This window comes from Glycine max, chromosome 16, assembly GCF_000004515.6.
Source record: "Glycine max cultivar Williams 82 chromosome 16, Glycine_max_v4.0, whole genome shotgun sequence".
Lineage (NCBI taxonomy): Eukaryota > Viridiplantae > Streptophyta > Magnoliopsida > Fabales > Fabaceae > Glycine > Glycine max.
In genome coordinates this window covers 34,007,768-34,122,498 of record NC_038252.2, presented here as the reverse complement: position 1 = coordinate 34,122,498, position 114,731 = coordinate 34,007,768, and the positions used below count along the sequence as shown (strand labels likewise).

The 114,731-nt window shown below is 31.1% G+C and overlaps 14 protein-coding genes and 1 long non-coding RNA gene across 20 annotated transcripts in view; 11 read left to right on the top strand and 4 right to left on the bottom strand.

The window, feature by feature from the left end:
- Positions 1–403, top strand: part of LOC100800008 (heavy metal-associated isoprenylated plant protein 39) — a 1,061-nt gene extending 658 nt beyond the window's left edge. Inside the window, exon 3 of the mRNA XM_003548974.5 lies at positions 1–403. This exon is cut by the window's left edge and continues 94 nt beyond it. Within this exon, the coding sequence (XP_003549022.1) occupies positions 1–196 (196 nt within the window). The 3' untranslated portion in view covers positions 197–403.
- A 2,452-nt stretch (positions 404–2,855) lies between these two features.
- Positions 2,856–3,929, top strand: LOC100306254 (uncharacterized). Its single transcript, NM_001249163.2, has 3 exons — positions 2,856–2,967; positions 3,179–3,254; positions 3,359–3,929. The coding sequence occupies exons 1-3, from the start codon at positions 2,962–2,964 to the stop codon at positions 3,643–3,645; spliced, it is 369 nt and encodes a 122-aa protein (NP_001236092.2). The 5' UTR covers positions 2,856–2,961; the 3' UTR covers positions 3,646–3,929.
- A 3,675-nt stretch (positions 3,930–7,604) lies between these two features.
- On the top strand, positions 7,605–8,666 carry LOC100527669 (uncharacterized). The gene is made up of 3 exons (NM_001248789.2): positions 7,605–7,695; positions 8,009–8,084; positions 8,215–8,666. Exons 1-3 carry the CDS (start codon positions 7,690–7,692, stop codon positions 8,523–8,525), a joined length of 393 nt encoding a protein of 130 aa, NP_001235718.1. The 5' UTR covers positions 7,605–7,689; the 3' UTR covers positions 8,526–8,666.
- Positions 8,667–21,699: 13,033 nt separating this feature from the next.
- Positions 21,700–22,796, bottom strand: LOC100782877 (uncharacterized). Its single transcript, NM_001252852.3, has one exon. It carries the CDS (start codon positions 22,748–22,750, stop codon positions 22,199–22,201), a length of 552 nt encoding a protein of 183 aa, NP_001239781.1. The 5' UTR covers positions 22,751–22,796; the 3' UTR covers positions 21,700–22,198.
- Positions 22,797–25,514: 2,718 nt separating this feature from the next.
- LOC100799474 (putative FBD-associated F-box protein At5g22720) lies at positions 25,515–27,700 on the top strand. 2 transcript variants are annotated; one of them, XR_003265013.2, is made up of 3 exons: positions 25,515–26,263; positions 26,676–27,004; positions 27,139–27,700. XR_003265013.2 is itself a non-coding variant. In XM_006599968.3 (2 exons), the coding sequence occupies exons 1-2, from the start codon at positions 25,682–25,684 to the stop codon at positions 27,313–27,315; spliced, it is 1,500 nt and encodes a 499-aa protein (XP_006600031.1). In that variant the 5' UTR covers positions 25,515–25,681; the 3' UTR covers positions 27,316–27,700. The 2 variants fall into 2 exon arrangements, 1 of the variants encoding a protein (XP_006600031.1); XM_006599968.3 differs by having other exon boundaries at positions 25,515–27,004.
- A 2,913-nt stretch (positions 27,701–30,613) lies between these two features.
- LOC100798954 (uncharacterized) lies at positions 30,614–31,882 on the top strand. The gene has a single exon (XM_003548972.5). It carries the CDS (start codon positions 30,848–30,850, stop codon positions 31,580–31,582), a length of 735 nt encoding a protein of 244 aa, XP_003549020.1. The 5' UTR covers positions 30,614–30,847; the 3' UTR covers positions 31,583–31,882.
- A 2,249-nt stretch (positions 31,883–34,131) lies between these two features.
- LOC100798424 (DUF21 domain-containing protein At2g14520) lies at positions 34,132–38,655 on the top strand. The gene is made up of 12 exons (XM_041010565.1): positions 34,132–34,377; positions 34,817–34,893; positions 35,185–35,268; positions 35,368–35,481; positions 36,024–36,110; positions 36,180–36,319; positions 36,394–36,481; positions 36,779–36,852; positions 37,083–37,213; positions 37,649–37,908; positions 38,186–38,232; positions 38,337–38,655. Exons 1-12 carry the CDS (start codon positions 34,188–34,190, stop codon positions 38,479–38,481), a joined length of 1,437 nt encoding a protein of 478 aa, XP_040866499.1. The 5' UTR covers positions 34,132–34,187; the 3' UTR covers positions 38,482–38,655.
- A 1,726-nt stretch (positions 38,656–40,381) lies between these two features.
- LOC100797899 (uncharacterized protein At3g49140) lies at positions 40,382–47,468 on the bottom strand. The gene is made up of 11 exons (XM_006599483.4): positions 47,240–47,468; positions 46,930–47,026; positions 45,822–46,044; positions 44,477–44,579; positions 44,314–44,381; positions 43,717–43,887; positions 43,490–43,615; positions 42,985–43,320; positions 42,136–42,288; positions 41,659–41,754; positions 40,382–41,249 (listed from the first exon to the last, which is right to left on the bottom strand). The coding sequence occupies exons 1-11, from the start codon at positions 47,316–47,318 to the stop codon at positions 41,145–41,147; spliced, it is 1,557 nt and encodes a 518-aa protein (XP_006599546.1). The 5' UTR covers positions 47,319–47,468; the 3' UTR covers positions 40,382–41,144.
- An 803-nt stretch (positions 47,469–48,271) lies between these two features.
- Positions 48,272–51,108, top strand: LOC100781797 (pentatricopeptide repeat-containing protein At4g21190). 2 transcript variants are annotated; one of them, XM_006599482.3, is made up of 6 exons: positions 48,272–48,424; positions 49,284–49,386; positions 49,524–49,622; positions 49,798–49,941; positions 50,203–50,415; positions 50,587–51,108. In XM_006599482.3, the coding sequence occupies exons 2-6, from the start codon at positions 49,303–49,305 to the stop codon at positions 51,076–51,078; spliced, it is 1,032 nt and encodes a 343-aa protein (XP_006599545.1). In that variant the 5' UTR covers positions 48,272–48,424; positions 49,284–49,302; the 3' UTR covers positions 51,079–51,108. The 2 variants fall into 2 exon arrangements, with proteins under 2 accessions (XP_006599545.1, XP_003548152.1); XM_003548104.5 differs by having other exon boundaries at positions 48,289–48,424; positions 49,294–49,386.
- A 2,170-nt stretch (positions 51,109–53,278) lies between these two features.
- Positions 53,279–59,654, top strand: LOC100797355 (uncharacterized). Of its 2 annotated transcripts, XM_006599481.4 has the most exons (9): positions 53,280–53,752; positions 54,722–54,816; positions 55,720–55,799; positions 56,019–56,060; positions 56,142–56,269; positions 56,529–56,604; positions 56,705–56,785; positions 57,992–58,170; positions 58,955–59,654. In XM_006599481.4, exons 1-9 carry the CDS (start codon positions 53,325–53,327, stop codon positions 59,451–59,453), a joined length of 1,608 nt encoding a protein of 535 aa, XP_006599544.1. In that variant the 5' UTR covers positions 53,280–53,324; the 3' UTR covers positions 59,454–59,654. The 2 variants fall into 2 exon arrangements, with proteins under 2 accessions (XP_003549017.1, XP_006599544.1); XM_003548969.5 differs by lacking the exon at positions 56,529–56,604 and having other exon boundaries at positions 53,279–53,752; positions 56,605–56,785.
- A 6,612-nt stretch (positions 59,655–66,266) lies between these two features.
- Positions 66,267–68,191, top strand: LOC100796829 (probable WRKY transcription factor 27). Its single transcript, XM_003548968.5, has 3 exons — positions 66,267–67,047; positions 67,181–67,294; positions 67,467–68,191. The coding sequence occupies exons 1-3, from the start codon at positions 66,509–66,511 to the stop codon at positions 68,038–68,040; spliced, it is 1,227 nt and encodes a 408-aa protein (XP_003549016.1). The 5' UTR covers positions 66,267–66,508; the 3' UTR covers positions 68,041–68,191.
- A 2,883-nt stretch (positions 68,192–71,074) lies between these two features.
- Positions 71,075–77,565, bottom strand: LOC100796295 (receptor-like protein EIX2). Of its 2 annotated transcripts, XM_006599476.4 has the most exons (3): positions 77,420–77,565; positions 72,100–75,350; positions 71,075–71,356 (listed from the first exon to the last, which is right to left on the bottom strand). In XM_006599476.4, exons 1-2 carry the CDS (start codon positions 77,471–77,473, stop codon positions 72,111–72,113), a joined length of 3,294 nt encoding a protein of 1,097 aa, XP_006599539.1. In that variant the 5' UTR covers positions 77,474–77,565; the 3' UTR covers positions 71,075–71,356; positions 72,100–72,110. The 2 variants fall into 2 exon arrangements, with proteins under 2 accessions (XP_006599539.1, XP_006599538.1); XM_006599475.3 differs by lacking the exon at positions 77,420–77,565 and having other exon boundaries at positions 71,076–71,356; positions 72,100–75,610.
- A 6,148-nt stretch (positions 77,566–83,713) lies between these two features.
- LOC121173740 (uncharacterized) lies at positions 83,714–84,728 on the top strand. The gene is made up of 2 exons (XR_005889070.1): positions 83,714–83,871; positions 84,147–84,728. It is a non-coding gene; the product is annotated as an uncharacterized lncRNA (long non-coding RNA).
- A 2,358-nt stretch (positions 84,729–87,086) lies between these two features.
- On the bottom strand, positions 87,087–92,829 carry LOC100795774 (probable leucine-rich repeat receptor-like protein kinase At1g35710). 2 transcript variants are annotated; one of them, XM_014769276.2, is made up of 2 exons: positions 91,432–92,829; positions 87,087–88,856 (listed from the first exon to the last, which is right to left on the bottom strand). In XM_014769276.2, the coding sequence occupies exons 1-2, from the start codon at positions 92,756–92,758 to the stop codon at positions 88,849–88,851; spliced, it is 1,335 nt and encodes a 444-aa protein (XP_014624762.1). In that variant the 5' UTR covers positions 92,759–92,829; the 3' UTR covers positions 87,087–88,848. The 2 variants fall into 2 exon arrangements, with proteins under 2 accessions (XP_014624762.1, XP_006599541.1); XM_006599478.3 differs by having other exon boundaries at positions 87,092–88,856; positions 89,325–92,829.
- A 9,141-nt stretch (positions 92,830–101,970) lies between these two features.
- LOC100794708 (probable WRKY transcription factor 27) lies at positions 101,971–105,570 on the top strand. The gene is made up of 3 exons (XM_003548964.4): positions 101,971–102,993; positions 103,147–103,260; positions 103,435–105,570. Exons 1-3 carry the CDS (start codon positions 102,452–102,454, stop codon positions 103,988–103,990), a joined length of 1,212 nt encoding a protein of 403 aa, XP_003549012.2. The 5' UTR covers positions 101,971–102,451; the 3' UTR covers positions 103,991–105,570.
- Positions 105,571–114,731: the final 9,161 nt, after the last annotated feature.

Sequence of the window (114,731 nt, the reverse complement as noted above, 5' to 3'; positions counted from 1 at the left end):
TTGTCGCACTGAAATAGTTTCAGTTGGACCAGCAAAAGAGGAGAAGGAGACAGAAAAGGAGGAGCCAGCAAAAGTACTTGTTCCTCTCAAGCACCATGAATCCTATCCCCTTTATTATCGGATGACACCACAGTATAGTCAAAGTTACTATGTCACAAGTTACGAAGAGAATCCTAGCGGCTGTGTCATCTGCTAAATTTGAGAATACAGAAAATATATGATATAAAAAAAGACACTCATTTTGTTGCTTTTATTAGTATTTTCATGATCTAATAGATACAAGGGAGTAAATATGTACTTTATTTAGTGTAGTGTATGATTAGACTTTGTCATTTTGTAAAATGTATTAGACAAAATTTGATGGGTTATTCATAAATAATAATAACCAAGATTTGAGTGGAAATGTTCTCTTCCTAATACTTTTTCTATCATTGGTATATTTATAATGTTATTACTAGTTATGTATATCAAATTTAAAATTTATTTCACATCAATAACAATATTATTAGAAATGACCACTTTAGTTGATATGAATAGTTTCTCGAAAAAGGTTGATATGCAGTGCATATTTAGTTTACAGTTGAAAATATTACGACTTGAAAATGAAAATATTACCATTGGTAAAATTATTTTTGCCCAAAATATAATTTTACAACGAATTTCCTAACATGCTTGTAGTTGGGGATTGTAATCCAACTCTTTGTAGAATATCTAGTTGTGAGGTTACGTCCCAACGAGAAAGTGGCCTTCAAATCCTTCGGGATAAATTTTTGTTATTGAAAAACTTGTGCAAATAAGTCGTAAAAAAACAACAAGGTGAGGTATAAGTGACAAGTAACTTGGATCCTTTGTCAGGAATTTGTTTCCTGGCTATGTGAATATATACCAACACATGTGCAAGAAGAAGAATTTTATGTTAACTACTTCCTCAAAGGATTAGTCTTATATAGTTTACTATTGTGATGGGTTACCTTGCTATGAACAGCTGAAATAAGCCGTAAAAAATATTATTAGAAATGGATTGATCTAATTCAAGGAAGAAGATTGTCTAATAGTTAAAAATGTATTAAACAACCCTCAACCTCAAGAGTTATAAAGTTGATTTGGTAGTTGAATGAAAAAAAGAGAAGAGATATTAGGATTTAAATTCCTCTTACTAAAACAAATAACAAATTAAGAACTAATATTGATTAATAATTTTTTTAAGAAAACCAAGCTCAAGATTTGGCATTTGGTGCATGAATTTTGTAGGAATAAATATTTTTGGGTGGATCTATCGGTCATGATACTTTATTAAAAACATAGATTTTAACCAAAAAATGGCATCGATTTTAACAAAAATATAAATTTTTGTTTTTATATGTTAGTATAAATTTAAAGATATTTAATTACTTTTGTAAATTAGTTATAAATCATAGAAAAGAGGAGTGGTGAGCAAGTTTTACTTTGGGGGCTGCGGGTAACTCCAACAGCAATAAGTTCATGAATATAGCTTCTTTTTCTTTTTTAGGGTAAGAATGCAATATCATTCCAAAGAAGAGCCCAAAGGCAGAACATCGGCAGAAACAATGTCCAACAAATGAGGTGGAAAACCTCAAACCAGATCCTATTTCTACCGGTAAATGCAAAACTAGCAAAACTGTCGATCTGCTCCTCTATTACCATCTCTATTAACACAGGTCAAAAAGTTTAAACTTAAAAAAAAATTTAAAATATATTTTTAAAATATTAATAAGAAAATAAAATTTATTTTTTAAAAATAAACAAGAAAAATATTTTTCAAACAGAAACAATTTAAAAAAAATGTTTTTTAATAAATAAATTTATGAACCCATGTCTACACCTAACGATAGGAAGAAAGAACAAAAATTATTAAAACTTGATAGTGATATAAAGTGAATATATATATATATATATATATATATATATATATATATATATATATATATATATATATATATATATATATATATGTATATGGTAAAATTGTAAATTTGTTCCTTCAGTTTATTTTCAGTTTCAAATTTGGTACTCCAGTAATTTAATTTATAAATTTGGTGTCCCTATTTTATAAAATCGTGCAATGTTGGTTCTCCATACCACAATTGGACGTTAACTGTTAATAATAAGTGATGTTGACTGTCAACTTCATGAAATATGAAATGAATTGTTGTTTTCATTGACCAATCAGAACATGACACGTATCAATCATCATCCAATAAGATAAGAACGTTACACGTGACAGTCAATATCACGATCAACTTCCAATTGTGACCTAAAAGATCAACATTGCACGATTTTATAAAATAAGAACCAAATTTGTGAATTAAATGACTTGAAGGATCAAATCTGAAACTAAAGATAAACTAGAGACTAAATTTATAATTTTAATATTTGTATTATTTGAACTTTTAAATACCATGACTCAAAAGAAATCTGGTGACTGATGGACGAACAACGTGTGGTATGCCATGTTGACGTCAGTGTTTAATCACCAACAAAACTTCCCAACTTCTTCGTTATTTGTCTTTTGGGATGTAACCACGAAGCAATATGTACTGATGCCCTGTCATTTTCACTAGCGGACGCATGATTAAAATAAAATAAGAAAAACCCTCAATTATTGGTCTTCTATAAAATTTCGTTGATTCACTTTCTGTGAAGGAACTGTAGGGTAGTTATAGGATGCAAAATTTAATGATGACACGGTTTCCACCGCGTAAATTGTGTAACAAAACAATGTTTTGAAGACCATATAGTAGTACTTTATGAGTGGACTTGGGTTGACTTGACTTGACTGGACTAAGTCTCTCACCTCATGCTACTATAAATAATGCTCAATCTCAGCTATACTTATCATCACAACTTCATTTCCAAAATAAAAAGACTTCCTTTTTTGCAATTGTCATTTGTCACCAAACAATTGTTGTTAGCTCTCACAAGCAAGCTTCAGCAACGACAATGAAGGTCAGAACTAGATGAAGAAACCAATCTCTTTTATAATTTCCTCCCTTTCATCCACTAATCAATGTTTCTAATTGAGTTTAATTTTCTCAGGGATAGCCTTACACTGTTTTGTTTCCACTAGATCTTGTATTTAACTATTTCCTTTCATGTTTTAAATGTAGAAGTAATTAACTATTGGGTCTTAACTGCTCTTTGATTTGTTGTGTTACAGAAAGTAGTCTTACAGTTGGACTTACATGGTGATAGAATCAAGCAAAAAGCTATGAAAACAGCATCTGGCCTTTCAGGTACATCTTTGCTTTTGTTTCAAGAAGCACAATTAATACATGTCATGCAGCATCAAGGAATCAATGATTTTTATTAACAAAATTGCTTGTAATTATTTTTGCAGGGGTTGAATCAGTTTCTGTTGATATGAAAGACATGAAAATGATCGTGTTGGGGGACATTGATCCAGTGAGTGCAGTGTCGAAGCTACGAAAGTGTTGTCACACTGAAATAGTTTCAGTTGGACCAGCAAAAGAGGAGAAGAAGGAGAATGTGGAGCCAGCAAAAGTACCAGTTCCTCTAAAGCTCCATGAAGCCTATCCCCTTTATTATCAGATGACACCACATTATGGTCAAAGTCACTATGTCACAAGTTACGAAGAGGATCCTAGTGGCTGTGTCATCTGCTAAATTTCAGAATATTGGAAAGTTTGATAAATAAATAAAAGACCAAGTAGTCATTTTGTTGCTTTTAATATTATTTGTACTAGTATTTTGCATCATCTAGTAGATTGAAGGCTGAGCAAAAAAAAAATCTAGTAGATTGAAGACCGGTGTGTCCAAGAGAGTAAATATATAATGATGTATACATAGTGTGGTGCGTGACAATTGACAAAACTTTGTCATTTTGTAAAATGCAGACAAAAATTTGATGCCTCATTGATCATAAACAAAACTACCAAGATTTTGAGTGAAAAGTGTTTTCTTCTTTTAACGTAGTAACATGTTTTATCTAAAGAAAGGATAGACTAGACCAACATAAGGTGATGGGTTATAAGTGTGAAATAAAATTTTACATAAAATAAAAGTGAAAAAATTGATCACCATATAAATAAGAAAAAGATTCATAAATTTAAATCTTAAAGTTTTGGGTTTAAGTTATATCACCAAGAATAAAATGCACATATTATTATAAAAATTATTTTTTCAAGATGCAAAGTCATTAATTATAACACCAATTTTAATTTTTTTTTTCAATATAAAAAGTTTTAACATATCCTTCTCAATCGAAAACTTTTTTACCCTCTCCTCATTAAAGTTGGTTGGACTCTTTGTTTAAGCTCTCAGGCATGGGCCTTGGGTTTTGCCTGTCGAATGAGTGAAACTTCATATACCTCTGGAGGAAGCAAAAGTCCTCTTGAAATCTACTCTCACGGGAATTACTATTCTCAACTTGTTTTTTGCTATCTCACTTTATTCTTCGTTTAATTTGAAATTTCCAAAAATACCCCTAACAAAAACATGATTCAGTTAATTAAAATAACAAGAAAAATGTGATTATTTTGTGTAAAAAGAGTGACAAGAAATAAACAATGAAAATATGATTATGTTGTATATTTTAATCAACAAAAATTTGTTTTCTTTGTGTACTGATTTTTGCACCAAAACAAAAACATTTTTATTGTGTACTTTTTTCCTTACTTTTATGAATACATAAAAAAACATATTTTTTTTAATATAAAAGTAAGAAAATAAAAGTATTTTCTAGAGACGCAGATAAATAGAAGGATGACAAGAGTCTCTTTCTGTCCATTTTTTAAAATGTAACAGGTGTGAAGGGCAAAATTTAGGGTGGGGATAGAAATAGGCTATCTTAAGTACTCCCATTGAGTCCTAAACTAAATATTAAAAATTGGACTAAAAATGATTTTGTTTCCTGTCCTTTTGGTCAAATTTAGTTTTAGTCTCTATAATTTTAAATTGATGAATTTGGTTCCTATATCTTAAAAATTAGGTAAATTTAGTTCATATTTGATCGTTAGTCATCCATGTGCAAAAACTAAATTCATCTATTTATTTTAAGTATAAGGACCAATTTTATTGATTGGAAACTAAAAAGGATTAAAACTAAATTTGATCAAAAGTATAGAATCAAATACATATTTTATTCTAAAAATTAGAAATAATTATTTCAAATTTTTGAGAAATAAAATCCAAAGTACTGCAGGTTTGTGGTGTGTAGAAAATAGAAACTATAAGGAAGCGCTTTGTAGCCTATTATTGTTTTGACTTCGTAAAGAATGTATGCGTTTAATACGCGTAAGGTGTAAATAAGTGAGGTCGTGTGAGAAGGACCTATAATTTAGTTATATTAGGTTCAGACTAAGTCAAATTTTTCTAGAAAATAGGTAAGCTGAAGAATTTTATAAAAGTTATTTAATTAAACAATGCCTAAGAAACTAGTCTATTTAAAAAATTATAAATAATATTCATTATTAATAATAATATTATATTAAATTTATTGAAACACATTAAAATGTTATATTTATTTCTCTTTTTAAATATAAATCATGTTGATCTATCTATATAAAGATTTTTTTTATTAATTATTATATTGGTACGAAATTGTCAGTACCAAAAAACAATGACAAATGAGTTAAGCTAAAGTTTTTAATTAAGTTCATTAAAAAATAAATTTATATCTTATTATAAAATATATTTTTAAATAAATTTTTATGAATATTATGTTAAATCTTAAAAATATGCTTAAATTGTATAAATAAGTTAGATTTAATTTTTTTTAAACTTTACATTCATAATTTTACTTTTATTTTAATGTTAACTTATTACAAATGAAGCCTATAAACAAACTTGTAGGTTACATCATACCAAACTTTTATGTAGTTGAGACTTAGATCCTTAAAAAATATTTGACTACTAGACCAAAATTGAGACCATGTTCTTGTTACTAGACCAAATATTATTATTATATTTAACTTATTACAAGTTAGATTCAAGCCTAGCAAAACTTAATTCGATTCAGCCTGTTTCCAGCCCTAGGTAAGGGTAAGCCATAGTATGGTCTGCAAATGTTGTGCTGCCTTTTGGGGTTTCTTTGTAATCTTTCATCAACAACACCTTGTGTTGTTGTTGTTATGAATAAAGCTTTATTTTCCTATTTGAAAAAAAAAAAGCAGAGAAATAAAAACCAAAAATAAATATTAAGACCAAAATTATTTTATTTTGTAAGGAAAAATTACTATTTCAAGTTTTAGAAAAATGAAACCAAAAAATATTTTAAAAATAAAAAAAATTCACACGTGTTACAAATACTATTTAATCCTTTCTTATCTCATCCAAGTTATCTTAGCATTCGTGGTCGCAAAGTTAGAGTGACTTTTTTAGCATTCGTGGTCGCAATTGGCAAAGACTACATCGATCGTGATCGGGTCAAGGGCCTGAAAATACAACACGGAGTAGCCACTAACGCGGTTTTGGGAAGTGGACTTGAGAAAGAACAAAAAATAATATAAATTTAATATGTTAATATCTTCTTTATTTCTGAATTTCTTCATTTACAAATAAAATAATTAATTGTCCCTCTTTTCTTTTTTTGCTTTCTTGAAAATTATATTTTCAAACATACTTTTGAGTCTGAATCCCTCTCGCGTGGAGACAAGTTTCCACCTGTGGAGGATTTGTCAGTATGCTACTGTTTCACTTAATTAATTAAATTAGTGTGGATGGGCTGAATTGAACTTGAACTAGAACTATTAATCTACAAACTCCAAACAAAGCAAACAACCTTTTCATGATTTCAAACAGGCTCGTAAGGACATCGTTTGGTGTAGAAGAGGGGTGAAGTGTCAAAATGCTAATTCTAACATAGGCTTCAATTGCCAACTAGTACTAGGTGTTTTACATGTATTTTTTTTTTAACTTAGGTAACTTTTTAAAATAAAATAGTGAAAATTGCACACACCCATATATATGAATGTGTCAAATTTGAACCTAAGATATGTTACCACGTTAAATATATTCAAAGGTTCAAATAAAATTGATTCTTATAAAGGATATATATATATATATATATATATGTATATATATATATATGTATATATATATGTGGTCTCTACTAATATTTATCTTCTATGTATCTATCTATTTAATTTTCTTCCAATTTAGAAGGATAAATAAAAATTCTATAACCAAAATTATAAAAGAAAAATTTAGAAAAATAATGTACATCATTTATAAAAAAAGAATCAAAGTAAAAACTAAATTACCCTCACAAGAATATATTTGAATTTAATATAGAGATAATTTACAAAAGTTGTGACCACATAAAATGATAAGATCGATTTGGCAGATAGTGAGCTTCAAAGAAATTCAGGAGCCATGATTTGCCAGGACACATCATTCCGGAAGCCATCCGTGATATTTCATTCGTAGCAAATAACAAATCCAAAAGTGAACACTTTTTTATACATTCATATATAATGGCTTTTGGGGTCTAACATAGCTGTATAATGCTGACTAACTGACCCAAACAGACTATAATGTTGGCCTTGACTTCAGTTGACTTTGTCTTTATTGTAGCATTTCTTTCGTTGGCATATAAGTACTTCAGTTGTGCTTCAAGTTCTAACAGTTCAACTAGAACAATCTCTTAACCCTCTCTCAAACTCCTTCAGAATCCCCCTTTCCCAGTTCCCAACTTCATTTCAAATCAATATGAAGGTAAGAATTTGTACCCTCTCTCAAGTTTTCTCTCCTTATGAAACTAAAATTTTGTGACTTTTGATCTGTTTCCATCCTTAATTTGCAAACATGATTTCCAAAATGTTATGAGTTTTGCTCTCCTTAAGTACTGTTTGATACTCAAATTTGAGAACAAGCTAAGTTTTAGTGTGAAAATTACGGCCATGGCTTGCTTCTAACCTTTTTATTCTTTTTCCTTTTACTGTTTAAGTGATCATTAGTTTTGGAATTTTCATGCTTAGAAATGATTATAACTATAGATCCTAAAAGTTCTATAATTTTTGTATGACAGAAAATTGTGCTAAAGTTGGAAATCCATGACGACAAAACCAAGAAAAAGGCCATGAGGGCAGTATCTGGTATTTCAGGTATAAAATCTCAACATCTAATAATCGTTCTCATGTTAGTTACTATATATATGCTTTTTTATGCTTAGTTAATCAAGGGTAAAAAATCATATGTTATACAAAATTGAATTTTTTGGGGTCATTTTTTCAGGGGTGGAGACAGTCTCAGTGGACATGAATGACCTGAAAATGACTATAATTGGGAATGTTGATGCTGTAATAGTAGTTGGCAAGCTTAGAAAATGTTGTGATCATGCTGATATACTATCAGTTGGACCAGCCAAAGAGGAGAAGAAAGAGGAACCAAAGAAAGATGAGAAGAAGCCAGAAGACAAGAAAGATCCAAAGGAGGAATATGCTGAACTTCTGAACGCCTTTTATAATCAGACCAGACAGCAGCAATACCCCCCTTATTATCACAGAACAGTGGAAGAGGATCCAACTAGCTGTGTTATTTGCTAAGTATTGGAATATCATATGGAGTTTGAAATGATGGATAATAAAATGAGATCAAGAAAAGATGGTGGCTGCATGGAGTTGAAGAAGAATTATGTTTCTTTTGGAGTTCCCTTTTTCCTTCTTTTCTTTCTTATGTTTTGGTCTTTCAGGCTTTCCTCTTGTTTTAGTTCATAAAAGAAAAGAAAAAAAAAGGAGTCTAAAACTGAGATATATAATATGTAAATTATTTTGTGGTGTAGTACAATCAATGTATTCAAATTTCTGGCAGTGAGAAATTGGTTTTATTAAATTCAGGTGTTCAATTCTTAGTCTGTGGTTTGTGTTGTTCCTTTTGAGAATTAGACATGGCAAGGAGGCACCAGGGGCAAAACAAAAAGTTCAGAAGACAAAGTAAAGATTTTTGAAAAAAAGGGCAAAAGAAATAAAATTAAAAATTACTAAAGGGGAGGGGGTTGCATGTTTGCATAAGCATTGCTGAAAATGGAATATGTGAATAGATAGAATGACTGTATTCTTTGTTGTTTGGTGCATTAATCTGAATACAATAAAACATTTTTTAATCTGAAAAATCAGTACAGAGGACCAACAAAGAGAATTCACAGTCTAATACAATCCAATAACAAAAACAGTGTACATGATTCTTCAGAAAAAACTGAAAACCAAGATGCTGTACAATACAACCTTTCACAATAGTTGTTGACAATGACAACTTAATTCCTCATTTAACACAACCTAAGGTTCAATTCTAAGCTGATTAGGATGACAATAAATCTTGACCAAGATGATTACGATAACACAGATTTTAGTGGTGGGAAAAAATTGGGACCTTGATGTACATTTTACTGCTATATATTTGATAAAAGTGACATATAGAATATCTGTGAGACTACGTCATTGATGTCGTTAATGCACTTATTCCTATTTAATGTATGTATACAACTTGGAAAAACTGACTATAGCTAATTAGTGTCTGATAGGTAAGAACAGCATATATTTTTCCTGTACACAAGAATTTAGCTAGAGATCATACTCGCATAATTAAATACGTAAGAAGCCTGATAGTATTATTTTTTTTCCCGGTAGAATCAGAAACGGCATCGATCAAGATGTTTATAATAATTTATGCATTATCTAAATTCCCTTAATGTTTAATAATATGTCTAGATAAGTTGTTGCATAAAATATGTCTAGACTTGTAAAATAATATAACTTGTTTCTCGTAAATTGAACCGGAGGTATTATTTTTTTAATACATCTTTTTGTAGTTTTAACATATTATTCCAAGCATTCATTATTATATATTAGTTAAAATTTATTAAAAATATATAATTTTATATCAAATGAATAAATAAAATATTTTTTTTATTTTCTTTCCAACCATTATTTTAATAAAGTTATTTCTTTTTATTTATTTAATTATAAAAACCTCATCATTTTTTAAAAATTATTTATTTTTAAAGAAAAAAATTATTTTTAATTTATTTTATGAAAAATGAGGTGTTTCAAAAATAATTATTAATTCAAAAGTCACAGAATATGTATTCATTTCACCTTTAATAAAATTTGTTTTTATTTATTTTCTTATATTTCTGTGAACTTTTATTTATTTTCTATCTTTATTTCTTTTCTCAATTCTATTTTTATACAATCTCCTTTACCTATTATTATCAAATTCATTGTTGGATTCTCATATATCATATAATTAGAATTGTTATCAAAATTCTTATATAATTAATATAAAAATATTATTATTATTATAAAAAACATGTGTTATTGGAATTTTTATTATATGAATTGTTGGAGAAATTCTTTATATAAAATATTTTAAATGGATCTCATATTTAAACATTTATTTTTTAAAAAGAATCACTAATAAAAATTATTATGTGACACATAAAATTTTCTTTAAAAACTATTTATAATTTTCACGATTAACACCAAGAAAATGAAGTAGCCTTTTGTATTGAGTTCTCCTCATGTATTTAAGTTCTAATAATTGATGTTTCCATTAAAAATTGTGCTATGATAAGAACAACTTATAAGTTGAATTAAGGTGCAAACCAAATAGATAAATGAGTGAAACAGTAATTATTAGAACTCTCCCACCCAAGTCAAAAGATGTGATACTTAAGTAAAAGACTCTCCCACTAGTTTTGACTCTCCCACTAGTTAAACTTTTGAATATACTTTCAAGTCTTAACAATAATGAAAGTATTAGAGAGCTACAACTAGTTAGGCTACTCTAAAATTAGAGAAAACTACCATTAAAAGAGCCATTGAGAAGATAAAAGATAAACTAGTGATATATTTGTATTGATGTCTTACACACTCAAAATCCTAAATTAAATGGATGACAACTATAAGTGTTATCATCTAGTGTTATGGGAATTAAAAATAAAAACTAGATAAATATATGTTAAATTCAATATAAATTTTTCACCATTTAAATTTAACGACATATTTTGGCCTCCTTATACCCATCCTAATTCCTAATTCACATCTTAGCAGTATAAATATTTCATTTATTTCTCTTTATGTATCTCACAAATACGGGGCATAAGAGGAATTAATAAAAAGTTAGATCCCATAACATGAAGGAAAGAACGTGCCATTTTTTCATATAAAAAGGAAGGGCCTTTCCATCTGACAATAGAACATGCTGGATATCCCACCATGGGTTTTCTGATAATGCCATATCCTTTATCGATTATCAAACAGCTGAAAAGGACGAAAGCTATGTGAATTTAACCAAGTGGTTATAAAACAAAATATATAGCTTATTATGTGAATTTAATTAAAATTTTAATGCATCAAACCCCTGCTGGTCCTGGGCCTCCGGAGGTGCGATGGAACATGGCTCAAGGATAAAAGGGGCCCAAAATTTTTAAAAAATTTATATGATTATATAATAAAAAAATTATATTATTTGATGTTATTTTTTATAAATGAACTAAAGTTATTATTTTATTTCACACCTCTCTTTTTACTCAAATTAAGATGTTACACGTAATTAAAAGGTGTTATTATGTTAGTTGTTTGCTTTTGTTTTATTGTATAACATTCTTAGTAAGTCCATTATATAAATTTTTAACTCAGTTTGATATAAACATGTATTGGATTTATGATAATAGATTCAAAATTTTCTTTAAATGATTTTTTTTAAAAAAATAAACATAAAACCAAAAAAAATCAAATTATAAAGGAAATTAAAAAAATCAATATTAATAAAGAACAAAAATATAAGTAAATTTAAATATTATATGATATTTTTTCTATGATGGGTGATAGTGACCAAATTATATTTTTTAGAGACAAATATAAAATTAAATTAAATTATAAATATAAAATTAATATTTTAAAAATATACAAAAAATTAAATTTATAAAAAATAATGTGATTGATTCCTCACAAGTTTAGTCAAATCTAATAAAACTCAATGAAGATGAGAATTGGATTAAAAAATATAAATCATTCTCTTTTGAACCTAAACATATGTTGTCTTCTCCGGGTGAAGATGAGATAATTAAACTTATCTTCAGTTTGTTTCATTATTATGTCTATCTTATACATAAATATTTATATTATGTAATTTTTTTAAAAATAAATTAAATAATAAATGATAACATAAGAGGTTAAATAAAAGATATGATATATCATTTCTGGATCATTAAAGCTATGCTATTTGTGTAATTTAACAAAATATATCTTTTTTTAATGAAATGAGATGTCTATTTTTTAATATATAATATATATTTATATTTATAAATCATGGCGATTCCGATTGTAACATATTCCGATTTATATAATATATATTTGAGTATAAAAGAGGCCAAATTTATTATTTCGCCCAAGACGTATAAAATCTCATGACCGGTCTTGCATCAAACTAAATCGGGAAATTCTGAATGGGTGTAAATATAAAGGTAGTGAACGTAAAAAAACAAAAAAAAAAAGAAAAAAAAAGTTATAAAGGTAGTGGTGTTCGTCTAAAACTCCTGAATATAAAAGTGATGGTGGTGGGAATATGTGACCATAAGGATCGTTGAAAGTTTCTTCCCCCTTTTTGGGTAGAATTGAAAAGAAGTTTAAAGGTGCAAAGTGGTGATAAATGATTGTAACAAAAAAAAAAAAGTGGTGACAAGTAACTAATAATTAAGAAAATATATAACAGTGAGTTCGCACATGCATGTAAATTATTTTTAAGACGATTACACTTGTAACTGGTAGAAGGATGAATTTGTTGAAGGATATGACAGAAATTTATCAAATTAAAAACCATAATACAAATAAAAAAATTTAAAATGGATGCTAGAAAATATCAGTGAAAAAAAACGTGCCATTGTAGAGACTCAATCTTGTGATCTATGTCTAGTATTCAAATAATCACTAAATTTTTTAATTTGTAATGTTTATTACTAGTAGTAAAACTCACGATGAATTCAACCAATTTTTAATAGAATTTGAAACTTAATTCAACAATTAATTTATTGAATTTAGTTCATCAATCAAATGAATTAAACATTAGACAACAGCTAAGCTGGTTAAACACATGAATTGAATTTAAGTTATATAAAATTTAATTTGATTGGTTTATGAGCCAACTTGATTTATATTTATCTATGTACATATCTACCTATTTATGTATGAATCAATCTATTTATGTATTAAATATTTTATATTAATTCATATAATTGGTTTTAAGTACTTTAATATTATTTTTTTATAATCACGTAAACACATATATATTAATTAAAATATTTTATATAATTAAATTGATGTAGTTAAATTTTTTTAATTAATTTCATATTTATTATAGTTAATTATGTTTTCAATTTCTAAATTAAATTATGATTGGTCTTAAACTTTTGTCCCATTAATGAATTTAGTCCCTGTTGTCAAATATCACTGTTAAAATTGGTCGAGTGAAATACTTTTCAAATTTAGTGAAAAACTTTAGTTTATGGAATAAAAGTAAAAAAAATTAAAAATTAAGAGACTAAAAATATAATTAATTTTTAATTTTATTTCTACACTAAATAAATAAATAATCATAATTTTAAATCAAAATGAATTAATTAACAATTTGAATCAAGTTGTTTGCATATTTAAATTAAGTCGAGTTTAAACTAAAAATAAAAATCCAAATTGAACTCTAATCAAACTTTGAACTAATGAGTGAATTTTTCTAGAGTTGAGTCAAATTTAATCAAATTTGGTCCAACTTTACTCATTTTTAACCCTGCCTTACTATGATGTTAATTTCATCTTCTTACTTAAATACTTTGTCCAAACAAAAATAACCTATATATGCCCTTTAATTTGTTTTATGAATGCTCAAGTAACTCTTTGGGCCTTAGTAAAGTAAATTCAGTAAGTTTATGTCTATCTTATACATAAATCATTTTCTTTTGAACCTAAACATATGTTGTCTTCTCCGAGGTGAAAATGAGATAATTAAACTTATCTTCACTTTGTTTCATTATTATGTCTATCTTATACATAAATATTTATTTTATGTAATTTTTTTAAAAATAAATTAAATAATAAATAATAACATAAGAGGTTAAATAAAAGATATGATATAATAAATTAAATAATAAATGATAACATAAGAGGTTAAATAAAAGATATGATATATCATTTCTGGATCATTAAAGCTATGCTATTTGTGTAATTTAATAAAATATATCTTTTTTAATGAAATGAGATATCTATTTTTTAATATATAATATATATTTATATTTATAAATCATGGCGATTCCGATTGTAACATATTCCGATTTATATAATATATATTTGAGTATAAAAGAGGCCAAATTTATTATTTCGCCCAAGACGTATAAAATCTCATGACCGACAATGCATCAACTAAATCGGGTTATTCTGAATGGGTGTAAATATAAAGTTAGTGAACGTAAAAAGAAAAAAAAAAGTATAAAGGTAGTGGTGTTCGTCTAAAACTCCTGAATATAAAAGTGATGGTGATGGGAATATGTGACCATAAGGATCGTTGAAAGTTTCTTCCCCCTTTTTGGGTAGAATTGAAAAGAAGTTTAAAGGTGCAAAGTGGTGATAAATGATTGTAATAAAAAAAAAAAGTGGTGACAAGTAACTAATAATTAAGAAAATATATAACAGTGAGTTCGCACATGTAAATTATTTTTAAGACGATTACACTTGTAACTGGTAGAAGGATGAATTTGTTGAAGGATATGACAGAAATTTATCAAATTAAAAACCATAATACAAATAATTTTTTTTAAAATGGATGCTAGAAAATATCAGTGACAAAAAATGTGCCATTGTAGAGACTCAATCTTGTGATCTATGTCTAATATTCAAATAATCACTAAATTTTTTAATTTGTAATGTTTATTACTAGTAGTAAAACTCACGATGAATTCAACCAATTTTAATAGAATTTGAAACTTAATTCAACAATTAATTTATTGAATTTAGTTCATCAATCAAATGAATTAAACATTAAACAACAGTTAAGCTGGTTAAACACATGAATTGAATTTGAGTTATATAAAATTTAATTAGATTGATTTATGAGCCAACTTGATTTATATTTATCTATGTACATATCTACCTATTTATGTATGAATCAACCTATTTATGTATTAAATATTTTATATTAATTCGTATAATTGGTTGTAAGTACTTTAATATTATTTTTTTATAATCACATAAACACATATATATTAAGTAAAATATTTTATATAATTAAATTGATGTATTTAAATTTTTTAATTAATTTCATATTCATTATGGTTAATTATGTTTTTAATTTCTAATTTAAATTATGATTGGTCTTAAACTTTTGTCCCATTAATGAATTTAGTCCCTGTTGTCAAATATCACTGTTAAAATTGGTTGAGTGAATTACTTTTCAAATTTAGTGAAAAACTTTAGTTTATGGAATAAAAGTAATTTTTTTTAAAAATTAAGAGATTAAAAATATAATTAGTCTTTAATTTTATTTCTACACTAAATAAATAAATAATTTATCATAATTTTAAATTGAAATGAGTTAATTAACAATTTGAATCAAGTTGTTTGCATATTTAAATTAAGTCAAGTTTAAACTAAAAATAAAAATCCAAATTGAACTCTAATCAAATTTTGAACAAATGAGTGAATTTTTCTAGAGTTGAGTCAAGTTTAATCAAATTTGATCCAACTTTACTCATTTCTAACCCTGCCTTACTATGATGTTAATTTCATCTTCTTACTTAAATACTTTGTCCAAACAAAAATAACCTATATATGCTCTTTAATTTGTTTTATGAATGCTCAAGGAACTCTTTGGGCCTTAGTAAAGTAAATTCAGTAAGTTTATGATTTTTTTTTATATTCATGTAAGTGTTTTTTATTTCAAAGACAGTCTTAAGAAAGTTTGTACCAATTTACTTCTTCCTTGATGATTTTTATTTTCAAAAGATTGGAATATGTCACTTTTGCTTAAAATATATGCATGTACATATTCTCATCTTGTGGACCAACATGGTGACCAAAACCAACCCCTCTTGAGCTTAAGCAAGTCTATGATAAGGAGAAGCAATATATAGTTGTGACAGTTGAAAGCTCCATGAAACCATGGATAGGATTGCACCGGCCACTGGTTTACTATCCAAGTCTTCTTCCTATCCAAAAATTAATTTCACGTCTAATCATTTTAGAATTTGTTTTCTTTCAAACACAAAAAAAAAAAAACTATGCATGGCAACGGTTGTGAAGTAAGAAATGTCTTTGATGTCGTTTAATTTAAATATAATTTTATTTTTTTGGCACTCTATTAGTATCTTCTATATGCTCATTAATTTTTTTCTTTTATTTTCATTACATCATTTATCATATTTATTTTTCTTTCGTTTTTTTACATCTCTTTTCTACCCAAAAGGTATATATATGATTACATACACTCTCTCCGGAGAGTGTCCAACACTAATTTTCCTTAAATGCATATAATTAATCTTATCAGTTTCAGTCTTTTTCATATAAATCAAAGCAACTAAAGTAATGTTCAAACGGAGAAGTCTTGTGTAGATATTGTATAATATCACACACTCTGGTTGATATTAATTTGTAAAGTTGAATATATGGGATATATTATATAGGTTATATATTAACAAAGTAGAATCTTCACTTTAACATTATTCAAAAATCTCTTCTTTCCTACATTGTTTTAGTCATTATTTAACATTTTATATTCAAAAAATCAAAATTATTAATTATTTTACTTCTTCTGTGTATGTGTTATGTCGTTTTTCATGATGATATTTTAATGTCTTTTACCCTCAAATAATCGAAATATAAAATGAGGGGGACCCCAATGATTAGCTGGCACCTACTATGGTTGGAGTTGTTAGGGGCATCGAGATTAGCAAGGTGAGTTTTTCTTCTGATATAATATTATGAAGAAGAAACAACACTAAAGTATATCGTTAACCTTTTTTCCTGCAAAATATACTTTTGAAGTTATTATTATATTAATGTTAAACTTTAGCTATTATTTCAACAGAAATTGATTTTGATGTTTTGGCATTTTCAATTTTCAGCTCAATTCTCATTTCAATATATATAGGACCAGTCCTTCTAGGTAAAACCATGCACTTACATAAATAATTTGTATCTAATTGCAAGAAATATGGTACTATATATAATTACTTACTTAGTAATGAAAAGCACACGAATCTCCCAACCCTATAGATATTAGGATAATTATGTCTTTAATATTTTTAAATATTTTGAAAATCAGATTTATTTATTTATATTAAAAATAAGATATTTATAATGTTTACATTTTAACGGAAACATTTATTGTTAGTTCTTGAAAAAAATACTAAAACTATATCATTTTTAATTAATTAAATAAATTAAAAACATATTAATTTTTTATAGAAATTAAAATCAAATTTCGACACATAAAAAAATCAGATTTAAAAATATTATAAATGACTAAAACTAATGGTACTCTTTTTAATACATTATTACTTATTAACTAAAATCCATATGAATTTTATTAATTTAATAATAAGATGCACCAAATAAAGTTGTTTTCAATTCCTTTGAAATTTCTCGGAGAGACACCTATTAACAGGGTCTGATCTTATTCATATTATTTGCTTCATGGAAAAAGAATATATAAAGTTTATTTTTTTATAAATAAATATATAAATTTTTTATTTTGTCTCAATTAATTTTTAATAAGTCTTTCTGTTAAACTGAACCTAATTAAATCATCAATACACAATTTGTCCTTAATTAGTTTAAATTTTATTTTTATTGTTAATCATTTTACATTAGTAGTTTTTTCTATTAATTGTACTTGTACCTACTTAACTAGTTCCTGAACTTGAAAAGATCTCTCTAAAATGAATTGTTCACTTTCAAAGAGAATCAAACTTGCATATAGAAAGATAATAAAAATTAATTTTGAATCTTTAACCACTTATATTAACACACATTAAGTCGCTTTTACTAAGAATTTAACAAATACCCCACGTACATTCTCTAATTGCTGACGATGGGCCTATATATACTAGCTACGTGACAAAGTCATTGATGTTGCAATACACCTTTTTTTTTTCTATTTCTCATTGTTGTAAACACGTAACATTGATAAGTTTTATTATTTTAAGAGATTCCATGACTCAACAAAAAAGAAGGAGTAAGGAGCTTCATATCAGACAATAGATCATTTAGAATATCCACTTTTACATGGAGGAATTTATGATGGCATGACATGAAAATGAAGTTGACAATTCTGATATTTATATGTTATTGAATTGTTTGAAGGTTGTTAAGAATAAGTTTTATTAATTAGCAATTTGTATATCATTTCTCTAAATTGAGTAAGTATAAAAGCTCAATTTTAGTATATAATCAAGGATCCAATTTCTTAAATACAATTGTTACTAATTCAACCATTTCTCTATCTTTATTTTATTTTTATTTTTTTTACTTCAACCACATAGTTAAAGTCTCTTTTTCATTCTCAGACGACCTGTTTAAGGTTTAAGGCATCATCTACGATGAGTTTTTCAGATCATACCATATAGCTCCATACTTTATATATAATATATAGAATGTTCATTATTAATTGACCTAGCACATCAAACAGCAGAAAGCCTGAGAGGACTAATTAAGGAGTAAAAGCCTTCTTAAGCTTCAAGTAAATCTTGATCGTTAACCAAAAAGTACTGTTTGCAAAACTGGAGTTGTTCAATAACGATTAAACGAATTTGATTAAAATTTCAATTAATTCTACTAAATCCGAATATTCATGAGTATAAGTATATAGTCGGTTGGAGTGTTCTAAAACTCTTAAGTATGAAGGTGGTGTAAATATATAAAATAGATGCTAGTAGTGGCACAATGGGTCTTTCAAAGTGCCTTTTTTTATTATTAATAATTGGTACAATAGAAATGCAGCCTTAATTAAAAAGTGTGAAATGGAGACACGCAACACTGTAATAATCAAGATGATTAAACTTTATTTGATTGAAGGATGAATTGTTTATAGGATATGACAGATATTGATCAAATTAAAAACCAAAATAGGGATTATAATTAACGTTAGTTTGATGGTAAAGAAAGAGGGAAAAAAAAGATTATGGGTTCAAATTTTTTAGTTAACCAAAAAATTAATAATTAATATTTGTTAATAAAAAAAATAAATTAAAAACCTAAATATAAATAAATAAAATTGTACCAACATCTTTGAATAGAATTGGACTTGGATTCCTTAATTAAGATATCAAACTCAATACTTTGTTCATGAAAAAGTTAATTAGAGGAAATTTTTTATCGATAAAATCAATTAATACTCTTCACATCAATTTAATGATAAAAAAACCTAAAACTGAATGATGCAATCAAAAGGAAAAATAGCTTGCACATCTAGTTGAATATTATAATTTAGCGTCAATGACCTATGCCTAATCTTCAAACAATCACTAATTGGTGATTGCCTGTTTTTTTAATTTCGATTTGTAATATTTTTACTAAAGAGAATGCCAATTCAACCTTCTCTTATCACTTAAGAAGAGGATTAAGTGACATTGCTTTGTCACATAACAGCACAATACTTTTTTAATATTACCACAACCTGAAAGAAAATAATCTAAATCAATGTACAAATAGAATTTTCCGTTTTGGTCTTTTGAAAGGGTGGGGGGTGACTTTTGTTATGCTGCACGAATATGGCTGTAATTTACTTGGACGGTAAGACGATTAATTAACACATCTTGTGTTTTTAGTCATATTATGAATAAATTTATTTTGGCTCTTACAAAAAACCACAGAAAAAAACTAATCACCAGATTGTAAGGGTGGATACCCCTTATACTCTGTATCCTCTTTTTCAATAATATTATATTAAATGAAAAAAATCTTTCATTTCTTCGGAACAGCAATAATTTTTTTCTTTCATCAAGCTTTTGTGTAGTAAATAAATAGGTTCTTACAAACAAACGTGTATTCTCACAAATAGAACGGATGATTGCATACCTCAGGCTGTTGCTTAATCGATTATCTCCTTTTTGTAAAGTTGTCCTTCATCGATCATATTAAATAAATTTGGTTTGATAAATATTTTTTTCTTCATTTTTAATTAAAAAATTATTCTGTTGTTATTTTGTTTCTTATTTTAAAATTTTTTGAAAAAAATAGTGCAAATAAATTTTTATGAATTTTTTTTTCACTGTCTTAATAATTTTTAAAAAGAAAAAATAAAGTAAAAACAAGGTGATATTTTTTAAAGGTTAAACTAGTTTTTTTTCAACTAACTTAATTTTTAGATTCAATTTAATTTACTAATTTAATTAGAGTTTAATTTGATTCTTTAATTTTTAAAATTAATTCAATATGATCTTATAGTCTAAATTAGGTCAATGATCATACTTTGTGACGATTTAAAATAGTCACTAAGTGATTTTAAATTGTCACAAATCACATAATTTCAAAACATCATTAATTTAATTTAGATGATAGATTTAAATTAAATCGATTTTAAAAATTAAAAAATGAAATTGAATTAAAAAAATTGAGAACTAAAAAAAATTAATTTTACTTTTTTAAATAAAAGAAGTGAAGCAACTCCTGTAATATTTACATTCTTTTGCAAGAGGCAGATTTTGCCTAGTGCTAGTTGTGTCCATAATTTTTTTTTCCCAGGCTTCTTGTCTTTTGGGTTGAACTTAAATTGCATTTATTCCAGGCCAGACCATGTAGCACTAACCAGTGTTGCTTGGTTTCCTTTTCCCCAATATAATCTAATCTCACCAAGTGGAATCTGAAATTTCTAATCATTTTCAAACTCTTTTCTTTCTTTTGAAAGACGTCACTGCTTTCCAAGTGGAGTCTGAAATTTCTTTGATGTCGTCATTTTAAATACATATAGTAATCCTATCAGCTTTGAGTCTTTTTCATATAGATATCTTAAAATATTAAATATCACATAAACTTTATCTTATGCTCGGAAGCACCAACATTAACCCCATAAAGTGACATAAGTAACATTAACCCCATAAAGTGACATAAGTGATAATAATTTGGATCTTTCAAGTATATGATAGGGATTCGCCTAAGTGTGGAGATATAATCTCATGAACTTGGCAAAAAAAGTTACACCTTGACTAGTACTCTATTTTCTTGAGATATAATCTCTTGAATGTGGAGATTATCTCACTTTAAAAAAACACCAACATTAGACCACCTCTAATTTGCAAAGGAGCACCTTAAATGGATCAATTTCAATTTGCGTAAAACCATACTCTGCTATTATATTAAACTTCCATTCACATCAGCAGAGATACACAGGACACATCTACAAAAATTCATCGTGTATTTCATAATGAAAATAACATGTCAATCCTTCTTTTCTGAATTCAGATTTCATATCCTTCTAATAACACCCCTTACATAACTCTCATCGGAGATTTCATATACTGGACAAGACCCCTCAGCTGGGTAAAAATAAAATAACTCCCAAGCCAGCAGAGACAGAACAAGCATGAGTAGTAGGTTCTGTTATCAAAACAGAAATTGAACTTTTTGGCATTGGCATGCGGATCAACATAATACTATATCCACATTTATCTTATGAAAAGTGTAACTCTTACAAATTCTGCATCTGGTAAGCATAAATATGTATCTCTGATTTCAACATCCTATGAAAATCATACAAATATTGAATAAAATTGTCGTATGGCAAGGTAGACCAATACTACAATCTATTTTCACTTAGAAGAGCAATTTTCTTTTATGCAATGATAGCAACAAAGTTTAAACCTAAGACCTAGTACAAACTACTCAAATCTTTCACCACTTATAATAACAACTACAACAATAATTATGGTTCTGACTTCTTATATGGTGCAAAATTACCACTTGGGTATGTTGATGTACAGAACTAATTTATCTCATGCAACATCATGAACCCATTTGGCATTTGCAAAATTATCACTATTAAGCAGGAATTACTACATCCTCGGGGACCATCATAATCTCAACTAATCATCACATAACACATAATTCAATGCTATTAATTCTTTCATATAAATTGAAAAACTCGTGTCATGTGTGCCATGTAGAGATTGGTGGGGGCCATAAACACGTGATGGTGGTCGGAGACTACCTAGCTAATAATTTCTCCTTGATTAGGCTGCCTAGTTTTCATCCTCTTGTTTCTCCTGCCACATCTCTACCCAATTTTTCTGAAGCTGTTCCACCCCAAGAAAAGAACCTTCCTTTTCAGCATCCAAACTTGTGGAAAGTGCTCCATACGCAATCCCAAGAGAGGAAGCTCCAAAAGTCAAGAGTGTTGTCAAAAAGGGTAACCACAGTGGTGCATCCCACACATGCTTTTCCTTGAGCTCTCCAAAAAGGCCCAACAAGGCCAAACCCAACCCCATTGGCACCCCAACAGAGAACAAGATCCTACCTATTAGCCTGTACATAACTTCCTGGGGAAGCTCATCATCATCATCATCATTGTTTTTTCTTCTCATGGGCTTCTTAGTAGTATTGGCATTATCACTTGCAACAGTTGGAGGCCCCGTGGAAGAAAAGCCTTTGGCACTAGCACGTGGCTTTAATGTGGTGAAGGGGTAGTTGAGTTTGTGTGTAGGGTGATGATGATAAGCTTGGAAGTTTGGTTTCCATGGAGAAAGTTTTGAGAGATTGAAGGCTGCGTTTGGTGCACAAATCAGAGTTTTCATGGCTTCTCTGTTGATGTGTTGTTTGGTTGTTCACTATTGTTGGAGTGGGGATATTTTATTGACGTATATCTATCTATATCTTATCCATAAAAGTAAACGGATGGTCGTGAACCTCATTGTTTTATGTCAATATTGCCTGAGATATTTGTTTTAAAAACAGTGACTGATCCAAATATCTTCTGTTAGTTAGTTGAGGTAACATATTTTAAAAAATTAATAATATTAAGATTAAAATATGTATATTGTTATAACAAATATTCAATTTTTATTTATTTTTATACATTAATTATATGTATAACTTGTAATATCTTTTAGATCAGTTATATATGTATAATATACATGCAACTTTGTCTACTTCAATTCTATGTTAACCTTTTCATTTTCTCTCAATTTGTTTGAGTTCTTGATTTCTATCAAAGGATTAATATGTAGTGCAGCACATATATTTTATGAAATTAAAATATTATTGAGATAATGTAAAAAAATGCAAATTATAAACTTAAAAACTATGTAAAGAAAATATTTTTTTAGGCTAATGTAAAGCAAAAGTTATATACTAAATACATAAGTTATGACACTAATATATGATACGAGTTTGACACTAATTAAAATTTCAAATGAAATCTGAATAATAAAATGTAATACAAAAATATAATAATAACTTATAAAATTAGGATGAAACAAAGGACGGATTAATTGATATGGGTTATATTTAACCCTAATTCGTTCCTAAATTTTGACCATACTAATTAGTATGACTTTAATTAGACCATAATCCGTCCTTAGACTAATGAATTCAATAATTTACAGACTATTTTAGGATGGACTGGTTTAGGCCACTAGTTGAGAGTTAAGTCTTACATTGCACTAGATACCATAAAACAAAATAGCTACAACTATTCATTATTTTACCTTACCCTTAAAATTTAAAGTGATGGATTGAATTAGTCAATCTAAAAAGTCTAAACGTGTTGGGACTCTTCTTTGCGTCTTTAATTTCTGCGAACACAATGTTGCATGCATGCATGCATGCATTATACCAGACACACCGTAACACCCAAATGCAGGAACCGATGCTACCCAAATCCATGGTTTTCGAACCGGGCTCCGTAGTGAAAGTCAACATCAACAGCACAAAGTATTACTATTCTATGTGTGGTGGCATAACCTCCCTGTCCCTTTTACCAATATCATTTAGAAAAAAAGAAAGTAAGCAACTTGTATTACTATTCTGTGTGTTGCTATGCCAAGTATTTCTAGGTGTTCACTCCCAAATATGGCCACTGATGCAGCTCCTCTTTTTGGATTATCACGTTCCAAAATTGTTTTCATTAGATAAGATTTTTTAAATAAAAAAAAACACTTTTGACAAGTCATCAATTTCTCAATGATATCTATAAATTAAATATTTGTGTAACTAATTTTGGTTTAGATATCAATTGAAAGAAAAGACGGGGTAAGTTGATGATGAAGATGAAAAGATAGGGGACAAGAGGTAGAGAGGGATACGCAGAGAAATGTGCTTGACTCTGTTCTGCTTCATATGAAATTTATGGAAACAAAAAATGTTTAGCTTTGGTTTCGTACATTAGTTTAAATATTTTTACACTGCTAACCAATTAGAAAATTATTAAAAAAAAACATTATATGACAACCTATTATTGAATGACAATGTAAAAAGGATTTCACTGTCATTGCATTTGAATGAAATTCTATTGACATCTAGAAAAGAAAAATCATATGTTGGAATAAAAGTATCCACACATGATCTTCTGGAATCTTAATGTCACCAAAGACTAAACAAAATAAATATTAGAAAGTTCTTTATGGATGACCAGAGAACCGGAAACCCTCCTGGATGATCTTGATTGTGGCCTTAGTGATTATTACAGCAGGTTAATTCTAATGCTAAAAATAAGAAAAAATGATGGATTGAATTTGTCAATTGCTATCAATTTATTTGGGGGAAACATGAACGCAGTACTAATTAAAATTCAATGTAAATTTACTCACTTCTTTTGAACGTGAACATATATTCATCAGTTTTATCCTGTATGTCTCCCTTGTGAACAAAAAAATAGGTGGCAATCAGCATGGAAATAGAAAAGATGAGTACTGGTGGTGATGAAACATTTCACTAAAATCAAGTTGAATAGTTCTTAGCTAAAAAAATTAACATATTGGAGTGCAAACCAACAATCTGACTCAATTATATCTACCTTACTGAGAATGATCATCAGTTTCCTCAAAGAACGCAATATGTGGTGATTTTCAACATTCAGAAATGGTATTTTAAACTATAAATAAAAACCAAAATTTGGTGGTCAAGAAACTGTCACAGAATCCTTCATTTGACGTTCGGCACTTAGTGACACAAGAACTAAAATGAGTGATCCTTGAAATCATTGGACTAAAAAGAACAAATTTTGAAGAACCAAAAACAAAATCGACCAAATTTGAGTGCTACAGTTTAATATAACCGCAAGTGCTACAGTTTAATCCCTCACCATATACACTTTTCTTATTTTTGTTTGATTTAAAAAATATATCCTTGGTCTTAACATTCATGCAGTTCATACACAAATCTTAATTGTTGCTCCCAATGTAGGCGGAAGGGTCATGTGGGAAATTTTATTTTGGAGATGTAACTATCTGAAAAGATATTTTATATTAAAGATTTGATTTGACTGATTAATCAACAGCACATTGATTTCAAATAAATTCTATTTGCTCTATGCCTTTTGGTTTATACATTCAGCAAAATTGCTGGCTGTGTGTGTGTGTCCGTAGAACTGAAGAAGAGTCAGGCGCATAACAAATATTATGATATGCTACAGAAGTAGGAAGCAGTGCAGCATGAAAAGATAAACATTTCATGGTTTTTTTTTCTCATGTTTATTTCTCTCGATCACACAATATACATTTTACAAGATGGTGCCTAAACCTATGGTTTTCGAACTGGGCTCTGCGGTGGAAGTCAGCATCTACGACGGCTCATGGTTTTCAGGCACCATCATCGGCTGCGATAACTCCGACAGATTCTTGGTCCAGTACCATTGTAATTCGGTTGAGATCGCAGTTGTTAGTCTTCACCATCTCCGACCACTTCCTCCACCAAATAGCCACCAGGAATTCAAGTCCGGCGACAAGGTGGAGGTGTTCCACGACCACTGCTGGCGGGAAGGCCATATCACAGGAGATTTAGTTAATGGAAGGTTCGTTGTTTCTTTCCGATATTCGAAGGAGATGACGTTTCCGAAGGAGCAGCTTAGAGAACACCGGCAGTGGATCAATGACAATTGGGTTTCCTCAAACAGGGACAGGATCAGTGAGTTGCCTGACAACGTTCTTCTTCATATAATGAATTTTGTGGACACAAAAGATGCTGTTAAAACCTGTGTCTTGTCTAAACGATGGAAGGACCTTGGCAAAGGACTAGTTAAACTCACATTCTCTCCAAACCTCTTTGAACTTGGGCTAGTTGGGACAGTTGAAAGTGCTGATCTCTTAAAGGTAAATGGGTTGGTTGAAAGTTTTAAGAAATTCGCATCTTGGGTTTTTTCTAGCCGAGATGACTCTTGTTCCCTGCTTAATCTTACTATTCGCCATACATGGACGGAGCCTGAACACCTAGATAGGATCATTAAATATGCTGTGTTTCACAATGTCCAGCACTTGACATTGCGTATATATTCAGGCTTTAGACCCAACTTTGAGTCCATCCCTTTAATCTTTTTCTCTAAGTCTTTGACATATCTTGAGATTTGGAATGGGTGTGACCTTCCTGAAATAATACTTCCAAAATCTCTTAACCTGCCTGCATTAAAAAGCTTGAAGATTGGATATTTCAAATTTACTGCAACTGACAATGACTGTGCTGAACCCTTTTCAAACTGTCTTGTTTTAAATTCTTTGATGCTTATAGGTTGTTCTTTGCATGATGATGCACAAGTCCTCCGCATATCTAATTCTACCCTTTCTAGATTGACAATATTTGGAGGAAAAACTTATCAAATTGTGCTCTCTACTCCAAATCTTAGTTCTTTTACTATTTTGGATAGTACTGTCAGTCACCAACTCTTCTCCACTTGCAATCTTCCTTTCCTTGGAGAAGTAAATATCGACATGTATAGGGACGGAGGTTCAGATGAAGGTTGGAACGAGAAAAGTTCAATAATCATGAAATGGCTACACGTGCTTGCCAATGTAAAAATGTTGACATTATATCCTCGTGCCTTTGAAATAATACTACGTGTAAGTTATTAGTACTTTTCGCCTCTTCATTTTTTTTTTTTAATGTTCATAACATGTGTGCCCTTCATGTCAAAACTTTTTCTTGTTCTCAATCTTATTTCAAAATAGCAATTTAAATTACTCCAATTGTGTAGGAACTCTCAAATCCCATTTCATTGAGACCTCAACCTCCGAGTTTTGTTAGATTGGAGTCATTGACAGTGAATACACGTTTATATGCAAACATATCAGATGAGGTACTAATAAGCACACTATTGGGGTACTTGCTTCAAAACTCTCCAATGGACAAACTTGATATCATAAATGTTTAAATGATATCCATGATCAATTCTTTAGGCAAAGAATTTTACGGAATGTCCAGTTTTTGTCTATTTTGTACTTACCTTTCTCGTTGTCCTAAATAGTCTTTACTCAGAAAATTATAGGTTTGCTATATTGTAAGTGGCTTGTTTATAGCCTATGTACCCAGAAATACTATTTTTGTTATCTATCGTTGGTCTTTAGTCCCTTTATTTGAATTAATGTATTTTTTAGTGTTAGGCTTTTTTGCCAATATGTTATTTCACTCTCATCTATGGGTTCTAACAAGGATGCAGTGTTACTCAAGCTTGTCCTCAAATGATTTGTATCAAACTCCTTGTTTTTTCAATTGCTTTGTTCTATTAGAAGAGTAATGCCTTATATACATTCTTTTTACACGAGTCTTTAGGGTAGTGCTTAGTTTATCATTCGTAATGTTTGACCAAATTAGTAATTGATCTGAAATTCAGTAATTATGGATTCCTGGATGTTTTGGATGCATATTGCATGATCAGACATGATTTTCAATATTTTGGATAAGCTATATTATTCTATGGGTTCATGTGCTTGTCTGGTTATCATTCAAAGGCAAAGTGAAAGAGCTAAGCCTATTTATAGTGCTTGAAGATTTTGAAATTATTATCTGTGTACTTTGACAAACCATCCAGTGTTCTTGTTCTTGGGATTGGTTGTTTAGAGACATTAATTTATTTGTCGGGGAGAATCAGATTAGGGATTCTATTTTTGCTTATCACAGGTCAGCCATCTATTACTTGGAATTACTACTCAACATTTCATGTTTGGTTTCAGTTCCTTTATTTGCATCATTATGCTTATCAATTGTCTGACTTCCCTTCGGAATTAACTTGTACGGTCTATAAGGACCCCTGATAATATTGCTTGTCTATTTTGTTGTAGACCTGACATAAAGGGTAAATGCATAGCTTGTATTTTTGAGCCTTTACTTTAAAAATTAATTCTATTTTTTTCATTTGGGTCTCTAAACTGATATTATTACTATTATTATTATCACTTAAGTCCTCAAACTAGGGATCAAAATGAGAAAAAAAAAAGGAATTAATACCCGGGACTTAAATGAAACCTACAAAATTTCAGAAAACTTATAGGTATTAGGTATATTTATATCTAATCCTAAGCCGGGAAATAAAAAATAAGTTTTTCTTAGTTTTTAGGGAAGTGCAAAAAAACTGAACCAAAAAGACCAAATCGTTTTGGAGAAAAAACTGAACCACACACCACTTTATAAAAACTTTCAGTTAATCCAGCCATTTTTAAAAAGAGTTTAAGGTTTGGTTCAATTCTTTATAAAAACTGATCCCTATATGGGTGAAAAATGGATATAGCCGAACTAATTAACCTAAAATATTTAAACTAATTTTTATTTTTTTAAAAATGATCCACTTTATAAAAGTGACTCGATTAACCAAACCAATTATATAAAGTGGATTAAAGATGTGTTGGTTTGGATTATAAAAAAAATCCAATTGTTGTCAAGCAAGAGGATTAGAAGTGGATTGAAAATCTTAACTCAGATTCACCTAAAAAGGGCTCAAACAAGTTGGCCCAGTGGATTCAAACCGTATTGTTGCTCCATATGACACAGCAATCCAAACCAAATTAAAAGGAAAAGGGAAAGCTGATTCATATTATAAAATTCAACCTTAAGCTATACCATTTTAGATTTTTATTTTATTTTTTATGTTGTTCGATTCTATAATTTTAATATTGTGTAATTTTATAATTTTGACTTTTGAGACTATCCATCAACTTTCCTCCATTTTGTTATGATTTTTTTTATTCAAATCTTTATTATTATTTTAATAATAGATTCTGACCCTTCCAAATCCAAATATGATCGGATTTTGGTTTGAGTTGTCATTTTTTTAGAAAACAATAACCAATTAATCCAAATGGATCAGACCTTGATTCATCATGAGGAGAAATGGGGCAATGATATTTCCATGGGAATAAGAAAAGTTATTTCCTAAAATATCAATAACTTTGTTTTTATATATTTTTATTTAATTATTTTGATTTTAAAAAATATTAAAATGTAATCAAGTATATTTTTAAATATGTTCGGAAATAAGATTTTTAGTCATAATATTTCAAAGAATATGATTCCTAGGAATATAACATAATAACTTGAAACAAATTCTTTTAGAATTGAGTATTTGGACTTAATCTCAAGTTATCTTATGGGATAAGGTTTGATTCTTGCTTATAATTATTTTAATCATATCATTATTGAATCCATGTGAGATCTTCAACCGTCAACACACTTCCTTTATAATGAAGAACATTTTGGTGTGAAGTTTACAAAGAGATCTATGAATGGTGAATAACAATAATAATCCAATGGATCATATCAATAATTACTAGAATAGATTGCCATGTGGGGGGTTATACTAAATTTGAACTTAGACCTAATTCAATAAAAAAAAAAATAACTTGTGAAGTGATAGTTATTCTCACTATATATTGACCATATCTCTTGCTAAGGTGACATTTCCTTTAAGTCCACCTTGCTTATAGTCTTGGGTTGAAGGTTAAACACTAGAAAATTTTCATTAATATATTTTTCAATCGCAGTAGAACTTTCCACATGGTATGATTCTGAGTTTTTACATTTGAGTCGGTTCAGGCCAACCTTTCTCTAGTGAAAAATGATTTTGAAATGCAAAGCAAAATATTAGCTCCAAGTCCGATGCAACTGTTAAAGTAAATTATTGCGGTTGTGACGTGAGCTTGAAATCCCACAATAATTGAATAAAATTGGTGAAACAAAATCCAAAGCAAGCAAACAAACTATTCTTCGTGACATTTTAGGGGATAGTGATTTTACTTTCCAATAGCTAAATAACTGGATGAATATACAATTTCTTGACACCTTGATGCCTTTATCAAAGGGGAAAGATAAAGTGTCAAAAGAAAAAGAAAAAGGGCGAAGAACTGGCTGGTATATCTACAAGTCCTTTTGCTTTCTTCCCTTCTGCTGGGCCTATTGGATAGTGGGACCAAAATGAATTTTGAACAACATTTTTGCTCGATTTTATTCAAGGATTTGGTGAAAACTAAACATATGAATCATTTGTTCATCTTTCGACTGGTGAGTATGTTTTGCAACAAATGTTGAACGAGCAGAAATAAGCTGTGCACAACTTGGTGAAGTACATTTTTTTTTTCTTTTCCAACGCTGCTTTTGCCGAATTTAATTTGCCAAACAAGAGAAAGAAGAGCTTTTATGAGCTCTTAAAACATAACATGTGACACCAAACCTGAATATCAACATTAACTTTATAATAGCCTAAGGGTGTTGTTATTGTATTACTCTAAATATTCTTCATCAGAATTTCCCCCCAAGAAGTATCCAACACAGAACATCTTTTTTCTTTTCATCCCCACAACACAAGTTTCCCGCTCTTGAATACCCTCCAAAGCAGCAAACTAGTTACCATATATACCTTCAAAGAACAAGACCATCACTATTACTTCACAGTTCATAAAGGTTACAAGTCCAACATGGGAAACTGCTTGTTGGGGGGCATGTCAGATCCTGATACAATAATCAAAGTCACAACATCTAATGGTGGCATCATGGAATTCTATGCTCCTATTACTGTGAGTTTCATCACTAGCGAGTTCCCGGGGCATGGCATATTCCTAAGCCATGACCTATTTTGCAAACCACTTAGCCAATTTGATGAGTTGGTGGCAGGACAGTCATACTACTTACTGCCACTTAACAACCAACCTGAACACCCTTCTGCCTCCGGCCACATCGGTGGCGACAACCGAGCCATTCGGCTAGGCCATGTTCGATCTCATAGTGTTCCTACAACACCCTACCCTCCCCCATATAGAATGTCCTTGGACTACCAACACCATCAAGGAATGAGGTTTCTCAACAAAACCTCCACAGAACCTTTCTCTTGTAGGACTAGTACTATTAAAAGGAGCAAAATTACTACTAGTAGTAAAAGGAGCAAAATTACTAGTAGTAGTAAAAGCAGCAGGTTCTGGAAAGTGAAGCTTGTGATAACTCCTCAACAGTTGATGGACATTTTGTCACAAGAGGCTAGAACCAAGGAGTTGATAGAGAGTGTCAGGATTGTAGCCAAATGTGGTGTTGCTGCAGGTGGCATTTTACCTGTATCTGCTGCAGCAAGCATAGTGTCTGATCAGTGGAGCCTTTCCAGCAGTGGTAGGAGTGCTTGTGATTCCTCCAAGATTGATGCATTAGTGGTTGACATGTAGTACTACAATGTATGAAAAAGATTAACAACCCGTTTTCACTCTTTCTTTCTGTCTCTACTCTCTTCTTATTTGGTTACTTAGCTCTTTTTTTAATTGTCATATATGTTTCTTTTTTGATTTTGTTTGCTTGTAAAAGTTCAGTTTAGACACATTCTGTCATGCAATATTGTATAATGTCTGTGCATTAATTGTATACTAGTGGTGTTGGCAAGTCCAAGGCACTAATGTGTGTATGTATCTTTGCTAATTTTTATTTATTTTTCACTGTTTGGAAGGGTGCCAAATCAACAAGCAGAATTTTGCTACAGAATTTGAGGTTTCATTGTCAACTGATCTATAGCCTATAGCTATTATAGTTCAATTTTGCATAAATGCTGATTATATTTGCACCTAAAATGATTAAGCAACGGGACAACGTTTCTTATTTTTAATTTTAAGAATTGTAACATGATTACTTTAACAGGAATATATAGTCAACATTTTTGTTTTTGAATTTTTTAACACTCTGTTTTATTGAGTCATGTTGCATACTTTTTAACATATTTCTTTTTATATTGATATTTTGATAATAATAGCATTACTTTAAAAAGAATATTAAAAGCACACTACCTTAAACACTAATATTTTAACACTATTTGGGTGACGTCCCACACTTGCTTTGCAAATAATGTGTTGTAAAGAGTAACATGCAATCCAATAAAAAAGTTTTATAAAGAATGCCCTAGTATTCCTCTTTGAACCAAAATGCAATTATTGTGATCAACTGCAATATCACAGAACATTAAAAAATAAAATCATTAATGAGAACTTTGAAGTCTTCATAGACCAAAAAAATCTGAGATGATCAAGTATTAATTATGCCTCGTTATTTTTTTTAAACCTCTATTTTACAATAATAATAATAATAATAATAATAATAATAATAATAATAATATATTAATAAAATTTATTGAAGGGCCGAGATCTCATGTAATAATAGTGTCGATCCTCTTTGCATGAGATCTTTTAATAAATTTTATTAATATAATATATTTTTATTACAAAATAGAGGTTTAAAAAATAAATGGTAAGATCATAAAATTTGATCATCTCATTTTTTTTTCAGGAGAGAAATTCTCTCCTCTCCAAATGACAAATAGATCCTCTATAATAACATTACTAATGTAATTACATTACATCTTGACCCATCAATAAACTTCATTAATATAATGTATTTCTATTGTAAAATAAAGGTATTAAAAAAATTAATGGTGAGCTCGTGACACTTGTCCATCTCAATTTTTTTTCTCAATTGAGAGAATCCCATTTCTAATGGAGAGTAAATACTCTTCCATAACATTACTACTGCATGAATTTTTTTTCAATAAAATAATATATTTCTATTATAAAATGGAGGTTTAGAAAAGATAAATGATGAGATCGTGGCACTTAATCAACTTAATTTTTTTCCCACCAAATAGAATCTCTTCGCCAAAATTTTCAAGTGAGAAAAAAAATCCAAAATAGCCAAGTGTCACAACTTCATTATTAATTTATTGTTTTACAATCGAAATATATTATACAATATGTTAATAAAATTTATTGAAGGGTGAAAATCTCATGCAATAATAATAATGCCACCGGAGAGTATCTATTCATCATTAGAGAGGATCTATTCCTCATTAATGTTGCTAAAGCCTTGTATTAAGGCATGATGAATGACAACATAATTCCTTTGTCTGGACAACCTTGGCGGGGTAGTCCTAATGTAGCATGCAGATTGTAGAACCATTGACCAATCTTTTTCTAATACATTTGGCATGTTTCTTTTAAAAAAAAAATAGTTGTACAAAACAATGAAAGGAATAATCGAATTAGTTTGTTAGGCATATAAACTTCCCCATGCAGATAACCAATACGTGCCACAAGAGTACGTTACCTTCACCATAAACTTTTGAGTCTTAATAGAACGAGTTAACTATTGAGCCACTCTTCAAGTCAACCAACGAATCATACCATGCATACAAAAAGAAAAATTCAATTTGTTTTCTGTCACATTTTTTAAAAAAAGACAGTTCAATTTATTACTGATGTAACTTTGAAAAACAAAACTATACAATGAAAAATTAAATAATTACTTAAATACATACTTTTAAAAGTTTAAAAATTAAATTATAATTTTCTATCAAACACCCTAAATTATAACTTTAAATAGCGCAATCTGAATGGTATATATGTTTAATCTTCTCAATTGTATTGGACAGCACTTTACTAGATACTGAAAAAAAAAATTATTGGACAGCACTTTTATGGGTCAAATTGAATATCTCTTAGAAATCTGTGTCAAATTTTAAAAAAATAGTATACACCTTTCTACTTAATTATGTTGTGTCAGTTGACTTTGCCTCTCAGAAATCTCCGAAGAGTTAGGAATTTATGATTTGGGGCCTTTGATCCTAATGGTGGGGCACCCCACTTATATATATTTAAGGATGCAGGCAATGACATCATGCAGAGAGTTATATACTTGAGTTTTGCCTATAGTCTGCTTTGTAACATGCCATGTTGCAATTCTTGTCATTGACTTTTTCTTTTGCTTCTCCCACTTCCCCCCATCCAAAGAAAAATGAGTTCATATTTTGAGGAAAGGGCACCTTGTTGTGGAAGTCACTTTTGGATTTTACTAAGCATGTGTTGGGCATCTGTGTTATTTGCTGCTATCACATCAGGTCTTGCTCTAGGACTCTTGTCCTTCAGCCAGGTTGATCTTGAGGTTTTTGTTAAAGCTGGGCAGCCAAAAATCCAGAAGAATGCAGGTAGTTGATTTCGTTTTGTTTAGATAATTTTCTTCATTTAAGAGTACCATTAGACTCGAGAAAATAAAAGATTTAGCCATGTACATATTCGGGTACACCAAGTTAGTTAAAAATAAAAGATTTAGCCATGTACATATGAAGCCATCATATGACATCATAAATAAAACACACATCTAACCAAAAACACAATGTTAAACATTTAATTTACACTAATATTGAGGAAAAAGCAGAGAAAAATAAATTCTTATTATCAGCTTAGTCACAACAAGTACAATACAAACTTACATTTATGATAAGTGGGCAAATATCTAAATAAAAACACAATGTTACACTTAATTAGACGCTATTGTTGAAGAGAAAATTTGGGGTATGAAACTATATATGAACTATTTACTGATTCATCTTATTAAGTGATGAAAACAATTTCATTTATCTGCAGCGAAGATTATGTCCATTGCAAAGAATGAGCATTTACTTTTATGCACCCTCCTCATAGCTAAATCAATGGCACTGGAGGTATGTTACACAGATCATTTCAAGAACTTTCATCTGATTTAAAGTAAATTTCTGTATACTAAATGAACACCTCAAGTTTATCTTTGTGACCATATATTACTCCAAATCCAAAGATATCTTTGGCATGATTGCTCTAAAATACCTGAGTGTTTTTATTGATTTACAATTACTAAGAAAAAGGGTATGCCCGTTGAGGATCCAATAACCTGCCTAGTGCCTATACACACATTTTGTAATGCTATATGGTTGAACACTTGAACACTACTGACAATAAAATTTGTGTTATTCGAGGGGGTTTCTGTTTTTATGGAGAAAATGTTCCCAGAATGGCTTTCAGTATTATTAGCAGCCACCATTTTGGCTACCATTGCAGAGGTATAGCAAAATGAACTTTACCGTGAATGTATTTAATTACATGCATACATTTATGTTTATGTCCTTTATTTAATTTCTCATCCAAGACTTTGATCACAGATTATCCCTCTAGCCTTGTGTTCTCGATATGGTTTAAGTGTTGGGGCAACATTGTCTCCCTTTGTTCGAGTTCTTATGATGGTTTTCTTCCCAATTGCATATCCACTTAGTAAGGTAATTCTATCTTTACTGAAACAAGTTGTCTCACTAACTTGGCCATATCTTAGAATCAGAGGCACAAAATTAGAACCTTTAATGAAATGGACAACCTTTGTTGAATTACTAGACAACCTATTCCCAAAAATTATTGATATCATGCTTTTCTCATTGCATACAACATCAAAATTAGGATGTGAATAAATCAGGACTTTTAATTTGTGATCTACATTATCAGGATCATTGATAGGATAGTCAGGCAATATATATAACAATAATGAAGGGGATATCCTTCTTTGGTTAAATTTTTTTTTACCCTTCAATCTTATTATTTTATTTCAACCTCTCATGTGAATTACATAGATACAAAAAAATTGCACTACCTACATATGTAACAAATCCAACTTCAAAAAATAAAAAAATGCAGACAGATAGGCTCATCAGTGTCTGTCTTTCCGCTAGTTATAGGTAACAAGATAAACCAGAGACACCTAGCCTAAATGTTAGCTTTTAATATTTTATTTTTCTGATTTATATGTTGGAAAATCCTGCTATGGTAGTTGTTGGATTGGATTTTTGGCAAGGGGCATACTGCTCTTTTAGGACGAGCAGAGCTGAAGACTTTAGTCCATTTACATGCTAATGAGGTTAGTTGATTTTATCGGTTCAAGAATTTAAGTAACATTTTATTATGATATGCTCAAGTTCATTATCAGGCAGGGAAAGGTGGAGAGTTGTCACTTCATGAAACTACAATAATTGCTGGAGCTTTGGACTTGACACAGAAGACTGCTAAAGATGCTATGACACCGATAAGTGAAACATTTTCTCTTGACATAAACTCCAAACTGGACATGTATGCCCCTCATCTCTATATCTGATGTTTAAGCATACTTTACTATTCCTAAACTTCATTTTTCTTAATTATAGGCATACAATGGGCTTAATAATGAGCAAAGGTCACAGCCGAATACCAGTCTACTCTGGAAAACAGACAAATGTTGTTGGTATTATCTTGGTAATCAATCAATTTGATATGTTCTTGTTTATAGCAAATTCTATTTGGATAATTTTCTAAGGACTTTATTTTATTGAAACATCGAGACATTTTCTTCTAATGTGCAAAATGTTTATCCAATATAAGTACAGTAATTTCAATGATATTGTATGGTTTTACATAGCACTTGAAAGTCCCTTCAAGTACCTACATTTTTCAAATGAAAAAACAGAAAGGCTTTGCTAAAAGTTTCTGAATTATAATCAAACCTTACTTCTTGGTGTATATAACAGAACTGTCTGTCCAACCTTGATTTAGGTCAAGAATTTAATCTTCTGTCATCCTGAAGATGAAACACCAATTAAATATATGACTATCAGGAGAGTTCCCAGGTATGGAGCTTCTTTCCCTATTTTTGCTGATGATAGAGTAGCTTTGAATGGAAAAAGTAAATATATAAGAGATGACAAAGCTGATGATGGTGAAAGTGAAGGCAAACATGAAAAACAAAGAAAGAAACCAAAAAACCAACATAACTATACCATAATGATCATATGCTAAGAACTGACTGATTAATCTCAGTAGTTATCTGTATTTAGCTTATGATCTCTTTGGTTATCAGAGTTGGTGAAGATTGGCCACTATATGATATCTTGAATCAATTCAAGAATGGTCAAAGCCACATGGCTGTTGTCCTCAAGTGTGGAGAGAACATCAGAACTGTAGCAACTCATACCGAAAGCAAAACTCCAGGTCTGGTTCTACACAAATATTCTCATTCAAAAACCAATATCATCAAGAAGCCAAGCACAGCTCCCATTGGAAGTTTGAGTATATGATGCATCAGCTTTCACATTTTTTGCTCAAGCAAAAACTTTTCAGATTACAATGTTTGTCTTGGAATTTGTTAGATATAAAGTGTGTGTTTGGTTCTACATCAAATACACACATTTGATGTTTAAAATTACAGAAGCTACAAATAATTGCTTCTGTTGTAATGCACATCTCATAGATGAAACGTAGAAACAAAAACACACAAAAGCATTTACATTCTAAATAAAATTTGGTATGTGCTACTATGTGTTAATCCACTCTTTGAGCCCAAAGGACTCTTACATGAATAGCTTAAGCTTTTATGATAGTTGGTTCTTGCAAGCATCTAAGGTTGTAGCTGTGGACTTTTTATAGGACATTGCTCTTCAGTTGAACTGGGAGATTATATTCGCATCTCAACCGATGCATCCAATTGGCATTCACAAGAAACAGAATATTATAGTGCAACACTGAAGAGCATCATGCATCGCGAGGGTGACTCAGATCTTCTGCAAAGAAGATCAGAACAACCTGATGCAAGTTCATCCTTTGAGAATTTGGAGTCTCTTCCAACAGCGGATGAGGAAGTGATTGGGATAATCACATTGGAAGATGTTATGGAAGAGTTACTTCAGGTTAATGTTACTCACTATTATAGTTACATAGCTATGTTGTTAAAAACTTAAAAAAAAAAAAACATCCCTCACTAAATCACAAGATAACTTAGTTGCTGGTCTACATTCATCAATGAATCATACACATCCATTCCATGTAAAACATTTAGTAATTTATAATTCACTATGAACGTAATAATGTTAAACATAAAGATGAATTACTCAACTAGTGTTTTTTTTTTCTTTTGATTCCGGTGTTGTAAGATTGCTAATATTTTAGTTGTTTTCATTATTCAAGGAAGATATATTGGATGAAACTGATCAATATGTTGATGTCCATCAAAAGTGAGTACAGTTTCTCTATACTCTTAACTCCATAGACACATTGGACCCCATCAAAGTTTGTACTTTATTGATTGATTGATTGATTATTCAATATCTTGTTTCAGTATCAGAATCAAACTGCAACATGCAAGAAGAGGGTCATCAGGGTCCTCCACAAGGGTTTCAAGCTCTCGTCAAAAACGGAGAAGTTCAGATGCATCTCGAGTTTGCTTTTTAACTCCTACATATGTTTCACCCGTTTCTCCTTAAGCAAAAAAGTCACCTCCCCTGTTTCTCCTTAAGAATTTGTCCTATTTTTTATGTCCATGTAATTTTATCAAGTATTATGACATCGTTTTCTTAAGAGGAGCATCATGACATTTGCCTCTTTATTTTTATTTAAGAGGATGATGATAAATGTGTAAATTCAAATAGATTTATAAATTTGTCGAGTTTAATTTACGCTGTTAGTAAATATTTTTATATTACTAAACCAATCAAAAAACATTTTAGGTATACCTTTTTAAAATAAATAATACAAAATTTAATAAACTTATGGTATATCATAATAAGTAATTGAAGAACTAATGGGAATCGATTTTAACAAAAGGAGTTAACCTTCAATAATGTAGTGAATCAAACTAATAGAAATATTTACTTTCAGTGTTTAATCGTATCTCGAATAAGATTATTATCAAGAAAAATACACATGAAAAACAAAAATAAAACACATGACTAAATAAATAATGGTTTAAAAATTCTCTATATCGTCATTGCATTTTAACAGTTCAATTTTATAGATGTACAGTAGGATTATGATAATTGATTATCATAATTTAGTCAAAAAATCTAAATCTTATCTTTGGATTTTATTTTGTAAGCACTGTAATTAGACAACTTTTGATTTTCTAGTAAAACTCAAAATATTCTTATAAGTTTCAATTCTTTGGATGACTAATTCTTAATTTGGATTCATTTTTAGAATTCTTTTATTAATTATACGAGGAATTGTTGAGAAAAAATATATAGATATCTAATGGTTCCTGATATTAATTTTTTTTTCTTAATTTGGTTAATCTGAGGCTACGGCTAACATGTGTTTTTTAAAAGTTAGTTTAAATCATATATTTATATTGAAAAATGTAAGAATTATTTTTCTAACTTTGAACCAAAGAGGAACATAGTTTAACAAAGAAGTGAATGAATTCATCTAGTACGACTTTTGGGTTGGGCTAACATTTTAAGGCCCGCATTATATCAGGCCGAACCGGTCCATGTAAAATTAGTGAACATGTAAGTTATTTTATTTTATGTCTTCTCTATCCATTTGCTATGTAAGTTATTCTCAACGCATGTTTGGGAAATACTGTAAAAAGGATTTTTGAAATTTGACATTATTTGAAAATAATTGATCTACCACTGAACGGATACCTACCTTACCAGTGAATTGTTCTTTTGGTTTGGAATTTGAATCAAGCCTCAAGAGATTGCAGTTGTGTTAAAATTTAATTACGCTTTATACTTCTATTGCCTTTAGTGATTGTCTGACTCAAATTTGAATAAGGTAAATCAAATTTAAAAAGAAAGCTATTAATTGCATGTTGGTAAATAAATATATCAAATTGGAACGATATAGAGAAGATTAAAGCATCTTTAATACAAGTATTTTCATGAGTATCTTATTCTAAGATACAATATGTTAATTTTTCTTTTCATTAGAGGATGTCTATATAACATGGAGGGTTTATTAGAAATAAGTTCTGCATATTCTATAGGATAAGGTTGTTTAAAAATATTTTAATTTGAAACAAAATTAAGTACAAATAAAAAATTATAAAAGTATGAGTTGCTTAATTTTTTTTACTATGAAATTGAGATATCGTCCAATTCTTTTTCTTTTTTTGATATATAGAAAAGGTCCAAATTTACCTTTTGTAACAGTGTAGGTGTTTAGGTAGGTTGTAAAATAAGCATATTTTGATTATAAAAAAGGTCATAAATTTAGAGAAAAAAATAAGAATCATGTTCAAGATGATTTCAAATGTAATTTGATGACTCAAGTTGAATCAGAAAAGCACCAATTCCATCTACATATTATCTCCTTGAAAATATCCATCCTCGATAGAATAATGACACCTGAAATATCAGTGTTGAAACCATCTACATATTCTTTAATGGCATACTCTAATCCAAGAAATCATCACTAACTTGTACAATCTGTTCACTATACATGGCACTCAATCTACCTTCAAGATATAAACTGATGGCATCTTTGAGCCACCTTTATCTTTTTTATTTAACCTACATCAATCATCGTTAAGTTTTAGAAGCTTTTTTGTTGAGCCTTGGACAACAACTTGACCATAGGAGATGTTGAAGTAGTCTTCCTCTTCAAATCAAGTAATGCACAGATATTCAACTCCATAAGCTACACTAATTCTTAGCATGAGGATCTCCTTTTCCTCCTAATTCTACAGGCAATTCCATCATAACTAAGCATTCAACTTACCAGCTGTAAAGTGACACTAGAAACATTAGTTCGACAACTGGGCAAACTTTGGGTTCCATGGTGCCACTGAATTGACCATAGCACCCAATTAAGTCATGGGATTTTAAAAGTCTGTATTTGGGGCCTTTTATATTCATCCATTCCCCGTGTCTAATGCATCCAGTTGCTTGTACTTGCAGGTTTTAAATTAATCAAGAAAAAAGGATAAATACAAAAGCATAGATAAGTCAGGAGTCAAGAATAAGGAAGCAACTGGGGAAAAAATTACTTCCAACTAAACTAATGATTAAATGCAATTCCAACTTCATAACCTGATTGCCATGTGCATGGGATCTTTTCCCCTGCCTTTCACTTTTATAAACAATCATTGGCCAAAGGCATACAAGCAATACAAAAATTCATGTATGATGACACTCAGATGATTTTAGCATTCATTTTGATGTGTTTGCTTCATTTTTTGCTGCTTTGGGTGAATTCTTGGAAATAGTATATCGTTGAGTTGTCTCTCAGCACTGTACTCGGAAGTGGCCTGCAAATGTAAATTTAATAAGTGCAAATGACTGGGAATAAGATATATAGGACAGTGTAAACCCCCAAACAAATATACATAGGACTGCTTTTATAATCAGGAGACAAGTTGCCAGAAGGCCAAAATTTTAGCACATTGGACACAATACAATGCCAACCTGTGTGTAGAGGAGTTAAGTGGTGTTTGTCAAGCTAAAAAAGTAGGAAGGCCCAAAATCTAAATATAAAGGATCCATTTAAAAACTATATTATTTCATGAAAAGGTGACAACCCCCTCCCCTCCTCAAACTAGCCTGTACTACTCTGAAAAGTTTTTCCACATGGCTTGATTTTGTTAGTGTTTGGAGGTACAATACATAACAGAACTAATATGAAATTTATAGCTATGAAAAACAACTGATGTAATGTACCCTGTTCTTGAATGTAAATCTCAGTGTTTGAATCTGAGTTCCAGAACAAACTCTTAGATCAAAACCAAGGGAGTCTAGACAGATAAGTTGTGCCTCCTGCAATAAATTATAATAAAAGTGATTATTGACTGTAACATATGTGAATGCGCATATGCTTGTACACAAGCACTCTTGAGAAAATGAAACAGATGATAAGGTTTCCCAAATGGTTTATCATCATTTTTTTTCAAGAAACATAGATGTCCTTAGTCACTGTTTCTCAATTATAAAGAGTGTGGTGCACTACCACCATTTCTAAAAGAGATGCATAAACTTCACGTTCTTGTTGAATTGAATACGAAATATCAAAGACTAACCCAAACATGCTAAAATTGTTTACAAAACCATTCATCGAATTGGCAAATGGCAAGCAAGAGTTAGAGAAAACTGCCTAACAGAAGTGCTCTGATGAAATTATTACAAGAGTTTATGTATTACCTCCACTTGAATACCCTTGCATCTCCAACACAGGGACTTAAGGGCTTCCAAGGTCTCTTCTCCATCAGCTTTCAAACGAGATATGATTTTGGAAGCAGAGTGTGCAATAACATCAGGTTGGGCATTCATGTAGTCTTCTAATTCAATGGCAGTCTGCAAAGAATCAGAACAAAAATTTACTTTTCAACCAAAAAAAGTTTAAATGTCATATACTCTAACATATCACACTGCAATTTTCTTAGATTATGCATATTTAAACTTTTACGAATTATTTCTTCCACTAAGCCATCAAATAGGATTTTTGTTTTCCACTAATTAGGGCAATCAAATTATCTATGTCACTATTTGTTTAACAATTCTAAGTTTCTAACCAATATAGTTACAAATTAGAAAAATTACAATTTCATAACTTAACACTATAGAACATGGGGCAGCGAACTCTGATAGATATATCTTGATATTATCTAGGTTTTTTTTTTATCTGATCCATGCCTCCATCAATTATAGAGTTATTCTGCCATGCATTATCTAGAGACTAGAAAGTATAAGTACAAATTAATACTTTCTGATGAGACACCTCTTTTAGTACTGAAGTTGTTCCAGGAAAAAATACCCCTTGTGCCAAATTTCAGGTATTTATAAATTAATGTAGGAATCATGTCATGGCTTTTAGCTTTATTTTACCTTTTTCAATGAAGTATCCATTATTACTTAACTTAATTGGTTAAGTTAGCAAATTGCAAGGTAACCAGCAATAGTGAATATGAGCAAGGTGCATGAATATTTGCATGAGTTCATAGTGGTTGTCTCTAAACAATCACACAAACACTTATAAGTCAGCAAACTTACAGGTTGCCCTTGTGCAGAAAACACTTGAATCTTAATCATCACCAATTTGTAAAATGAAGTCTCGCTAAAGGGGATGACACTATTCCCGTTGTTTTCAACCTGCTGGGCCGCATTATCTCCAGAAGATTCTGAATTAAGCACATGACCATTAATCACACCAATATTTTCCCCTTTACTTTCTATAGATTTACTTTTGTCAGTATCACTGGATTGATTGGCAGATAGATGCTTCTGTATTGTAGAATGTTCATCAACAAAAGCAGGTCTTATAACCCCTTGGATAGCCACACAAGCTGGAGGCTGCTCCATCCAATCAACAGGATCATCTGAAGCAATCTACAATAATAATAATAATAAGAAGAAGAAGAAGAAGAAGGAAGTCAACTGATACCATATACCTAGGGAAATTTGCAATAGAAAGGATTTAGAATGAGGTCTCTCGAAGCCACAAATTAGGTCATTCCAAATGCATTCGTATAATCAACATGTTGACATTAATATCTACCTCAGCTAACTTTTTGGCAAAGTACACCGGATGAGAAGATCGCATAGTCTCCAATTTTGCCCAGTCTGCAAGTGTTTCATCATCGTCTTCTTGCTCATCATCATCTGAAAACACAGCCACCCATTCCTGCAAACAATAATATAGAAATAATGAATAATCTTTTGTACTAATGATGTTTATAGTTCAGAAATGAATATAAGCTTCAGAATGATATAAAAAAAACTGACTGAATCATAATCTTCATTCTCATCTTCATCTTTGTCTTCATCTTCATTGTTGTCATCTACATCCTCGGTATCTTCATCATCAATTTCTTCTATCCCAAAGTCAATTTCTGAAGGACCAGATAAGTCCATCTCGGAGATCATTTCCATGGAGTTAATACCAACAATGACTTGCTACAAAATACAGAACAGACAACCCATAAAGCAAACATTATTACATATCATGAGACAAAATATGCCATTATGCAACAGAACTGGAGACTAGAATGAAAGATGAAAGTTGAGCTGAATAAGTAGCACACAAATGATGCATAAGGATTGATAGTTTATGCTTCAAATAGTATAATGAGACACAGCAAGCAAATAGTGAGAATATAAAAAGATTGTTGAAGCCCAAAAGTTCACAAATTACATTTTCAATGATGTCAACAGAACGACCACGGAGAAAATGAAGGAAATCTTGGTAATGTCTAGTACATAAAAAGACATTCGTAAAGATCAGGTCATCAAGTTTAAGTAAAATGAAGCTTTCCACTAAATGGATGCCTGCATAAACTGCATGTCAGACGACTTAAAGTTAAATGTTAGACATGGCCATACCACAAAATTATTTTCGGAAGTTAGGGATTGCAAAATATCTTCACCGTTCTTCACTTGAAAGTATATATCTGCAATGCTTATAGAATTTAATTAAGTGGATGAACCTTCCCAAGCACAAGAAAATTAATACATAATAAATGACAATCATATAGCCTTCACTTACTTCCATGTTCATCAGTCAAATAAGGCAAATCTGGCCAAATAATATTTTCATGAAACTCATCACTAATCAAACTTGAGAACATCAGAGTTGCTTTGCTGTTAACCTAAAAATGATATACCACAATCCTCATTAGCTAGCATTCGTAGTTGCAATGATAAGAATAAATGCAACTGATAAGCTGCTTGATATAATCTTCCCTCTCAAGTTCACAGTTTTCATTACATGAGTTAAGCCTGTGGATAAAGGATCCAAGGCTCACAGTCTGTTAAAACTTAAGATAACACATAAGTACTACCAAACAGTTTGTTCTATAATTAAAGAATTTAATATAACAGAATATTAAGATATTTTTGGCATTAAGTTTTCAAAGATGAATATAAATTCAGGAATGATGAGTTCAATGCTTATTACTAGAATGAGACCATAATTCCGTTATTAAAGTTATATAACTTCGATAATTTTTTAAAAGAAACTTAGTGGATCATTTTGACTTACACTTGGCAAATCCCAACAAATTTTAAATATTTTTTCGTAACAAAAATTTCCAGCTATTCTTCCGTAGGATTGCAAGAAACCTTGTCAACTTCTGCACCATATGTCAAAACAAACACAGGCAAAGGAAAATTATGGAGCAGTTCTCTCCGAAGGTTAAATTAACACTTGGGTCCGAAAACAAAGAATGATACATCACAAGATAATTTATTCTCTTATTATATGGTAGGTAACTACACACTGAACCGTAAACCTAAAAAAAATTGTCTTCCTTAATTTTTATTTTTTTTTATGAACAAAACTATGTATGTATTATATAAATATAAAAGGACCAGAGGTACTTACATATAAACATCCCAAACTTACTGACCACAAACCTGCTAAGGTAATTAAATATATATCAGCCGACATGATATATATTGACATTACCAAAGCTGATTGCATCTAAGCACAGAGTGGGTAATTCCTCAACAAAAAACAACAAAAAAATCAACCATATCTTCCTTAATTTTATATTTTGTATACATTTTGAAAAACAACTAAACAAGTCATGCTAAATCAATTTTAAACAAGAAGAGAACAGAACACTTTTCTGAAGTGAAATGGAAACACTGGATATTTGTTTTTACATCTATATTTACCATCATTAATTTCTTCATATAAGAACATTGCAGATTTTGGAACATAGGATATTCTCTAGCAATCATTTAATCCAAACAGTAAGCTCTTCTTTCTCTCTGTTGTAAAAATATAGCACTAAAATGAGAAAACCTAAATGTTTGCCAAAAAAAATTTCCTCGTTCTGTGAGGTTACATTACATCATTGATTAGCAAAATTAATACAACTGAGTACCTCAATAATTGTTCTACTTGTTTCTGCTGCAGTAAGTGTAGCATCTTCACTATTCTCTGATGTTGACACGGCAACTTCTTCAAATGGATGATAGGATGGCTTCTCATTTTTCTTTAGAGGATCCTGAGCGGAGCCCAGATGCTCTGATGATGCCCTAATTCTATTTTTTACAAGTTTGTTTCTTCTTGTGAACGGAGTGCCTGAATTTATTTTACTTCTTACCCTGTGTAATTATATTCATCCATTATATATTTCCTCTAACAACATTTAATCTTTCTAGACATGAAAGGTAGCCAAAATTTTCAAAATAAGCATTACAGGTAAAACAAGACATTACAAAATTTACATTTTCTGAATTCATCGACACACTTAGCCAGAAGAAGTCTGTCAGATTAAAGAAAAATATAAATTTTGAAAGTATGCTGTTTTAGGGAACTGCATCTTACATTGATTCAAGACATGCATGCACCCATCAGCTCTCTACAAACAGGTCCAATAACAACAGTTTATATTAGCTTTCTCATGAAAACTATATTTTATCTTCCTTTACATTAATGGACCAACTGTGCTTCCAACTGAAATATTAATAGTTGACATATCATTCGGAACCAAATGTGGAAGTAAAGAATTTTTCAATCCCCATAAAAGTTGGAAAACAAGACTAATTCTTAGATGGGCACCATTAACACAACACATTTGTCCATTCATTATCATTTTCATGTGTCAACTATTGGTTCGAATGCATAGTAAACCCTATCTATTATACCCTACCAAAGAATTCATCAAAAACCAAAAGATTACATCACATTACACCAGTCCTCATTCATTCACTCAAGCATTACTATTGTCTTGTAGTAATACTTAGTGATGCATTTATAAAAAGTAAGAAATTTTCAGTAAAATTGCCCCCTTATAAAATATTAAATACTACTCCTATGTCAAAAAACCTTCAACGTCAATATGAATTGGAGGCAGTACTAGTATTTTTATAATTTTTGCGATCGTAACACAATAAATTTTCCACAATTTCTTTCCATAATCATCAAACACACTTCTTTATGTCATAATAAATAATCACATGAGCATGAATACAGCAAAACGGGCATACCAAGGCGCGTCGAAACCGCAGCTGCATGCGAGCCTGCACGAAGCGGCATAACGCACACCGTTCACGTCATCGGCGCTCCACATTGAACGGTTATTATCTGCCAAAAAGTGCAGACTAGTCAATGAACGAATGCACAACAACAACTACTGTTAGTCCATTCGAACACTGCAAAACGCCGCCGTTTTTTGTTTCGAAACAATCTCCGAAACTTCTCACAACATCACATTCCGTAAGTCAGAATCAAAGCTAAGCCGAGTCAGCGAAAGTAAATGGAAGAAGAAAAAAAAAAGAGAAGTGAGAGAGAGAGTACGAGGTGAAGGTGCGGCGGCGGAGCGAATGGCGGCGGTGGCGTGGAATCTGACGGCGATGGGAGCTTCGATTATGATCATGATGTATTATTGATTGGTTTGGTTATTTTGGTTGGCAGAGAATAATATCATGAGAGATTCTTAGTGCTTTGAGGTATGAGAAGATAGAGGCTTTGTTTTTGGATTGGCTATTGTCCCTGCTGATCGCCTACGGACGAAACCATCGTAAACTTTCTACGCCTGCTCTTGGGTCTTATTTTGACGGCTTTATCCTATTTGATTCCATGAACCAAAAAATATCCTATTTGATTCCTTTCGCTTCAAAATTATCGGGTCGGGTGTTTCGGGTCGGGGATTAAAGAGAGTTCGATGAGCATGAAGGAATGCAAGGTCAAGAATATTTAATATTTATCATTTTTATACAAGATTTCTTGCAATCAAAAAATTAAAAGTAAAAGAGAGAATCTATGGATTAATTTGTTTAAATTTATTTATTTAAAAATATGTATCTAATAAAATAAGTAAATTTCTGTATTTTTAGTGTCTTTGTCAAAATTATTTTTATTTAAAATAAATTTTTTTATTTATTTTAATAAAAAAAATCCTATCTATTTATTTAAAAATATTTGTTTTAAAATTACTTTATATATTTTTAAATATGATCTATGTGTGGCTATGTCAAGTACATGCATGACTGAGGCCATGTTTGTTCTTTCAAAAGTAACAAAAGAATAATTATTTTTGTTTTTGGTGCCTCAAAATGCACAAATGAGCGTTTAGACGCATTAAACTTCGTGCAATCAAGGTTTTAACAAGAAAACAAACATGCTCTCGTTCAGAATAGGGTCCAACCCGTTTTTTTATTAGCTGAACCGGTTCGGGTTAAATACCGAAAATGACCCTATCCAGAGGATCACGTGCTCCGTTCCGCTTTGTTCGAATTCTCCCGACCCGAGTTACAGACACGTGACACCACAGCCCTACCCTACAGTGACAGAACGCCGTCGTTTCGCGTCGAGAAATAAAATATCCTCCTTAGCGGTATTTCAATTTTCACGTTCGTGCTCTGCGCTTAGAGTTTATTCAACACCTGTTTCTTTCTCTGAAATGGTGGAAAAGGGTGAGAGTTCAAAACGCTGAGTTTCGAGTTCACAACACTGAGCTCAATTGTTCTTAAGCCGTGCGTGGTGAGTTTTTCTCTTTCTTTTTCTTTTCCATAATTTCAATTTCAGTGTATTTGCCCACTGTAATGGATGACGGTTGAGTGGGTTTATTTTATGAGGGTTTTCATTGAATTTGTTTCACCTGTTAGCTTATCAATCGTCAATTTGAAAACTCAGTAGCAGTTTTTATTGTGTAAAATAAAATGATGTAGTTTATAACTTTATAGAAGAAAGATGTTCCTATTGTGTACTGTAAACGATACTGAGGGATGGATTTTAGAGAGAGAAAAAAATAAAACACTTTTTTAATATTTCTTGTGTTTGTTTTACTACATGAAATGAGAATGTGGCAATTTAGTAGTATTTTGAATGGTTACCCTTTTCTTCCTGCTTTAAGCTTCCCTTGCGGTATTGATAAGATTTCTTTATTCTTGTTTGAAACTCTGTCTAATGCACTGATATTCTAAAGTTAGTGATGCATCCGTATTTTATTGTGAGTGATTCATGTTCAGTATATCGGTGGGTTTTACTTTGGTTGTCGAGTGCATAACACAATCCTCCTCCTTTGCTTGGGCTGGGGACTGACTATGAAGCCATAGGCTATGTCGTCCTAGTTGCATCGAATCTGTTTCCCATATTGACACTGACACTGACACTCTTACAAAATTTGGAATCTGCAACTAGCTAAATTGCTCTTATCTTCATGATGATTATTATGAAAGCGTTTTCGCTTTAGTATTTGTTGTTATTGCAAAAAAGATTTCCACCAAGACCAAACAGGCATTCAAAAATTTTTTATAAGAAGTTAAAGTATGTTAAAAAGGTAATTGTTGATGTCCTAGTAATTGTTCATGTCCTCGTGATGTTTTGTCTTCTATTTTAGAGTTGTTCAGGTCCTCAAGATGCTTGCGCTGACAGATTCTCCTCTACTTATTGCTAAAACATTTGAAGCAATTAAAATACCAACAAGTACACGAGGCACTGTGGTAAGATCCTTAGGCCTATGTTTATTAGTTTTTGAAAACCAAAATTTTCAGAATGGAATACTTTAAACATCAAATGTTTTAGCTCTAGGAAATGAAACTGTCGGAGAACTTGTCTGAATTTCATTTTCTAATGTCAGTTATGTGCTGCAAAAGGTCAAAGACCAAGATATCCCCGAGTTTGGAAGACCCATAAAAAAATTGGGACCATTTCCAAGGCTGCCAAGCTTGTTAACTCTGTAAGTTTTTCCTCATTGCATTCCCTCTAGTCGTTCCTGACATTAATTTAAGCTTCAATTTTGTTTTCTCTCTGGGAAGTTGTGACATTCTCATTTAATTCAGAAACTTTCGGACTGATTTTTTCTTGGGTGTTTTGCATTTCTAGAAAAGTAATTTTTCTAATGTCTTCTACAGATTAAGGAGCTGTCAAATGTCAAAGAGGAAGTTTATGGAGCTCTTGATTCCTATGTTGCTTGGGAATTAGAGTTCCCTTTAATTACAGTGAAAAAGGCTCTCAAGACCCTAGAATCCGAACAAGAATGGAAGCGGGTAATACAGGTACTTCAAAATCAGTAATGTAACACAATATTTTTAATGTTCTTTATTTTTTTACTTCGTATCTTTCTCCAAAGTTTCATTGGCCCATTGCTTTGATATCTCTAAAGATAGATGTTCATTGTTCAGTCCAAATTTAGTATTTTTTTCTGATTTTATTTATTTATTATTGTTTCCCTATTCTCCCCTATTTGTATCCCTACTCTTCATGGGGATAGCCTGTGAACTAACATCCATTTATGCAAATTACAAATGGCACTGTAGGTAACAAAGTGGATGCTAAGCAAAGGTCAAGGGAAGACAATGGGAAGCTATTTCACATTACTTAATGCTTTAGTAGAGGATGACCGTCTTGATGAAGCTGAAGAGCTTTGGACGAAGTTATTAATGCAGTACATGGAAAGCTTGCCTCGTAGATTTTTTGATAAAATGATATCTATCTACCATAAGAGGGGCATGCATGAGAAGATGTTTGAGGTATTATGATTTGCAACTCGATATCAATTTAAAATATTTACTCGGTAACATTACTGAGTAGTAGTTGTCTACTTAACATGTCCCTGTATTAATATGACTAGATTATACTTTATTTGAAGTTACTTCAGACTTAACATATCATGGATATTCACTTCTTGATTTCTCCTGTAGATATTTGCCGACATGGAGGAGCTTTGTCTTCGACCTAATATTGCTGTTGTCTCGATGATTGGGGATGCCTTCAAAGAGCTGGGTATGCTAGACAAATACCAGAAGTTACATGCAAAATATCCACCACCACAATGGGAATACAGATACATCAGAGGAAAGCGTGTAAAAGTCAAAGTGGAAGTTCAGTCTAATCAGGTCAACACATACATAGAAAGGCATGGGAATGTTGAACCAAACTCAGACTTAAACAAGAATTATAGATTATCTGAAAAGACTTCAGAGATAGTCGATCAACAACTCAGACAGGATGCGAATGTAATATCCATGAAACCTGAACAAATTTCAGGCATAAACAACAATTATAGATCTGAAGAGACTTCAGACATGATTGATGATCAGCAACTTGGACAGGAAGCAGATGTAATATCCATGGAACTTGAACAAATTTCAGATGATTCATATGACAGTATGGAACCTATTTTCAATGTATAATGAAAGAAAGATGATATAACCTCTCTATCAGATGACTTTCTGTTGGCAGTTATTGTTAATCATAGTTGGAATCATTATTTCCATGTGCATCTCCTACAAGTTGTTAGGAGATAAGAGTGAAGACACTCTAGGAATAGGACTAGAAGAACATGTTCTTAAAAATTTCACAAAATGTGAGATTGAGAATCTGGTGATGGCCATTTCATCTACCCAAAAATTTTCATGCTGAAAGAAAGGATGTGGGTATTTAATGAGATTTCTTATGAACAATGTTAGGCTTACTCATTTTTAGTTTAGCCTATATTTTTACATCCATGATCATTTCTACATCCACACTCATACCCTCGTCTTTTAAGTTCAAGATGGTAGCCCAATTTTACAAGAAAATTTAAATATATTAAGAACAGAAAACTAATCCTACTAAAAATTTCATTGACATAGGATTTTCAACATTTTTTATATTGAATATTTAAAAGGCTACTAATTTAACACGTTTTCTTTATAATTAAATGCATATGCATAACAAATTGGTTAATATTGACCATAATTTATATAATTTTTGGTGGACATGTTTAAGCATCTATTTTGTGATAACTTAACACAAATAAAGGTAAAAAAAAATGTATGTTAAGCTTTTAAGGATGAGATTAACTTATTTATACTCTCTCAAGTTCTTTATATAAGACTTAAATTAAAAGCTTTTTAACTTAATAAGTTTCTGCAAAAAAAATTGTTAACTCATTGGCAAGTGTATTAAATTGTCACAAGCAATAAAGTATTAAAAAATCCGAGTGTCGAATCCACAATGATTTTGTATTATACTCATCTTGGATACTTTTCAATTTATAAGGAAAAAATAATAAAAGAAAAGAGTAGAAGACAAAATAAAAGGCAATAATAGTAAATTATAAATAAAAAGCAAAAGAATTAAAAACAGAATAATTAAAGAGAGAATTCAATGGAATGCGATATGAGTACAATACAAAATCCGAGACTACAAAATTTGAATACTTTACTGCTTGAATTAAAATTTGAATACTTTACTGTTTACAAAATTTGAATACTTCAATGGAATGTGACACATTACTATTTCCTTGTGCATTCTCAATATCAAACTAACTCATGAATAACAACTAACAATAGGCTTAACCTATGCCAAAGAATCCAAGACTACAAAATTTGTGGAATAAATCTTGGACTCTGATTTTTGGAAACAATTTTATTGATATTGTGAAGCTTACAAAGTCATTATTAGTTTGTGTGTTATGTATTGTTAACAATGAAGATAAATCTGTCATGGGTTTTCTTTACCAGACTATATATAAGGTCAGAAAGGAGATAGTTATGAGGTTTTAGATAAATAAGAGGAAAGTGGAGCCTTATTTGGAGGTCCTTGATAGGTGTTAGGATTCACAGCTTTGCAAAGATCTACATGTAGTTGGTTATTAGTTGAATCCAACTTGTAGATTCAATGTTGAAGAACTTGAGAAGTATAAGAACACACAATCTGACATTTTGGAACTCGTTGATAGGTATACACATAGAGATCTTGAGTTGCAAGATAAATTAAATGAAGGCATGGGGATATATAAACTTTTCTAAAGGAGATTGTGCAAGACGAGCTGCAATACATGAACGAAACACAATTATGCCAAGTAAATTTAGTGTTTGATACTTTGATAACGTTAATGATTTGTGTTTTGTTTTTGTGAGACATAATATATTCATTATATTGATTTATTTCTTTATATGCATTATTCTAGATCAATGGTAGGATTGTTATGGATTGTAGTGCTATACAAAAATTAATTATTCGTGTTTTAAGTCAAATTTATAATATTTTGGGTTGTAAAAGAAATTGAAGTGTATTTAAACACATCCATTTAGAAAAAAGAATAGGTTAGAGCATCAAAAGCTTAATAATCTTGTTTATGTTTGTTATGACTTGAGGTTACAACATTATGAATATTGTATGTTGATATTATTTGTGTTTTTATTTCAAAACTTATTTATGAACTTTAGTAATTATGTTATTAAATTATTATTTATGGATTTTTGTTATTATTTTTAATACTCCAACCATTATTTTGAAGAATAAATAAATTTTTCTTAATCGAATAATATATATATATATATATATATATTAATTTTTTAATATATATTAAATCATAACGGATCAATTAATTGCCCACAAGTTAATCCGGGTTTGATAACATTACAACTATTTGTTGCTACAATAAAATAAGATGAGTTCAACTCAATCCAAACCTTCATCCGTCAATGCCCGTGGCATGGCTCTGCCGTCCGAGCCTCACCGCCGTCGCCGCCACAACCACAACCACATCTCCACCTTCCTCCAATCCACCGCCTCCAACTTCGCCTCTCTCTTCAACCCCCCAAACCCTCCCTCCCTGACTCTCCCGCACCCGCCCACCTCCGTCTCCCTCCCTCTCTTCTTCGCGCCTCCGCTCTCCGGTTCCTCCACCGTGGACTCAGCCACTTCCAAGCCCGCCCATCCCCCAGCAAAGTCAGTCCGCATCGCGCGGCTTGGTGCCAATGGAAAAGGCGGCGGCGGGCCAGTCTTCTTGGGGGAGGTGTTCAGCTTGTGCGACCTCTCCGGAACGGGGCTCATTGCCGCTTCCAAGCACTTCGGCATTCCCTTCATTTCGGAAAGGTTCATCGCTCTTCTATTCCTAAGGGATTATAATTGTAATCTTTTTTTTTTTTTGGTTTCTTTTGAATTCTTGTGTTTTCAATTTTTGTTACAACAGCGATATCTTCTGTTTTCTGTTTTTAAATACAACAGGAGAAATATAAAAGTTCACCCCATTTTGGGGTGGATTTGATTGGTAGGAAGGGGAAAGAAAGATAGAGAGAAAAAGCGATGACAAAAGGAGAGAGAGAGATAGGAAGAAAATGAGGTAGAAATGAGATATAAGAGAAAGTGAATGCATGAATATAATTACTCTATTAAATAAAGTGAAAAAGTGGCATTTTTATAATTAAAGGTGAAAACATAGAATGGAATTAGAAAACTTTTTTTTGATATTGAAACAGTCTATATGCTTGGATTTGTATAAGTATTTGAAAGAACTTATTTACAGCTTATTTGAGTTTATCTTATGATACAACATACAAATATTTTTATAAGTATTTGGGAATGCTAATGAAAATGGAACTATGATATGTGCACAAGCTTATTTCAACAAGCTCGTTGGATTAACTGAAAACAGCATTCAACTTGTGTCAAAACAGTTTAATCATTTTTTCTCTCTTTGATTTAAAAACAATTTGTACATTAGTATTTATACGAAGTCACTTGTTCAATGAGAGATTAATTAAGTTATTTAGCCAAACCCAACCATATTTGATGGTTGAGTTTGGTTGCACTTAGTAATCTTAGTATCCGAGTGAGATGCTAAGAGTTTATGTGAGATTCCTGTGAGGTAATCTCTTACCAGTTTACCAAACACCAGACATCTTGCTCAGGCTTCAAAGAAGCTTGTGAGTTTCTGAACATTGCAAGGAATTTACACCTAAGATAAAGATAGTTGATTGAAATTGTTACTCATATAGATTAAGCTGTTAGTGGCCTTATTTTTTCTGAAAATGTGAATTTTCACCTACTATCTATCACCTGCAGAACCCCTGAGTGGCTGAAAAAAATATTTGCACCGATCACCAAGAGTGAGAGGAATGGTCCTGTATTTCGCTTTTTTATTGATCTAGAAGATGCAGGTTAGCTATATAAATATTCTGCTTTTCTCTAGTCCTTATATATGCTTGTAAGTTTTAGCCTTACCAATCCATTTGTGTCTTATCATTTGCTTCAAGGTTACTTTGATCAATATTCCTATATAGTCTTTTCTTTAAAACTTGATGATGACATGTATGTTTTTTACAGTATCTAAATATCATTTTTGTGTCCTTTAACTTATACCAAGGCTAACTAATTTTGCTTGCCTTTGAATGCTCATTAGTATTTTAAATAGAAAAAGACATTTCACAGAGTGAAATGAGGAACCTAAAGGTAGGGGTGAATAAGATATCCTCCACAACTAAGAAAAGTAGATACGACAAGGATAAGGAAAAAAATAAACTCAAGCATGCAACAAGGCTGCCCAATCTCTGCATATTCAGAAAAAGGCAACTAAAATTAAAGCTGCCATGTGCTGCACACCAAATAAAAGCCAAAAACAATAGCCAGTGGCAAAGGGGCACCTTCAAAGATGTTAGCATATGGGTCCAATCAAGTGCATCAAAGCGCCTCATATAATGCATACTAACCATAAAATTTCATCTTCCATATTTTTACCATACTTTTGTAGCAAACCAACAAAAGCTGTTCCAAAGTGGAAGGACAAATAAACCCAGAGCATATGCCCCAAGAATCCCAATAGGCTTTTGCCAAACAAATAGCCACCTGCAATTCAAATTAACTGGCCTACTGCATCTGATCAGGATCTGTACAAAAAAAATTCACTTGAACACAGTATATGTTTTGTACTTTTATTCATAATCCAAGTTATCTATGTTAGTTCCCTGCTTGTCCATGAATTTATTCTACTATCATTATTCTTTTGGCTAATGCTAATATCTGATCAATAATTACTTTTCACCTATTCTCTTTAATGGTATTAGTTTCATATGTTGAAAAGCTGAATATTCCAAGTTGCGTGGTGGGTGCCTTTCGTCTTGATCTAGCATATAAACAATTCAAGGTATTGCTTACATTTTCAATTGCTAATTTAAATGAGTTGTGCTGATTTAAGTATGCTCATTGATGGTTCTGTGTGCTTTGATAATGATTTGGTTGTTTAGATAAAGTAATGCATGCAGATGGATGTCCCCAATTATGGAATTTGATATTTTAATATTCTTTCTTACGTTTATATCTTTTGCTTAATTTATTTATAAATTGTACATTACATATCATGCAGGAAAAACCTCACTTGTTCCAGTTTGTTCCAAATGAGAAGCAGGTATTATTAGTTTTTCATTGTTGCATATCTTCTGGTTGTATTTGACTGCCTTCTTATTTATAATAAATACTTTCCCGCCAGGTCAAGGCAGCCAATAAACTGCTGAAGACAATATCAGAGCATGGTGACAAGAAAAAGGTTGATGGGGTGCCTGTGTTTGGTGCCCAGAACTTAGATATTGCAATAGCAACTACAGATGGTATTAAATGGTGTGTGTTGCTCATCTTCCTTGTTTCACGTGAATTATAGTTTTTTTCACAGAACATTTTTATATTTTGTTGATTTTAAATTTAATATCAGTCAAATAATTATTTTGGATTTTCTATGGATGGGTATCTCTCTTTTTCCTTAGAGTAGTAATTCAACAGGAATCTCTCTAATCTTGTTTCTTTTGCAATTTTAGGGACAGTTTTAACTTTTAATATAATTTCTTTTGTGATTTTTTTGGTTGGTTTTTCATATCCTCAGTAGTGGTAGTAAATTTTCTACCAAAGCATGGAAAGTGAATATATTATGCTTACATTATTGCTCTTTGTTCAATCAGGTACACTCCCTACTTCTTTGATAAAAACATGCTTGATAATATTCTTGAAGATGCTGTTGATCAACATTTCCATAACTTAATCCAAACTCGACACATGCAGCGGCGGCGGGATGTGGTTGATGACAACTTAGCTGCAGAAGTGATTGAGGAAATGAGCGATAGGTTAGGGGAGCCTCCAGAGGTATGATCAATTTCAAGTTCATGAAAGATTAATGAAGTACCTGGTAGAGAAAGAAACTTTACCTTTTCTAGTAGTATTGCAAAAAATCTCATGTTGAAGTTTTTTATATGAATCATTTATGACTAATTTGGAATTTATTTAAGCCTTAATGTCATTTTTGGTTCATTATGTTTCGCAGTTGTTTCACAACGTTAAATTTTAAAAGTTTCATTTTGATTCTTTATGTTTTCGAAATGTATCATTTTAGTCTTTTTTTCTATATTCCGTCAGAAACGTTAGTGTTCTATTAGCTTTTAAATTTTAAAAAAGGACCAACATGATACATTTTGAAAACATAAAGTACCAGAATAAAACTTTTAATACTTAATGTACCAAAGCAAAACCATTGCAAAACATAATGGATCAAAAGTGACATTAAGTCTTTATTTAAAATACAAATAAGTGATATGATAATGTTTTATGATATTAATGAAGTGGTTCTGAGAATCACAAGAAAATGGGATTGAATTACTAGTGAAAATATACAATTTTCTTAATACTTTATTCAAATGCAAACTTGAAAATATTGTATTGTTTGAAAAAAAGAGGTTATTAAGCTCAAAACAGTTTTTCTAAAATGATTTATAATAATTTGACAGTTTGTTCAGGAAATAATTTTAAACGAGTTTGTGTTCAGAAGCTTACGAGCTTAAACTTGGTAATGTGAGAGGGAAAGATACTGCACAACTACATCCTAGTTAAGTCTCGAGTCTATATTTGCATTGAGTTTTCTGATATCTCATAGATGATCTTCTGATGCTAGAGACAGTCTTCTGAAAATTTTATATTTATCCAGACTTCAAATCCAGTCTTTCTCAATGCATTCAAGCAAAACTATCAGTAACACAAATTTGAAAGTACTTGAAATGCAATATAGAAGGCTTGTCAATATCAAAATGGTATTCAGGATGGTCTCAAACTCAACAATTAAAGGCACCCAATATGATCTTTGTATATTTGATAAAAAAAAACTTGGCCTGAGATGACTCATATAACTAGTTCCTGAAAATAAAAATGGTGTGCTGTATGTTTCATTTCATTATTTTATTTGTTTAAAAGGGATGAACTACAGAACCAGAGGTATACATATTACATAACATAATCTGTATTCTCTAGTCCTATTTCTCTAAAATAATTGGATAATTTATTGTTGATTTTTCCTGACAGGTTCAGGAATTGCTAGACGAAATGGGCCACCCTAGTATACCATTAAGTGTTATTTCAAAAGCTGCAGGGCTTCAGTTTCAGTATACTGTCGACAAAGTATTACTGGGTAATAGGTGGTTGCGGAAAGCAACAGGCATACAACCAAAATTTCCATATATGGTTGACTCATTTGAGAGAAGGTATATGTTATGTTGCTTCAAGCCTTTGAAACTGAAATTTTCAACTCGTGAAATTTTAACCCCTGACCTTAGTCCACTGGTCTCCTAATCAAGTTTTTCATGCATTAAGAAAAAAATACCAGCAAACCTTGCCCAAGAATAATATTTGTTAATTCAGATAACTTTGGTTCGATAATCTGTTGGAAAGCATTCCATCCAAAACCTCTCCCTCCAATTTGGATGGAATGTTTTCCAACCGATTCTATTCAGTTGTATTTCTATTGTATTTTTAAGTTCAAAAAATCTTAACAATTGAACTAAGTGTCATTCTATTTCAATACATTCATTTTTTTCCATCAACCATAGCCTAAGTACTGGTGTTTGTTGTAATACCTTTCTGAATATCTGAAATAATGTGGAAGGTACCTAATTATGTATGTTTAGAATGCTCTAGTCGTTACACTTACTAAATTCTCCACTTCTTTTCCATGAATTTTAATTTTGTTAGCATTCGAATAGCTTGTGAAACTCTGATCTAATTTTGGTGAACTAGTTGACTCACCTTGTTAGTATATATGTGTTGGAAGCTTTGTTTGACAACTTAAATAAACTTTTCAAATGATCAGATTAATTTATAAATAAGCTCAAGCCATTGGAAATGTTTGATGCTTTATATTTCAATTTTAATATAATATGGTGGACAATATTGAATAGCACTTTTAAAGTTGGATATCTTGAGTAGTGTGTATTGTCTATAGAAATTCAATGATTTGTATTTTGTAACATTGTGTTTGTAATCCTGCAGAAGTGAAGCTTCTCTTCTGAGAGCTACAGAGTCAAGCAGCTGCCTTGAGAACTCTAAAGTGGAAGATGATAGGCAAATTTCTGAATGCTTAGACTCTTCTAATTGCAGTTTGGATGGTAATACTGAAGCAATCAAACAACCTAGTCCAAGCTTAAGTCTACCATTTGGTAATTGGTTTCATCACCTATGGCCGAAACAGTGTCGTGAAAAAGCAAGCTCATCTAGAAAAGGTGTAAATAAGGAAGAAATGAAACCAAGACCCATTCTTCCAAAAGTTACAATGGTTGGTCTCTCTACAGAAGAAGCAGGCCAAACGAGCAAAGCTAATTTAAAGAAGACAATGGACGATTTGACAAGAGAGTTGGAGAAGACAGAACTAGATATTATGACAGATGGTGGCAGTAAAGAGTGCAAAGTAGAAGATAGGGATCCACTATTTGTGGCAAATGGGGGAAATTACTATTCTAGTATGAGGAGAAAACCAGGATCTGGTCGCTAGTTTAGAGTAGGATCCAACTAAAACCTTTTTGTCACAGAATTTTTCATTTGCAGGTTGTTGCGGATATTTATTGATCTCCGAATAAGGTTCAGAATATCGGGTTATCTATTAACACTCATGTTATTTAGTGTTGGAGCTGGAAATAACCTCATTTGCGGTGTATACCGAAAGTGGATGAATAAAGCTTTAGATTATTATTTACGATCAATGTTGTAAATGATTATATATGTAATTCATCACTGATGCCCGTTTTGATTTTGCTTTGGGAAGTTTAATAAAACTGTGATACATAATGCTTAGTAACTATGCATAAACTTGATTCTGGGGAAAGAAAGTGTCATCACTTTTATCTATATTTATTATTGGTCATGGTTTTCTATATTTATATCAAAGCGCTAAATAAAATACTTTAAAGATGAAAAATAAAATAAATATATTTTTTTTAATGACTAAGACGAAAAAATATTTTACAAGAACAGAAACAAAAAAAAATATTAATTTATATTGATAAAAAATATATTTAAGCCTACCTACTTACAACCATTGAAAATGGTGCCTTGTACTCTAGTCACCTCTTGAGAGTTTGCGTATTTTAGATTTAGTAAAATTTGATCTCAATGAAATGTCACTATGTAATGATGTTAAATTAGAATTTTTAACTCAAGTATAGCTGTAATAAAAACCAAAGTATAAGGCATTATTTATTAATTTGACAATACATTGTAGTTTATAATTTTAAACTAACGTATAATAAATATACCTTTCCTTTAAAAAATCCACCTCTGGAAAATCTGGATTGTATAGGATATTAGTCAGCTTTTTAACAAGTTCAATAACTCCATCACCAGAAAGAATTATTCATAGGTTAATATATTAATTTCAATAGTGTTATTAATAGGTAAATTAGTCAATAGTAAACATGCAATTTATTCTGGCCAAAGAAAATAGGATCAAATCTGATTATCTGTGCATTCTGAATGACCAAAATTGGACAAAAATCCTTCTAGATATTCCAGAATTCTTTGAACATGTCTGCATACACATCAAATAAGACACATTCTATCTTTCCCCAACAATAATCAATGGTGAATGTTTTGAACAAAAAAATTAAACTTGAGAAGGATTTGTCATTTAAAATTTAAGAAAATAAATAATAACTTGAATGCTAAGTAGTCCTAGAAATATCAGAAATCATGCTAATCTTCTAAAATGTTAAAAAAATCTTCAAAATGGTTCCTGAATTATACTGAAAAACATCAACTTGGGTACTAATATGATGGATATTCAATACCTCAAAGATTACTTAAATAATTCTATTACTTTAGAGACCACTTGGTAGAGAAGATAATAGTTCAAAGATGAAATTGATGATTTATTCATTAAGATAGTCTTGCACTAAATCAGAAGAAATTATTGCATTGCATTGATTTACTAGCTATAGTGAAGGATGAATGTAACCAACCTGAAGTATCTTCACACATTTGCCTTCACCTTTGAATTGCCATCCATGGTATAGGCACTCGAGCCTTCCATCAATCAACTGGGGTTCTGATAACTTTGCTTACATGATCCAAACCAAACAAAAGATCAAATCCGGCAGCTTGAAAAATATGGAATCGGTATTGAACAGATACTAAGAATTAATGCAAGTTTACTTAGAAAAATAAATTAATAGCAGAAGTCAACATAAGTGACATATCATAAATTCAGGAGTAGCATGAAATCCTAATTATCAATCATAACCAGTGCTTTACTAATAGTTTCTTATTGTGAGTTGTGTTGATATGGAACGGAAGGTGTTGATTTTCTGATAAGAGAAAACATAGTGAAGTATTTATATCTACAACAACAACCACAGTAATCCCTACATTCACTAACTCTTCTCTCCTAACAGGAGCACTAATTCATGCAATTAAGGTACTGATTGAGACAAATTGAGCACAAAATTGATGGAATTAAGAAAGCAGAGAAAATGGATGAGGAAAAGTGATAAAATGTGTATTATTCCCAAGTACTACTTTCTAGTAACAGCCTGAAACGAATCACAAGAGTGCTCAGTGTCTACACTGATCTCTCCTCACTCTCTTAACAATCCAAACCTGAAACCTTTCTAAACTGGTAAGATCCCTCCTCTCTCAACCCCATTTTTTATTTTCAGACAACATGCCTTATTCAAACTATCTCACATTACTAACTCACTGATATGACTAATAAACGGATTACTAACTAACCTACTGTAACAAACTACTAATGGAGTTAGTTACCTAACACAAATCAACGTTTCTCTGATTCAATCAAATTGCATGTGATTTTAGCTTAAGTAGATTATTTATTCCTGGTGTCTGCTTAATCGGTTCTGAACAGAAGGCACTATAAAAGCAAACTCAAACTAAAAATTGTCTCTTAAAAAAGCAAACTCAAATAAACTACAAGTGTAAAGTTGAAACCGCCAGAGCCAGAAACCAAGAAGAATATTGTATCTACCTATGAGGGCATCGATCTTCATAACGTTAAAGCCCACCATTGCCTTCTTTGAACAACAACTATTGCTTATCAAACACTTTAAGACCAAAGGGTGCATCTTCAGAGTCTCCTAATGATTAAGGTAGCAATATTAACAACTAACATTTGTTAATAAAAATAAAATGAGTTAGGTACAAAGGGTACCACTCTTGTGTTCAATCGTAGTCTGCAACCTCCTCCTCATCTTTCAGCTCTTCCTCAGTAAAAGTAGAAGGTGAGGATTGGGAGAGAGTGCCAACATAGTTTGCTATAGCTAGCAGATAATCATGTCATGTCTATTATGTATGTGGTTAATTATAACTTAGGAGTACAAGGAATAGTATTTGTTGAAGGATGGTACGTAGTTTCTAAATAAATAGATTACATTTTATTGATCTCTAAATTCTTATTGCTGCGTCTTATGTAGTATTATTTGTTTTTAAAAAATATTGTTAGATATGATAAGAATAATGGTAAATAAAGATTATTAAAAAAAGAATAATTACTGTTTTTTAATATTGTAAAATAACCAAATTAAAAGATAAACTAAAACTCTTATGACGAGTATAGATTAATTGACATAAAATTTTTATATTAAGTTAACCACCATTTTTTGCTTCAGTTTTGAATATTTAGTTATGTTTGAATCTCAAACCTATTGAACATACTCATATACTCTTGTCGAACTTGAACCAAACACAAAGTTAATTATACAATCTTTCTTCCTTCAGTTAAACTTTGAAATTGACTCAGATTCAATGTAACTTATATTAATTCTCAGTAACACGACATCTAGTTAAATCTAAATCTAATTAATTTTAAAATGAAATCATTTTAAATTAACAAACACAATCGTTAATGTTGGTTATAAATTGTAGAATGCAAATCATTGTAAAAATAAAATGAAATAAATTTTTCTATAAGTTAAAATTACCCGGCTGAACATCAAGAAAATAAAAGGTGAGAAAAGAATAAAATAAATTCCTTCCATAAGCTAATATTAATTTATACATAATTTAAAATGAGATATAACTTCTATAAATTAACTTAAAGATTAGATAATTTTAATTTATAGATTTTTTAAAATTTTATTATTTTTATAAATATTTTTAAGGAAATTTATACAAATAGCATAGTAATAATAATTAATTGGTGACTCAAAAAAGTAAATAATGTATACTTTTACAATGTCAAGGGTTAACTTGGATTTGGAGGAAATAATTGACGGGGATAATATATAATTAAAGAGAAAAAAATATTAAATCACAATTTATCTTTTACAATAAATTTATTAATTTTTATGATAAATAAACAATATTGTAAATTTTTACACTATGCGTATCCATTAAAACCATTAATATCTAATATTAGTATCATAAGAGGACATTCACTTTAAAAGTGTACTGAATCTCATAACCACGTGGGAAAAATGCATGACGTTATGCATACAAACTTACAAATTAATATACACGTACACAAATATTCTTTTATGCATTTTGTTTTTGCATCACACTTTTATGCATCTTACCACACATCAAAGATCCTTTATAAATTAAATTAAGTGATATCAGCGAAATATGCAAACGATTTTATCCTCCACTACTACTCAAATTTTATCTTACTTTATTGAAGTCAATAACCTAAGAAGGATTGAACGAAAAGCTACTGAATCATACATAATCACTTTTCAATTCTTTTACTACTCAAGTGGGTTTTGTCAATTGTCACAAGACAGAATGATACTGAAATAAAGTGAGAGAGCCCCGGGTTTTGTATGCTATTCCAATGGCAAGCCAACCAAATTCAAATGGAATGAAGAACTATCCTTGAAATATCTCATTCTTCTACAACAACAAAAATGAATTTTGGACCCCTCCCACGATTAAGGGTATAAGTTAATGGGTTTGCATCAGATAAGATAGTGGTGGTCGCATATATTTACACAACACTTTTTACACATTTAGTTAGCTTCCTTGATGCACCAACTCTGCTTCATGTCCTTAATATCTTTTTTTTAAATCATTACCTTTATCAATGAAGAACTTTCTGCATGCCCTGTAAATCACATAGATATATAAAAAAGTTTGATCAACTCCTCTCAAAATCATCAAATTAAAGATGCCATAAAAATTGTCAACCCATATTCCCATAGTGCTTTCTAGTGACATTGATACGGATCCGGAGGAGGAATTTTGTTTTTTTTCTTTCCCAAAGGAACCTACCTGTTAGCATTTTTGTAACCCAAGTCATCCACTTAAGTCTCATGAGGAAAATCACGTTGGTAAGAAATATGAACTTCTTAATGAGTGTTTATTTCGGCACCACATATCCATGTCGTAATTTAATTTTGTGTCAAACTCTAAATAAATACCCATAAACAACACCTACCTAATTGCTTCAGTTAAACTTTGGAATTGACTTAGATTCAATACATTTTTTAATTTAGTAACACGACATCTATTTAAATGTAAATCAAATTTAAATATGAAATCATTTTAAATTAACACAAATCATTAAAATTGTTATGACGTTATTGATATTCAAACATTTTTTGCTAATGTAAGTTAATTTTTTCTGGGCTCTTCTTTTTAAAATTTCGTGACACAATGCACGCGTATCCCCTTTTGTTTCTGGAGGTATATTGTTCTTTTAATTCCTCCCCTATCCCCCACCTTTCTGCTTTTACTTCTTTATTCCATGCACGATGAATATTAAAATATTTATGAGAATGATTCTATTCTTTTGTTAAAAGTATATTACAAACCACTTAAGTAGTCTGATTCTTTCCCAGATTTAGCTTGATTTTCCTTTTAAAAACAATATTAATTTCTTTTCAACCAGAACACTTGAAAAGGTTGTTTATATCTTTCTACTACGTTGTCGTCATCGACAATCATGCATTATTGGTTTCAATACACACGAATACTCTCTACAAATTCAAAACAACTTTCCTTTTTATCCACAAAGTTGCTAAAACAGAATTATATATGTTTCATATGTTACAGAAAAAGAAGCATAAAGCAATAATAATTCGACTGTCAAGTGTTAACTATTTGTTGTGTAACATAATTTGATTTCGTCCTAAAAAACAATTACATTTCTAATATTTTTTTCTTCAGTTTTTTTAATTCCTATTTTTTTTAATTATTCAGCCTGATTATTTTTATCTGTTGGCTTTTTTAATTATTCAATTTTCTGGTTTGTGCAACTTGTTTTTTTTTTTTTTAATTATGCTTAATTCTAAACTAGACTAAAACCTAATCTAGGCTCCTTAGTCCCGATCGAGTATATAAGTATAACTGTAATAATCAAACAAAATTTTATCATCTTCATATATTTATAGAAAAGAAAGATAATAATTTTAGTTTGAACATTTGCATCATCATGAAAAATACATGTAATCTCTAAAAAATTATTAATCTTTTATTCATAATTCAATATCAAACGCAACATAGTGCAGATTTGTGACACTTATATTACTTTACATCATTATTGTTTAGCAACTAGTTCTATAAGATAAGATTAATAAAAGAAAATTACCAAGTATATGAATTTAAACTACTTTACCTCAGGTATTTGTTTGGTAATGATGCCAAAATAAAATCTTCCACCCCGTAATGAAAAATTTTAATATAAAAATCTGTTACCGTTACCGACTTAAAATTTAAAATACACATTTTTTATGACATTAAATAGCCAAACTTCTAGGAAAATTAAATACTCTTCCATATTTTGACACAATCTCATTTATGATGTAAAAAGTAATATAATGAAATTCATGTTTACATTAATTAATTGGATGAACGAAAATAAGAAATTAAGCTTAGTAGTATTAAGTTTTATTTATTTATATTTTGTTCACAAAACCCGAAACACAACATAGGGGTAGAGTGTGCCCCAGTTTGTAGGGCAAACCATACAGAAACATGGCAGTGTCACACTGCAACACTGCTATAAGTTTCCTGGTTTACGCACACTATCCAATCAGAACACGAGTATGGTTCAGGCAACATGCTTGTGGGGGCTAACACAACAAAACAAGGGCATCTAACTAAGGAAGCATCGGAATCATCGTCCTTATTACGTTGCAGCCACCTTAGGTAGGGTCCCCCCTTTGACATAATAGCATAGTCAATCAAAAAGGTAACCAAAGTGCTTTTGTCCTTTTTTAGTTTCAGAAAATTAAAATCTCTCAAACAATAAACTCCTAAATCCAAGAGAGGGAATTAAATATACCAAAACAAAATGCTCTCTCACTAGAAGTTCATTTTTCCCAGTATAAATAATTAAGAATTGGCCAACTGAGTCAGTGCTCCACCACAACATCATTCTCTCTCTCTCTCTCTTACAAGTTTTTTGGTTCATCCAAAAAGTCAGCGCCATCCTTTGTGCCTCTAATCTCACCCTCTGTCTCAGTCTTAATTTGCTCTCTGCCAGTTGTCTCCATCGCTCGGGCATAGCAGAAACTGAAGCTCCACCAATTACAACTGAGATTTTCTTCTGCAAGAATTTCTAGATATATATACCTACAAACCAATTATTCTCTCTCAAAAATGACTCATGAAGATTGGGATCTCTTTGCCATAGTTAGAAGTTGCAAAGCTGCTACCTTTACTGCCACCACAAACACTGAAACCCCACCCACCCCCGCCCCCAACACTACCTCATGCTTGGATTTGAGCCAAGAAAATGGCTCATTCTCTTTTCCCAATCTTGTGCAACCAACAACGAATGGGTTCCAAGAGCTTCAACATCAACAATTGGTAATAAACTTCAACCCCACCAACACCACGAGCACCACTTCTAGCACTAGCACTATCACTAGTGGTCTTGGCATCAATCCCAACTCCACTTTTTCTGAGGTTGCGGGATTCATTGGACAACAGCAAGGTTACCACCACCATCTCCTTCCTGCTCCCACAAATCACACCTCCATTGGAACACCCACCACTACTGGTTTTGACAGATTCCAACACCACCAACAACAGCAACTCCAAAGCCCAGAACAAAACCAACCACCCCTTCAAGCACCCCAAACAAGTCCCATCCTTTCACCAACCACACAACCACAAACACCCAGATCAAGAAAAAGGTAAATAATCACTTCAATTCCCATTTACAAACACACTTTATTCAATTTCATTACATTAACAAAAAAAACTCGAACTTTTCCCATACATAAAACCCCTACATTTTACATCAATATCCATTTTTTTTTTCTACAGAAAAAGCCATCAGAAGAAAATGGTGTGCCATGTAACAGCAGACAATCTGTCATCAGACTTGTGGGCATGGCGAAAATATGGGCAAAAACCCATCAAAGGCTCTCCATATCCAAGGTAAATAAATAAATAATCAAGCACATGTAATTATGCAAAACATTCCCTCATAGTCTCATCACCTTCACAGTAACATATCCATAACATTACACTATTGAATTTCACTCTCATCACGAGAAATTCATTCAGAATACTAAATCCACAACATTACTTTGAACTGTAATTTCTATAGGAACTATTACAGATGCAGTAGCTGCAAAGGCTGCGTCGCGAGAAAGCAAGTAGAACGAAGCACAACCGAACCCAACACGTTCATCGTGACCTACACCGGCGACCACAAACACGCGAAACCTGTTCAGCGGAACTCCCTCGCGGGAAGCACTAGAACCAAACCATCCACGACCCGTTTATCCGAACCCAATGAATCCGTGACTTGCCCAAAAAGAGAAAACGCGTGTTCTTCAAATTCCGAGCTTTCTCCCATGTTGTCAGTTTCCGACACGCCGAAAAACGAGGAAACGGTCTCGGCCGGTGAACCCGATTGCCCTGACATGGAAATTGAGCCCTCCGAAAACGACGACGACGACGTTTTGATACCCAACACGGGTGCCATGTCCGACGCTGTTCTCTTGGGCTTGACCAATGTTGACCGCGACGGCGTTTCGACGCTTGGAATTGATCAGAAAAACACTTCCGGGTCGTGCCAGTCTTATCCGGAACCCGACCCGTTTTCAAAACCCGGTTTATATTCTTCAGCCCTTGGCCCCGCAAAACTCGCCGACCTTCTTGATGACTGTAATTTGTAAGTTCTATAATTCTTTTATAGATCTAATTATATAGTTTTAGTTTCTAATTACAGTTTAAGTTTTAGTAAATATGTATAAATATTTATGTTTGTATTCTACTTTTTTTGTTAGAACTCAACCTTATAATAATGGGATAATGATATTTTTTAAATATAAACTGTCATATGATAAATTTATTTAATTTTATAATAATTATTTAAAAATATATTTATCTTAATATTCCAATATAGTCGATAGTGGATATAAATTAAATGCAATCTTTATCACATTAATTATTTAATAAAATTTTTATCATCTATTATAAATATTTGATAGTAGGAATTTATTTCTTTTATGGTATGTCGTTCTATACTAAAATAGCGTTTTTAAAAAACTCATTATTTGAAAAAGAGAAATTTTATTAACTTATGCGGTTGTTGTCTTGCTGACTATGTCAAAGTTTAAAATCTACACATCATTATCGACATGACACCAAGTACAATGTCAAAACTACCAAATTCATTAAGCATGCAATACAAAGTTTGAGTATTTTATTTATAGTATTCTTATAAGGGAAACTGATAAATAAAATAATTATTTCATTACTATATTTATATTTTTAATAGAGAAAAAGGTCATGCGCAAAAGAAAATGTAAGAATTATTTTATAAAAAAACTTTTGAAAATGAATATGAAATCTCAAATTTTGGAATACACAAGTGGGGTGTGTCATGTGTGGACCGAATGTAAAGAAAGTTTCTGAACTTGCCGTCTCCGGCTGTGATGCCTTTATCACGAGATAGAAACTCTGATTTTATTTTATGTTTTATGTAGTATTTAATTTGTCTTGTACCCTACTAGCAGTTGGCACCGAGGTCAAACATTTTTTTTTCTTAGCAGGATGAGCTGGTCAACTATATTTTATTGTGTGTTCTCATCATTTCAATTATTGAGCAAATAAATTAATGTCGCCATTTAAAGCGGGAAAAGAAACATCTATATTCATGGATTTAGTATTGTTTTGGGCAAGTAATTAACTGGGGGAGTGATACAATGGAGGAGGTAAAATGAAGTTTGCGACTATGGTGGTGCAATGCTAGTGTTGATGGACTTGGTAATGAAAGAGTTTAGTGATGATAATAATAAAGATAAATGAGATAATTATACTAGCGATAATGATAATGGTAATATGATGATGGTGGTGATAATATATTTTTTAAAGCTAAATCAAATTCATAAAATGGTTTTTCTTGATTTTGATATGAATGAAAAATAATTTTAAAATTGAGTTATAAGTATTTCAGGTCCATTTTTTGTTGAACATATTTTGTTTTGAAATTAGCATTTGAAAATTGACAATTACAAACTTACAATCACCCTCAACATGTTTTCAAATGACTTGTTCATGTTGTGATCTGCTTAGTTTAAATATTCACACATCTTTCATAATAAGATCTTTCTTATGAAAGGAAAATGTAATCATATTCTCTCACAAGGAGGCACTACATCAATTATAGGCCCTTCCAAAAATAACTAAGTTTGCATAAAAGGTGGAAATAAGATTAATTCGATGTAAAATTAAAATATTATAATGCAAAAAAATAAAAAGAACTAGGTGCAAGCATAGAGCATTGTGGTGGCTATTATTCAACAACAAAATCTTAAGCATCAACAAAATATTAAAATCAAGGTAGTTGTTGAGAAAATCTATCTTAGTTCATTCATTAAGTAGAGTGAGGGAAACAATTAAGAATATGTGTGTAGCTTACTCATTAGTTAATCATGTCATAAAACTTTTTCTAAAAGATAAAATAAAGTATAAATAAAAGATGATCCTTAACTTACATTATTTTTTGATAGAAAATAGTAGATTCAAGAAAAATAATAAATTCCAATAAAAAGTATAAGGCATGAATAAACAAACACATACAGTACTTAATGTAGGTATTTGGATATTTCATTTTTTTTTTCATTTCTTTCATTGTTAAGCTTCTGAAAATATAAATGCTACTCCCCATAAAATACATATCATCTTTATTTGATTCATATTCTTGAAAGCTTATAAGAATAAAAGAAATGGAGGAAATAGAGACATAAAATATAGAGGATCTTTTCCCTTAATGTAGCTAACACTCTAACGGTAGATTCACACAACTTTTATCTTGTTCTTATTTTTCAAGATCTTGGTACACTAACTTCATCTACATTTTCAAGTATGCTTTCTTCGGACTTCAATATAAGTAAAAAAATAATTTAACCTAAATAAAAGTAAATACTAATTAGTGTACCAAATATTTGGTGAAGGTTTAAAGAAACTCACTATACTTAATAATAATTTGATTAATGAATTGAATATAAACATAAATATTAGTACATATGATGTTCTACAATCACTTGTAAATTTTAACATGTTGCGTTTCTTTTATTTTTTATTGCTCACCAGAATTTTGTATTTTATTTAAATTATGAATGATTACATACACTTACATCTCGTGGGAAACATGTATTCCATTCTTTCTCCACAGTCCAGTCCATTGCAATTATGCACAATAAGTGTAAATCTTTTTTCCCTATAGCAAATTGATGGGTAATACTTAAATGCATAATATTGACACATTAGGGGAGAGAGACACTCCAATTTTTTTTTACATATTTTAAATAAATATAAAAATAAAGAAAAGGAAAAGATTTAGAAGTTAAAATAAAATAATTAACCATATGAGAATGATGGATAGTTATTAGGAAAGAGCAGGAGAAGTTTAAGAAGTGATTTAAAGATAAAGCTATTTAATGAAATGTGGATATCAAATAGAGATATTTCCTTTATTATTAGCATAGATTAATAATTAATAATAATTTATTATTATTTCATAAAACAAAAGGCATGCATAATTTGGAAATTGAACTGATCTCCATATAATTTGAACATATGTATGTGGTCAAATTATTCTGTCCTAATTAAGACTATAGATTCATTCATTCAAAATATGCGCATGCAATTTTCTAATTTCTTTTATTCTTAAAAAAAATAATTAAGAATGGACCCTTATAAAAAATTTTAACTAAATAATGTGTTTGTCAAACCAAAATTTTGATTATAAGAAAGATACACGTACGTAAATTATTGATATAATACATGATAAGTTATATTTCATTTCAATAGCACAACACTAATTAAACTAGTCTTTTTCAAATTATCAAAACATGGTATAAGTATCTCAATTGACAGTGAAAAAATCTAAAGCAATCATAACTTCCAACTAATTGCCTTTTCCAAGCATTAACAAGCTTAGACATTGGAGTTTTCCGATCCAAGAGGGCTAGTGTCTTCAAGGTACTGAAAAAAAAAAAAAGGAAGAAAAGAAAGAAAATATAATCAGAATGTCAGTTTTCAAAATGTGTAACAGAAATTAAATAAAATTCTTATACATGTAAAAAAGAAATTTCTAGAAAATGAAGTAATCAGAATAATATCATCAAGTTAACGATAGAGTAAAATCTCAATAGTTTATAAGAAAAACATTTATAATAATAATAGTGATCATTGATGTTTTAGGCTTATTATACATCAATAATTATGATTTAAATGATTATACAGTAACAACATAATTTTATATTATTAATTAATAACTTATCTAAAATACCATAAATTTATCATATCCATAGTAGTAAATGATAGACTCACAATATGAAATAATATATATATATATATATATATATATATATATATATATATATATATATATATATATATATATATATATATATATATATATATATATTCCATGTATATGTTTTAACTTCAATAAATATATTCATATCATCTCTCAAATAAACTTAATTAGTTAAACCAATAAACTTAATTAGTTTAACTAATAATGTATATAACTCAAGGACTAATATCTATTGACTTGAAATTATCCAATATTTCTTCAAAATTTATTATACTAAAATAGTTAAAAATTATGAAATCTTACTGTCACAATTCCAAATTATAATATATATGGAATCTTTCATGTATATAAACTATATGAAAGCAAAAGAAACTATATATATATGAAAGGGCTGCAATATTATTACCTAGTTAAGCTTCAGCCATGCACCTTTGATATTTTATTAGCAAATATTGCTACCTTGACATAAATATTGTCTGATAGATTGTTCAAGAACTTGAAATAGGCATGTCTCCAAGAAAGCTTGAATAAGATTGAGCCAAACACCACCCAAAAGCTTATAACAAATCCAAATGCCATACTCATGTAAAATTCACGACTGAAAAGTGAAAATTCGTCCTCTTGAACTTCAACATTTGGTTTTTGTGTAGGTCTCCCATCAATACAAAATTTCTCAAGTGGCTGTCCACAAAGATCAAGATTATCTTCATAACTCGAGGCATTGAAACTCTGTAACTGTGTGCTGGTTGGAATTTTTCCAGTTAGATGGTTATGTGACAAATCTAACACGCCGAGGTCATAAATTTGTGTAAGACTCAGAGGAATTGAACCAGTCAACTGGTTTCTTGACAAATCAAGAGATTCAAGTGATGTTAGCTTTCCAATTTTTGAGGGAATTTTCCCTATCAAATTGTTTCTTGATAAATTCAATGAAACCAATCCAAATAAATTCTCTATTTCCTGTGGAATTTCTCCAGAAAAGTGATTGCTTGAGAGATCAATGCTTTTTACAAGTAGTAACACTTTAGTTTTGAATATTCGTTCTGAACCTTTCCACATCAAGAGTGCATTCAAATCATATGTTAGGTTAACCATTTTGTCAGTCATATTGACCTGATATGAATGAAGTTGATAATAATCTCCTGAAGATGTTTTTCGAGTCATTGAAGTAAATTTTTTTATGCATTTAGGAATTTTCCCAGACATGTTATTTATTGAGAGATCCAAGAGTTGAATGTTACTTAGGTAGCAAATTTGCAATGGTAAACTTCCATGGAAATTATTTCTTTCCAAACTTAAAAATTGCAACTCTTGTAATTCACTCCCAATCCAAGCAGGGATGAGCCCTGATAATTTGTTTTCTGCAATATCTAGCATTACTAGATTTGTGCAACTCCTCAAGGAGAAAGGTATCTCATCTGTTAAGTTGTTGTTTCTCAATAGCAATGCTTGAAGATGAAGAAGAGATCCCATGGATGTAGGTATTCTTCCTGAAAAATTATTGTGACTCAAGTCCAAATAAGATAATGACTTGAAATGGCTCCAACAGTCCGGAATTTTTCCAGAGAAACGATTATTTGAAAGGTCTAATTGGTACAAAGTTTCAACTGTATCATTTGCACATAAAAATGAAAGAGAATCTGAGAATTTATTTTTGGATAAATCAAGAAACAGGAAACCTCGAAGAAATGGTGGAATAGGGCCATCAAATTGATTTGATCCAAGAATTAGGGAATGGTAAAGATTCTTTAGTGGAAAATTTGGAATTATACCATGGAGATTATTGTGTGAAATATTCATTGAAATGGATTCTCGAAATGTTAATTTAGCCCAAAACCACTTCGGAACCATATCTTCTATTCCAGAATTTGAAATGTCAATATCCCTAAATTGATTTTGTGTCTCCACCCATTTGGGAAATACTGGACCTAGCTTGCAAGATCGCAATCCTATGTGGCTCAACTGAAACGGTGGAACCCAATTTGGACTAAATGTCAAGGCCAATAAAGAGTTGTCAGATAACTCCAAGGAGTATAAATTAGACATATTAGCGAAATGATAGTCAGTGAGCACACCCTTTAAGGAATTTGATCGCAAATCCAGTTCCTCAAGTTGAGGTGGAAATTTAATATCTTTAGGAATCTCTCCATTTAGCTTGTTTCCATCAAGATATAATTCTCTTAAAGATGAAAATATTGAGAGGTCGGGTAGTGTGCCGTTGATTTGATTCATGCTTAGATCTAATTGTTCCAATGAATATCTAGCACATCCAGACAAGTGATGGATTATCATTGGAAACTCTTCACTCAAGCTATTATAAGACATGTCCAATGAGCGCAAAGCACATGCATTCCCAAATGATTTTGGAATTCCACCTTCTAAAATGTTTGAAGTGATTGACAAAGACTCCAACAGAGGTGGCAATTTGGTACTCTCTAGAATTTTGCCATTTAATTGATTTTTTGAAAGATCCAATCCTTTCAAGGCAGAAAATATTGAAAGGTCAGGAAGCGTACCGTTGATTTGATTTCCTCTTAAGTTCAATTCTTGGAGCGAGAATCTGGCACACCCAGACAGCCACTGGAGTATCATTGATGACGTGAAGCTGTTGAAGGAAAGATGAAGGACGGAAAGGGAACTAGAAAAATTGAATTTAGAGGGCCTCAATGAAAGGATAAAATGATCGGAAAGGCTACAATCAATTAAACTCAGTTCTCTAAGTTTTGGTAGCTTGGCAATCATTTGGAGGAAGCTATGAGAATTGTTGAGATTAGATATGGAGAGCAAGGAAAGATGGGTTAAGGAAATGAGATTAGACAGCCAATGATCTCCATCGTCAATTTTGAGAGTAGGACCTTCAAGATAAAGCTTCTGCAAATTTGAAAGGTTCCCAAGTTGGGACGGTATACTTCCTTCAAAATAATTGCCGCTGAGATCAAGATGCTGCAACTGGGAGAGATTTCCAATTTGAGAGGGTATACTTCCTTCTAAAGAATTCAAACTGAGATCAAGATGCTGCAACTGGGAGAGATTTCCAATTTGAGAGGGTATATTTCCTTCAAAATTATTGCCGCTGAGATCAAGATGCTGCAACTGGGAGAGATTTCCAATTTGAGAGGGTATATTTCCTTCGAAAGTATTCCAATTGAGATCAAGATGCTGCAACTGGGAGAGATTTCCAAGTTGACGTGGGATTGAACCCTCCAGATAATAATTCCCAGCAAGATTTAAGTATTTCAAATGAGAAAGAGAGCCTAACTGAGTTGGAATTTTTCCGCCAAAATCAGAATTTGACAGATCAAGGTGTCTCAGGTTGCTAAGAGAACCAAGAAACTCTGGGATTCCTCTGCCTTGAAAATAATTCGAACCGAGGTTTAAATAGTTTAATTGTTGCAACTCCATCAACGACTTGTGGATCTCTCCTCTGATATAACGTCGCGAGGCAATTCCATATGAATAATAATTAAGCTGACCGTGAAGGTCGAGCATTAGAACATGGCCGGTGAGGTTGGTGCAGCGAATCCCTTCCCACTGGCAGCAATCAGCAGTGGTCCAAGATGATAGCATGCCATAGTCATCCACAAGGGCAGCTTTGAATTGGAGGAGTGCTTCCCTCTCCCTCTCAATGCACATTATTTCCTCTTCAGCACAAACAACCTGCAACATCATCATCATCATCAAACCCACCATTAATATTATTAAGGCTTCTATGAATTTGAAACTATCTGGATTCATGGTTGGCATTTTGGTGGTTATCATCACAAAGAAAAAGTGATTGAACAAATAAACTCAATATTGGAATTAGACTGATACTGCTGAGTTTAGCACTGCCAATAGCCACATATATAATATCCAAAAGATTTCGAACGTTTGGTTGAGATCTACGGTTTGCCAACGAGTTACATGTTGTGATAAGTTTGGTTTTTTTTATATAATATATTTTTTGTCTATAAAAAAAAAAAGTGTTCAAACGTGACAAGACTGACAAAACATGATCGACGACTTCAAAAATAAATAAATAAATACACGAAACACGACTTTCAATTGTGAATACGAAAGTAAAAAAGCTGTTTGCCTACGTCTGCTTGAATACCTTAATAATTATTTAAATTTGGCTTTCATAAAAAAAATTGTCGGAAAGAATAGTATAATCAATCCTTTTATATGTAGAATCAATAAGTAACTTTTTTTTTGTTCTGTTATCAAATAGTTATTTGAATGTAAATATTCTAAAGCAAAGCAGACTAAAATAGAAGCTGGCAAAATTTTGTCATGACCCTAATTAAATCAATTTATCTTATTAATTAGACAACAAAAATCATTTTTAGGATATTTAGTTTTTAAAATGTTGTAATATACAAATCAAATAAAAAATATCTATTCAACAAAATTTATGAAATTAGTTAAAAAAAAATACATATATAAACACACGCTATGATGGGTTCGGCATCCAACTAATGATTTCCAATCAGACCTTTCACAGATCCATGCATTAATTTAATTTTGTGTCAAATTCTAAATAAATACCCAGAAACTAATTGAATTTTCCTTAATTGAATTTTAATGATTTTAATGATTTTTTGAATTTTCCTTAATTGAATTTTCCTTCATCTTACTAGATTTTTTGAATTTTAATGATTTTAATTTTCTTAAAATCATAATTCATAAGCAAGATCAAGAGAATCTAACTGGGTTGATTGAATAATGTGCTTGAGTTGTTGTGAATTCTCTAGTAGGTAACTGAGTTCAGTTTCTACAGATAAAAGAAAAAAATCATAAGCAAGAACGAAGCCTTGTGCTGTGTATTTCTCAGAGGATATTGCAGGAAAGCTTGCTTAGAGAATAGAAACCAACTGGTTTCACTAGTATAAAGTGAAGGGAGTACACTTTAATGATATACGATATATAACTATTTTTTATGCATGTATTTGATTTCATTACCATTTTAAAATGTTATATAGGTATGTAGTTTGTGAGTGTATTTGCATGTCTTCATTTTAAAGAAGACAAATTCAAAAGGGAAGCTGTAGAAATTGTAATTGTTAGTTGTCTGTTGTTTTTTTTTTTAAAGAAACACAAAATCTAACGATACTCTATAAAACCTGTAGCTTTTAAGGATATTTGGGCCTTTGTTAGGCTCTCCCATGGGACGGAGGCTGGGGGATCAAAAATCAAATGTCTATTTACTCAAAAAAGAAACAAATTATCTGAGTGCTAATTATTTATTGTGTAACATACTTTGATTTCGTCCTTACATTTTTTATATTTTTATTTTATTTTTCAGTGTTTTTAATTTCCAAAATGTTTTTTAATTTTTCAACCTGATTATTTTTATTTGTTGGCTTTTTTAATTACTCATTTTTCTGATTTGCGTAACTTGTTTTTTTAATTATGTTTAATTGTAAATTAGACTAAAACCTAATCTAGGCCCCTTAGTCCCGAGCATATAAGTATAACTGTGTAATTCAACCTCTACACAGGTTCAACCTTGAAAACCAAAATCAAGGGGGCAAAAAATATGGTGGTTCAACCTCTAATTCAATCCAAAACACTATGAACCCAAAAAACAATGAACAAAACATAGGAGAATGATCTATTTTAAAAGGAAAAAATGGTGTGAAATTAAAACTGAGAATAAAAATGTAAGGAAATTGAAATTCATTGAAATCAAATGAGATTTGAATTACAATTTTCACATACATTCAAATGAGAAAACACGAACGAACCTGCAACATCATAAACATTAGGGCTTGCATGTATCTGAAACGATCTGGATTCATGGTTGGCGTTTTGGTGGTTATGATGAGAAAGACAAAGTGATTGATGAAATGAATACACTGAATATGAGAATTAGAATGATACTGATGACTTTAGCACTGCCAATAGGCATGCATATATATAACATCGGGATGGTTAATAGAACACACATTTCTCAACGGTTGGGCCACTCAAATTCTTCCAAGTATGTAAAATATATTCAAATAATTTCTTTTGACGCAAATAGTCTTATTAGTTGTGTTTATTTTATAATTATTTCTTTCCCTTTTTTTTTTTAAATTATCACCTCTTTTTATATTATTTATATTATACATGTTATATTCTATATATTTATCTTATAAATATAAAAGCAAAAGAAGTGAGTATTATGACGTTTCTAAAATATAAACAAGTAACTAAAACTATGAATAATGATAAAAATGTTGGAATATAAAAGTGTGTATAACTTTTATTTTGTTATTTAAAAGTTAAAGGGATTTGGATAGCTAAGGGGATTTAGTTTAACTCATTATATTGAATAAGATTTATGAATTATTATATTATCTTTAATTCAGAAGCATAAAAAAAGAGAAAAAAAAGAGGAAATTAGATTAAAAAAAAGCTTGGTATTTAATTTGTTAAAGAGATTTGGAGCATATACGCATGCACGCTATGAGATGGGTTCAACACAGCTAATTTCCAATCAGACCTAGTATTGGTACTACAACATGTCTAAATAATAGTTATGGCTTCTGTGGTCCTGTTTATTTCTACCACAACTATTTTCAGAATAATTAAAACTTTTTAATTTCATCTAAAGTTTCTACTATCAATTAACAATATTTTAAGTAATCGTCCTATACACAACCTAAATCTATGGTGGCAAACACTATGAGTGAGATTTTGTGCACTAATTACTTGACCTATATTTGGTTAAGCATTTTGACTAAACTGTTTTTGAGTTTAAAGATGCTAAAATGTACTTAATCTAGTATATTTTCTTATGAGTGGAAGTGACGATAACCACACAACAACGGCACAATTCCAGCTTAGGTTCCCACTTTTCTTTTTATTTTTCAATTTAATATATAACCAAATAAATAAATAAAAGACTTAAAAAATAATGTAGCATTCTAAAAGATATATATCAAGGGGAGACTTGGAAAAGTCTCCAGTCAACAAGTCACACAAAAGTTGATCGTATATCGAAAGGAAATTTCATATTTAAAATAATTAGAAAATTAATATGCACAAAATTTTCAATTTATGCAAACAAAAAACAGCACTTTGAAAGAAAAATGAACTTTTAAAAAAATTAACTCATCCGCAACGTTTGCACTTTATTTGGATTAGAGATGAAAGAGAAAAAACAAGATAGAAATAAAAGAGAAACGAAGTGGAAAATTTATCTTTTTTTGGATAAATAAAAATGAAAAAAAATGAGTGAATTTTATATTATTTAGGAATCCTAGCCTCCCATAAAATTAATATTGCTTCAAACATAATCCTCCATTTCACCACTGTTTTTTAGGGGTTTTTTTTTTGGACTCCACTAAATTTGTTTTACTTCATTTTCATTTCCATCCCATCTAAACCAAAAGTTTCCATTTCATTTTCCTTCACTTCTTCCCAATTTATTTCCATCCAAATCATCCTAAACAAGTGCACGACTTCAAATTATATGCAATTGACATTAAAATCATACCGTGCTTGAAGTGGCATTCAAATTGGGTTTAGTTGGAAAAAGTGACCATGTTCTTATTGAAGAAGAAAAAATTAAGTTTAAAAACGTATACCATGCTTGAAGAGGACATTCAAATTTAAAGTTAATTAATCTATTTGCCCTAGATATTAATAGACCCATAAATATTTTTTTTTATTAAAGTGAGCATGTTCTTAAGGAAGAAGACTATATATATATATATATATAAAGGAAGAAGAGGATATTGAGAAAAAAACTAAAATATTCAATATATTAAAACAATTCCATTCACACCAAAAATCAATACTTTCTACAATTTTTAAAATTCTTAATTGGCTATAATTTCATTATTACCATACATCAATATATCAAATATCAAATATAGATTAAATTTCTTAATTAATAGGACTTGAAAAAATATATCATCAATTTGTCATGAAAATAATGTATGATTGACAAATATAACTAATAGAATATCATACTTAAAAAGAGTGATGACATTCAAAAATTGGAAAAAGTCACTATACTCTACATGTAAAAAAGTGTATGGTGCCAACATTTTTTTTTTTTGTGTGGGAGAAAGATTCAAAATAAAGTCTATTGTGTGTTTTATTTGTTTAAGTGGAGATGAGTTATATTAGGACCTTAAGAGAAAGGCCAATTTGAAGACTAAAATGGGAACAAAAAATAAAAAATATTGTATTAAGAATTTAATATAATTATTGTCGTTATCTTTGTCATCCCTGTATATGTCATTTTCTCTAGTATGGTTATTATTACTGGTGGCTTCTACTTTTGTTGTTGTAGTTTTTGTTGTCACATTATGGTTGAAATTGGATGATTCTACCTCTACATATATGATAGTTCAACCTTAAAAACCAAAAGCAAGGGACAAAAAATATGGTGGTTCAACCTCTAATTCAATCCGAAACACTATGAACCCAGGAAACAATGAACAAAAACAGAAGAATGATCTATTTTAAGAAGGAGAAAATGACGCAAAAATAAAACTGAGGATAAAAATTTAAGAAAATTTAAATTTATTGATATCAAATCAGATTTGAATTGCGATTTTCACATACATTCAAATCAGAAAACACGAACGAACCGACGACAATTAACCCTGATGAACGAGTGAACTAGTACCTCTTCATATATATGAGTCTTCTTCCATTGGATTTCACTAAAATGTGTTTCTTTTGAGTTTGGTTGGTTAAACAACTCTACAGACCTGCGGATTTCTTGACATGTTTAATAATACCACCTCTTCTTCCATATATAAAAATAAAAGACAACACATTTTTTTGGTTTTAATTATAAGAATCCTAAGACTACTTTATTACTAAATCTGCAATAATATATAATTCGTAAGACAATATTCATTGATCTTGATATATTGCGCTAAAGAAAATCCTAAGTCTTAAAACTCCTTTCTTTTTCTTTTTTTAACCTCCCTTGACATTTTTTTTTTGGAAATATATATACACCTTAATCTCTAAGGAATTACAAATTGAGTACGTGTTCATATTAATATTTTGTGGACTAATATCTGACCCATAAGACTTATCATAGTTACATCATTTATTTTCAAACAGAGAATTGGAAATTAATTTTTATTAAGTGGCATGCCCTTATATGACGACTTACCGGAAACAAAACAAAGAGGGACTTAAGAAGCACTCCAATCAACATCACATTACATAAAACAATTAAGTATGAAAATTTTTATAAAGTAATATGGTCCTTACACGACTCCATTGGAACAAAACAAAGAAAGACGTAGAAAATACTCCAGTCATCGCACTACCTACAAAAATAATAGATGTGAATTTTTTTTATAGTGACATGACCATTTATATGACTATGTAGGAACCAAACAAAACCATAAAGACTTTAGAATTTAAGATTCCAGTCATTGCGCTAAATAACAAATGTGGAAAATTTTGTGAGGTGACATGCATGGCCCATAAATAAACTTTGTACTTAGGAACAAAACAAAAAGACTTAGAAAATTCGCAAGATACCCACATTGACCTTTATCTATATGTTGCTAACGTAATATAGAGACTATTACTTCATTGATTTTGATTGATAATTTCTTTTGAAGGAATTCTGCGTCAACAAAGTGGTGCTTATGTAAGTTCTGTATAATATACTACCTACTTACGGTCTTATATATAAAAAATAAAAGATATATTTTTTTCTTTTAATTATAAGAACGATAAAACTACTTTATTATTAAATCTGCGATAGTATATAATTCGTAATCCAGATAATATTTATTGATCTTCATATCTTGTACCGAAGAAAATCCTAAGGGCCTGTTTAGATAAGTCACAAGTATTTTTAAGATTTTTTCTATTAAAAATATATAATTTTTTTAGTAGAGAAACTCTCAAAAGCATTTTTAACTTTGTATCCGATCAGACTCTAAGTCTTAAACCATTCAAACTTATATGGTTACAATCTTGGTGATAATTAGGGAGAATTGTTTTTGCTTTTGAAAATTATAGTGTTTGCTGAAATGACAACTTGAACCGGAACTAACTTATTGGTTGTATCTTGAAACTTTGGTGCTGTTTCTCTAGGTGTGTATACTGTATACTTGAACGAGGATTTTACTTTAGTTTTGAGTATTTTGATTCTAATCGAATCCAGGTTGAGTTTTGTTTACATTCTGAATTAGAATTTGGTAGTTGTTGGTTTTTTCTTTATTAATGATGCATGAGCCTACTGCCCAAACCTATTGTTATTTATTGATAATCAGTTTTAAGTTGTAGTTTTAAGTTTCATAATTTTTATTTTAAACCAAACCAAACATGGAAGTAACATCTTATCGTTTTTGAATAAAAAATTATAACTTTTTTGTTATATTTTTTTACAACATTTTCCCCTCTTATTTAAAATTTTGAGCATAGGACTCAAAAGTAACATTTTTGTAACTAACACTGAAATCAAGAAATATGAATTTATTCTTTTTTTAAAAAAAAAGAAATATGATTTGTGTTTTCCACTACATATTATTACTATAATTTCTTTTGTAAATAATATTGTGATTGTCGCAATGTGGCGGTCGAGTGAGTTTTCCAAAAGAAAATTGGGGAGTCGTTATCAATGTTTATTTAAGGAAAATGTCAAAAAAAAAAAAAAAAATAAGGAATGATTTACAATATGGAAAAAAAAGATTTGGAAGTTATTTAAAGGTATTAACACCTCATGTATCCGTCATGAATATGACAACCTTTAATTCAGTCTAATAAAAATAAAAACGACTTCTTAATTATTTATCTTTCCTTGAGAACATGAATTATGTTTGTTATATTTTGTTTAATTTTAAAAAAAAGATAGCAAATTTTTATTTTTAGTAAAGAAGAAATTTTATGATTTTATTTCGTAGTGTTTTAGGTCGACAAGGGATTTTTCCTCACTCATACATATTCGCTGGTGTAATGAGGAAATCATACTTATGTAGTTCTTTGGGTAAAAAATAACTTGTGTGTTGGTTGATTTTATCTTCTTTTGAATGATTTGTATTTAATTGTGTGAATAAGAGTCGTTAAAATGTTGGACCTTGAAATAATATTAAAATTTTAAAAAAATAATAGAGAGAATCACTTAAGGCATTGAAACGATCTCGAGTAATGTGTAATATTCATTGAGAAAAAAAATTGAATGTTCATTTATTTGAATATTTTTACTCCCTTTTTAAGAAAAGATTTTGGTTGTGATAAACATTACGAAGTCAAGAAAATTGGAGACTTAACACGACATTAGCAAAATTTACTCACATGTTATTAAAACACCATCAAGTAGGTTGAAAACCTAACATGAGGTGCACGAAACATAAAAAAGATAAATTGAGTGATTATTTATTTGAGTATTTTTTCCCTCTTTAGAGAAGATGTTGGGTTTGCTGTAAACTTTGTAAAGTCATGACATTTACAAAATTTACTCATATATTATTGAAATACTACTAAGCAAGTCAAAGACTTAGCATGGAGTGTACAAAACGTAAGTGCATACCAATGAACACTAATGCAAAACTGCAAAGACAAATGAATAATAGTGTTACGAAATCAAATAAATCAAATGAGAATAGAAAAAGATAGAATAAAAGTGAAAAATATACTAAGTAATTAAGGGTACGGGGTTGAAATGCGGGGAAAAATAATATGTGCAGCGGGATATTTAGAGCACATTATAACTTAAACTAACTAATTGGGTAATGAAAAAAACAATCAAATTGACGAATAAGATAAATAATAGAGACAACTAGAAAAATTAAATAAAAATAAAGAGTTGTCTATCAATTTATTTATTATTATTATTATTATATTTATTCATTTATTAATTTAGGGTCAAAGTCAAATTGCATACATTGAGAAGCATACATGGAGAAAGGGGTGTAGCTAGCAATATTTATTTTATCTAAGACTTCTTGAAAACGGACTAGGCCCAAAATGCAAGGGGTGTATGTGTAAAGGCAGCGGGTGTAATTCAACGGACAAAGAGGCTCGCCAATGAAATGAAATGAATCGAACAACAAAACGCCAATGAAAGGCTCTCAACATTCTGAATGAAAACATAGAGAGAAAAGCATTTCTCGTATTCTGTTCTTTATTCTTTTACGTTAACATTCGCTAGCTGTGGAGCATCAGTTTTCGAAACCTTAACATGAGTGATGCATCTTTCCTGATAAATTCGTGATGTTTTTCTGAAGTAAATCAAACAATGACTCTGATAGCATACTTTAATTTGTACTTTTTGTGATTAAAGATAGCTTATTTTGTTATACAAATGTTACTTAGTGCTTATTATGTGCACATAACACTTACTGTTGATTTGTTATCATTCATATTAGTTTTCTGGTTAAACATAGCACTATATTTGAGATTAGAGCGTCACCCTCTTTTAGATGATGGAACAATTGTCGTTTGCACTTTTCTGTGCTTCTTGTCTACTTAAACTTATGTATAGTAATTGCTTGCTTGCAGGAAGTTCTTGAGAAGCGCATAAGACCAGAGCTTATCCATGAAAATGAAATAGGAGTTAGACTTGCAGATGTTGGTGCATTGGATGAGATCAAAGAATCACTTCAAGAGTTGGTACTGCAAATAAAATGCTGGCAAAGGCAATTGCAAATGAAGCTGCTGTGCAAGTTTCATTAATGTCTCAATGTCAACCATCATTCACATTAAAATGGTTCCGAGAGGACCAAATGAACTAGTTAAAAGATTTTTAAAACCTAGAAATTTTATTATTGGATTTGCGACCATTCATCTTCAAAGAACAAGTTCTGCGACACACATTTATTCTCCAAAGGACGTGTAGATCATCATGCACTATGTTTAGGAATGGGTTCTCGGTTTTCGTTTTTGTCTACATACAAATGAGCACCTGTATTAGGGGATTTATGTGTTATGTCATGCATGGTTTTGGAAGATGTAATGGCTTTGTAGGAAGTAGGAATATTTTACACCAAACATTTTAGGTATGCTGTATCATATAATCAGAATTTTGTAAATTGATTGTGCAACTGTACTGCTTAATAGTTAAAATTAGAAAGCTTCTATCTTGGAAGTTTCTTATATATAAGCAACTACAATCAAGATTGTTTAACGATGGAAAAAAATTCAACTAAAAAAAAGATTATTATTGTGTGAGTGGAAAGATAAAATAGGATCTACTAAAAAATAAACAAGAAATCAATTAATTTTTACCATTAATTAGAGTAAAAATTAGTGAGTACTCATCTTAAACAAAGGACTCACTAGTAAAAAAAATCAAGAACTCAATAATTGAGTTCTTACATCAGAAATTTCACAAAAAGTCAAAGCATTAAGGGACAAAATTTTTCTTTTGTCACCAATACTGGAGTCATGAAAATTGTAGTGAGATTTTTTAATAAATTACATATAAATTGATTCATGACTAATTAATGCTAATTTTTCTTTGTACTTTAAAAATGCGTTTGATACATACTTAATTAAGTATAATACAAGGAGAATAAAGTATCACAAACATAAAGTTACAAATGATGCATTGATAACTTTTTATCATGTGCATTATTTGGTGAATAGTGGACAGTAAAAATAAAAATAAATTCTAAAATTATAAATTTAATGAGGATTTGGTCGTTGTGGAAGGGTTGACCCAAGCTTTGACAACTGACAGCCGAGGTCCAGAACCAAATAGTCGGGGTTGATTATCTTATGTTGTTTCACATGACACCACTTCATCATCAAATGACGGCAGCAACTAAAAGTTGTAACTAAATAAAATTTTGAGCACTTTTACAAGTTAAATCTTTATTTAGGAACTGAAATTTAAAATTTAGAAAAATTCAAGGACTTAAAAATTAATTATTCCTTAAAATTGTGAACTTTAGATTCAAGAAGCTTGTGAAGATGCTACCTTGAATTGTGAGAGCATAAAAATAACTTTGAATTGAGAGGAATCAAAGTAAGATAATGGGGTTAGGTTGATATAAATAACTCATAGCAATTAAAGTTCAGCTGTGGAGAAGGCCTTTTATTAGTTTTATATAATTCATTCTTTTGATCCCTTACGTTAATAAGCTTTAATTCATTCAAAAAATGGCTAAATTAAACTTGAACAACAAATAGGTGTGCCAATGTAAAGAACCAATAATCGAAAATATACAGAATTGCAACCTTGAGAATGACAGAGGGAGATGCGTGGTAACCAATAATCAAGGTTTGAACAAAGAATTTAGGACGGTGGGGACGAGGGAGGCTGAAAACAGAGGCACGTGTTTATTAGAATCATTAGATTAAAATTAGATCAAAAGATAAGGATTGATGTAAGTCTCTTAGAATTTTACTACTCTAATTTGATTTTAATTGATTATGTTATTCTGTTAGGAGCAAAGTTGCATGAAATGATCTAGAGTTCAGAGATCCATAATTAATAATATTCAGTATTTCTGTTTGATCTATTCTAATTTCCCCATTTAACACATTAGTTCAGGTTCCTAGGTTCTGAATGACAAACCTTCATCTATGATTAAGTCAGGAATACATCTATCTTAACATTAGATGAGTCGTCAGAATATTAGCTCTTCACAATTATACTTGTTCAGACATCTGCCCGCTCTTAACACTCTTAAAATGATCATAACCAGTCATGTCATGAGTTCGTTAGAAATCCTGCATTCTATCCTCAGGCTATGTAACTTCAACATTTTCTTTGGGTTATATTTTGATTGATGAAAAGGAGTCAAATATAATACTTAGTTCCATTCTTTTTTTTTTAAAAAAAAAATCACTAAGTTCCATAGTTAGACTGATGAAAGGGCCATATTTGGATTGCATCAAAATGTTTTTAACTCGGTCATTAATAGTGCACTAAAAATTTTGGACACTAAAAAGGGTATTTATTTTATTAATAACTAGAGGATAGATCGTGCCTATGTAAATTTTAAATAATAAGTAAAACAATTAAAAAACAGAAGTTAAATACATTTAATAAAAAAAGTGATAGAATAAAAAAATAACAATGTAGATAAGTAGTAGAAAGTTACGTTAGGTGATAAGAAAATTTTCAAACTTTAAGAAGTAATTTTAAAGTAAAATTATCCAATGAAATGTGGATATCAAATGGGGATATTTTCTTTATTATCAGTATAGATTAATAATTAATAATTTAGATTATTATTATTATTATTATTATTATTATTATTATTATTATTATTATTATTATTATTATTATTATTATTATTATTATTATTTCTTAAAATAAAAGGCATGCATAGTTTGGAAATTGGAGTGATCTCCATATAATTTAAACATATGGGGTCAAATTATTTTGTTCTAATTATGACAAAATGGTGATGTTAGATTCATTCATTCAAAATCTGTGCCTGTATTTTTCTAAGTTTCTTTGATTCTTAAAAAATTGAAAATGAGGCCCTTATCAAAATGTTTAACTCAACAATGTCTTTGTCAAACTGAAATTTTAATTATGAGAGAAAGATACACATAAATTATTGATATAATACATGATAATATATATTTCATTACAAGCACGACGCTAATTAATAAAGCTAGTCTGCTTGAAACCATCCCAATTGACAGCGAAGAAATGTAAAGCAATCATAATGTTCAACTTATTGCCTTTTCCAAGCATTAACAAGCTTAGACATTGCAGTCATCCAAGAGGGCTAAGTGTCTTCAAGGGACTGAAATTTAAAAAAAATTAAAGAAAGAAAGAAAAGAAAACATAATGTTAGTTTTCAAAATGTGTAAATGAGAATAAATAAAAGGCATGAATAAACAACACATACAGTACTTAATGTAGGTATTTGGATATTTCATTTTTTATTCCATTTCTTTCATTGTTAAGCTTCTGAAAATATAAATGCTACTCCCCATAAAATACATATCATCTTTATTTGATTCATATTCTTGAAAGCTTATAAGAATAAAAGATATGGAGGAAATAGAGAGATAAAATATAGAGGATCTTTTCCCTTAATGTAGCTAACACTCTAACGGTAGATTCACACAACTTTTATCTTGTTTTTATTTTTCAAGATCTTGGTACACTAACTTCATCTACATTTTCAAGTATGCTTTCTTCGGACTTCAATATAAGTAAAAAAATAATTTAGCCTAAATAAAAGTAAATAATAATTAGTGTACCAAATATTTGGTGAAGGTTTAAAAAAACTCACTATACTTAATAATAATTTGATTAATGAATTGAATATAAACATAAATATTAGTACATATGATGTTCTACAATCACTTGTAAATTTTAACATTTTCTTTTATTTTTTATTGCTCACGAGAATTTTGTATTTTATTTAAATTATGAATGATTAGATACACTTACATCTCGTGGGAAACACGTATTCCATTCTTTCTCCACAGTCCAGTCCATTGCAATTATGCACAATAAGTGTAAATCTTTTTTCCCTATAGCAAATTGATGGGTAATACTTAAATGCATAATATTGACACATTAGGGGAGAGAGACACTCCAATTTTTTTTACATATTTTAAATAAATATAAAAATAAAGAAAAGGAAAAGATTTAGAAGTTAAAATAAAATAATTAACCATATGAGAATGATGGATAGTTATTAGGAAAGAGCAGGAGAAGTTTAAGAAGTGATTTAAAGATAAAGCTATTTAATGAAATGTGGATATCAAATAGAGATGTTTCCTTTATTATTAGCATAGATTAATAATTAATAATAATTTATTATTATTTCATAAAACAAAAGGCATGCATAATTTGGAAATTGGACTGATCTCCATATAATTTGAACATATGTATGTGGTCAAATTATTCTGTACTAATTATGATTATAAATTCATTCATTCAAAATATGCGCGTGCAATTTTCTAATTTCTTTTATTCTTAAAAAAAATTAAGAATGGACCCCTGTCAAAAATTTTAACTAAATAATGTGTTTGTCAAACCAAAATTTTGATTATGAGAAAGATGTACGTACGTAAATTAATGATATAATACATGATAAGTTATATTTCATTTCAATAGCACAACACTAATTAAACTAGAGTCTTTTTCAAATTATCAAAACATGGTATAAGTATCTCAATTGACAGTGAAGAAATCTAAAGCAATCATAATTTCCAACTAATTGCCTTTTCCAAGCATTAACAAGCTTAGACATTGGAGTTTTCCGATCCAAGAGGGCTAGTGTCTTCAAGGTACTGAAAAAAAAAAGGAAGGAAAGAAAGAAAATATAATCAGAATGTCAGTTTTCAAAATGTGTAACTGAAAATAAATAAAATTCTTATACATGTAAAAAAGAAATTTCTAGAAAATGAAGTAATCAGAATAATATCATCAAGTTAACGATAGAGTAAAATCTCTTATAAGAAAAACATTTATAATAATAATAGAGATCAACGATGTTTCAGGCTTATTATACATCAATAATGATAATTTTAATGATTATACAGTAACAATATAATTTTATATTATTAATTAATCTTAATATAACTTATTCAATATTTCTTCAAAATTTATTATACTAAAATAGTTAAAAATTATGAAATCTTACTGTCACAATTCCAAATTATAATATATATGGAATCTTTCATGTATATAAACTATATGAAAGCAAAAGAAACTATATATATATATATATATATATGAAAGGGCTGCAATATTATTACCTAGTTAAGCTTCAGCCATACACCTTTGACATTTTATTAGCAAATACTGCTACCTTGACATAAATATTGTCTGATAGATTGTTCAAGAACTTGAAATAGGCATGTCTCCAAGAACGCTTGAATAAGATTGAGCCAAACACCATCCAAAAGCTTATAACAAATCCAAATGTCATACTCATGTAAAATTCACGATTGAAAAGTGAAAATTCGTCATGTTGAACTTCAACATTTGGTTTTTGTGTAGGTCTCCCATCAATACAAAATTTCTCAAGTGGCTGTCCACAAAGATCAAGATTATCTTCATAACTCGAGGCATTGAAACTCTGTAACTGTGTGCTGGCTGGAATTTTTCCAGTTAGATGGTTATGTGACAAATCTAACACGCCGAGGCCATAAATTTGTGTAAGACTCGGAGGAATTGAACCAGCCAACTGGTTTCTTGACAAATCAAGAGATTCAAGTGATGTTAGCTTTCCAATTTTTGAGGGAATTTTCCCTATCAAATTGTTTCTTGATAAATTCAATGAAACCAATCCAAATAAATTCTCTATTTCCTGTGGAATTTCTCCAGAAAAGTGATTGCTTGAGAGATCAATGCTTTTTACAAGTAGTAACACTTTAGTTTTGAATATTCGTTCTGAACCTTTCCACATCAAGAGTGCATTCAAATCATATGTTTGGTTAACCCTTGTGTAAGTGGTATTGACCTGATATGAATGAAGTTGATAATCTCCTGAAGATGTTTTTCGAGTCATTGAAGTAAATTTTTTTATGCATTTAGGAATTTTCCCAGACATGTTATTTATTGAGAGATCCAAGAGTTGAATGTTACTTAGGTTACAAATTTGCAATGGTAAACTTCCATGGAAATTATTTCTTTCCAAACTTAAAAATTGCAACTCTTGTAATTCACTCCCAATCCAAGCAGGGATGAGCCCTGATAATTTGTTTTCTGCAATATCTAGCATTACTAGATTTGTGCAACTCCTCAAGGAGAAAGGTATCTCATCTGTTAAGTTGTTGTTTCTCAATAGCAATGCTTGAAGATGAAGAAGAGATCCCATGGATGTAGGTATTCTTCCTGAAAAATTATTGTGACTCAAGTCCAAATAAGATAATGACTTGAAATGGTTCCAACAGTCCGGAATTTTTCCAGAGAAACGATTATTTGAAAGGTCTAATTGGTACAAAGTTTCAACTGTACCATTTGCACATAAAAATGAAAGAGAATCTGAGAATTTATTTTTGGATAAATCAAGAAACAGGAAACCTCGAAGAAATGGTGGAATAGGGCCATCAAATTGATTTGATCCAAGAATTAGGGAATGGTAAAGATTCTTTAGTGGAAAATTTGGAATTATACCATGGAGATTATTGTGTGAAATATTCATTGAAATGGATTCTCGAAATGTTAATTTAGCCCAAAACCACTTTGGAACCATATCTTCTATTCCAGAATTTGAAATGTCAATATCCCCAAATTGATTTTGTGTCTCCAACCATTTGGGAAATACTGGACCTAGTTTGCAAGATCGCAATCCTATGTGGCTCAACTGAAACGGTGGAACCCAATTTGGACTAAATGTCAAGGCCAATAAAGAGTTGTCAGATAACTCCAAGAAGTCTAACTTAGACATGTTAGCGAAATGATAGTCAGTGAGCACACCCTTTAAGGAATTTGATTGCAAATCTAGTTCCTCAAGTTGAGGTGGAAATTTAATATCTTTAGGAATCTCTCCATTTAGCTTGTTTCCAGAAAGATATAATTCTCTTAAAGATGAGAATATTGAGAGGTCGGGTAGTGTACCATTGATTTGATTCTTGCCTAGATATAATCGTTCCAATGAATATCTAGCACATCCAGACAAGTGATGGATTATCATTGGAAACTCTTCACTCAAGCTATTATAAGACATGTCCAATGAGCGCAAAGCACATGCATTCCCAAATGATTTTGGAATTCCACCTTCCAAAATGTTTGAAGTGATTGACAAAGACTCCAACAGAGGTGGCAATTTGGTACTATCTAGAATTTTCCCATTTAATTGATTTTCTGAAAGATCCAATCTTTTCAAGGCAGAAAATATTGAAAGGTCAGGAAGCGTACCGTTGATTTGATTTCCTCTTAAGTTCAATTCTTGAAGCGAGAATCTGGCACACCCAGACAGCCACTGGAGTATCGTTGATGACGTGAAGCTGTTCCAGGTAAGATCAAGGATGGAAAGGGAACTAGAAAAATTGAATTTAGAGGGCTTCAATGAAAGGATAAAATGATCGGAAAGGCTACAATGAATTAAACTTAGTTCTCTAAGTTTTGGTAGCTTGGCAATCATTGGGAGGAAGCTATGAGAAGTGTTGAGATTAGATATGGAGTCCAAGGAAAGATGGGTTAAAGAAATGAGATTAGACAGCCAACGATCTCCATCGTCAATTTTGAGAGCACCACCATAATATGATCGGCCTCCAAGATAAAGCTTCAGCAAATTTGGAAGGTTCCCAAGTCGGGACGGTACACTTCCTCCTCCAAGATAAAGCTTCAGCAAATTTGAAAGGTTCCCAAGTCGGGACGGTACACTTCCTCCTCCAAGATAAAGCTTCAGCAAATTTGAAAGGTTCCCAAGTCGGGACGGTACACTTCCTCCAAGATAAAGCTTCTGCAAATTTGAAAGGTTCCCAAGTTGGGACGGTATACTTCCTTCAAAATAATTGTAGCTGAGATCAAGATGCTGCAACTTGGAGAGATTTCCAATTTGAGAGGGTATATTTCCTTCCAAAGTATTCCAACTGAGATAAAGATGCCGCAACTCAGAGAGATTTCCAATTTGAGAGGGTATATTTCCTTCAAATCTATTTCTGCTGAGATCAAGACGCTGCAACTGGGAGAGATTTCCAATTTGAGAGGGTATATTTCCTTCAAAATAATTGAAGCTGAGATCAAGACGCTGCAACTGGGAGAGATTTCCAAGTTGAGGTGGGATTGAACCCTCCAGATAATAATTCCCAGAAAGATTTAAGTATTTCAAATGAGAAAGAGAGCCTAACTGAGTTGGAATTTTTCCTTCAAAACCAGAATCTGACAGATCTAAATAGTTTAATTGTTGCAACTCCATTAACGACTTGGGGATCTCTCCTCTGAGGTATAAACTGTGAAGGTCGAGCATTAGAATATGGTCAGTGAGGTTGCTGCAGCGAATCCCTTCCCACCGGCAGCAATCAGCAGTGGTCCAAGAAGAGAGCATGCCATAGTCATCCACAAGTGCAGCCTTGAATAAGAGGAGTGCTTCCCTCTCCCTCTCAATGCACATTATTTCCTCTTCAGCACAAACAACCTGCAACATCATCATCATCATCATCAAACACACCATTAATATTATTATGGCTTCTATGAATTTGAAACTATCTGGATTCATGGTTGGCATTTTGGTGGTTATCATCACAAAGAAAAAGTGATTGAACAAATATACTCAATATTGGAATTAGACTGATACTGCTGAGTTTAGCACTGCCAATAGCCACATATATAATATTCAAAAGATTTCGAACGTTTGGTTGAGATCTACTGTTTGCCAACGTGTTACATGTTGTGATAAGTTTGGTTTTTTTTTTATATAATATATTTTTTGTCTATAAAAAAAGTGTTCAAAAGTGACAAGACTGACAAAATATGAAAAACATGATCGACGACTTCAAAAATAAATAAATAAATACACGAAACACGACTTTCAATTGTGAATACGAAAGTAAAAAAGCTGTTTGCCTACGTCTGCTTGAATACCTTAATAATTATTTAAATTTGGCTTTCATAAAAAAAATTGTCGGAAAGAATAGTATAATCAATCCTTTTATATGTAGAATCAATAAGTAGCTTTTTTTTGTTCTGTTATAAAATAGTTATTTGAATGTAAATATTCTAAAGCAAAGCAGACTAAAATAGAAGCTGGCAAAATTTTGTCATGACCCTAATTAAATCAATTTATCTTATAGATTAGACAACAAAAATCATTTTTAGGATATTTAATTTTTAAAATGTTGTAATATACGAATCAAATAAAAAATATCTATTCAACAAAATTTATGAAATTAGTTAAAAAAAAATACATATACAAACACACGCTATGATGGGTTCGGCATCCAACTAATGATTTCCAATCAGACCTTTCACAGATCCATGTATTAAAATATTAAAATATTTTATGAGAATGATTCTATTCTTTTGTTAAAAGTATATTACAAACCACTTAAGTAGTCTGATTCTTTCCCATATTTAGCTTGATTTTCCTTTTAAAAACAATATTAATTTCTTTTCAAGCAGAACACTTGAAAAGGTTGTTTATATCTTCGTACTACGTTGCAGTCATCGACAATCATGTATAGGTTTCAATACACACAAATACTCTACAAATTCAAAAGTTTCCTTTTTATCCACAAAGTTGCCAAAACAGAATTATGTTTCATATGTTATAGAAAAAGAAGGAGTAAATAGACACTTTGGTATGTAACTTTTGATCCTTTATGCAAATTAGTCTGATAGCAGAAAGCTCGATTCGAGACCAGCATCTCCAAAGGAAGAAGAAAAGAGATCTTAGCATAAGTCCTTTAGTCTTGTTAGTTATTAGTTACAAGCAGTTAGCGTTTTCGGTTTTTCTGGTATAACAACCAGCTTTTGCATTACCTTCTTTCTCTTCCTTTGTATAAATACTTTTCACGTAAGCTACGAAATCACGTAAGCTACGAAATATTCATGCAGTCATTTGATCACTCACGTGTGTAAACAGCGTCACCTTCTCTCTCTCTCTCCTTTATGGGCATTAAATGTTTTCACATGGTATCAGAGCTCTTTTCATAAAGAGCTCTGGTGCGCATTCATAACCAAGCTTTATTTCTTCTTTCTCTTCACGTTGTTCACTATGAACGAATCAACACCAAATATTGAGAGTTACCTCTATCTCCATCCAAGCGAGAATCAAGCAGTAGCTCTTGTATCACCAGTTTTAGATTCAAGCAACTATCACTCATGGAGCAGGTCCATGGTCACAGCACTAAGCGCCAAGAACAAAGTAGAGTTTATAAATGGGAACGCACCAGAACCTCTGAGAACTGATAGAACTTACAATGCGTGGAGTCGCTGCAATAATATGGTAGTGTCGTGGATAGTGCATTCAGTATCGGTCGCGATCAGGCAGAGCATCTTGTGGATGAACAGAGCTGAAGAAATATGGAATGACCTGAAGTCACGATATGCGCAAGGAGACCTCTTGAGAATCTCTGATCTTCAACAAGAAGCTTCTTCAATGAAACAAGGAACCCTTTCCGTCACGGAGTACTTCACTAAGCTTCGTATCATATGGGATGAAATTGAGAACTTCAGACCTGACCCCACTTGTTCCTGCACCATCAAGTGTACATGCTTAGTCCTTACCATCATTGCTCAACGGAAATTAGAAGACCGAGCCATGCAATTCCTATGAGGATTAAACGAGCAGTACAACAATGTGAGATCCCACGTGTTGCTCATGGAACCCATGCCCACCATACCAAAGATCTTCTCCTATGTAGCCCAACAAGAACGACAGCTATCAGGTATCAATTCCTTTTCAAATCTCAGTCTTGAATCAAAAGAAAATATTTCCATTAATGCCGTGAAGGTTACCTGTGAATTCTGCGGACGAATTGGTCACACCGAAAGTGTTTGTTACAAGAAACATGGGGTACCCACAAGCTATAAAGGAAGAAGCAAAACCTACAACAGAAACGGGAAAACGTGTACCCATTGTGGGAAAATAGGACACACCATTGATGTGTGTTATAAGAAGCACGGCTACCCCCCAGGATACAAGTTTGGCAACAACAAAGTAGTAAATAACATCATGGAAGGAAAAGCTGCGAGTGATCAAATGCAACGACAAGAGTCTCATGATTTGGTTCATTTTTCACCTGAGCAGTATCAAGCTTTGCTCGCCTTAATACAGCAGCCATCTTCAGGAAGCTCAATCCCTACTCAACCCCAGGTTGCATCCATATCCTCATGCTCCACTAACACCTCACCAGGTATGATTCTTTCTCTCAAAACCACAGACTCTACCTCCTGGATATTAGATTCAGGAGCCACTGACCACGTCTCATCTTCTTTGGCCAACTTTCACTCATATCATCAAGTTAATCCCATTATGGTTAAGTTACCAAATGGACACGAAGTTCATGCTACCCACTCAGGAACAGTACACCTCACCTCTTCCATTATATTGAACGATGTTCTATACATACCTTCTTTTAGCTTTAATCTCATATCCATATCCAAACTTATTTCCACAAACAGCTATGAATTAATCTTCTCCTCTAATACTTGTGTTTTGCAGGATACCAACACCAAAGCAAAGATTGGTACAGTTGAAGTAAGTCATGGGCTTTACCAGTTCACCATAAAACCATCACACTCACGAACCATATGCTCCACCATTATCCACCCAAAATGTAATGTCATCCCTATAGATTTATGGCATTTTCGTATGGGTCATCCCTCTATAGAAAGACTGCAAGTCATGCAAGCTTATTACCCTTCTTTGCATAATAACAATAAGAATTTTGTATGTAATACGTGTCACTATGCAAAGCATAAACGATCATCTTTTTCATCAAGCACTTCACATGCATTAAGCATTTTTGATCTCATACATATAGATATATGGGGACCCTGTTCAAAAGTTTCTATGCATGGGCATCATTATTTTTTAACCATTGTGGACGATCATTCTCACTTTACATGGGTTTATCTAATGAAAACAAAAGCTGAGACTCGAGAACTCATTATCACCTTCGTTACATATGTTCAAACGCAATTTAATAAAACCATTAAAATCATACGTAGTGATAATGGTGCTGAGTTTCTTATGAATGATTTTTATGCTCAAAGGGGAATCATACATCAAACTACTTGTATAGAGACCCCTGAGCAAAACGGCATCGTTGAACGAAAGCACCAACACCTCTTGCATGTTACTCGATCTCTATTATTTCAAGCAAATATTCCTCTTAATTTTTGGTGTTTTGCATTACTTCATGCAACATATTTGATTAACCGCATCCCTACTCCTTTCCTCCATAACAAATCCCCCTATGAACAGCTATATACACGTCCCTGTGATATCTCGAACCTTCGGGTTTTTGGTTGCCTATGCTACATAAGCACTCTCAAATCTCACAGACAAAAGCTCGACCACTGTGCCCACCCATGCATTTTTATAGGATTCAAACCAAACACCAAAGGGTACTTAGTATATGATCTCCATTCCCATAGCATAACCACATCCCGTAACGTTGTCTTCTATGAAGATCACTTTCCTCTCTTCCCAGATACTCCAGAATCATCCCCCTCTTCTACTTCTATATCACCTCTCTCATTTTCCAATAATCCCGACAGCCTTGAACACCCCACTCCACCCAATGACAATCTCTCCTCCCCACATATGCCTTCCCCTTCTCTACGACGTTCCACGAGACTAAAAAAGGCACCCACTTATCTCCAAGATTATCACCATGCACTCACTTCACAAGTTGATACCAATACGCATGGAGTTAGGTATCCTCTACACTCTGTTCTATCCTACTCTAGGCTTTCACCTTCCCATAAACACTTCGTGATGTCAATCTCGATACACACTGAACCTAAATCTTATAATGAGGCTTCCCAATTTGACTGTTGGATTAAGGCTATGCAGACAGAAATACAAGCTCTGCAACAAAATCAAACATGGACCCTTACACCACTACCACCACACAAGACAGCCATCGAGTGTCGTTGGGTCTATAAGATCAAATATAAAGCAGATGGTACTGTTGAACGATACAAGGCACGTCTCGTACCAAAGGATACACACAACTCGAAGGATTGGATTTTCTTGATACATTTTCTCCCGTGGCTAAGCTCACCACTGTGAGAATGCTTCTTGCTCTTGCTGCCCTTCACAATTGGCATCTCCGGCAACTCGACGTCAATAACGCATTTTTTCACGGCGACCTTGACGAAGAGGTATACATGACTCTTCCCCCAGGTCTCCATGTGCATGATCGCAATCTAGTTTGCCGCCTTCAACGTTCATTATATGGTTTGAAACAAGCTAGCCGTCAATGGTTCACACGGCTCTCTTCTTTCCTCATCTCTCATGACTTCCGCCAATCTGCAACAGACCATTCTCTTTTTCTCCACTTCAATAACAGTGATATCACTGCCGTTCTCGTTTACGTTGATGACATAATCATAGCAGGTAACAATCTCGACACCATCACGCATATCACAAACCTTCTTGATATAGCTTTCAGCATCAAGGACCTTGGCACCTTGAAGTTCTTTCTCGGTCTTGAAGTTGCTCGCAATAACAAGGGCATTCACTTATCTCAACGTAAGTACGTCTTGGATATATTATCCAACTCAGGCATGCTTGCCTCACGACCCGCTTCAACTCCCATGGACTACTCCACCCGATTAACAGCCTCGCTAGGCACCCCTCTATCAGAAGCGTCTTCCTCCTCATATCGCCGGTTGATTGGTAGACTCATTTATCTCACCAACACTCGTCCTGATATCACTCATGCTGTTCAACAACTCAGCCAATATATGGCTCACCCTACTTCAGCTCACTCACAAGCAGCATTCCGTGTCTTGTGATACCTCAAAGGCTCACCGGGTTCAAGCATCTTTCTCGCTGCCAACGGCCCTCTGCAACTTAAGGCTTTCAATGACTCCGATTGGGCCGGTTGCCGCGATACAAGGCGTTCTATCACGGGCTTCTCGGTATATCTCGGCTCATCCCTTATCTCTTGGCGTTCGAAGAAACAACCTACTGTTTCGAGAAGCTCTCAGAAGCGGAATATCGAGCTTGCATTCTTCAACGTGTGAGCTTCAGTGGCTCACGTACCTTCTGCAAGACTTTCGGGTCTCCTTCATTCAGCCGGCAACGCTGTACTGTGATAATAAGTCCGCCATTCAAATAGCTTGTAACCCCGTCTTCCACGAACGGACCAAACATATAGAAATTGACTATCATATCGTGCGTGATAAGGTGAATCAAGGTTGCCTCAAACTGCTTCCTATCTCCTCGCAACTGCAGCTAGCTGACATTTTTACGAAGCCACTCTCCCCCTCTTTGTTTCAAGGTCTCTGTTCCAAGCTGGGAATGTTGAATATTCATTTCCAGCTTGAGGGGGGCTCTTAGCATAAGTCCGTTAGTCTTGTTAGTTATTAGTTACAAGCAGTTAGCATTTTCGGTTTTTCTGGTATAACAACCAGCTTTTGCATTACCTTCTTTCTCTTCCTTTGTATAAATACTTTTCACGTAAGCTACGAAATATTCATGCAGTCATTTGATCACTCACGTGTGTAAACAGCGTCACCTTCTCTCTCTCTCTCTCTCCTTTATGGGCATTAAATGTTTTCACAAGAGAAGAAGACACAGAAGGAAAGGAAGCTTGTATTTTGTTCATATCTCATCATTTTACAATTGCTTTATTTATATTAGTTTCCTAATAACAGAATTTGTCCCTCAAGGTATATTTTCTAAATCATTGGCTAATTCCATTTATGGTTATGGTGTCCCTGTTGCCACCAATCTGCAATTGTGCATTTCATTTGGCCCATCCTGGTCAGCTTCCTTTCTCACAATAAGCTTCATATGTAATCTATGAGGTAAGAGGGCCTGCCTTGTGGTGACCCTCTTGGATTTTCCTGCGAACTGTACCTCTGTGTGTCCTGTGAATGCACCCCTGTTTCATGCTCTTTGTCTCCTGCTGCTGTATGCTTTGGTATTATAATTCATATTTTTGCATCCGTTATGCAAATAAGTGTCTATCGTTAAAATCTAACTTCCACTGTTAAAATAATAGCCTCCCTATCTTTGTCCTCCCTCACTTCAATTCAATAATAAGGTGCAGGGTGAACGGCAAGGGGGCGGCACGGGTGGCGGAGAATGGTGACTACGTGGCGGTGAGGGAGCTGAAGGAGGTCAAGAAGGTGTTTTGGATTGAGACCAAGAGAGTGTGGGACATTGCGATGCCCATCGTTTTCAACATATGGTGTCAGTTCGGTGTCAACTCCGTCACCAGCATGTTCGTTGGACACCTCGGCCACATTCAGCTCTCTGCTATCTCTCTCATTAACTCCGTCATTGACACTTTTGCCTTTGGTTTCATGGTTAGTGCCTTTGTATTGCTTTTTAGATGTTGTTCTGATTAGAATTTAAGTTTATTTTGATAATTACATTATAAGTGTTTACATTAAAGGCCAGCTTCGGATCTCAAGATGAAAATTCAATTCTGTTCCGAGAACAGCTTGAAAAATTTCCATATAAGTTTCTTCCTTGTTTTAATCTTATGGACTTTACTTGGTTCTAGCTAAATACAAAGGGGGTTCCTTTGTTCTCACAGTCCCTAATTGAATTTTCCTTCATCTTACTAGATTTTTTGAATTTTAATGATTTTAATTTTCTTAAAATCATAATTCATAAGCAAGATCAAGAGAATCTAACTCGGTTGATTGAATAATGTGCTTGAGTTGTTGTGAATTCCCTAGTACGTAACTGAGTTCAATTTCTACAGATAAAAGAAAAAAATCATAAGCAAGAACGAAGCCTTGTGCTGTGTATTTCTCAGAGGATATTGCAGGAAAGCTTGCTTAGAGAATAGAAACCAACTGGTTTCACTAGTATAAAGTGAAGGGAGTACACTTTAATGATATACGATATATAACTATTAATTAAAAAATGGCCAATTAAGATTTGAGCTAATTTTAGAATTTGTCATACATGTATTTGATTTCATTACCATTTTAAAATGTTACATAGGTATGTAGTTTGTGAGTGTATTTGCATGTCTTCATTTTAAAGAAGACAAATTCAATAGGGAAGCTGTAGAAATTGTAATTGTTAGTTGCCTGTTGTTTTTTTAAAAGAAACACAAAATCTAACGATACTCTATAAAAACTGTAGCTTGGGATCGATGGGGAGTGCAACTGAGACACTCTGTGGACAAGATTTCGAAGCTGGGCAGGTTAATATGCTTGGTGTTTATATGCAACGCTCATGGGTGATATTATCCCTGACCAGTATCTTGCTCTTGCCTATATACATTTTTTGCCGCTACAATTTTGAAGCTTCTTGGTCAACAGGAAGATATAGCTGATCCTGCAGGGAGTTTCTCCATTTTAGTAATTCCACAATTTCTTTCACTTCCCTTCAATTTTCCAACGCAAAAGTTCCTTCAAGCTCAGAGCAAGGTTAACGTTATTGGATGGACTGGGTTGGTGGCTTTAATTCTGCACATTGGGATACTCTGGTTCTTAATTTATGTGTTAGATTTTGGCTTAGATGGTGCAACTTTGGCATTTGATATCACGAGTTGGGGATCACAGTGGCTCAACTTGTTTATGTTGTGATCTGGTATAAGGATGGATGGAATGGATTGTCATGGCTGGCTTTAAGGATATTTGAGCCTTTGTTAGGCTCTCCCAAGGGACCGAGAATGCCGATAAATGAAAAATCAGAAATCAAAATATCTATTTACTCGAAAAAAAAGCATAAAACAATAATAATTTGACTGTCCAATGCTAACTATTTGTTGTGTGTAACAATACTTTGATTTCGTTCTTACATTTATAATATTTTTATTTTATTTTTCAGTTTTTTTAATTTCCAAAATGTTTTTTTAATTTTTCAACCTGATTATTTTTATTTGTTGGCTTTTTTAATTACTCATTTTTCTGATTTGCGTAACTTGTCTTTTTAATTATGTTTAATTGTAAATTAGACTAAAACCTAATCTAGGCCCCTTAGTCCCGAGCATATAAGTATAACTGTGTAATACTCAAACAAAATTTTATCATCTTACATATATTTATAGAAAAGATAGATAATAGCATGAAAAATACATGTAATCTCTAAAAAAAATTATTAATCTTTTATTCATAGTTAATTTTTTATTCATAATTAAATATCAAACGCAACATATTGCTGATTGTGATACTTATATTACTTTATATCATCATTGGTTAGCAACTACTACTATAAGATAATATTAATAAAAGAAAATTACCAAGTATATGAATTCAAACTAGTTTACCTCACGTCCTCACACGTCATTGAACTCTTAAACTTTTTTGTAATTGTTTGGTGATGATGCAAAATTAAAATCTTCCAGCCGTAATGCAAATTTTAATATAAAATTTGTTACCGTTACCGACTTAAAAATTAAAATACACATTTTTTAGGACATTATATAACCAAACTTTAAGGGGAATTAAAGATTCTTCCATGTTTAGACATAATCTCATTTATGGTGTAAAAGTAATATAATATGAAATTCCTGTTTACATGGATGAACGAAAATAAAAAGGCTTAGTAGTAATAGTAGTAGTAAGTTTTATTCATAAAACACGAAACGCAGCATAGGGGTAGAGTGTGCCCCAGTTTGTAGGGCAAGCCATGCAGAAACATGGCAGTGACAGTGGACTGAGCAATTTTCAAAGCTTGCCACTGCAACACTGCTATACGTTTCCTAGATTACGCGAACTAACCAATCAGAACACGAGTATGGTTCAGGCAACATGCTTGTGGGGGCTAAGTCTAACACAACAAAACAAAGGCAACTAAGTAAGGAAGCATCGGAATCATCGTCCTTATTACGTTGCTGCCACCTTAGGTAGGGTTCCTCTTTGACATAATAACATAGTCAATCAAAAAGGCAACCAAAGTGCTTTTGTCCTTTTTTAGTTTCAGAAGATTAAAATCTCTCAAACAATAAACTCCTAAATCCAAGAGATGGAATTAAATATATCAAAACAAAATACTCTCACTAGAAGTTCATTTTTCCCTGGATAAATAATTAAGAATTACCCAACTGAGTCAGTGCTCCACCACAACATCACTCTCTCTCTCTCTCTAACAAGTTTTTTGGTTCATCCAAAAAGTCAGCGCCATCCTTTGTGCCTCTAATCTCACCCTCTGTCTCAGTCTTAATTTGCTCTCTACCAGTTGTCTCCATCGGGCATAACAGAAACTGAAGCACCACCAATTACAACTGAGATTTCTTCTGCAAGAATTTCTAGATATATATACCCGCAAACCAATTATTCTCTCTGAAAAATGACTCATGAGGATTGGGATCTCTTTGCCTTAGTTAGAAGTTGCAAAGCTGCTACCTTTACTGCCACCACAAACACAGAAACCCCACCCACCACCACCCCCAACACTACCTCTTGCTTGGATTTGAGCCAAGAAAATGGCTCATTATTCTCTTTTCCCAGTCTTGTGCAACCAACAACAAATGGGTTCCAAGAGCTTCAACATCAACAATTAGTAATAAACTTCAACCCCACCAACACCACCAGCACCACTACTAGCACTAGCACTATCACTAGTGATCTTGGCATCAATCCCAACTCCACTTTGTCTGAGGTTGTGGGATTCATTGGACAACAGCAAGGTTACCACCACCATCTCCTTCCTGCTCCCACAAATCACACCTCCATTGGAACACCCACCACTACTGGTTTTGACAGATTCCAACACCACCAACAACAGCAACTCCAAAGCCCAGAACAAAACCAACCACCCCCTCAAGCACCCCAAACAAGTCCCATCCTTTCACCAACCACACAACCGCAAACACCCAGATCAAGAAAAAGGTAAATAATCACTTCAATTCCCATTTACAAACACACTTTAATCAACTCATTACATTAACAAAAAAAAAAAAAAAACTCGAACTTTTTCCGATACATAAAACCCCAAAACATAAAATCACTACATTTTACATCAATTTCCATTTTTTTCTACAGAAAAAGCCAACAGAAGAAAATGGTGTGCCATGTAACCGCAGACAACCTGTCATCAGACTTGTGGGCATGGCGAAAATATGGACAAAAACCCATCAAAGGCTCTCCATATCCAAGGTAAATAAATAAACCAAACACACACACACATATATATGCAAAACATTCTCTCATAGTCTCATCACCTTCACAGTAACATATCCATAACATTACACTTTTGAATTTCACTCTCATCACGAGAAATTCATTCAGCATACTAAATCCACAACATTACTTTGAACTGTTATTCTATAGGAACTATTACAGATGCAGTAGCTGCAAAGGCTGCGTCGCGAGAAAGCAAGTAGAACGAAGCACCACCGAACCCAACACGTTCATCGTGACCTACACCGGCGACCACAAACACGCGAAACCTGTTCACCGGAACTCCCTCGCGGGAAGCACCAGAACCAAGCCATCCACGACCCGTTTATCCGAACCCAATGAATCCGTGTCTTGCCCAAAAAAAGAAAACGCATGTTCTTCAAATTCCGAGCTTTCTCCAATGTTGTCAGTTTCTGACACGCTGGAAAACGAGGAAACGGTCTCGGCCAGCGAACCCGATTGCCCTGACATGGAAATTGAGCCCTCTGATAACGACGACGTTTTGATACCTAACACGGGTGCCATGTCCGACGCTGTTCTCTTGGGCTTGACCAATGTTGAACGCGACGGCGTTTCGACGTCAGAAAAACACTTCCGGGTCGGGACAGTCTTATCCGGAACCCGACCCGATTTCCAACCCGGTTTAGATTCTTCAGCTCTTCGCCGCACAAAACTCGCCGACCTTCATGATGATTGTAATTTGTAAGTTCTATTTTTCTTTTATAGATATAATTATAGTTTTAGTTTCTAATTACAGTATGTATAAATATTAATGTTTATATTCTATTTTTATTATTAGACCCCAACCTTATATTAATGAGATAATGATATTTTTTTAAATATAAATTATCATATATAATAAATTTATTCAATTTTATAATAATTATCTAAAAATATATTTATCTTAATATTCTAATAGTTGATAGTGCATAGAAATTAAATTAAATTAAATGCAATCTTTATTACATTAATTATTTAATAAATTTTTAAGTATCTATCATATATATTTGATAGTAGGAATTCATTTCTATTATGGTATGTCGTTCGATACTAAAATAGCGTTTCTCAAAAAAATCATTATCGACATGGCACCAAGTACAATGCCAAAAGTACCAAATTTATTAGCCATGCAATATAAAGTTTGAGGGGCTGTAAATTTTATTTATAGTATATTTTCTTATAAGTGACACTGATAAATAAAATAATTAATTTATTACTATATTTATATTTTTAATAGAGAAAAAAAAAAGTCATGCTTAGAAGAAAATGTAAGAATTATTTTATAAAAAAAACTTTTGAAAATGTATATGAAATCTCAAATTTTGGAATACACAAGTGGGGTGTGTCATGTGGACGTGGACCAAATGGAAAGAAAGTTTCAGAATCTTCCCGTCTCCGGCTGTGATGCCTTTATCACGAGATAGAAACTCTGATTTTATTTTATTGTTTATTTTTGTTTTATGTAGTATTTAATTTGTCTCTTACCCTACTAGTAGTTGACATTTTTTATTCTTAGGAGGATGAGCAGGTCAACTATATTTATTGTGTGTTTTCATTATTTCAATTATTGAGCAAATAATTAAATTAATGTCGCCATTTAATGTGGGAAAAGAAACATCTATATTCATGGATTTAGTATTGTTTTGGGCAAGTAATTAATTGGGGCTGAGTGATACACGAAGGTGTGGTTGTTTAATGGTCATTGTAGTATGATGTAAAATGGGTGATGCATGTTGTTTAAATCTAAAACTTTTGTAATGTGGTCAAATTGTCAAACTAATTTAAAAGGGGAATCTGATCTAGGAGTGATCTGGCGTTGGAGTTTGAAGTGGTCTTACAAAGTCATGTTTTGGCAATTGAATTCAACTGTGCTGGTTGGTTATTGGCGTCTGTTTCTTATATACTTTAAACGAAAACTATTAAAGGATTTTTTATAAGATATTTTCATTCACGCAATATTTTGTATTATAAAAAATACATTTGATCAATCCAGATAATGCATAAAGACTATCATGCCAAACTAAGATGGAAGCATGTGCATAAAGAAGCAGTTTTATATGGTTATAAAACAAGCTGGGAAGCTTTCAAATGATTCATGCTGTGATCTACTAGTACTTGAGCTTAAGAAAGACAAACGACACTGCATCCTCTCACATGGACGCACTACATCAATTATGAAGCATTCCAGCATATGTTAAAAACACTTGACTATTCCACGTTAATTAATATCTTTTCAAAACAACCAATTAAGTTTTTTTTTTTATATAATCATAACAACATTGATGTGAAATAATTAGTAACTTTACAACTACTACTATTGATTAAGTTTGAATAAAAAAGGGGTTGGAAATAAGATTAGTTTAATTTAAAACTAAAATATGATGTTGCAAAATGATAGTTAGGTGTGTAAGCATCATTACATAAAAACAAAAACGTGAAAACTCAAACTTTTTCCCGTACATAAAACAATACATTTTACACCAAATTTATTTATTTTCTATAAAAAAGCCAAGAGAAGAAAAATATGTCATGTAACCCAAACAACCTCTTAGTCATGAACTTGTGGGCATGGCAAAAATATGGAGAAAACCCAATCAAAGGCTCTCCATGTCCAAGGTAAATAAATAACTAAACACATACATATGCAAATTCTCTCTTCACCTTGGCAATATGATATCCACAACGTTACGCTTTGAAACACTCTCTCATCACAAGAAATTCATATCGGTACTGAATTGATTTGTGACCAAGAGTCTAAGCATCGTTACTTCATAGAAACCATTACAAATGTAGGAGTTGCAAACGTAATGCCACGAGAAAGCAAGTAGAGAAAAGCAAGCTGGAAAACAAGGCAACAATCGTCGACGATGAACACAACGGCCCACACTATTACTATCTGAAAACGATGACGATGTTTTGATACCCAGCATGGGTGCAATGTCAAATGTTGTTCTCAAGGGATTAACCGATTTAAAATAGATCTATTTTCAAACCCTGTGTAGGCTCTTCAAACAGATCAACTCTTTTGTTGCAAAAATTATCAATCCCCTCTTGCTAATAGTAATAGTCTCATTTTTTCTATAAATATAAATATAGTTCTAGTTTTAAATTATATATACTTTTTGTAAATATATTTAAATTTATATGTGTGTATATTAAATTTGATATTGAAAATCTCAAGTAAGAAATAAGGTTAAATAATTCTATGGAAAATAATTAGACAATTATCTTCTTGTTCATGTTTAATCAACCTTTTTTATACTTGAGGTATGTTAAAGAACCTTTTTATATTACTCTCACAACTTTAGGGTCCATTTAGGGTGATTGTGAGTTTTTGATTTTGGTTTTCATTTTTAAATGTAATTTTCAAAAACAAAATATGTTTGAGAAAAATAAAGCTAAAATGATTTTTAAATCATTTTTAAAACATTTTTACTTATTTTTAAAACAAAAAAAAATTATGAATTTTATTTTTGGTTCAAAAAACATACATTGTCACCACCAAAATTATCAAACTCGAGAGTTTACTAAACTTATGAGAGTTTCATAGACTTGTAAAAATTAACGAGTTAACTCAAGAGTTTGATAATTATAACCACCGTCATCACCACCAATACCACCTCCATTATCGCCACCACCACACCACCAACATCATCATCATTGTGTGTGATGAAAAAAAAAAGAAAAAGAATTATGTGTAAGCATAGATAATTATTGTGGCTATTTTTTAATGACAAAACCTTAAGCATGAAGAAAATATTGAAATCAAGGTAGTTATTGAGATAGTCTAGCTTAGTTCATTAAGTAAGGTGCATGAATTATTATAAATCTCTTGTTACCTACCTATCTTTGATTCTTATAGATAAAAAAAAAATAAAGCAATTCATTTGAAAAATAAAATCAAAATGGTGTTAGAGCATAAGCAAAATGTCACTATCATGAATAATTATTAAATCAAATAATGGAGAAATTATTACTCATAACAAGTTCCGTAGTAAATTAAGGGAAAAAAAATTAAGAATATATATATATATGTCTTACTTGTTAGTTAATGTTGTCACAACTTTGACTAAAAGATAAAACAGAGTATAAATAGAAGAAGATCCTTAACTTATATTATCCTTTTAATAGAAAGGAGTAGATTCAAGAAAAATAATAAATTCCAATAAAAAAATATAAGGACATGAATAAACAAACACATACAATTCTTAATGTAGGTGTTTGGATCATCTATATTTCTTTTTTATCCATTTCTTTCATTGTTAAGCTTTTGAAAATATAAATGTTACTCCCCATAAAATACATATCATCTTCATTTGATTTATATTCCCCAAAGCTTATAAGAATGAAAGAAATGGAGGAAATAGAAAATAAAAGAAAATATAGAGGATCCATTTCCTTAATGTGGCTAGCACTCTAATCTTAGATTCACACTATTTTTCAAGATCTTGCCACACTAACTCTATCTACATTTTCAAGTGTATGTCACAATGTTTTACAAAGCAACCACAAAACCTTTTAAACTAGTTTTGACAACTCAATTAAATACTTTATGGAATTGTCAAGGAGCAGGTCATTAATACTTAGCTCAAATTTAATATGTAAATTGTTATAAGCACAAATTTTGATGCACTCAACTATTTTAGTCAAACATTGACCTATGTGTTTCAGAATACCAGATACTCAACAAATATTTGACAAAGATTTTGAAGTGTTCAATATATTGAGTAGTAATTTGGTCATTGAATTGAATATAAACATAAATATTGGTATACTGAGTATTAACTAGTCATACACTAACCTGTTCACAACAAGTTACGAGAAACTTAATAAAAATCTGATGCAGATTTTAAAGAACTAAATATAGTTAGTAGTAATTTGATCAATGAATTGAATACAAGTATAAATATTAGTACACTGAGCATTGACTAGTTATACAGTGATCTGTCTAATACAAGTTATGAGAAACTCAATGAATATTTGATGTAGATTTTAAAGAACTTGATATACGTAATAATAATTTGTTCTATGATTTGAATATAAGCATAAATATTGGTACATTAAGCATTGACTAGTCATACATTGACCTATCTAGTACAAGTTACGAGAAACTCAATAAATACTTGATGAAGATTTTGAAAAACAATAAGCACAAAATTAGTTATTTTTTTATATCATTTTCATAGCTTTTAATATGAAATATTTTACCATTTCTAAAATAGAAGCTAGCAAGATTTTTTCATGACCCTAAATCAATTTATCTTTTCTATATCTAACTTTTTTTTATCATTTCTACTGATTATTCATCATTTAAATATTATATTTATATTAATTTACTTTTGATCAAATTTTGTTATATATTAAATTTATTTCTGTGTTAATTGCATTTATATTTATTTGTCTTATTATTTTGTATTATTTTTTACATTCATTTTTATATTTAAACTAGTTACATAAAAACATATTTATTTTTTACTTTTAGTAAATAACAGTAAAAAAAAGTTTTAGATGTGCATACTTTTAATAAAAAATCATTTTAGGATATTTAATTTTAAAAATTTTGTAATACACGGATAAAATATAAAAATAACTCTTCAATAAAATTTATGGAAATTAGTTAAAATAATTTTGTATTTCCTCTAAATTTAATAATATAAATTTTACGAAAGTATGTAAAATATATTCAAATAATTTCTTTTGACCCAAATAGTTTGATTGGTTATGTTGATTTTATAATTATTTCTTTCCCGCTTTTTTTAATTTTTTATCAGCTCCTTTTATATTATTTATATTAAACATGTTATATTCTATATATTTATGTCATAAATATAAAAGCAAAAGAAGTAAGTATTAGGACGTTTTAAAAATAGAAACAAGTAACTAAAACTATGAATATTGGTAAAAATGCTGGAATATAAATTTGTGTATAACTTTTATTTTGCCATTTAAAAGTTTAAAGTGATTTGGATAGTCTAGGGTTTTAACTCGGTTAGTTGGACAAAATGTGTGAACTAATATAAATTCTTTGATATTATGTTTGATTCCAATAGATAAAATAAAAATAAAGGAGAAGAAGGGGAGAATTGTATTAAAAAAAAAACTTGGTATTTAATTTGCTAAAAAGATTTGAAGCATATAAACATGGCCGCTATAAGATGGGTTCGGCATACAGCTAATTTCCAATCGGACCTCGTATTGGTACTACAAGACGTCTAAATAATAATTATGACTTCTGTGGTTCTGTTTGCTTCTACCACAACTTCTTCAGAAAAATAATGATTTTAAGGGAAATTTTTGAACCAAAACTTTCATCCAAATGCCATTGAATATTTATTTTAATTTAAAAATAAATTTTGTTCCTAGCTAATATTATTTTTTACAAACATTAACCAATAAAATTGGTATATATTTAAAAGAAAAGTTAGGAGCAAATTTAATTTAGTAGATAATATTATGAAATACTTCAAATATAATTGAATCCATTGGCTTATGTATTTTCAGCTTAATTTCAGTTTTTAACTTTTCAACTTTCAAACTTTTTAATTTCATCTAAAATTTCAACTATCAATTAATAATATTTTAAGTAATCGTCCTAAACACAACCTAAATCTATGGTGACAAATACTATAAGCAAAATTTTGTGTACTAATTAATTTACCAATATTTTATTATGCATTTCGATTGAAAATTTTTTAGTTTAAATATGCTAAAATGCACTTCATATATATATATATATATATATATATATATATATATATATATATATATATATTCTCTTATGAGTAAAAGTGACGATAACTACACAACAATGGCACAATTGCTGCTTAGGTTCCCATTTTGCTTTTATTTTTCAATTTAATATCTAACCAATTAAATAATAATAATGTAGCATTCTAAACTATATATATCAAGGGGAGACTAGTGACATTTTAGGGGAGACTTGGAAAAGTCTTCAATCAAGAAGTTAAAAAAAGTTGATAATTAGAAAATTAATAAGCACAAAATTTGTAATTTATAAAAAAAAACTGCACTATGAATTTTTTTTAAAAAAAGATTACTCATCCGTAACTTTTGCGGTTTGTTTGGATTAGAGATGAAATAGAGAAAATGAAAGTGAAAAAAAGAGAAATAAAAGAGGAATGAGGTGGAGAATTTATTTTGTTTGGATAAATAAAAATAATAAAAAATGAGTGGCTTTTTTAGGAATCCTCCCATAAAATTAATATTGCTTCACACAAAATTCTCCCATTTCACCACTGTTTTTGAGGAATCAATTTTTTTTTGGACCCCACTAAATTTGTTTTACTTCATTTTCATTTCCATCCCATCCAAATCCAAAGTTCCCATTTTATTTTCTTTCACTTCTTCCCAATTTATTTCCTTCCAAATGATCCCAATGGAGGACTTCAAATTATATGCAATTGACATTAAAATCATACCGTGCTTGAAGTGGCATTCAAATTGGGTTTAGTTGAAAAAAGTGACCATGTTCTTAATGAAGAAGAGGAAATTGGGTTTAAAAACATATATCATGCTTGAAGAGGACATTTAAATTTAAAGTTAATTAATCTATTTGTCCTAGATATATGACAATAGACCCATAAATGATTTTTTTATTTATTAAAGTGACCATGTTCTTAAGGAAGAAGAAGAATATATATACTTTAAAAAAAAGAAGAAGAGAATATTGAGAAAAATAACTAAAATATTCAATAAATTAAAATAATTCCAATTCAATTCACACCAAAACCCAATACTTTCTATAAATTTTAAAATTCTTAATTGGTTATAATTTCATTATTCCTATACATCAATATATTAAATATCAAAATTTCTTAATTCAATATTCGTATGATAAATGTTTAATATCAATTTTATATTTGTCGTCTTATATATTAACCAAAATATGTACTCCTTAATATAATAAAAAATTAATACAATGACACTTTCATAAATGTTTCTGCCTTGAACTCAAATTGTGTATTTAAAATAAACAGCTTATTCGTTTTCTATAGTTAGTTTGGTTCTTTGGAAGAGATCGAGTAAAAAGAGAGATGATGAAAAGAAGAGACTGAAGTTATGAAACCAGCCTCCCCCAACTGCATTGAGCTCAACAAGTAATATAATGGTAAATGAACTATGTTTCACGAGGAGTAAATTTGACACATATTGTTTTGCTAAATCAAACTAATTGAATGCTATTGGAATTGAAAGACACTATGAATTTAAAATTGTAATATAGTTAGATATTAATAGATATTAAAATGAATTATCAAGAAATTTAGTCCACCTGATCCAAAGAACTTTGCCCAAGTTTAAGATCAGTTTTTGCTGCAGTAATTCACATTCAATTCCTTGACAATTAATCCTTTTAATCTCATATAACTTAATTCCTTGAATGAAATCATGAGACTAATGTACAAAAGCACAACAAAATCCGTAGATCAAACACAGTTTTCTATTTCTACATATCAAAGAGCATGGCCGAAAAATCAAGAAGCAATAACCAAACGTCTCAATTCCGATTATTATGAAGATTCATCAACTTCGTTCATACAAAACAACTAGTTCAGATTTAAAGGCTAAACTACAAACAAAATGCTTAGAAATTAAAAAGGAAAATAAACTAGATCACAATCACAATTGCTCCCTCAAGCTCTAAAGGCCTTCCTTAATTTTCTCTCCAAAAGCGTCTCTTTGCATTTTCTACCTCAACAAGCTGCCACCTAGAAGTAAAAAAAGAATAAAGAAAAAATTCAAATGCCAAGAAAATTACCAAGACTAATTAAAAGCTATATAAAGAAGTAGAAAATGAGATAGAAAAACTACCTCAAACTTGTATTCTCTATTTTACACTTAATAACTTACAAGGAGGAAAAAGATATATCAGGAAAAAATATACGTTATTATTTTGCGATTAGAAAATAAGTTAAAGTATTTTAATTTTGTTTAATATGAAATGTCAGTGTAACGAAGTTTTATAACCTACATAACAATCATCATTCCTTTAATTTATTTAACTAATACGAAATGGTATGAATATAAATAGAATTAAATATATTAATATTAATAGATGCCCGTGTAAAACTCCAATACATTGAAGTTAATACTAATTAGTAATTGAACTCTTTCAACTTATTATATGCTTTTTAGAAAAACATTTATCAAAAATTGATTATATTACGGGATTAACAGAATCCTAAAAAATGATTTGTAGTCATGTTAAAAGATATTTTGAGATAAGAATATTTAAAATATCAAGATTTAGATTGTTCGAATATATATGTACAACTCATTTAATATATATTTTCAAACATTGTATCATTATTGAATATTAAATTACATTAGCATTTTGTAAACAATCTAATCTAGCTTTCGGAAATGCAAAACAAACATGCATGCACGTTCAACTTTTCTTTTTCATTATCATATAACTGTTGGTTCATCTTTAGTTAAAACTAGTTCATTCAAAGATATATGATATATGGCTTAGCTAGTCTTCTTTTAAGAAGAAAACCGGACTACAACTTGTTTACCTGCAGTGTGATAGTCAACTAAGGTTCGTGTTGATGAATAATTGTTTTTTATTAATTGAGGGCCTAAAGGTCAAAACAAAAGAGAAAAACGCCATCCAATTGTAAACTAAGGTTTGTGACTTATTTATCATATAAAGGAAAAATGAAGTATATTATTACCAGCTATCCTCTATGACGCCACTTGAAAACTTTCACTGCTGCCATGACCTAAATAACGTATGGTAAATTGCTTATGAACTTGAAATAAGCATGTCTCCAAGTACACTTTATTAAGATTGAGCTAAAGACGCCCAGAAGCTTATAACAAATCCAATTGTCATACTCGTGTAAAATTCATGGGTGAAAAGCAATTTTTCAGCTCCAGGAAGTTTAACAATTGGTTCCTATGGCGGTTTCCATCAATACACAATTTCTCTAGTGGCGGTCCATAAAGATCAAGATTATTTTCATAACATGAGGCATTGAAACTCTGTAATTGTGTATCAGTTGAAAGTTTTCCAGATAGATTGTTATGTGACAAATCTAACACAGAGAGTCCATCAATTTGAGTAAGACTGGAAGAAATTGAACCAACTAGCTGTTGAAGTACAAGTGTGAGGTTAAGTCACACATCGAGTAGAAATAAAAAAGTTGAGCACCATATAGGTGAAGAAAAAATTCATAAACCTGTTAGGGACAAATTCAACATATGAATGTTTTTTAGATGACAAATTTGTAATGGTAAACTTTCATATATCTAGACAAGTTATGGATTATCAGTGGAAGATCTCCACTCAAACTGATATTGGATAGCATCAGTGAGCGCAAATAACTTGCATTTTGAAGTGATTTTGGAACTCCACCCTTTAATTGATTCCCTGATACCAATGTTTCCAACTTCAAAAACATTGAGAATTCGGGCAGTATGCCGTGGATTTTATTCCAACCTAGATTCACAGTCAGAACTAGATCCTCTGTTTTTGAATAATAAATTGTAACCTTTTTCTTTTTTGACAACATCGTTTTCACTCATTCAAATTTTTTAGAATAGGACACAGTAACATTTTTGTCTAAGAAGCACGGACGCGGCACTTCAGCGGCGTGTCCCGCGTCGGACTTGCATCGGACACAAATGCGGACACGACTCTGGTGCGACGCGATGTCGGGTACTTCCACTGTCACCGGACACGGTTGGACAGCCGGACATGCACGACTGGATGCAACCCAACAAGTGGACGCGGACACCTTAGCTATTTTTATTATTTATTAAAAAAATGCTTACCAAATACGAACCATTCTCATTCTCATGCACCTTCTTCTTCATCTTCTCCTTGTTGTTTCCTGCAAGTGAACCAAACGTCTCCCTTGCTGCATGTTGTCGCCACCGTTTCCCCGCACAGGTAGGCCCTTGTTTCTCTTTTCTAATTTGCTGGACTGCTCCCTGTTTCTCTTTTTTTTCTTCCGTGGAGAATGGAGATACAAAAGTGTTATTGCTATTTGTTTGTTTTTCGTATGCGTTGCCCTTTCTAGTTTCTTTTGGTATATTGTTTTTTGTTTGTTTTTCACTTGTTTACATTGATTTTTATTTTTTTAAAATTGTTGTAGAGATGAGTGCTTCTAGTCCTAGTCAAGCTAAAGAACAAGATGATGATACCAAACCTTTATGGACCTATGTTACAAAGATAAAAAGTGTAGGTGGTGGTGAAAATTATGAGATAAAATTCAATATTTGTGATGTTACATGGTTAAATCTTGAGATGATGATGAATATGTAAATCTTGATTTTCAATTTAGATCTTTTATGCATATCGTTCATATTTAAGTTTATGTAATTTTAGTTTATTTTATTTTATATATATATATATATATAGTCGTGTCCATGTTCTATATTTTGGACATTACAGGTGTCCACATGTCCGGTGTCTATGTCAG

Excerpts from the sequence above, each read along its gene's own strand:
- LOC100796829 (XM_003548968.5), top strand. The coding sequence starts at position 66,509 with ATGACTCATGAAGATTGGGATCTCTTTGCCATAGTTAGAAGTTGCAAA. Across the intron at positions 67,048-67,180 it reads ACACCCAGATCAAGAAAAAG|AAAAAGCCATCAGAAGAAAA; the intron begins GTAAATAATCAC and ends TTTTTTCTACAG. Across the intron at positions 67,295-67,466 it reads AAAGGCTCTCCATATCCAAG|GAACTATTACAGATGCAGTA; the intron begins GTAAATAAATAA and ends TAATTTCTATAG.
- LOC100782877 (NM_001252852.3), bottom strand. The coding sequence starts at position 22,750 with ATGAAAACTCTGATTTGTGCACCAAACGCAGCCTTCAATCTCTCAAAA.
- LOC100796295 (XM_006599475.3), bottom strand. The coding sequence starts at position 75,452 with ATGATAACCACCAAAATGCCAACCATGAATCCAGATAGTTTCAAATTC.
- LOC100798954 (XM_003548972.5), top strand. The coding sequence starts at position 30,848 with ATGGGAAACTGCTTGTTGGGGGGCATGTCAGATCCTGATACAATAATC.
- LOC100798424 (XM_041010565.1), top strand. The coding sequence starts at position 34,188 with ATGAGTTCATATTTTGAGGAAAGGGCACCTTGTTGTGGAAGTCACTTT. Across the intron at positions 34,378-34,816 it reads AAAAATCCAGAAGAATGCAG|CGAAGATTATGTCCATTGCA; the intron begins GTAGTTGATTTC and ends ATTTATCTGCAG. Across the intron at positions 38,233-38,336 it reads TATGTTGATGTCCATCAAAA|TATCAGAATCAAACTGCAAC; the intron begins GTGAGTACAGTT and ends ATCTTGTTTCAG.
- LOC100799474 (XM_006599968.3), top strand. The coding sequence starts at position 25,682 with ATGGTGCCTAAACCTATGGTTTTCGAACTGGGCTCTGCGGTGGAAGTC. Across the intron at positions 27,005-27,138 it reads CCTTTGAAATAATACTACGT|GAACTCTCAAATCCCATTTC; the intron begins GTAAGTTATTAG and ends CCAATTGTGTAG.
- LOC100781797 (XM_006599482.3), top strand. The coding sequence starts at position 49,303 with ATGCTTGCGCTGACAGATTCTCCTCTACTTATTGCTAAAACATTTGAA. Across the intron at positions 49,623-49,797 it reads CTGCCAAGCTTGTTAACTCT|ATTAAGGAGCTGTCAAATGT; the intron begins GTAAGTTTTTCC and ends TGTCTTCTACAG. Across the intron at positions 49,942-50,202 it reads AATGGAAGCGGGTAATACAG|GTAACAAAGTGGATGCTAAG; the intron begins GTACTTCAAAAT and ends ATGGCACTGTAG.
- LOC100795774 (XM_006599478.3), bottom strand. The coding sequence starts at position 92,758 with ATGATAACCACCAAAATGCCAACCATGAATCCAGATAGTTTCAAATTC.
- LOC100797355 (XM_003548969.5), top strand. The coding sequence starts at position 53,325 with ATGAGTTCAACTCAATCCAAACCTTCATCCGTCAATGCCCGTGGCATG. Across the intron at positions 54,817-55,719 it reads TATTGATCTAGAAGATGCAG|TTTCATATGTTGAAAAGCTG; the intron begins GTTAGCTATATA and ends TAATGGTATTAG. Across the intron at positions 56,270-56,604 it reads ACTACAGATGGTATTAAATG|GTACACTCCCTACTTCTTTG; the intron begins GTGTGTGTTGCT and ends TTGTTCAATCAG.
- LOC100306254 (NM_001249163.2), top strand. Across the intron at positions 3,255-3,358 it reads AACAGCATCTGGCCTTTCAG|GGGTTGAATCAGTTTCTGTT; the intron begins GTACATCTTTGC and ends TTATTTTTGCAG.
- LOC100794708 (XM_003548964.4), top strand. The coding sequence starts at position 102,452 with ATGACTCATGAGGATTGGGATCTCTTTGCCTTAGTTAGAAGTTGCAAA. Across the intron at positions 102,994-103,146 it reads ACACCCAGATCAAGAAAAAG|AAAAAGCCAACAGAAGAAAA; the intron begins GTAAATAATCAC and ends TTTTTTCTACAG. Across the intron at positions 103,261-103,434 it reads AAAGGCTCTCCATATCCAAG|GAACTATTACAGATGCAGTA; the intron begins GTAAATAAATAA and ends GTTATTCTATAG.
- LOC100797899 (XM_006599483.4), bottom strand. The coding sequence starts at position 47,318 with ATGATCATAATCGAAGCTCCCATCGCCGTCAGATTCCACGCCACCGCC. Across the intron at positions 43,616-43,716 it reads AGAATGAAGATTATGATTCA|GAATGGGTGGCTGTGTTTTC; the intron begins GTCAGTTTTTTT and ends TATTGTTTGCAG. Across the intron at positions 41,755-42,135 it reads GCAAGGGTATTCAAGTGGAG|GAGGCACAACTTATCTGTCT; the intron begins GTAATACATAAA and ends AATTTATTGCAG.
- LOC100527669 (NM_001248789.2), top strand. Across the intron at positions 8,085-8,214 it reads GGCAGTATCTGGTATTTCAG|GGGTGGAGACAGTCTCAGTG; the intron begins GTATAAAATCTC and ends TCATTTTTTCAG.